Source organism: Haliotis rubra, unplaced genomic scaffold, assembly GCF_003918875.1.
Source record: "Haliotis rubra isolate DU_JTF1 unplaced genomic scaffold, ASM391887v1 Scf5, whole genome shotgun sequence".
In the NCBI taxonomy this organism is placed as follows: domain Eukaryota; kingdom Metazoa; phylum Mollusca; class Gastropoda; order Lepetellida; family Haliotidae; genus Haliotis; species Haliotis rubra.
In genome coordinates, this window is record NW_025767190.1 from 5,547,311 (window position 1) to 5,691,489 (window position 144,179).

The window sequence follows — 144,179 nt, forward strand, 5'->3', positions numbered from 1 at the left end:
ACACAGTCAAACCAGGATGAGACTAGGACTACATAAAACAGATTTCTATTTTTTTTTAAATAATTTCATTTTCCAAATGATGACAACTGACTTCTAAAATATTAATAGAACTCATTTTTGGTATATTCATATCAATACATTTGGTCCATGGTGTTGGTTTCTTATAGTAACGCCTGAGTAACTTTTGCGCTTGGATTATCGCTTGGATTATCTCTAGGATACTTTGAAACCTCCATCGTGTGGACTACATATAACCTTATTTCGCTTTACTTTATCGGGTTTTTGTTTCCAAATGTATCTGAAACATTTAGTTTGAAAACCATTAATAACATTTCCAGGCGGATTTGGAATTGAAGATAAAAGGTGGTTGAGTTTTGGTAAATTTGGTGATTTAACACAGTGTTTCTACCGAGTGGGTTGAGGTTTCTGGCAGACCATAAAATCATCAAGGCTTGACATTTTAAAAGCTTTTCATCATTTTGATTATATCACAAGGCCTAAACTAAAATGAATACCAAATAGTGTAAAGGAATCTTGAACCCAATTTAGTTTCCACTTGGGGCATAGTTTCATTCTGGAACGTTTCTTTGATTCCAACCACAAAATCCTAGTTTTATCAACATATACATTCAGTCCAGAGAAACGTGCAAATTGTCCTAATGTTTGCATTACAGCATAAAGACAACGTTCGGTGCCATCAAACATACACGTCCGTTTCAATGTCATTATAATACGCTTTAACCCAATTTCGAATAGAGCTTCCAAAAGTAAAGAATTCAATTGTTGTATCTATGAATTTCATGTCTACAGTATCGAAATCCTGTTCAAAATCTATAAGTAATAAGTAATAGTCCTGGTATATGCTCAGTATAGTCTATTAAATCATAGACAAGTCTTGTACTTTCCCCTATATATATTCCTGCCATAAATCCATTTTGATCTCCGTTTCTAATGCTGTCAAGAACAGTTTATATTCTCTTGGAATTTTGCAGAAAATGGAAAGCAACGATATTGGTCTCCAGTTTTTTATGTGTTGTTTGGGTTTGTTTTCTTTTGGTATGCATGAAATCAAACCTCTTCTTAGTGATGTTGGTAGCATGCCTTGCCTATATGATTAATTCAAACAACATACAAGATATTTGCCCAAATCTATTCAAAAGAATTTTATGAAGTCTGCTGTAAATCCATTAGCTCCAGGGCGTTTTCACTTTTAAGGTATTTAAGAGCACATTTAGTGTAAGCTCCCCTTCAAGGGTTTTTTGCCATTTTGTCTGATAGTTTAGGAATTTCATAATCATCTGAAAGGTTATGCAAATCGACATTGGATATCTCATGTTTACAGCATAACTTTTCGTAAAATGACTTCACTTCATTCGTTTTGAATTTCCCGCTGGGCAGTAACATTTCCATTTTTGGTCTCAATACACATAAAGGCCTTGTTGACGAAGTTTCTTGCTTCAATATTTAGGAAATATTTAGATGGCTATTCACAACTTTCTCCCCATATTGCTCTAGATCTTATTATCATCCCCTTCGTTTTCATAAGGCCTATTTCTTATAGGTTAACATTTATTTCATTGATTTTATCTATACAAAACTTTCACCACCAGGAGCAGTATCAAGTTCTACAGATGTTTTACTTAAATTATCATTCAAATCCTTTTCCCCGCTCTTTCTTTTCTGCACATGGGTATGAGATAGTATTTCCCCGTATCATTAGCATCAACATTCCCAATAGCATCGGATCTCCTAGACCACTTAATCTGAATTTCCAAAACCCTTTACTCATTGCAATAAAGAAGTTGACAATCCATAGAACGTAGTTTTCCTTCATCTTCACAACTTCTAAAAGAACTCATTGGCCTATAAATATTTAGCTAACTTCAGCTCATTAATGGTAAATTCTAATCCCATGACATTGTCATTGTCAAACTAGGTCTTAGTTGCTGTGACGTTTTTGGTTGCCTTGATGTCAGTTTCTTCTAAGAATAGCTGAAATGTCTGTTTGTATGTTAACACATGGGCAAAACAAACGCCAACATGTTTTCTTCGAATCACAGACAACACATTCCCAAACATTAGCACCCTATTACATTGTATATCATAAAACAACCTTTGAGGAACAGTTGGTACATACACAAAACGATGAGACTTGCCTTTACGGTTCTATAGACCCGTTTGTCACAAGGGGGGCTTACTTGCAGTTTATAACACACTAGCATATGTCAAATTACAATACTGAAGCGTCAAATTGAGCATGTGTTCCTTAACATCGGGTGTGGCCACCTCGAGGGTCTATGCAGGCTGTAACACAACGTCCAACGAAATACACGAGTCTTCTGACAATGTGTTGAGGGAGTCGTCGTCATCCATCCTGTTGGACCTGTGCCAACGCATTCCTGGTTAACGAGGCTGTTGACGGTGTCGAACCCGACGTCACCAATCATGAGCAAAGGAACTTGTCAGTGGATCCTTCCCTATGAGTTCAAATTCCAGTGATGCTGAGCTTGCAAGACGTGCTGACTTGCTCCCTGGGGGATAACGACGGTCATTGATGTGTCAATTGACTCAATACTCGGTTGATTTTAGGTGATTTTGGACCGTTCTGTTGGACAAACGACGACGTGGAAGCCAGTCTGATATGAAAGGATGCAGCTTTGTGATTTAAGAAAGGTTATATCCTCCCAAGGAGTTTGTCACTCGTGGTGAAGCCAAATGCTAACGGTCCTTAACGTCATTATTGTGTTGATGTTTGCTGGTCAGTCGGCAGTTTGTCGATTGTTGACAACCAGCATCTCTTGAAATAGCCCAGAGTGACATGCCAGCACTCCGCATTCCAACAACTTGAACTCTTTGAGCAGCAGCCAGTTGAGGAGGTCCCATATTTGCTTATCAACAATGAAATCAATTAATTTTCAAATTTATTTAGCTGTAAGTACAGTTGACTGAAACTTGATATTTGCTTGAAGCTTAGATGCAACTAAAAACATAAACAGTATTAAAACACAATTATCATTTATTCATGACATATACATTGCTGATTATGAAACAAAACAACTAAGAAAAATTATAAGCGTACAATCGCAAATCAAAAGTGCAATATTTTGTACTTTGGTTAACTTCCCTCGAAACGAAGCCCCCGGGATACCGAACCCAGTCAGAGCGGGTGGGCGTGCTCTTAAGTGTAACGAAGACGTTCTTTAGCTGGTTCATTTGTCAATACACTCAGGGCTCTTTGTGTGTATAGAGATGTTGGGTTTTGTAAATACATGCTCATTTTTTGTGTATAACATTTTGCAATCAACAGCCATCATAACATGTCATGTGTACAAGTATCACACCTGCCTGTCTGTGTAATAACATAATGTGACAGAGGCAGGACTCAGTTTCACGAACCATAAATCAATGCGTTTTGTTTATGGTGTATACCCCGATAGGTGTTAAGTTCAAATTGCATATGGTCAGTGTTCGAAGGTGTGTATTGCATATTGTCATTAGAAGACAGGCAGGCAGACACATACGTGTCAATAAATTAGACATTGAGAAATTTTTAACCATTTCAAGCGTCTATATTCAAGTCTGCAATAGCAGTTGGAGGCTTTCCTGGAGCTGGTGGAGGGTTTGTTGTTGCTGGTGGAGGGTTTGCTGTTGCTGGTGGAGGGTTTGCTGGTGGTGGTTTAGAGTTTGCTGGTGCTGGCGGAGGGTTTGCTGTTGCTGGTTTAGGGTTTGCTGGTGCTGGTGGAGTGTTGCTGGTGCTGGTGGAGGGTTTGTTGCTAGTGGCGGAGGGTTTACTGGGGCTGGTGGAGGGTTTGCTGGGGCTGGTGGAGGGTTTGCTGGGGCTGGTGGAGGGTTTGCTGGGGCTGGTTTAGGGTTTGCTGTTGCTGGTGGAGTGTTGCTGGTGCTGGTGGAGGGTTTGTTGCTGGTGGCGGAGGGTTTGCTGGTGGTGGTTTAGAGTTTGCTGGTGCTGGCGGAGGGTTTGCTTTTGCTGGTTTAGGGTTTGCTGTTGCTGGTGGAGTGTTGCTGTTGCTGGTTTAGGGTTTGCTGTTGCTAGCCGAGGGTTTGCTGGTGCTGGTTTAGGGTTTGCTGGTGCTGGTGGAGGGTTTGCTGTTGCTGGTTTAGGGTTTGCTGTGGGGGTGTCATTTTTTTCTGGAAATGATGGATGGTTTGTTGGATCTGAGGACGAGTTTTCTGTAGCAGTTGAGGGTAAGTTGGTGCTGATATGCAGAGGCTGGTTATTGAACGTTTGGATGGAGCTTGGTTCAATTTGGCTCGAACTAATGGAAGGTTGGAGCTGGTCGAAGCATGTGGCCAACAAATGAAATATTTAATGTTTTCTTCTTATGGCATACCATCATACTAATGAACTCAAGATGAAAAAGATTGTTTCCATTAAGAAAAGTGACATCTGAATTTTTAATGAAGTCCGGACGTGGACATACATTTATCAAATACCTCAAAGAAGAGAAGGAGAAGCATCGAAATCAGAAATGCCTGTTGGTAGTTTCGCCCTGATGTATGCATGCACCTTGTTCTATATAAGTCCAAGCCACTGTTCTCTCGGTTTAAGTGAGTATGTTTATATGAAAGAGCAGGGGTATGTTAACTTTGAAAAGCGCAATGAAAGCCTAGACACCCGCGCCAACACAGATCGAATGAAATGTGTGGTGCTGTGTGCTACAAACACGAGATGTGTCTCCGTGTTCCATAGCCAAAGCCTTCTACAGTGTGTCATGCATGAGACTGTTTTCAAAACTCTTGACTCCGACTCTCACCGGATATGGCAGTATTGGTGTCGTCGGGGACATGAAGGTATGTTAGTTAATCAAATACTGCAAGTAAAATTGAAGTATGTTATTTTAACCCATTAATATATTCAGATTGGTATGTCTGTTAATGAAGTATTGTAAGTGAAAATAGAGGCATGTTATGTAAACCAATTAATACATTCTACATAGTACTAGTGTATCATGTTATCCCCCCAGAGAATTCCATTGTTGTTTTCAGCTATTCTCAAAAAGACAAAGAATACACCGACCCCGAGGCTACCAAAGAGGCCCCTGCAACACACACGTACACAGAAACCTATCCAGTTTGGGAATCGTCGGGCAGGTATGGTATTTAATTCAATTATTACTTTCAGATTAATATGTTTATTAAATAAGTATTGCATGTGAACCTATCTCACCTTTATTTCCTCAGTTACAAGGGTTTAACGCTACTTTGAACAGTTTTTCAGTTTTACCCCAGCGTTCGAATATGTCAGTTCCCTTTTTGGATAGTACACCTAGAGAATCCCATTGTTGTTTTTAGCTATTCGCGGAAAGGACCGGAAGGAACCGACAGCTAAGCAACCAAAGGGGCCACTACAACACAAACCTACACAGAAACCGACACAGGCGCAATGGTTCATGCCAGGTAAATCTTGCTTTGATAAATGTTTGTCTATTTCGTCTTGTAAATTGAAGTCTAAGATGAGTACGATTGGGGTTTGAAGGAAATATCCGATTAAATGACGTATACAGGTACCAAAACCGAAAATGCCAGGTAAATCCTATAATGATCAGGGAATGCCATTGTTGTTTTCAGTAATGCTCAGAAAGGTAGAGGAGGAACTGGCACGCAGGCAACCCAAGAGGTCACTGCAACGTACACAGAAAGGTACACCTGAACGACGTGCTGAGGGATGGAACCTGAACATTCCAGGTAAATCCTGTAATGATCAATGTTTGTCTTCGTATTCTTGTAAATGGACGTCTAAGATGAGTACGATTGGGATTTGAAGGAAATCTCCACCTAACTTACGTACACAGGGACGAAACCTGAACATGCCAGGTAAATCCTGTAGGGCTGCGCAATATAACCGGTGTACCGGTATTTACCGGTTCAGACATGAAAACGATACGTATTGCGATACGCTGATTAAAAAACCGGTATTTTGACATGCATTCGGAAAACTTCGTAACACTCCGAAATCTTCGGATATTTCCGTTTTATCAATTGTTCCTTTCCTTTTTATTTGTGCCAAATATTATTTACATTTTTATTTTGTCATGATAAGAAGTTTTTATTAAAGCTTAATCAAGCATGGTCATTTTGTTTTGCTTTATAAATCAAGCATTAACTCGATTATTAATAGGTTTTTTGTTAACAAAGAACTTCTTGCAATCTGTTGCAATGCATATCGTAATATATGCTTTCGCATCGCAATATATCGCAATATGAAAATTCTCTGCAATACCCAGCTCTAAAATCCTGTAATGATCAATGTTTGTCTTCGTATTCTTGTAAATTCACATCTAAGATGAGTACGATTGGGGTTTGAAGGGTGGAGGTCAGGGGCACGTTAATGACTCTGCGGCAAGTACCGTCAAACGGTTAGGGTTGAAATGAGGTCATGTCTAGGCAGGCTTAGAAATGACAACTATACAAGATCGTCTAATTATATCAATTGCACAACACGAATTCCACTACACTATAGATTCTAACCTGCTTCTGTTATCAATAGGGAATTTCGTACAATAAGAGGAAGGCGTGAACTAGGCAGCACCAGAGACACGCTGGGTGCCAGTGCTTGTTTACAGACGAATCCAAGTTGCCTCCGATTACATGACAGACAACGTTATTGGCCACGAATGGCGAGTGTTAAGCCAAGGCAACAATTCTTAACTACGATCGGTATTGGGGCGTTAGTGTCATGTGTGGGTGGTACCCAAGTCGAACTGATTTGGTTGTTCTAAAGAGCGTATGCTTGACCAACTGTTTGTAGACGAACTTCCATCCTGTCCTCGTTCCTTTTGCATCCCCCACCGTGATGGTGCTGGAATATTGCTAAAAACGGCGTAAAACCAAACTCACTCACTCACTCACTCGTTCCTTTTGCGACAATTATCGGCTGAAAGTTTGGACATGGACTGGACCGTTAAGTCTCCTGACATGTCCCCGGCCCAGAATCTGTCGGATGACCAAGAACGTAGCTCAGCAGGGAAGAAGCTCTTCAGATGTAACGGTTGACAATACCAAATATAACCATCGGCAAGATAACCAACAGTATGCTGCCATTAAGTATTTGTACGTGTGTCAACCATCAAGCTGGATATTCATCTACATGCCCAAAATAAATTTACACATATTTAATGTCATTACACTTTCATCGTTCCCTAATTTCGTCAGTTCCCTTAACATTTTTGGAGAGTATACCATGTTTCCCAAGAGAATCCCATTGTTTGTTTTCAGGTTTTTCTAGAAATCCATGGAAGAATAGATTCTTGCAACCAAATGGTTTATCCAGACGGGCACCTACACTAACTGGTCCACTAAGACGTATGGGGTAAAGAAAACAGAAGATACTGACGGCCCAGGTAATAAATGTATATAGCAATCTAGTTTGCATATGTTTTATATCATGCAAGATGCCACTTCAAGGTTGCGTATAAAAGTTTCTTAAGAAACTTATTTTGTTTATTAGTTTTTTTAGTCATACATGACATTTATAATTGCGACATGAATGTGAGAACAACTTCACTTTGGTTGAAGAAGTTATACATTTTATCAGGCCTGGTAACATTAAAAAATGATGTCATGTCTGTCTGACAGGTTTTTAAAACTCAGAAAGAGAGGTCTAAGAAAGTTATGACAGTAGTAGAGAATATGTGAAATGATGACTGAATGAAATCACAGCAATTGTATTAGCTCAAAATAATAAATGTGTGTCTACATCAATAGTAGGTCGGAATATCCTTCAAAATGGTCGGTGAACATATGCAGGCAGTATCGTCGACCTCTCGCCATATACCATTTACAAAGGCCAATAATCAATGGTCACATCTAGTATGAGATATTCAGTCGAGACTGGTCCACGGTTGGAAAGAGAAACATTATTGCTTTAACATACTATGTGTTTGCATATTCTCTATTCTACAATGTTTGTATACATTGTAATACAAGCGACATCCTGCCCCATCGGTGGCACACATCATTAGCAAAAATGTAAAGACAAGCCAATTCTTCACCTGAAATAATGCGGGAATATATGGTATAAGTAAATATAGAAACGTCAGTAATGGGAAATCGTTTGAACGCCAAGCTATGGAAGATGTGACGTTTAAGTATTCAGTCACCGAGGTAAAAACGGTCAGTCGTTTCGCCTTAATCGTTTTTAAAGTAGGAGCTGCCTGAGGTCTTTGGTTGCCCAGATGCCATTTTCTAAGAATAGCCGAAAACAACAATGGCTCATGTCAGGGAACCGTATCATACTCTTCATGATTCACACATTGATTTGTTGCTTATAACTATCCTGCAAAGTTGTTTTAACATATTTAAAATGTGATTCTGTAAGTGCCAACAGCTATTTTTACAGAAATATATAGCATTGTCAAGAGTACCTGAGTACAAGAGTTGAATGTAGAGTTAAGTGAGTGAATGAGTGAGTTTTACGCCGCACTCAGCAATATTCCAGATATATGGCGGCGGTCTGTAAATAATCGAGTCTGGACCAGGCAATCCAGTGATCAACAGCATGAGCATCGATCTGCGCAATTGGGAACAGATGACATGTGTCAACCAAGCCAGCGAGCCTGACCACCCGATCCCGTTAGTCGCCTCTTACGACAAGCATGGGTTACTGAAGACCAATAACAAGGACCTTCACGGGTATTAGAGTTAAGAATAGTCTCCGATGCATTTATATTTCTTCTTTGAAAATTAACAATTCGACTGAATCATTTTAATGTAACTAATAAATATCATGATGGTGAACAATTTATTCTTTTTCACTTGCGTTTATTCACTCAGCAGTTTTGGCTGCTGTACATGGCAAACTGCAAGAAAAATGTATACCTCAATTGGTGTTAATTGAACAACAGAGTGGACACGGAACAATATTTATAGTCCATGATCATTGGAGCTTCGTGGGAAATGAGCAGCTGATAGTGGTAAACATGTGATAAACAATCTATAGTTGTACTCACGAATTGAACAGAATAAGTTCTACAATTGAACAGACTTTATAGATATGTATGCATTTTATCTTACTTCAGTTCACAATACCCATTAATCAGTGATATGCATACATTTTCAAACATTCGTAGTTAAATAACTAAGTTTTCGAAAATGGGATACACTAGGATGGATATTTTCATGATCTAGTAAATTCAATTGCATCGTAATCGAGTCACAAACAAAGAAAATCAAATGATGGTTCCACTGTATTAAAACGAATTTTTTAAGATCCACTTGCGTTCAGACCAGGGGAAATTTTCCTCACAGGCAGACATTTCCAGGAAATTCCCTGGTGAGTTGGACTATGCGGTCATAATCTTACCAACATCTTCACTCTAGAAGACGTGCAAGCCTGCTGACCTACAAAACAACGAGTCCAGAGTACTTACAGAAAATATGAGCGACCTGATAATTAATGAAATAGTACAATGTAGTGAACTGTAAGATTTAATAGGGTGGAGGGTTTGCTGGGATTGAATGCTAGTCTGCTGTAGCAGTTGGAGGGTCTGTTGGAGCTGAGGGAGGGTTTGCTGGTGTTAGTTGGGGGTAGGCTGGAGCTGGTGGGTGTTTTGCTGGTGCTAGTTGAGGGTAGGCTGGAGCTGGTAGGTGTTTTGCTGGTGTTAGTTGAGGGTAGGCTGGAGCTGGTAGGTGTTTTGCTGGTGTTAGTTGAGGGTAGGCTGGAGCTGTTAGGTGGTTTGCTGGTGCTAGTTGGGGGTAGGCTGGAGCTGGTAGGTGGTTTGCTGGTGCTAGTTGAGGGTAGGCTGGAGCTGGTAGGTGTTTTGCTGGTGCTAGGAGGGTAGGCTGGAGGGTAGGCTGGGTGCTGGTAGGTGGTTCTTGCTGGTGCTAGTTGCTGGTGGCTGGTAGGTGGTTTTGCTGGTGTTAGTGGAGGGTAGGCTGGAGCTGGTAGGTGGTTTTGCTGGTGCTAGCTGAGGGTAGGCTAGGCTGGAGCAGGTAGTGTGGTTTGCTGGTGCTAGTGGAGGCAGGCTGGAGCTGGTAGGTGGTTTGCTGGTGCTAGTGGAGGGGTAGGCTGGAGCTGGTAGGTGGTTTGCTGGGTGCTAGTTGAGGCAGGCTGGAGCTGGTAGGTGGTTTGCTGGTGCTAGGGAGGGTAGGCTGGAGCTGGTAGGTGGTTTGCTGGTGCTAGTTGGAGGGTAGGCTGGAGCTGGTAGGTGGTTTGCTGGTGCTAGTTGAGGGTAGGCTGGAGCTGGTAGGTGGTTTGCTGGTGCTAGTGGAGGGTAGGCTGGAGCTGTGGGTGGTTTCCTGGGTGCTAGTTAGGGGGTAGGCTGGAGCTGGTAGGTGGTTTGCTGGGCGCTAGTTGAGGGTAGGCTGGAGCTGGTAGGTTGGCTGGAGCTGGTAGGTGGTTTGCTAGAGGTAGGCTGGAGCTGGTAGGTTGGCTGGAGCTGGAGCTGGTGCTAGGGTTAGGCTGGAGCTGGTAGGTGGTTTTTGCTGGTGCTAGTTGAGGGTAGGCTGGAGCTGGTAGGTTGGCTGGAGCTGGTAGGTGGTTTGCTGGTGCTGAGTTGAGGGGTAGGCTGGAGCTGGTGTTGTTAGCTGAGGGGAGTAGGCTGGAGCTGGTAGGTGCTGGTGCTAGTTGAGGGTAGTAGGAGCTGGTAGGTTGGCTGGAGCTGGTAGGTGGTTTGCTGGTGCTAGTTGAGGGTAGGCTGGAGCTGGTAGGTGTTTTGCTGGTGCTAGCTGAGGAGGTAGGCTGGAGCTGAGTAGGTTGGCTGGAGCTGGTAGGTGGTTTTGCTGGTGCTAGTTGAGGGTAGGCTGGAGCTGGTAGGTTGGCTGTTGAGGGTAGGCTGGAGCTGGTAGGTTGGCTGGAGCTGGTAGGTGGTTTGCTGGTGCTAGTGGAGGGTAGGCTGGAGGTAGGTAGGCTGGTGCTAGCTGGTAGGTGGTAGGTGGTTTGCTGGTGCTAGTGGAGGGTAGGCTGGCTGGAGCTGGTAGGTGGTTTGCTGGTGCTAGTTGAGGGTAGGCTGGAGCTGGTAGGTGGTTTGCTGGTGCTAGTTGAGGGTAGGCTGGAGCTGGTAGAGTGGTTTTGTTGGCTGGAGCTGGTAGGTGGTTTGCTGGTGCTAGCTGAGGTAGGCTGGAGCTGGTAGGCTGGTTTGCTGGCTGGTGCTAGTTGAGGTGGTAGGGTTTGCTGGAGCTGGTAGGTAGGCTGGTGCTAGGTGCTAGTTGAGGGTGGAGGCTGGAGCTGCTGGTAGGTTAGGCTGGAGCTGGTAGGTGGGTGGTTTGCTGGTGCTAGTGGAGGGTAGGCTGGAGCTGGTAGGTGGTGGTTTGCTGGTGCTAGTGGAGGAGCTGGTAGGTGGTTTTGTTGGCTGGTGGAGGGTAGGCTGGAGCTGGAGCTGGTTTACTGAGGTGCTAGTAGGCTGGAGCTGGTAGGTGGTTTGCTGGTGCTGAGTTGATGGTAGGCTGGCTGGTAGGTGGTTTGCTGGTGCTAGGAGGGTAGGCTGGAGCTGGTAGGTTGGCTGGAGCTGGTAGGTGGTTTGCTGGTGCTGGTGGAGGGTTTGCTTCCGCAGTCAGAAGGTTATCTGGGGCTGGTTTGTTGGGGTGGTAGGTGATTGCAAGAGCTGGTGGATGGTTCGCCTGTGTTATTGGTTTTTGGGATAGAGCTTGGTTGGCTTGAGGTTGGTTGACTGGTTGGTTTATTGTTTACCACCGCAATATTCCAGCTATATGGCGGCGGTCTCTAAATAGTCGAATCTGGACCAGACAATCCAGTGATCATCGCATGAGCATCGATCTACGTAATAGGGATATGATCTATTGGACAGTTCATTGGAGCTGGTCGAGACATGACTGGAGCATGACATGGCATTATCTTCCCTTTCTCAAATTATATTCTTTGAAGCGTTCTCGGGGCGGTGGGGTAGCCTAGTGGTTAAAGCGTTTGCTCGTCACGCCGAAGACCCGGGTTCGATTCCCCACATGGGCACAATGTGTGAAGCCCATTAACTGGTGTCCCCCGCCGTGATATTGCTGGAATATTGCTAAAAGCGGCGTAAAACTAAACTCAGTCAGTTTGAAGCGTTCTCAATATGTCACTCAATTTATCACTCATGTTTACTTTCAGATGGGCGTGTTCGTAACTACGTCTCTTTAAATGGCTTAATATAGAAATATTACAGGGAGAGATTTGGTTCTTTTGGTTCTCAGTTGAGCTACCGATAAATACCGCGATAGAATATAAATGGCTAGTCATAAATAACGTACATAAATGACGATGAGGCTTCGCGCGATCTCGCTATTTCCACCGCGAAAACAGTTTTTTGACATGTGATTGCTCAGCTACACCAAATATGATTTTTAGCGAAACAAAATTTGTATACGTATCCATTTTCCACACTTCCGTTTTACATCCAAGACAGACACTGCCAGTTGTCTTGTGGTCTGTGTTGTCCGCGATTAGGACCCCAACCGAAGTTACGGAGATGTTTATTCAACGGACTGTTATTTTAGTCCGAATTACAAAGCTTTGTTCTCATAGCAAGTTGATTATTGTAATTGAGAGAGTCCGGATTATAAAGCAAGTTATAATGATAAATTAAGAACGATTTTACCGGGACTCAGAGATGTCTTCCAGCCCAGTAACCCAAAGCGTTACCTAGGAAACTTGGAAACACTCAGCTTCAAGAGAAGAACACGCTTGATGTTCTTGTAGAAATGTACTTTCACTTTCTTACGAGTGATTTTTTGTCCATTCCGCATGACAAATCAGCATTTCGCCGACCAACAACTGACCATCTTTGAGTAGTTGCCATTTAAGGAGGCCCGATTTTAGCTTATCAGCACCGAAATCAGTTGGTTTTCCATGTTATCTAGATGAAAGAACATTTTACTGAAACTTGATATACTTTTTATCGTAGCATATATCTAAAATTAATGGTGCGCTCGAAGGGTAAAGATAACCATACACACAAGTTTTTATACGATATAAATGGCTATATAAGGATAAAAACTCATACTTTTGTCCGTGTTTTTATTTTTGAGATATCTAAACATCCATGTACATTTGGAACCCTTTCAAGCGGCACACAGCAAGCTGAGTATTGAGAATGTGTGCCGATGGCTTTGCTTCTGCACATATCCTTTAAATGTTTTTAAATGCGTCTTCTTCACTCAACAGTATTCACTTTCATACCAGTCATTTTCAAAGCGTTACTAAATTAACTGCGTTCGTGTGTCTCTTCGTTAGACATGATAATGAAAACAAAATTTGTGTGACATGCGATTTTTAACATGCACACAGACACAGACACACACACACACATTAATACATACACACACACACACACACACACACACACACACCCATCCATCATACATCCATCCATCCATCCATCCATCCATCCATCCATCCATCCATACATACATACATACATACATACATACATACATACATACATACATACATAACTGGAATAGAGCAAAGCACCGACGAAATAATGTAGACTTTATAAGCAGAAGTATCGGACCACAACAAAATGTCAAAAGAACATGAACAATATCCGTAACGATGACGTCAGAAGTTCAAAATCGAGTAGGAGTCACACGACAAGGCAAAAACCGGTATGACCACCTTGTGGGTGAAGCACAGCAGATGAGCATGGAAGGCCTGGGGAATGGCCTGCCATATCCTCTCCAAATCTCGTGACAAGTCACGAACGTTATCTGGAGGATGTGGAAGACGGTGTAGACGGCACTGCATTTCATCCCACACGTGCTCTATTCGGGAGAGATCCGGTGAATTTACATACTTGGGCGGTAATATGACATTGTTCTGGTGGAGAAAATGCACTGCAACCCCAGCCGTGTGAGGACGAGCGTTGTCTTTTTGAAATGTCAATCCTGGTCCATGACGTTGCAGAAAAGGAACTGCCACAGGCCTCAGAATCTGATCCCTGCAGCCAACACCGGTGAGATTGCCCTGAACAATCACTAGAGGGGTTCAAAACTATTCCTATCCACGATACAGTTGCGTGCATAACGTTCCCCTAAACGCCGGTAGCCACGTTGACGCCCGTCACTATGAGAAATGTTGGACCTCGATTCATCTGTAAACACAACATTCCTCCACCATATTCGAACATGATTTCGACACAATCTTTGCAGGTTGTCTCGATGACGTTTTGTCAGAATTGGTCGTATGGCAGGGCGTCGTGGTCGAATCACTGGCGTAAACGATTTCTGACGGAGTTGCGATAGATACGGCGCAGTCCTGGAATGGTCGTTGACGTGGTCACTGCTAGGGCTGTAACGATGCATCGAACTATCGATGGATTGCAACTGTTGAGTCTCCGATAGCAATTAATCGATGGTAGAAACCAAACACTATCGATGCATCGATACTATGTGTGACTATCGATACTTTAGTAATTGATGGTTGTTTGTTTTAATTAACTAATAGTTTTGGATTTTTGGATTTTTTGGGTGCAGACTTGCAGCTTCATTGAGTTATGCTGTATGCTTACTTGATCTGAGTTTCAAGTTATTACAAGAGACTGAAACTACTTCAGCTTGTTTCAAGTTTATAAACAGTACATTCCTTTGGGAAATTACTTCAAATACAATTAAAGGGGAAAAAACAACTATTGCAATAGCGTGGGTGGTCGGCGACGTCATTAATGTTTCGATAACGCCTGACCAATGCAGATATCGTGTTACGATGACATTGGAAATGGGCTGCCACCTGTTGTTGGCCCATGCCTGCACGAACCATTCCAATGGCTTCATGACGTTGAGCAGATGTTAATCTTGGCATGATGTGCATGTGACTTCTCGTGTGAATTTGTGAACGTTTGAATGACCAAAGATCAAGCTTTCGACAGTGACAGCAATTTCTGAGTTTCACATGTGTGCAGCTGCACGGGCTGCACGGACAGTAATACACTGCAAGTCCATAGGCCACTATCAATGACGACACGTCGCCTGGCACGTGCATGAGCGTTTGATTGTCTCCAATACTTGCTGTGTTCAAATCTGTATTTATGTGTGCCTACATTTATATTTTCTGTGTGCACAGTTTCTTTATGTGGCTAGTATATATACCACTGGAATTAAGTAATTGTACATTGTTCCATGTTATGCCATATCTTTATGCAAAAAGATAGTGAATTTACGTCTCTGCCCAAAGATCTCATCCCCGTCAGATTGCCGTTAACAATGTCAAGTTATGTCTGACCATCAGATGTGATGTCTCCCTATTCCCCATGCCAGGAAAACAAGCAGTCTGGAATCGATTTCTCAGATGTATCAGCCGAATGTGGTGACGTCACGCATGGTCCGAGGCAAATCTCTCGTGTTTCCATTATGTTGAAAACTTCTCCATAGAGATGAGATCGTGTTTCAATGGACACCAAAACGTTTGGCCACTTCATTTTGGGCCATTCCAGTGTCCAGCATACCAACAGCCCGGAGACGCTGAATTTCTATAGGCCATCGCATGACGTACGCTCAGTTAAGGTTGAAATTACCGTGTTTTCCACAACTATCAGTATTTGAAAATGAGAATGTGTTCAAAGGATCTGTTTTAGATGTGAATTTACGAATTTAAGACCCTTTGATTCCAAACAGTGTTGATGGCTTTCGATTTCATTTGTTTATTAATATCTAAGTTTGTCGTAAAGAGAAATTCAACCTATAAATGTATTTCAAAAAGCATTACCATAACATGATTGTTAATTGCATTGAACGTAATAGGCTGATATGACATAATATTCACATTTTATAAATTTGATACTACGGTCGCTAATGGTAAGCCATGTGCGTAAATACGATTTGCGACGGTGTCTGTTACCGGTTGCTAATGGTAACCGCAATAGTGAAATCAATACATAACATTTATTGCAGTTTGTTAAACGCCACTTTATGGCTGATTAACTTCAAAATATCCATTTGATGTGCTTCATTTAGTGCCTTCGACTGTCAAAATATCGGTATATACAAGAAATAAATTAAAGCCGGTTCCATTTGACTTGCATTCTCTCGCGACTTTCACCCAAACCAATCGCTTCATGCCGGAATCTGGTATTCCTGTCTTGCAGACCTTACGACGAAGGTTTGTAAGCTTAAAGTGAGAATCAAGTATACAAAACTGTGGAACTCCATTTTTGAATACTAGTACCAAAACCTTGGAATGTCTGAATCACCAACTTGTACATAATTTCTGCAGAGAGATGTGGATTCCCACTTTGCATATCGGGTAGCAGATGTCTTGAGCCCAGATAATGTTCAGAGTGGTCTGTTGGAACTTGCACTGCCTTCTTGCACAATACTTTCAGTGATTGACGTGACTTAGTTTTTCTTGCTGTACAGCTTTTGACTCACAACCCTCTTCAAGTCGTGATGCAGACAATGGGTCTTCCTAAGATGTTTTCCACCAACTGTTGTAAACAAAGCTGCATTTCTTTCTTGTTTAATTTCTGAGACAAGCGTTGAGGGGAACTGAATATCTCTACAAACTGCAGGTCACTGATGCCGAGATGATTCTTCCGTGTAGGCTTGTAGTTCTCATTCAAATACTTCTGAAGTGGTAAAATATCAGATTGGTCTACTCTTCTGCCTTCATGTGTGCTGTCTTGGCTTCACGAAGAATCAGAGACCACTGCCCTCAAAGATTCACTTTCCTGATCCTCTGTGGTATCGGGACGATCTGGCGGCACAAGGTCCTCAGGTCCATCCTCACCTGATGCCATAGACGAGGACTCTGTCTTTCTAAGGTTACATAGCTCCTGCTTCACGCAAGTCCTTCAAAGTTTTGTCATCAAGCATACTCAAGACATTGTTTGGGAGGATGTCAATGGTCATATTTACACCTCCTTCTCCACTGAAATCATCGTCCTCTTTATCATCTATGCTATTCCCAGTGTTAGGAACTTTCTTCTGCAATGAATCCAATGCATCCTTTGCCATTACGAAAGATTTCTTTGAACTCTCTAAACCTCGTACAGCGGTTTGCACTTCTAGATTTACTTTCTGTAGCAGGTCTTGGTAAGGTGATACCAGATGGGCATTTCGCACGTCGATATCTTTTAGAATTGATGGTTTCTTTGTACTTTTGGAGTCTTCATAAACATCCTTCTGCAGTTGCAATATGGTTAACGGCTTGACTTCTACATACGAGTCTACTCCTCTGGCCATCAAAACAGCAAACTGGTGTAGCAATATTTCGCTTTTCACACTCTTCTGAGACAAACCGTATCAACATAATCAATGCTACCAAACCGTATCAACGAAAACAATTTGCCACTAGCAAACATGTGTCTCCAGGAGTAGCAAGCCGAAGCCTCTCAAATTAGAAATTCGTCTGTATCTTCGTTATTGAATTGAAATTATCCACTCCCAATTACACACATATATATCGTAATACTTGTCGCCTGGTATCACATTGGTTTGTGAAATGTATGTTGTTTTGACAATTAAAACCACACAATATTTCCATTTAATTCCAAAACATACCAAATAACATCGAAGTTTTACACAATCCATGTAACGTTTGGTCCGAGTTTTAGATCAAGCTATTCCATAATTAATATTTTATCAAAATGCGATATATTTGCCCCGCCCCAAAAGCATAACGTTTGGCTTTACTTACACAATTGTGCGGCGAATTGAGCGAATTTCATTGCTGTGATTTCCTTTACAGTTACCATTTCATACATGTTCTACTACTTATGTGCACGAACATTTATCTGTGTTCAGGTGTGAGGTAGTGAGAATCTAAGCTGACATATCTTACCCCATGACTAAAAAGTACACGGCATCGTTGTTAAACTATTATCTCTATAATCTGTTTAGGGATTTCCAGAGACACAAATTCAACATGAGTGTACGTAGAGCAGACCATAGAGAATTGGATGGTCTTGCTGTTACGTACAGCGGTGTGCCATATATTTATGAACAAACATGGCTGACGTCACTGGCAAGACGCAGGGCAGCGGCAAATTCAAACTCGCGTAACAACCAAATTATTAAAGACCTGACCTTAATACTTGGGGATGTATCCCTTGGCAGCAATTGTTTTCCTCAGACGACCTGGGATAGACAAATACAGGTTTCTGATATAGTTCACAGGTATTTTTTCCCACACGTGTCGGATCTCTCGCTCCAAGTCCTCACGGGTATGGATGTAAACAATACGTTGTCAACAGTTCTCTATAATCTTCCACGATCCAGAAATCGCTTTACAACAATGTAAACTGTGTTCCGAGGTAAACCATGATTCCTGGCAATTTCACTGTATTTTTGGTGCTGTTGGAAATTCGCAGTAATCAAATCTTTAACAGACTGTGACAATACTCTTTTTCCCCATGCTACCGGAGGTCGCCTGCGTAAACAAGCAGACGACACAAACCTTATTGTGACTGTAACGTGTCGAAAGAGCAGGGTTAAATTTAGTATCCTGTTCAATTTCACGACCGTACGTCGCCTGTGGAGTAAAGAATTTGTATTTTAAATGATTCTCACTATTTGGGATTTGTTCATAAACTTTTGGCACACCGATGTATGTCATCATGCACTGTTGGCATAGATATGTAGCTGCTCGCGACACCGCCCGCAGTGACATAGCCTGAATATGTCTGACTAATGAAAAACAATAGCTTCTCAATCATTCTATTTTACAGGTTGTGCCAATAGCTTTGAGAAACTGACATTCTGTTGCATCATAGATACTCACAGGTAATGGTTGTGCCAATAGCTTAATGGAGAAACTGACAGGTTCTGTTGGTTTGCAACATTATTGGCATGATAGTATCGTCACTTCAAACAAGCGCGAGGAAGACAAACCACAATCTGTTCTGAAAGACTACATCAAGTGTAATGCAGCAGTGTTATAATGTGAGAAAACGTGTAGTATTTGCATTACATCGTTGTTGTTATGATTTCGTTGAGTGCAGTCATGTGCAAGTTACTATGTGAAGACTTCGAGTCTTATAAGATTGTTATAGAAGTTTCCAGAACAAAAACTATATATAATGGCACACACTATACATAAATATGGACACACTCTTACCTCTGTCACCTCACGTTGCATCTCACGTTACATGGTTACGTGACAGTGTTATTCATTGTGGAACAGTGTTGTTTTTGTCTTTCATTGTTTCTGCAAAGATGCCTTAAAGAACAGTGCGTCTGCTAGTTACTCTAGCTTTCGGAAAATTATAGCGTCGTCTAGACCTGGTCCAGTGAGTAAGAGAAAGTTGCCCAAGCGTTTTTATGTAATGTAAAAAGTGGGGGTGTGTGTGGGGGTGTAACTATTGCCTTCCTGGTCTTTCATTGCCTCTTACACTACAAGAACACCAGCAGAAGTGTGAAGGTCACTTTTCACCCTGGAATTACTCAGCCTTGGCCCATTTTGCAAGTTTGACCTCTGTTGTCGCGAGGTGAAAACTACTGTCACTGTCTTTGCTATAATCACTAATTATTTAATGTACTGCCTAAGGTACTCCCATTAAATTTATACTGTCGGTCTATGTTGTACATTGTAATCCTCTGCATTGTTTGTAAACTGTGTTAATATAGAATACAATTGTTAATTGCACAACATTCCTTAGTTGTTTGTTGGTTTCCAACCGAATCCTTTTATAGGCAGATTGGATATTTCCGGTTTCGAGTGAGTGATTGAGTTTAGTTTTACGCCATACTGAGCAATATTCCAGCCATATGGCGGCGGTCTGTAAATAATCGAGTCTGGACCAGACAATTCAGTGATCAACAGCATGAGCATCGATCTACGCAATTGGGATACGATGACGTGTCAACCAAGTCAGCGAACCTGACAACCTGTCGCCTCTTACGACAAGCATGGGTTACTGAAGATCAGTTCTAACCCGGATCTTCACGGGTAGTTCCGGTTTGGAAATCGACACGTAACACATGAGCAGGTGTGAATAACCTTCAAAGACTCCCTTCCCCTTCAAAGGCAAATCAATACCAAAAATACATGCGCATATTCTCCTTAGGTGTACCGTAAAGTATCTTGAAACCTTTACTGAGACCATGAACGTTGTAGCGTCAATCGAACAATGTTAGGACAAGAGTCATATGAGATCAAATCAAGGCGTCGCTGGTGATATATATGTATTTATTGCAAAATACATCAATGTCAAGAAATGTGAACATATGTAACATGCACGTTGTCATCGACATATTAAGATTTATAATGCATATTTAAATCAAATAGCATCAACGTTCCAAACACGTCAGCTGTTGAGACAATATTGTGACCATAGGTAGAGACAACAAAATACATTTAACTTCCGGGTGTGCATGTCCTTTACTATATACAGTGAAACGTCTATAGACCTTCAATGGTTTGGAATCAGGATGCGAGTCACAATAAATGACATCATTAACTAGAGGTTCTTAAAAAAGGTATCCTGTTCTTCTCTAGTGGTAGCTGACATGAGTGCGACCCAGTCAACCATCACAGGTAGTCATCGATTGACTTACAAATAAACTTTAGCAGCAGCATCGCGAAAATGGGAGTCTCACAAATCCAATGATGCTGTTTTAATTGTTAAACGTGATATGTTCAATGTTAATTGAAAACATATCGTATTTATAATTTATATGTTCGATGATAATTGAAAACATACAGTGATTAATCCTGATATTTGAAATGAAGATATCGTAATGATACGATAATTACAGAAATCACTAGAGCGGGAATACCTCACACACAATATGTACACAAACAGTAATACTACATTTCGTTGAAGATATTCAACAGTGCTTCTTACACCTTCACTACTAAAGACGACATTCGTGTGTTTCTAAAGAGTGGCATATTAGTCGTAACAATTATCATTATAAGAATAGATTATGTAACTGGAACAGTGTAACATAGACAATAGCTTAATACTGAGACAGTTTTGCCATTTCATCAGCAAACCCTAGCTGTATTTCACTAAAACAGAATATGCATGGATTTCATTTTCTTAAGTAAAACATTCTCAGCTGCATAATGTGCCAAAAATCCAACGGTTTCGAAATTTTGGATGGGTCATAAATGTATAAAATATTTATACAAATACAAACATATAGCATTGAATTTAATTATATAGAACCCTCATTAACACAAATCCTATATGTGCAGGTGGCATTCTGTTTTGAAAGACAAAAACATGATCAGACTATTAACACTTCTGCTGCGGAATATTTCTTCAGTAAGTAAGAACGTTCAGCTTATATGAAGTTAACTTTGCTGACATCATGCAAGTCTTTGAAACAACACCTCAAGTATCAGGGTAATATCATAATGACGTTGTATTAAAACTTCATTCGGACAACACGAGTGTGCTGATATGTACAGAGTTGACAGTGCCTTGTGTGAATTCCTTTGGAAACCCAAAAGACGCTGCTGCGTTGTCGATTGTCGACCTTAAACAACGTGTAAATATTAGGTTATCAAATGCTATACAGTGCAATATATATTTTAGTTGTCATTTCTCGACCTTCCATAGAGGCCTGAATGCTTCACCATATGGTGATATTTTGTCCTCCTAGCCCTTCCATAGAGGCCTGAATGCTTCACCATATAGTGATATTTTGTCCTCCTAGCCCTTCCATAGAGGCCTGAATGCTTCACCATATAGTGATATTTTGTTCTCGAAGCCGTTCCAAGGAGGCCTCAATGGTTCAGCATAAAGTGATTTTTGTCCTTCTGTCTCTTCCATAGAGATGTTTCAGCATAAAGTGAGATTTTGTCCTTCCAGTCCTTCCTTAGAGACCTCAATGATTCACAATATAGTGATATTTTGTCCGAGCCCTTCCATAGAGATCTCAATGATTCACAATATAGTGTCACAATATAGTGATATTTTGTCATCTTAGCCCTTCCATGGAGACCTCAATGATTCACAATATAGTGATATTTTGTCCTCCTAGCCCTTCATAGAGGCCTCAATGATTCACCCCATAGTGATATTTTGTCCTCCTAGCCCTTCCATAGACAACTCAAAGATTCACCCCATAGTGATATTTTGTCCACCTAGCCCTTCCATAGTGACCTCAATGATTCACAATATAGTGATATTTTGTCCTCCTAGCCCTTCATAGAGACTTCAATGATTCACAATATAGTGATATTTTGTCCTCCTAGCCCTTCATAGAGACCTCAATGATTCACCCCATAGTGATATTTTGTCCTCCTAGCCCTTCCATAGAGACTTCAATGATTCACAATATAGTGATATTTTGTCCTCCTAGCCCTTCATAGAGGCCTCAATGATTCACAATATAGTGATATTTTGTCCTCCTAGCCCTTCCATAGAGACCTCAATGATTCACAATATAGTGTCACAATATGGTGATATTTTGTCCTCCTAGCCCTTCCATAGAGACTTCAATGATTCACAATATAGTGATATTTTGTCCTCCTAGCCCTTCATAGAGACTTCAATGATTCACAATATAGTGATATTTTGTCCTCCTAGCCCTTCATAGAGACTTCAATGATTCACAATATAGTGATATTTTGTCCTCCTAGCCCTTCCATAGAGACCTCAATGATTCACAATATAGTGATATTTTGTCCTCCTAGCCCTTCATAGAGGCCTCAATGATTCACCCCATAGTGATATTTGGTTCTCTTAGCTCTTCCATAAAGAATTCCACGGTATAGCACAAAAAACTATTATATCGACATTCTCCAACTAGTTTATCCTTGTAGCTCACAATATTCCCGACAAATGCCCTTCATATAACGTTAACATTATGCTGAAACATCATCCAGAAAATGACAGGAGGTGTGTATGATGTAACCAACTCTTGCAAAGTACTTGCTAGTAAGCACTCGTTGAAAATTATTTAAAAACAAAATAGTGTTAATTTTAGAATAGCCACGCGGTGAGAGATCATCGTAAAGCCACTAACAAATAAAATACTTTGTACAGCGTTCTGAATGTCTTGACACAGATATACATAAAAGCATATTAGTTCAAAAAAGCACTACACATGACAACAGATTTCAATATCATTCCCACGACTTCCACTAAAAACCCGGATTATCCCCAACACCAGGGCACTGTGCCAGCGTTGCTAAGGTTACAATGTGTCCCCGCCTTGTTTCAATACTACAGCTATCTTTGGGCATGGAGTGAGACGCGAGGAACGTGATTTGATGCAAGGAGGCGAAAGCTGTCTATTTGGAATTATCCACACAGATGTTCGAACCTGTAAACTCATCGATCATCAATTAACATATTGTGTACGTTTTCAGAATCACTTATATCTTAACAGATATGAAAATAATTTACACGAAGAGTATTGAAACGAATATTGAATAATGTGATTCAATAATTTTAATTTAATTAAATTTAATTTAATTTAATTAAACTAAAGGTAAATTCCGTTAACCTGGCCATATGCTACGGAGCAGACACTGGCAATCCCTGGCTTCTATCGATAACTTGATGGAGATACTGATTTGATTTAAAACATGAAACGCCGTGCATACATGAAGGATCATACATCAATAAAGACTATCACATAAAAATCGACAAAGCTGTCACATTTAAAAATGATCTCCCTGTGTTTCTCATAGCTGCGGGAATATCCAGTCAAGGCTTCATATAAAACCGTTACATTCACAGGTTTGGTACGTACGACACCAACCACAACTGATGTCATGACATATGAGTAGAACCCTGGCACACCATAGGTTGGAGTATATGTTTACAATGACATGCAATTAGTGGCCTCAAACATATTAGACACTGTGACTAACAATGGTATAAGACAAACACTGTAACATCCCATGCAATCCATCCACAGGTGAATGATATCCAGATTCAAGACTTCTACTTTGCTCTTCGTATTTTGAAGACAAACAGTCCACTCAGCAGGAAGTAAAAGGAAGTCATTACGAATACAATGATATAACCGAGCCCGATCTCACAGTTGACCCTCTCAAATATGTCCAGTACGACTCCACCGACAGGCGTGGCCAGGACCTGGGGGAGGATGAGGGCCAAGTGCCACACAGCAATGTCCTTGGCCTTGTCCTTTTCTTCCGGGAGAACGTCCATCACGAGGGCGAAGTCCACGGACTGGAACGCTCCGAATCCGGTTCCTACAAACAAATTGGTAACATTTAACATACACACATTAATGAGGCTTTTCAAATGCAAGCAATAGCGGTATTATATGATGGCGTGTAAATATTACACGCCAAAGCCAGAGAGTAACGAGTTAGGATTAACCGCCGAAACGGATTCCAGTGGGCGTTAAAGGAAAAATAGCTGGAACAATTATAATAATGGATAAATGAAAATCAGTTACAAAGGGGAGATAAATCCTGTGGCAGTATAATCAAAAGTGGTCAAAGACGTCCACATAGATTCTGGATGACTGGTACGATAACATACACCTGGCAAGGCCGCAGGTGAAAATTGACATTTCCTTGTGGTCAAGATTGACTCATTACATACTAAGGTGACCAATATGAATATCCGATGCCCTCTGCGGATGGTGCCATATGATAAGCGGGGGAAATGGAGATTTTGTGCCACACCTTGCACGAACGCTCTATACATAAAAACCTTATATTCTTACGTTCTTAATTTTTATAATGCGGTTAACCCTTTTCCAGCTGCATAGTTTCAAGACACTCTGGTTTGATATTATAATCCAAATTCTATCATATAGTCACCATAGAATATACTGCACTTCTTGCGTCACCGTATATGATTCCATACAACTCCTGTATAGACATCAGAAACACAGAAACACTGATTTCTCTGTATTCTACATATTCATACTAAGTCTACACGGAGAAAGAAGAAAAGAAGATAGTACTAACGACATCAGTGATTAACTACAGTATGTCTGAGATGTTGATGTCGATAATATGGTATGCATTCATATACGTAGGAGAAGTTTCAGTATACACATTAAGAACGATGACGAATATGTATCCTTGCTCTGTTCCCTGTCTTGGTCTTAACGAGCTCTGTATTCTTTCCACTAATATAAGAAAATAATATTTATGCATTTCTAAATTTGAGAATAAAATGTTCATGTTCCTTGGACACGCAGGTGAGTAGGTTATAACCAGAACATATGTTTACACGGTGCTACAGGGTAATAACGTCATGTTCTACCTACCGAACACAAATGCCATGGCAACGGCGATGTAGAAGGCGTAGTTCCCTCTGAGGAAGGCGTCGGTCAGGGCGCAGCATCCCATCACTACGGCTGAACAGGAAACACACATACATGACACCTCAGTTATGTTCAGAAAGGCAACGTGTTACTCCACACCATGTATATATTGAAGGCACTGCAGGGTTAATCTGACCTTTATCGTCATCCTTTGAAAAAGTATCACATACGTTTTTTAAATAAGTAGGCAGATTTCATCATTTCAATGAGAATTTACACTTCACGACATTCATGTTTTGGACTTTATGTGAGTTTAAACTTTGTCCAAAACCTTGATTTCAGGGTTTTTATCAGGAATATATTTTCTAAAAGTTGACGATAACCCTGACGTAGCAAAGGATAAGTAGTAAAATATTCATCGGTCACGGACTTGCTTGTAGTTAGATTTCCTCATGACGTTTCGGCCTCCATTTAGCCTTACTTAACCAGTTCAAAGTCAAGACTGTTAATGAAGTGCAATAAAGACACTGGGATAGGTATCAGTTTTTTACTTGTCCAAACCCTGTCATTACAATTATCAAAAATTCTAAATTTTCACTTGTTATGCTGCGGAGAGGCGTCCATCATTATACCGTGGAAACATAAATAGGATAGTGTCAATGATCGTCGAAGCGTCCATCATTATACTGTCTAAATTATGGAAACATAAATAGGACAGTGTCAATGATCGTCGAAGCGTCCATCATTATACCGTGTAAGTTATGGAAACATAAATAGGATAGTGTCAGTGATCGTCGAAGCGTCCATCATTATACCGTGAAAGTTATGGAAACATAAACAGGATAGTGTCAATGATCGTCTTCACATGTATGGACGTCACCACTGACCTACTTTCGTGCATGACATGGAATAAAATGGCGTGACGAGGTGACAAGGTTACGAGGTGGGTTGTAAGACTTACCTGCAATTGTCACTATACTTTTCCGTCTGTTTGTTCTGTCTGATATTATTCCAAATATTACAGAACTGAAAAAGAAGCAACCTCATTTAGCTATATAATTGCTATCATATCAACCATAGGTTAAGAGCAATTTTGACCATAGATCATAACAACAAATCCCTCTAACATTATACCAGAGTATGCCTGTTATTGTTAATTATAACACGTGACCTTACTACGCTACAGAAGATTTCCCTTTCTGCACACGACACCGGTGTTCTACAATTAATTAAAACTGTGTATATATTAACCCAACCGCGATAAAACAATGACGTGAGACCTCTGTGTAGATTCAGCAGGACCTAGAGCTTCTATATATGACAATCTGGGAGATCTGACATCAAGGTTAGTCACCTGAAAGCAGCAGCGAAGAGCATCGGGAGCAACATGAGAGACACAGAAGTAGCGGCGGTCCAGCAGTTGGGCAGTGGTATCATGTCGCCCAGCCAGTACTCCAGGAATCTGAAGACAGACATTTAATTCTAATTCTGTCATTATATTTTTTGTTTAACCTTACAGTCAGCAGTGTTGCTGCTATGTGATGGTGGACAGACATTTCAGTGACTGCTATTATGACCACTAAACATGACGTTATAAGGAACCCTTTTCAAATTCTGATAGAATGACACAGCCAGTTTACTATTACGATTTTATATGAACTATTCCATAAAGACGTGTCATGGAATGTTCTGCCAAATATACACATTTCACACACTTTCCCTACACATCATCAGGTAATCAGACTTAGCTAATACTTGTCTCATTCATTACCATGTAATCTGTCCACTGACTATCTTAATACTTGGCCCATTTGTTATCACGTAATATGTCCACTGACTATCCTAATACTTGCACTGACTATCATAATACTTGGTCCACTCATTATCACGTAATCTGTCCACTGACTATCCTAATACTTGCACTGACTATCCTAATACTTGGCCCATTCATTATCCCGTAATCCGTCCACTGACTATCCTAATACTTGGCCCATTCATTATCACGTAATCCGGGCACTGACTATCCTAATACTTGGCCCACTCATTATCACGTAATCTGTCCACCCCAGTGCATTGATTAAGACCTACTCCGGCAGCAAGCACCAAGGAGCAACTACAATGGTAAAATGAGGTGTCCTGTCTCCGCTGCAACAACTCTAAAAACACCAGATAAACGTTACACCTGTCCCGTGTTTAACACTCACCCAGTGACGGTAGCCACGCCCTGCTGCATGAGGAACCTCGTTATAAAGACCCATCGGAAATCATGCTCTGAAAAAGTAAACACGCTCGAACATAATATTAATTTTACAACGTCCAACCTTTTAATAATTTTTATAGAAAATATACAATATATAAAAAATTATATCACAGGATATGCCACACGAGCACATATAACGGTGATAACGTCTCAAACGATATCTCGCAATCTCACCTTTCAATGGTTCCCAGAATCCACAGAATATAAGCTTGCATCCTGTTAAAAAAAAAGTCCAGTAAAGAAATGTCACATGAAAACAATGAATTATCAATATGATGATAAAAGTAATTATTATACGTGCGCTTCAGATAGAGTGGGATTTATCCGCTCATCCCGAATCACATGAATAAAATGGTACTTGATGTAGATGTACAGCAGTGCGGTCATTACCCAGTGGTTGTAGCTCCAGCTCCTCCTTGGTCCGGTACTCCTTGGTAGACACGACCGTCACCGTGACACACAACACCAGGATCCCCAGGATCAGGCCGTATATCCCGATCACGCCGATATGCTGCAAGAGTTATTTCCCTTATTACATTACACACCGGCAGCAGTTATTTCAACATTGAAAACTTGTATACGTTAACATTTCAAATATCGACATCACTGCATATACCATATCTAAAATGGCAAGTTTGATAATATGGGTGAATTGTTGGTAAAATAGGTACGTATTTCGTCACGACGACCTTGTGTTCTGTGTATTTTTATTGTGACATGAAATGAGATCAAATTTGGATTCAACGTCCGGTTCAAAATTATTGCACTTATTTATCGACCTGCATACACGTGTACTGCAGTTGAACATGGATACTCCGCTCAAACACGGTACACTGACTCCAGACCAACAAGTCCCTGTTTTATGCCTTAGACAGAGTAACGACAAGTACCAGCTTCTAAAGTCTTGGACGTGGCCGTGGATCGAACCACCTAACATCAGCTCTCCCCCCATACGCTCTGTCCATTAGACCATAGAAGCAGTGTCATCATCATGAAGTGCAAGCCTTCAGTATGACCAGTGTGACTATCTGTCTGTATAGAATCATGTATGATTACCGTGAAACTGAGTCCGGCCGCTGCACCGCTCACATTTCCCAGCAAGATCATCGCGCCCATCACACCAGAGTTAAAACCTGAACAACATTTAATACAATTTGAAGTTTGCATTTACCTATATTTATATATAATTTATATCATCATCCGTGGGAGAAATTACTTTGGTGGCATCAAGCAATGTCTCCTCAGAGATACAACTTGAGAATGCTTTACAGACAATTGTGACGTTATCGATTACCACGACACAATCAAATGAAATCATGACACAATCAAATGACATCATGACACAATCAAATGACATCACGACACAATCAAATGACATCACTGATCTCACAGTGAAGTTCATTAGCTGTACTTTTCATACTCCAGACACTGGTCATAACGATTTAAAAGCTGAAAATGTTGGAAGAATGTTTTCGCATGATTATTAAAATCCCACCATTTTGTCTTTTGATATTAGACATATCAACACACATCGCTAAAATATTAAAATCCTCGCCAAGCCTCGACGTTTTTAACTTTCTCAAAATGTGTTGATATATTTGACATCAAAGGACTTAAGTGTGAGATTCTGTTGTCCTGTAAATCAACCAAGGAGCATAAGAATTCTTGTAACCCTGTGAACCGCCGTTCTGGGGGAGAAGCTCCCGACTGACCTCTCTGTGTGGGGTGGGACTTGTCCGCCACCAGGGCGTTGAAGGGGACAGTGACAGCCGCCTGTGCGCAGATGACCATCAGGAAGAATGTAATGTACAACCCTGAAACATACAACAAAATTCCAGTTTTCAGTTGTATCTCCTACAAAATGCCAACAATATATACCTGGAAAATTCCTATATGAGGATAATTCTTTACGAACACAAAAGTATGCGTATTGCTAAATAGAGTGGACATCCAATGGATCGCCTATGTGTATTTTACTGGTATTCTCTGTTCAATTGTATAACATTCAAAGTCTGTAAAAACAGACCATATTTGTTTCACATGCTTTCCTTAAAACACACTGAAAATATTGTTTTAATGCAAAATACAATTGAACGTCTTGATCAATATCAAGAGCCAGATGATACACTGAAAATAAGCCAATTAGGATGCTAGGTTTCTTCTATGGCTACAGTTCCTTAAACAAAGTGTTTGTATAAAGTACAACATTATTTATGGACGTGACAAAACTGAGGTTTGCATATACTTCTGCAAAATGTGCCTTAAATTGGTTCATTATAACAAAGGTAAGTTCAGTAGAAGCTGTCTCTCTCCATTATCCTTTATATTTCACTAAACAGGTATGATTCATGAGCAGTGGAGTAACCTCGCGCACCTGATGCCAATGTAGAAGTTGGCTTGGCGCTTACTACAACAATCTTCTTTTGATACAATGTAAAGATGGACGGTGATTTACGATTAGTTATGAACTGCATCTAGTTAGCTCAGAACCTCGCAGTTTAAAAGATGCTCTTTTTTAAGTTGTTCCATAATAACTATTTGGTTTACCCAAGTTTCCAGGTTTCTCTGCGACGACAGGTTCCGTAAGTGACTTCTTGTCTGCGACGATGCCAGACTGAGCAGGATTGGTGAAGTCCTTGGCAGGTATAGACTTGTTCATGTAGGGGGCGCACCTCTCCTTCACCAAGTCCAGCTGACACTGTAGGAAGGTACAAATACACCATACCACGGGGTTATTGGAGAATATAAATATTACATTATCAACAAATCAAATCTGTAACTCTGTAACTCCATACACTTTCTATTAATTCTTATCTAAATGGAAGCGACACAATCCTTTCCATAAGCATAAGAAATACTTTGGGCGATAATCACATCAGTTTAATGTGCTACATCCTCCGATATAGCTGCGTGCATTATATGTACAGTGGAAGACCTCTAAACCGGCAGGCCTCCATGCTCTCAATAACGGCACCATTATATGTACAGTGGAAGACCTCTAAACCGGCAGGCCTCCATGCTCTCAATAACGGCACCATTATACGTACAGTGGAAGACCTCTAAACCGGCAGGCCTCCATGCTCTCAATAACTGCACTAGAATTTGGTCCCGGCAGAAGCTACTTAATTTATGATCATTTACACGCCCTCTAATCCGGCGTCAGTCTATTCCGTATTTCGGCACAACAAAGACCGCTCAATTGACTGTTTGTACAGTAATTAACGCTCTCTAAACCGGAATCTGGTATCTCGGCTCTCCTGTTGGTTAGGTCCTAAATTTAGGTGGTAGCTTTCATTGATGAGACAATTGCTTACAACAAAACTAACGACTGTCGCTGAAACTGTTAAAAAGGTTTTATGAATGGAAATATTTCCTATCCTTGAGCAATGCTTGCGGAATATAACCTAACCCATTCTGAAGACTGGGTCGATATTATAATGACCAATAAAACAATAACATATGCTTTAGACTTTGGATTTTATATCAACATCTACATTTGTTCACATATCATCACCGTAAGGATGACAATATGGATTAAGATCCCGATAAAGAAATATCTAGGACAAAGACGCCCAAAAGCGGATTATTTTATTGTGTGCCGAGAGATGGGGCATGGGGCAATGAGCCATCTAGCTCCTTACAGGTATCGGATGTTTGGTATATTTACCATGCGACTTGTGTTGCCAAGTAACCCCTTAGTGTCCCTGTGGGGCCTGAAAAATAAGCACATTTAATGTAAATATATACATGCGTCTATATAAATGAAAACATATAAAGGACTGTAGGAGCGTCATCACAAAGTTATTTAGCACAGTTATCAGTATTAAGTACAGAAGCCTGAGTTCCATATGGAACTCCTTTCGGGTCATAATCTTGTTCTCGCATTCTCGCGATTTCGACCTTTAGAAACACTAAATATGCCAAACGTACGAGAATGCACGTTATAGCATTTCATTCTTACAAGGATTTAGTACGCGCTATGACTTATGTTAATATATAACATGCAAAATCGGTTTAGATAAGCTAGGGCGGTTTTCTCCATCTTATTATATGATATATGGTCATATACTTACACGTCAACCTGTGGGGCGCTAAAGGCCATGCCAATCAGGCCAAAACTGAAATCAATCAAACACACGTTGTAGAGACAATTCACCTGAACTTTAGTCTCAACATATATAACCCTTACATACAGTGAACCCCGTGAATAGGGACAGTATTTAAGTGAACACGTCCAGAATAATATTACATTTCACGATCAACATATCATTACGTCGGAATAACGAGGTAGCAGTGAACACCACCACGGGTAGCATTAAGCAAGTATACAATATCAAGTTTTGTTTCAAACGATTAAATTCAATTTTGCTTAAGGTAAATATTTGACGGCAAATATGTCCATCCAATGTATTTATGAAACCTAACACCTGCATATTCAGCGGGATAAAATCAATAAGAGTTCACAGCTGTTAATACAACAGATATAGAATACCCGAACACTCGACAGAATACGGAGGCACCCTGCTGTACATTCTCTTAAAAGGTGAGAATAATCTCTGTCCTAATCATCATCATAACAGTTCCCATCGGGCATGAAAGGCGGAAATAGCACGAAGCTTCACCTTACGGTATCTCTGTATAAATCGGCATGATTGCATATTGATTACTAAAGCGTTATTATTTTGATTGCTCGATTACACTATAAATAAATACAAAGCATCATTCTTCTGCCGTTGGAGCCAGGTTACCTATATTGAATGAAACAAGTTCACAGCAGGTCAGTACAGCCATCATTTTATTATACCTGCTTCTTTGAAAATATACGTGCAAGAATATTTTAGTGTTCCAGGTGCTGACGATCATATGCCACAGGCAAGAAACACATGGCACTTAATTCTATTTTCACGGTTTCATTCTCTCTGACCTTCTCTTACTCTCAACATGTTGCGTGACAAAGCTAAGTCACACATAAGTCACGATACTTTTAAATACAGTTTGTGTTCAGCCTGGAGCTTCACTTTTTATCTTGAGTGATCGTAAACATTTCTCTTATCGACGTGTCTTCCACAATTGGGAGGTGGTTGGGTGGCCTAGTGGTTAAAGCGTACGCTCGTCACGCCGAAGACCTGGGTTCGATTCCCCACATGGGTACAACATATGAGGCCTATTTCTGATGTCTCCCGTCGTGATATTGCTGGAATATTGTTAAAGGAGCGTAAAACTAAATACACACACACTCTTCCACAATTGACATGGAATAGCAGTAATTGTATAGATGAACAATTGACTTGCGTTCGCACGTGTTTGTAGAGAGTGAACTATTAACGAACACCTGGTGTCCGTACTGTTATGATGGTGCTCATGATTATAGTCGGACTCCCGTTTTATTACAGTGATTGAAAATGTAAAATAAAAATGTGTCCCCCATTCAATATAAAGCAACATCTCCCCTAACAATTAATAAGTACTTATCTTTCCCCACACAGAATGTTTATTAGTACCTTGACTCACGTGTATGGAAGGTGTTGACTCGCTTCACATGGTAATATATTTTTTCTAATGTCATCATATATGGCAGTTATATATTATTTCTATTCATGTTGGAGACACTGGTTTATGAAATATGTTTAGTGCACAATAATGTTTATTAGTACGTGGAATCACGTGTATGGAATATACTCATGCCAATAATGGTTGTCACCCCTCCCCACCCCAACCCCCACCCCTCTCAATAAAAAAATTGAAAGGGGTGACAACCATTATTGGCATGAGTATATATTGTCTCGCTTCACAGTATTGAATAATATTGTTTTCCTATATGTTCAGAATATGACAGGTGTATATTATTTCTATTCATTTTAGACACACTGTTTTGTAACATGTGTTTAGTGCAGAAGAATATCCTTCATGTGTTTATATTGGACTATGGCCCTTTCACTTCGAAACATTGTGCGATAGCTTTGCTTGATACTAATAAAAACCAGCGTTTGAAGTAGCATGAGAAAATCTTACACAGATCATCATAAAAGCAAAAAGAAGTCTGAGCATGTATGTACATGGTAGGTAAACCTGAACCATGCCTAACGTCGATATGGGTGTTCGATGCTAAAACGTCGATGTAGTCAATGATTATATATCTACGGCTCTGAGTGAGTGAGTGAGTATGGCTTTATGCTGCTTTTAGCAATATTCCAGCAATATCACGGCGGAGGACACCAGAAATGGGCCTCACACATTGTACCCATGTAGGGAATCGAACCCGGGTCTTCAGCTTGACGAGCGGACGCCCTAACCATTAAGCTACCCCGCCGCTCTGAAGGAGTCTCATTTTATATATCTAAATGTTTACAAACCAGTGCTTAACTTTACCAACGTGGAATAAAAGCATAGATTTACTCTGGTACAAACAGGCAACCACGTAAATTAACATGATCCAAGAAATCCTATACACAGGGACTAATGTGACCAGTGACCTGTCATATGGATAAACCGGCTGTCATAATTAGCTTCAGAAACTGAAACATGAGCAAAAACGGAAAAGTCGGCAGTCAAGCCGTCATGTAATGTCTCTGTAACCAAGGTCACATGATATCAACCAACAAGACCTTCACGAGGTAACCAGGCGGCAGATTACAGTCCAATCGGGGTTTTGTTCATCTTTATCTGTCCCCAGGGAATTGCCAATAATCGATTAATTTCCTAGTTACCGTAAATGTTTAATTTCCGGAACTGGTTTCAGCAGTTAGCCTTGTCGCACGCCTACACGTATTGATCTAGTGTTTCACGTTATGTAGGTTAGTTAGTATTATACACAAACACTGGGTTTTCTAGGATAAATGATTATATTTACAGTATACGAGAACTGTTCTGTGCGTTGTCTGGTTTATTGGCAGGGGAACATGTTGCCGTCTGTTAATATGTGTTGGCAGGGGAACATGTCGCCGTCTGTTTATATGTGTTGGCAGGGGAACATGTCGCCGTCTGTTAATATGTGTTGGCAGGGGAACGTGTCGCCGTCTGTTTATATGTGTTGGCAGGGGAGCATGTCGCCGTCTGTTTATATGTGTTGGCATGGGAACATGTCGCCGTCTGTTTGTGTTGGCATGTCGCCGTCTGTTTACATGTCGCCCGTCTGTTAATATGTGTTGGCAGGGGAACATGTCGCCGTCTGTTTATATGTGTTGGCAGGGGAACATGTCGCCGTCTGTTAATATGTGTTGGCAGGGGAACATGTCGCCGTCTGTTTATATGTGTTGGCAGGGGAACATGTCGCCGTCTGTTTATATGTGTTGGCAGGGAACATGTCGCCGTCTGTTTATATGTGTTGGCAGGGGAACATGTTGTCGCCTGTCTGTATGTGTTGGCATAACATGTCGCCGTCTGTTTATATGTGTTGGCAGGGGAACATGTCGCCGTCTGTTTATATGTGTTGGCAGGGGAACATGTCGCCGTCTGTTAATATGTGTTGGCAGGGGAACATGTCGCCGTCTGTTTATATGTGTTGGCAGGGGAACATGTCGCCGTCTGTTAATATGTGTTGGCAGGGGAACATGTCGCCGTCTGTTTATATGTGTTGGCAGGGGAACATGTCGCCGTCTGTTTATATGTGTTGGCAGGGGAACATGTCGCCGTCTGTTTATATGTGTTGGCATCGCCGTCTGTTTATATGTGTTGGCAGGGGAACATGTCGCCGTCTGTTTATATGTGTTGGCAGGGGAACATGTTGCCGTCTGTTTATATGTGTTGGCAGGGGAACATGTCGCCGTCTGTTTATATGTGTTGGCAGGGGAACATGTCGCCGTCTTTAGGCAGGTGTACCGCAATAGGCAACAAACGCATGCATTTTTATACATACCGTGTGAATGTCAGGCGCTACCAATAAGCAGGGACATGCTTGCTTCTTCCGCGAACACCTGGTGTCATCACGTTTTTCCAATGATCTAGTCATATAAGTTTCACTGCTCTTTTGCCTTTTACATCTAAAAGAATCTTGTCGGGGGATAATTGAACCTAGCTGCTCACTGGCAAAGACCTTTTGTATTTTCTTGGAATATGCGTTTTGGAATTAGACAGTGTAGTATGTAAATATCTAACTAGGATATATGTGCACTTAGACAGTCACAGGAACACTAAATGGATCAGACCTGTACCACTAAATTTTACAATATCCAACCCTATCCATTCGCTCACCATGACACATCATGTCATCTCACTGATATTTCTCTGTCGCTATTTCGAAACAAACTGAAGCTATTTTGCTACTAGATACCGACGGTGCTTTTGTACGCGGAAATGTGTTATCATTTCTCTTTAAGACAACAACTTATTTTGATCGTATGTGAGTTGTTCAAAGGCGCGCTTAACAATATTTAAGATATATATAATCAGGTTTTGACAAGACAAACTAGTGATTAATATCATGAGCACGGTACCACTCCGTAAGGGTTCGACCACTCACTACCAACCAAAGCACCGAGCCTGGGTCCCGACCCACAAAGCGTTCGTAACGTTACGACCTGTCGTAACTCCATAGTTTATCATAGACTTAAGAATGTCGTAGCGCTACGAACGTTTTGTGGATCGGGACCCTGATCCGTTATTTGTCTCTTACGCGTAAAGCTTGCGTGGACGTGCTCTGGCTCGAAATACGCAAAGGGAGATTATTATGATAATATTATCATTATGATTATCTGTGCTGATCCTACCAGAGGATGATGGTTCCGATGATCATGACAGGTCGCCTCTTGCCCAGCTTGTACGTCAGCCGGTCACTCACCATCCCCACAACAGGGCTCACGAAGAAGGTCAAGGCTGGAACACAAGGTCAAAGCATTTTAGACCATTAATCCAAATGTCATCCCGGTCGTAACATATTGTTTACACGCATTCTTGTCATTCAAAAGATAAATGACAAGCTCATGCGACTATCAAGTCAAATAGTATTAATTAATCGTTCCTCGGAATTCATTTTCTTTCCAATGTCATATACGAAGGGTCAGTTTCTTGTATTAACACGCCATTATGGTCAGGTATAGTTGAATGTTGTTCAACTCCGCAGTTTGCAATACTCCAGACTGAGCTATTATCGTCAACTCTGACGTAAGGAAGGGAGAGTGGGACATACTTAACCTTCGGATTTGGAACCGAAACACAAGCTATAAAGGACCGTAGATTCATCAAAGTTCTACAATGGTTATACAAGATAAACACTCTCAGTTTAAATCGACTATATCTGAGAATTGGTAATGAACAAAAATATTACAAATTTGTTCTGTGCCCGAAATCTGTCTGAGCAATAAATGCTGTCATTTATATAATCCACCCTCCTTTTCCATTAAAACAATGCACTTTAAAGAAGTATAATCAGTTTGTTGTTGCCATACCTGCTCCCCCGGCAACCATGCCTCCGAATGTGCTGCCCTTAGCCCCATCGCCCACCAGCGCCTCCACCTGAGCCGGGATCACTGAAAGGAGCCACATGCTGATGTACACGGTGTATGTATGTATATACATGTATCTATGTATATGGTGATTGGGATTATTATTTGACAATAATTATTTTAGAATATCAAGTGATATCCCATCGTGTGTTGAAATTCCATTGCCATATCAGACATGTTCAAACTTTAGTTTGATAAGCATGACGATCAGATAGATATCTCTTCATGCTACTTAAAATTATTTCAATATCAAAGTCGTGGCTTTCTATATGTTACACGTCGTGATTTATGACAGTGTTTGTTGGATTTTCTAAAACATACAATCGTATTTCCAACTAGGTATTAGAGTTAGTGACTGGTTTTACGCTGTTTCTGATCAGTTCAAAGTCATGTCAGGGTACATTATCATATAAAGCACTAAATTTCTGAGAGTACAAGTTCTTTGGCTTTCGGCATTGGGAACCAAGGCCACTAGGCTACCCAAATGTTCACCGTTCATGAACATCCATTTCAAAATGGAAGGTCATTATATGGCCTAATGAAGATGTATACTCATGGAAACAAATAAGGGAACACATGAAAGTACAAGTGTTCCTTTATTCTTATCCGGGTTTCTTCACAAGCTTTGTACTGCACTGTGGGTGAAATTCTGGAAAAGAATAAAGGAACACTTGTACTTTCATGTGTTCCCTTTTTCATTTCCATGAGTATATATTATTTCATGTTGTTTTGTTTTTTTAACGAATTACAATTAATTTTAAGATACCTTCGACGCTAAGAAGTAGCACCATGAAGTTGATGCCAAACGAGGTCATGTTGAGTAAGATGCATTGTGCCTTGTTTAGCATGGGCGGAGGCTCCTCGGCCACCTCCAACTCATCATACGGGGCCCTGCAGGAAGCAGACGACATTATCAAACTCGGTTCATGGTAGAGTTCTGCAGACGACGGTATCACACATGGTACATGGTACAGACACAGCAACTGATAATAGCACGCACACATGGTTAATGATGAACAGCAGACGACAGTGTCAGACATTATAAAGACATATCAGATAATTACAGCATCTACGCACGCACGCACGCACGCACGCACACACGCGGTTTGTGATACACTGCAGACGACAGTGTCACACATAGTAAAGACACACCAGATGATAATATCACACACACGCGCGCGTACACTCTCACGCACGCAAACACATACACACAGTTTATGATACACAGAAGACGACAGTATCGTATGGTACAAGCCTTGCAGACGACATCATTAAAGGTTAATGATACAAACAGAACAGACAAAAGCTTCACATGCACGTTTTATGGCACATGCACAGCAGACGATAGATGCACGTTTCCTAGCACAGACCCAAAAAACGACAGAGACAATACCAAGACACACATGCCATTCAGACACATGGAACACAGCGGGCATTGAATACAACAGGAGGTCATCAAACATGAAGGTAAGCCGTGGTTGTGAAACGCAGCGGTCACCTAAAAATCTTGGTACTGGGCGAATAATCGTCACAGCGGTCACAGTAGACACAGCTAAGATAGCGTGATCCTTTGCTCTTTTGAAGCGATTATATCCACACGGACTTCAAGAAGAAAGGATTCCGCCAGATAGTGTTACAGCAGGATGCTTCTGTACTCCACTGAGTAAGGGGTTACGTCAAATGACCAGAGACACGTTTGGGTATATGGTTTCACTGTTACGTAGGTTAGTCCTAGGGAGGCATGGCCTGATGGATCACAGTGGGAAGTCTTGGGTTGCATGTACGACTGCTGGGATCTGATATAGCATAACGTCTAGTGGGCCAGATCCTGGACGTTCACGCGTAGAGCAATAGCAGCACATAACTTTGTGGATTTCATTTATTCAGCACTGTGATTTTATATACTGGACAAGATGAGATGGAATAAAAAACACAAGCGTATTACAAAGACATCTAATGGCTTTCCATTTAGAATAACCGTATAATTTGTTCGCAGAAGTAATAGATTTTACACTGTCGTTCTGGAGCCTCAGGTTGAAATATAGCTTTGGGGCAATAACAATACTCCAATTTGAATACTCCTGAGGCTGTAAACTATTGTACACTTCCGGGCAATAGAGATAATTATATACACCTGAAAATCAGACTTGTGAAAATATTGAAAACGTTATCAGAACCTTATTGGAGTAAAACACTTTAAACGTAATAAATATAGCTTAGTTGCCCTATCAATACATCACCGCTGAATAACCGTTGCTTGTTTTAGCAATCTAAGCCACCATCAAACATTGGTGTAGACTATTTTTGACGAGCAGTGTGTTTTTAACGGATTATAATGTAACGTGATAAGATCAGGATGACACACTAGTCAGGTTTGTGCGGGAGATCCACTTTGACGAGTGGCGTCCCAACGGTTTTACAGACTCAACCTTACTGTTACGAAATATAAAAGGGAGATAACTACTCATATATGCGCATACGTCGTTTCATATTCACGATAGGGGCACCGTAACTTCACACAAATAGTAGAGTGGCCCTATATATGCACAAATGGTAACTGTGCTAAACATATGACCACATACCATTCACTGTCATTGAATTTAGACTTAAGATATTTGGATAAGATAAGCATGAATTTCGCCCATGTTTTATCAACGTCAAAAACATTTGATATTGCAGTATAGCTACTGCTGAGGTAACTCTGTCAAAATAAAATAGGCCACTCGTTGGAAAAATGTGAAGGAAGTAATAGGACATAGACTCTTGAACCTGTTACTGAATCCACTGCAGGTCGGAAATAACAGCCTACAGTGTCGACCTATTGTGACCAAAATACATCGGTCCTGACCTGGTGTCATAGACTTACCCTCGGTCTTTACAGACATTTTTAATAGGAGCAGGCCGTTACGTTTACAACAAACATGTTTCTTAGTAAGATACTGAACCTATGAACAATCTAAGACTTGCTTCATTTCAAGCCCTAGCATTACAGAAAAGGTGAGAAGGAAGGGGAATGATTTGGTTGACTTACTGGGGACAGGCTAGAGTGGAAGCATCCTGTTTCATTTAATATCTTTATTCTTCAATATTCAGATGACATCCGTGTCTAATATGTATAACATTAAGAACGAATGACACACCATCCTGTAACATTCGATGTGGGTTGATGACCCAAGTCTTGTCTTAATATAACAGTGGAGCTAAATGAAATGTAACGGTATATTTTTACATAGATATAGGTCGGTATTTATCGTGTATGCCATGAGGTGCTCTGTGGGGTGTACGGATAAGTTTGAAGCAGGGTTCAGTGTGTCTCCCTGGTTAGTAAAACATGTAACTCTTTCCCCGACCCCATCGGACGTAAACGTTAAATTGTCTGTGAAAATGTCCTAATTTTCACCAAAAATCCGTCATAACGCCTGATGTTCACAAACAGGTAAAGCTGCATGTCCTATTATATCGATACATAAATACATGCAGTAATGATGAACCATGCAGTACTGCTTTCAATAGTAATTGAACAATGTCCCATCAAAGGACACATTTACCCATGCACATGCTTAAATACTTCTATCTAGTTTCACGAATACTGCAATCATGATAAAAATAATATCCTCATTCAGAAAGCTGAATACTATTGAAACTATTCACATGTACAATTTTCCTTCGTCCCAACTCAAAATGCATGCTAGTCATCCACACAGGTCGTCTAATTAGAACTCAAGCTACAGTTTCCTGTCAAGTAAGAAAATGTACACTCACTCATTGTATTCCTCCTCAAGCCTTCTCATGACGCTATTATCCTTGATCAGCGGTATAACCTAAACCACTAACTGGTCCTCTGTACAGTAAGCCCTCACAAACGTCCCTACTCACAACTAGCAGCTAAAGCACTCACTCTTGCTCTTCCGTGTACAGTCGTTTCATAATGTCGCTGATAGGCCCGCAGGCCTACTTCCTCTGTCGGGGGCCCTCGTGCAGTGACCTCTGAAATAAAATTAATATTGTTACATATATATCAGCTGATGTGAGGAAAACAGGTTATTGCTCATAAACCAGCTTTTGGGCAGAGGTAAAAATGATTCACTATATGAGAGAATTTTATAGTGATATTTAGTGTGAAGAAGGATGCTTATTAGACGATCGCAAACAGTTGTGCTTATATTTATGTTATTGGGTTTTAAAACTGTGTTTATAGAGTGAGTGAGTGAGTGAGTGAGTGAGTGAGTGAGTGAGTGAGTGAGTGAGTGAGTGAGTGAGTGAGTGAGTGAGTGAGTGAGTGAGTGAGTGAGCAGTATTCCAGCTATCTCTCGACGCCAAGGATGGGCTTTACACTTTGCAACCCTGGCTTTTGACGTGACAAGCAACCGCATGCACCAGGGTCGGTGGGGTAGCCAGATGGTTAAAGCGTCCGCTCGTCACGCCGAAGACCCGGGTTCGATTCCCTACATGGATACAATGTGTGAAGTGTGTCTCCCGCCGTGATATTGCTGGAATATTGCTAAAAGCGGTGTAAAATCATACATGAGGCAACCCAACACCTCTTGCATGTATGAAGTTATAAGTCGAAATATACGTGGTGCATAGTCTGACGCTTTGTTAACTCGACGGTTCTGATACCCGAAATTCGAGACAAGCGATATTCTGAAACGTGGCATATGACAGTCTAACATAATGAATTCTTATATATTGGTGACGATAACAATAACTCATCCAACATGGCGATTTATGGAACGTCTGGACGCTTTCTAATATATACAGTATATATAAGGAAGCCGACGATGGCCTCTGTCTTCTTACATTACATTACAAGACGACCAGCAGGCAAGTGATTCAATAAGACCCTTGCGCGTTGTACCTGTGCTGTGGACCAATGTTATGGTGACCTAACAAACTACAACGAATACATCAAACGTGTTTAGCAAGCATAGAGTACTGGCATAGAGTACTGACATAGAGTACTGACAAAGGGGACTGGCATAGAGTACTGGCATAGGGTACTGGCATAGGGTACTGGCATAGGGTACTGGCATAGGGTACTGGCATAGAGTACTGGCATAGGGTACTGGCATAGAGTACTGGCATAGAGTACTGACATAGAGTACTGACATAGAGTACTGGCATAGGGTACTGGCATAGAGTACTGACATAGAGTACTGACATAGAGTACTGGCATAGAGTACTGACATAGGGTACTGGCATAGAGTACTGACATAGAGTACTGACATAGAGTACTGACATAGGGTATTGACATAGAGTACTGGCATTGAATACTGGCATAGAGTACTGACATAGAGTACTGACATAGCATAGGGTACTGGCATAGAGTACTGACATAGAGTACCGACATAGGGTACTGGCATAGAGTACTGGCATAGAGTACTGACATAGAGTACTGGCATAGAGTACTGGCATAGGGTACTGGCATAGAGTACTGACATAGAGTACTGACATAGAGTACTGGCATAGAGTACTGGCATAGAGTACTGACATAGAGTACTGACATAGAGTACTGGCATAGAGTACTGACATAGGGTACTGACATAGAGTACTGACATAGAGTACTGACATAGGGTACTGACATAGAGTACTGACATAGAGTACTGGCATAGAGTACTGACATAGAGTACTGGCATAGAGTACTGACATAGAGTACTGACATAGAGTACTGATAGAGTACTGACATAGAGTACTGGCACATAGAGTACTGACATAGAGTACTGACATAGAGTACTGACATAGAGTACGGATATAGAGTACTGGCATAGAGTACTGACATAGAGTACTGACATATTGTCTGGCATAGAGTACTGGCATAGGGTACAGGCATAGAATACTGACATAGGGTACTGACATAGAGTACTCTGCATAGAGTACTGACATAGAGTACTGACATTGAATACTGACAAAGAGTACTGACATAGAGTACTGACATAGGGTACTGGCATAGAGTACTGGCATAGAGTACTGGCATAGAGTACTGACATAGAGTACTTACATAAAATACTGACATAGAGTACTGACATAGAGTACTGATAGAGTACTGACATAGAGTACTGATAGAGTACTGACATAGAGTACTGACATGCACCAGGACAATTCCGGCAATTAAATGATTGATTGATTGAACTGAATTGAGATTCTCTATATTGCTTCGGCAATATTGCAACCATATAGACAAACTATAAAGAATCACATGAGTTTTTAAAAAACTAATTTCAACATACCGCCGTTCTAATATGCAAGAATAATTTATTGTGCATAATTAGTTGACTGTAAACTTCATATATAGGAAATATAAGTCAACATGTGAATACCATGCACATCCGGGACACTCACACAACTCAGTGGTACCGCCACTGTGGATTTTCAGTGGCATGTTGTAACCCTTTTGAGTTGAGTTAATATTATTGCCAAATTAAAACATATTTTGCCTTCTTTCCGGGTGAGTGACTTTATCATAAGGGGGATTAATTTTTATGCTGGATTGGAGGGGTTAATTTCACCCTATAGTGTACCAGTTCTAGGATCTGGTGACTCCGCTAGTGAGTGAGTTTAGTTTTACGCCGCACTCAGCAATAGTCCGGCTATATTGCGGCGGTCTGTAAATAATCGAGCCTGGACTAGACAATTCAGTGATCTACGCAACTGGGATACGATGACATGTGTCAACCAGGTCAGCGAGCCTGACCACCCGATCCCGTTAGTGGCCTCTTACGGCAAGCATGGGTTAACGGAGGATCATTTCTAACCCGGATCTAAATTGATTCCCTTGAAATTTAGGGGAGTGTTTCATTCCTGCCACACTGGTCACATAGTAAATTATTATCAGCGAAAGCAGAGGCAAATTGATGTTGGGGTGAGTCATTTTTTAATATTCGCGGGATCTAATTTCAAATACCTCTTGTATGCACATATATGTTTGATAAATATATATCAATGTAGAACGTTTCACAGGCATTGAAATTCAATTTCATTTCAGAAAAAAAATCATGGTAACATCTGTGTTGTGTTTTCGTTTTTTTCTTCATCTTCTTGTATCTTTTTAGACATGTTGTTTAAAAACAAACTGTTAAAGTATTTCGGACATAGCTACACGAATGTAATCTAAATTGTAAACAGAATTTTAATGTCAAATTCCCTTTTTCTGTTTTATGCAAATAGGGGTTCCAGAACATGATACCCATGTTTGTAATGTACACAATGTTTGAAATCTAATTAAAACATATTGTTTTTCTGTGAGAAGTGTATCCATAGCGTCATGTAAAACAGTCATGCAGTGAATTGTTTTTCCAACCATCCGTTATTTGATCGCTTCTCTATCTCTTGTGAGGCAGTTTGACATTTTGAAAACAAAGCAATTAAACTTATTTCAAAGGTCACCTCCACAAAACAGTCCCTAAAGGTGAATCCGGTGTTAGTTCAGGGCTGCCATGATAGAGGATTCACTTAAAGTTAAACTGCACCAAATTCATTAGCATTTGCTAGAATCATATCAGGTTTCTGTCATATTATAATTTAAGGATACTTGCTACAGACACTTTGGCTACTACGTAAACCTGAAACTTACACATATACAGTCAGCTCTCGTTAATCCGACACTCAGTAATCCGACAATCACGTTAATCCGACAAAAAATTAGGGAACCATTTAAAACAGTGATAATTACTCTCGTTAATCCGACATTCTCGCATTCCGAGTCCGACACACCAATCTAGCAACTGATTATTGTAAATACATTGTCTGCAACCACAAGTGTCGGATTAACGAGAGTTGACTGTACAATGAAGAAACAGCTTTCCTTATATGTTTTTTAGTGCGTCATAAATATGGAACGATTTATTTCCTGGGATGCGACACTCAGGAATATATTAATAATATTTATTATTAAAATCTTCATAGCTTAATCAGCAAAAATGTCCTAGTAATAATGAATCTTACTGTTCTGTATGCAGTTATCAATTGTACGTTGGTCTTAAATGAAAGTGCGCTCATATATGAAAACGCTCATTCTTTCGAGTTTTGGCTTTCCGGTAGTTAAATACGCAGTACGAGTCTATTCGGACGTGAACGTAGAGTGAGGGGAAGTAACTCTGTTTTGCAAACCACGAACATGACGTTGAATAATGACCAGGGGCTGCTCTCATGAAGCAACCTTTACTAAGGTTAACCTTAACTCCCATTCCTTAACATTGCACTTAATTTACCTTAGTGACTTATGATCACCTTAGTGCTTTGTGAAAGGAGGCACAGGGCTCAAGTTGTCTCTCTTCTTAACGAAGTGCTCCCTGATTCCATGAACTAACAAAAATAATATGGCACGCGGTATAATAGCGTCACAACTTCTACCACCGTTATCATGTAAAGGTGTTGTTGCCTAGCGACAATCGTTTATATATATTAACAGGGAAACTATCTATCCGCTTCCTGTCCGGGATTTCTGACACAATATATCGTTAAAAGATGAAACGTGTAAATTCTGCTATATACGCCCACCTACAAATTACCACGTGACCACATGCAAAAGAACGCGACCATCTTTTAGTCTCCATCTGAAATCACACTGAAATGTACATCGCACAGAATGTCAGCACTGCATGTATCCACGGTTACCGTTGAGTACGAATACAAATGATTTGGACAAACTTTGATTTGAACAGAATTTGAGAGATTAACCCGAGATGACGCACGAATACAAGATAGTCTCTTGCATTGCCCTAGGACATGACTTGAATACTGTCTCTCGGTCGCCGATCGGCCCGCGGAAGTGTCTCTGTATGCTGTGGGCGAATGTAGGTATCAATACACTTATACAGAGACTGTTTTACCACTCCCTGTAGGTTTTTTCAAGGGAAATCTGCCCTCATTAAAGAGCAATTAAAGGAGGGTGGGTTTGAATGGGTCTGAGATGTGAAACTGAGATTTGTGATTGAAGTGATGATCGATACGGCGGTTAAGTTTGATATGGAGTGAAAAATTAATAACATTTTTTTAAGATAACATATTTTCTGAAACTAACAGACATTTTTAGGGTTCGGATTTTTAATATTGTCAAATCTGGAATTTGTTTTGTTTTAAACTGAGCGTTTCTCGAGGCCTGTGTAAGGGTCATTCGGTGTAAAATATAAAAGTGAAGAATACCTAAAACCTGTGATATCTGCACGATTTTAAACCATACTTAAATACGTTAATCGCATTTGCATGTAGCAAACAAAAAGATTGAACTCGGGTGTTCATAGAATATCTATGAACTGTCATTTTATTTGAAATGTCCGTAACATGCGGAAACTGTGTACATTCACCTCCAGCTGTCAATCAGTAGGTCTAGGTTGTATGGATCTGTCACCGCGGGAAAATCTATACCTCCAGCAACACGTGTGGAAAGACAATTAGGAATGTTTGTGCTGGAAGTATGCGTGACGTCATTTCTGTCAAAAAACCAATAAGCGACATCCGAGTGGAAGTGTGTACACAAGAAGCTGTGAAACCTGCATTCACTAAAGCCATATATAGACTTATAAAAGTGACACGTAGGCGACTTAAGTTTTCTATTTCAGAAGTCACCGGGTGTAATTCGTAAATCTATATGGACAAGTATCAAACTCTAACTGAAGTAACAGGCTTATACATTTGAACGATTTACACTTTGCCTTTAGTAAATCTATATTGTTAAAGTTTACTATTGAAATATATTTTCATTTTTTTTCTAGAGCAATTTTGTGTAAATGTTGCTTTATTTATGGACGATTTCACTTGATACGGAGGTTATTTATCAGGCATCATGGTGTATCAATCATCTCAATTCGTTTTCATGCCTGTTTGCAAGATTAACCCTAAGTCTCAGAATATATTATAATTTTATATTATAATGCCCCTCAAAGACATTATAATTTTGGTAGAAAGAAATAATCCCTTTCAAACTGAAAACCTCAGTGAGATGGAAGTGAGTGAGTAGATATGGTTTTACTCCGCTTTTAGCAATATTCCAGGAATATTACGGCGGGGGACACCAGACATGGGTTTCAAACATTGTACCCATGAAGGGAATCGAACCCGGGTCTTTGGCGTGACGAGCGAAGGCTTTAACCACTAGGCTACCCCACCACCCCGGTGAGACGGGAGGTTCAGAAACTGAACCTGATGACATCTAGTCTTGCTGCATTTAGGGCTTCAGAAAGGTCTAAGCGAAAGGAAAAATATTGCGTTCTGGGGTGATTCTGACTATCATCACTTATCATGTCAGTCATGTAGGGCGCAGGCAGAATCTTTATTTGAAATATGGATTCATATCTGCATTCCGAGTATCTGGAACAACAGATAACCCGTTGATACCCAGGTTACAGATAACCCGTTGATACCCAGGTTACAGATAACCCGTTGATACCCAGGTTCAATGTACATTACAGATAACCCGTTGATACCCAGGTTGAGATGTGATACCCAGGTTTACGCAAGTTCACTGTACATGTTTTCCTTTGGATTTGCAGATTCCAAATAATAAACATTTTTATCAGCAAAAAAGCGCCTGAAATTCTCAGAAAATGTAGAATTTCATTTTGTTTGGCTATTACAAATCAAAATTTAAAAAAAAAAATGAAACGTTTATTCCCCTTTCCACTCATTAGCTCCGCCCGTCAGAGTTAGATTGCGGTATAAACCATCATTAGATTGCATCAAGATTCGCATTTCCGAAAAAATCTAGCAAAATATTGCTTTAAAAGACTGCATTCAGACACTCAACTTTATCGTAATAGCTCTGCCAAATCTAAGAAAAATGTCTCATAAGAAAATTTATTTCAATTTTCATTAGTTAATGCCAACTGCAGCGGCGAGAATACGTTAAGCTTTTAGGAACATTTATAAATGTTATTTCCCAAACACCCAGCGTAGTTTCCTCTCTTGAGCTGCCTTAGCCACACGCTTAATGAATTGATGTCAGGGTTGGTATTGTTTGCCCATCACTGCAATAACACCTAACTCGCCTTACAAGACAGTCTTCAACCCCCAAAAGCCCCTGTGTTGACGATCCTGATTTAACGTCGGCGATGTGGCCACAACGGAACCACTGTCACGGCAACGCCGTAATGATTGTCATCAGCACATACAACCCTAATGCTTGTACGTATGTTCAATCAACGTGGTAATGTCTGTGCAGTAAATCACTTGAAGATGATTTGATGAGATGTATTCATGGATGAAATAGACTGTATGTTTTTATGAAATATAGACACTGACTGATCATAACAAGCAATTACAGACGTTGATGTACGTAATGTGGATGAAGCAGGAATCAATATCGTCTATGTCGACCACCACAGAACAAGGTGCTGTGATCGAAGGACGTCATTGTTCCAACATCCTGCCTTGTTTCCTCCCACTCCCATTAAGTCAGAAATCTGTTACCACAAATACTGATAACAATGGCATGTGAAGCTTATTCGGTGAATAATAAGTCTTTAAATTGAAAGAAACATAAAGAGTTTTAGTTTCGAAATTACGTATACATCTAGCAAAAAATAGTAAAAGGAACAATCATTTTAAATTTTAATCACTTTTAATATTTTGGAGTCCACACTATATACTATATATCATCATCCACCTAGAACGCCAACTTAAACAAAATAATCCAAAAACGTTTCTTTTAAGCATGGACATACCCCACAAACCCCACCTCACTCACTCACACACACAATCATATATCAACACAGACTATCCTTTCAATCTTAATTAAGGCTTTTATTAATTATCTCCAGTATACTGAACGTGTTATGGTGGCGTCTCTTCATTGCCATGGAGACTGAAATGTGTTCTGTATGTATAGTAAATCGCTTGCGACAGTTGTAGTCGAGATAAGTGACTTATCGAAAAGTATCACGTTGCAGGTATCGACGCAAGACCGCGTGGAATATAAGTCATGATTGTTTCATATTTTGAATTTAGGTGTCTTTGTTAGTCCTAACTCTAATTGCAACACCAAGAAATCCCATTTTCTCATGTTAACATTGATACAATGACCCCACAACTACCATTCTCAGAACTAGGGGGCAATGTATTAATTGGTGTTGCCAATATGGAAATACATGTTGGAGGTTGCTACAGTTCTGGGAGTTGTTGCAGTTGCCAGACGTGCTGGAGTTGTTGCAGGTTAATAGTATGGCTGGTTTTGTGTTTTGGGGTTGTTGTTTTTCAAGCTTTTTTTCTTTTTTTATTGGGGGCTGAATGTGTGTGTGTGTGTGTGTGTTGTTGTTGTTGTTGTTGTTGTTGTCGGGCTTGATGCAGATCCTGGAGTACTGACAGTTGCCAGTGTTACCGTAACTTGACCGGTTGCTGGAATTGATGCCATTGTTTGAGTTATTGCAGGTGCCACAACTTCTGCAGTTATTGCGGTTGCGAGAGTTATTGCAGTTTCCAGAGCTGTTGCCTGCGTCGTTGCAGTTGCTGGCGTTCCTTAAGTTGCAACTGTTGTTGCTACAGTTGCCACAGTTGCTGGAATGTTTACACTTCCTGGTGTTGTTAGGGCTCCCGGAGTTGTCTGAAATGTTCGCTTGAAAGGGTGACTCCTCTTCATTTGTGCAGCGCCCGACTGAATATATCTTTGGCCCTAAATCGTTTCTGTTCTTTGAAGTCGCCCCACTTCTCAGTGAAGCGGAAATATCCCAAAACCAATCCTTCACAGCGCTTTGATCAATACATCCATGTGGCCACAACTAGCACGGGGTGCTAAGCGTTATGTTTATACTTTACTTATTTACAAAGTAAGCATTGGGAGCTAGCGCTGATTGCCCAGGGGCATTTCTACCTGGAGCTGTACAGCACACTGAGAGATGTGTACATGTTTCCGATATGTTTGGCGTCCTTCAACGGCTCCTTAGATGGATTGACGTGCAACTGGGCGGCGGTTTTGTTTTTTTTTAAGAGACGCTTCGTTTTTTTCTTGTAAGCATCGATAATTGCCGCTTTCCGTGATGTACAAATCGATAGATCCCTCTGATCATATCTCCAAACTGGATAGTGAGAAGTAGCCTAGAGCAATTGGGTTTGCGTCACCGGTTGGAGTGTTTTAATCAGGTTTGGTCCGACCTCTTCTCTCCAAGGCTTTCGTAACCTCTCATCTGTCAGGCCATGGCAAATCAGGGACATTTTGCCTCTGCGTGGAATGAGTTGATAATATTAGAAGCGACATCTACACGCTATACAAACCAGCCGGCTATAAAGAGTAATAGAGGACGACATGGCTTGGCTGCATCTTCCACAGATCGAAATTGCGCAGGTTTGTAGTAAGAGGACACATTGGAGTTTCAACAAAGAACGATGATCGACAAAAAATATTGCAAGTACAAATACACAAGCTTCAAATGCATCATCACCATTCTCTAAACCCAAGGAAGCTGAGACGTCATGAAACTTACACGAGTAACAACAGATTATTCAATGTAATTGCCACGGTTTCACAATGATAATATAATCATGTTACTCTACTTTAAAGTGCACAATTCACCAATCCGCCTTGAGCCGCATTTCCACCCTTCTCCACCCAACCTTACCTGTATTGCTACCCAATATCACCTGAACATACCTATTGCCACCCTACATCACCCGACCTTACCTGAAATGCCACCCTACTTCACCCGACCTTACCTGTATTACCACCCTACATCACCTCATCTTACCCGTATTGCCGCCCAACATCACCCGACCTTACCTGTATTGCCACCACACTCATCACCCGACCTATATTGCCGCCCAACATCACCTACATTTGCCACCCTACATCACCCGACCTTACCCGTATTGCCGCCCAACATCAACCCGTATTGTCATCCACTCCGACCTTACCTGTATTGCCACCCAACATCACCCAACCTTACCTACATTGCCACCCTACATCACCCGACCTACATCACCTGAAATGCCACCCTGACCTTACCTACATTGCCACCCTACATCACCCGACCTTACCTGTATTGCCACCCTACATCACCCGACCTTACCTATATTGCCACCCTACATCACCCGACCTTACCTGTATTGCCACCCTACATCACCCGACCTTACCTACATTGCCACCCTACATCACCCGACCTTACCTATATTGCCACCCTACATCACCCGACCTTACCTGTATTGCCACCCTACATCACCCGACCTTACCTGTATTGCCACCCAACATCACCCGACCTTACCTATATTGCCACCCTACATCACCCGACCTTACCTATATTGCCACCCTACATCACCCGACCTTACCTATATTGCCACCCTACATCACCCGACCTTACCTACATTGCCACCCTACATCACCCGACCTTACCTACCCTATTGCCACCCTACGTGCCGCCCTACACATCACCCGACCTTACCTGTATTGCCACCCTACATCACCCGACCTTACCTGTACCATTCACCCGACACCCTACATCATCCGACCTTACCTGTATTGCCACCCTACATCACCCGACCTTACCTATATTGCCACCCTACATCACCCGACCTTACCTGTATTGCCACCCTACATCACCCGACCTTACCTGTATTGCCACCCTACATCACCCGACCTTACCTATATTGCCACCCTACATCACCCGACCTTACCTACATTGCCACCCTACATCACCCGACCTTACCTGTATTGCCACCCTACCCAACATCACCTGTATTGCCACCCTGATCCTTACCTTACCTGTGCCACCCCTACATCACCCAACCGTATATTACCACCCTACATCACCCGACCTTACCTGTATTGCCACCCTACATCACCCGACCTTACCTGTATTGCCACCCAACATCACCCGACCTTACCTACATTGCCACCCTACACCACGTGACCGTGTCCAAATACTCTACACGTACACCAGCATACAATGTTAAATGCCCAAATATCCCCCAATGCACTCAAAGACATCCCTCTTCCCACCCTACAACATAATGCCAGCTGGAAACCTCTAAACGATGGACCCTACATCTAACTGACTAAGCCACTATCAGCGTCAAAACAACATCAGCCTTTAGATTCAATCCTGGGCATTACTGTTGATCAGGTAGCTGACATCAATCACTCCAGGGCGACTGCATGTATCGCCTATATAGAAAGTGTTTACAGTCGCCAACAATAGCATCTCTGGCCCCTCCATAAGCCCTGATCGATACAGGGGGAAAACACGATCCTGTCAGTGTGGCTACCTCGTGTTGTCCGCGTTGTCTGGGCAGGATATAGGGACACACATTACCTCGAAGCATGGCGCCGACCCAAATAACGCATCGCCAGCAAGATTTCAACCGAGATACTGGTTGACCTTGAATCTTATTGATCTGTTTGGAGTTCCAAGGTTTACATTAGCAACATGGTAAGATACGATGCCGTTCGTGGCACTCGCCCAATTTACTAGAACGTTGTTTTCGTAGTGAGGCTAGTCTAGCTGTGTTGGAATAATTGATCAGCAGCTTTTAAAAATGAAATATGTCGGCAAGTTTGTGCTACACTGCCAACCCTTCCTATAAAGAATTTTGGCTGACGTACGCACGTCGATCTGAACAGAGAGACTATCTATGCAGGATCTCTGAAAAGTGAAACCTCCAAAAAGCGTACCCTGTCAGTCCGAACACTTTTCAATAGGTTCCCTGTTTACACATAATTGAAGCAATTTTACTAGGTACCCATTAATGTGAGGTAATGTTTTTAATGTGTCCGGTGATACCGACACATATTTTAACCTGTCCTGTCCGGCCTGGGGCGTGATACCGATAAAGCAGTACATATATATTACTGTATCTGAGTAGGCTATTCGTGTTAAACTGCGTCTTGGTATCTGTTGGTACTCTGCCTGGGGCGTGGGATACTACAAGGGGATAACAGCACACACACACACATACACACGAGAGAACGCACGCATACGGCGCAGTACACACAACACACACCTACGCATACATAAGCACGCACGCACGCTCGCACGCACGAATATACGCACTCACACCTGCATGCACGCGCGCGGTTATACCTTGGTTACGGCGTCAAACGTTTAAAAAGCCCAACGTCAGAGAATGCCAATATCTCATCAAGTACAACACATGCAGCCGGGTTCCCGGTCAGGTTCCCTTAATACCCGCTGTCCTAACAGACAGCATCAGATAGTCACATGGAGTTCAACCTATACCTAACTGACAGTTGAACTCCCCCCTGGTACTATTGCGGGAAGGACAGGCCTCTCGAGCCAGATAAAGAGGTTTTTCGTATCAAGATGATCAATTTTACATTGCCTTCACCCAGCAGTAGGCTCTACAGTGTGTGAGATGTAGGAGCAATGTACCACACGCATCCTGTTCCCAGGGTACACTCTGGGTGTAGAATCAATAACACTCTGGCACGAGGACAGTACCAACCCGCACGAAACGGGAGGACAGTACCAACCCGCACGAAACGGGAGGACAGTACCTACGTTATATTAGTTATCTCCGTGAAGATCGATTTGAGTAAGTTGGGTTTTACACCGCTTTTATAAATATTCCAGCAATATCACGGCTGGGGACACCAGAAATGGGCTGCATAGGAAAGATGTGGGGAATCGAACCCGAGCGAACGCTTTAACCACTAGGCTACCACACCTTCCCTGTGATAATCCATGTGAGCACCTCCATACAAGGACAAAACTAAAACTTGTCAATACATTTGATAAGAGAGCGGGGCTCAAACAAGTAACCCACACAAACTAATTCCTCCTTTAGTTATAATATCATGGTGTAATATTGGCGTTGACAGCTTTAAATTTAAAACTACACAAAGATAACTTAAAACTCTGAAAACTATTTAGGTGGTATATATTTCACGGATGGTTATAAAACCCCACTCCAATAAATGCCTATCTCCTAAAACCTATTATTATTATTCCTTCTATAGATAAACGTCTACTTACGCAAGGTCGTAGTGTAATGAGTGAGACACGCTACACCTCCAACAGCGAACGGCTATAATTAGGTCTGAAGGTGACAGCTCGGGATGCTACCTGTCCTGAAGGCGTAATATATTGCTACTGAATTCCGAGCGCTATTACATCAAGTGTCACGGCGTCAATTAACGTTATCATCATAAACGTGGCATTTTATTACAACTACTAGTATAACAAAAACGACGAGAAATGGTGATTCGATAGTGATGTATATGATACGTGCATTATAATTGCGTTTTGTACTTTAAATTTGCAGTGTTCTGTTTCATGAGTGCAATAACCTTAATAACGATTCTAACGTCCTTCAAGTAAAATCCAAATTTCAAGAGTAAAGCGTTTTTGCCCGGCAGATCAAATAGGTGTCTTAAAATGTGTTCCTTACTTCATTACAATCAGTTACAATCTACTATCTCTGAAAATATAATACTTGATTGGTCAGATATTTAACGAGGACCACGAATTGGTTGTAGCGCAGGGCTGGTTGACACGTCTTGGGAGACCAAGATTTCACTTCACTTAGGGCAGGACTAAATTACCTGGACCAGCGTTGGAATAAATTATTGGACTGTAAACTGTCAACGTACGCTTGTAGGTCGCCTTGGTCTGCTGGACCTACCAGTAAAGTCAACTTCCTAATAAAGTATTTCACAATCTCAGATTCACAAATCTTAAATCTTCAGGTTTCACACTTTGCAAACGTTCAGTTCACACGAACCTCCCCTTTGAAACTTATTTAGACTATACCATGCCATGGTTTGCTACCGTTTGTTCGACAATATTCAAACTGTCAAAGGACGAGTCTGGACCAAACAGTCCGGTGATTGGCATCACCCAATTGGGTAACGATGGCGGGAATCAACCAAGTCAGCGAGCCTGACCATCCGATCCCGTTAGTCGCCTCTTACGACAAGCTGACCAGTTCTCTCCCGGGTGATAACGAGTTTACTGACTTTACTGATACATGCTGTGTGTGTTAATTTATGAAGCAGTTATCTGATCCAACTCAACAAAGCAAAATGTTTATCAATCTCATTAGATGTATCTATTTAAATTCATAGTTTGTAATGAAATTATTGTCGAGGACATGTATTTGTTGTGGAAATCTATCACAGCGAATAACTTGAAATACTAGTAATACATTCACTGAGGTACGATTGGAAAGCAACCTGTCACCTTTATCTCCAGGAACCACAAAACATACACGTTCAGTGTATAAATGCTACACTGTATTTTGACGATTAGAATCTAATTCTCTGCTCAGAGAACCGATGAATAAGTAAGCAATGCCTTGTGCGACAAAGTAAACGCAATCTCCTCCTTGCAATTTCGCAGACTGTGAAGACTGGGAAGATTTACTGGCCAGACTGGATTTTTACTAGCCACGGGCTAGCGGGCCAGGATAATACGGAAAGTACATGAACAAACTACGGTACAGCTTGTAGTAGCAGTGACAACTGCAAATGCTGCGGATACTGTGACATCAACCGGTCGTGGAGTCAGCAACTACTTACATGCACTAGTCCTGCTGATGAAGCACCTGCTCTCAAACAAAAGGGCCTTGTCAGCTCTATCGATTCCTCCCAGACAACCCAATACATATATCACCCTGATCACTGACAGACTGCAGGGCCTTTAGGAGCATTACACACTGAATAGATCATTGTTTACCTCTACAGAATACAATACATATTGCGCGCTACCGTTAAATTACATTGTCGTCTACACACAGTAGAGACATCCTAACTTCAATCTACAGAACAGTCTACATACAGTACAATATATATTACCAACCTCCTATGGATGGATGGATTGATGGATGGATGGATGGATACATTCATGTCTCTACACAGTACAACGTCAATGAAATCTAATCCTTGTCTGAATTGAGCACACAGGTTTGTTTCGGCAAATATATATGAATCAACTGTATCATTTGAAGCCTAAAGTAACAACGGCTAATTTTCGGAAAGTAATTGTAGAATTACATCAAGCCATAATTTTGCTACACGTCGATACATAAAATATAACAATAAATCATGAATCTCCAATATTTATCGGTTTTGGGAGTGAACATCGAAAAGTATAGAGAACACTCCTTTTTCACAAAAATGGCTTCAGTGTTCTCATTTTACAGAGATGAAACCGTCACTTTTACTTTACGAGTTTGTAATGAATGACATCGCTATAAAACAACGTACCTTTTGTTACCGAAGAGACGTCGTTGATGAGAAATCGATATCTAATAAAGGGCAATGATTCCTTTTGGAAGTGTTTAAAGGTTTGTCAGCGGGCCTATGCTGAAAGGCTGGCAGTTGTAGACGTCTTCTTGATACTTTCAAAATGAAGCATTTTCCTTAACCGTTGCCATGGTAATAAATTGTACATCATCTGTAGCGTGGTATCACATCAGGTAGTATCGCGGTAGTGAATGTTGTCATGGTCGTTGATGCTTTGTTCATATATAATTTGCCAGACATCGAATACCGAGAACTCGGTTGATATTTCACGTGTGATGTTGGAGTTCAGAGCGACATTTGAGCTGTACATATGTCGCTGTTTTTGATTTAATCTATGAACATTTATTATGACACATCACATATTAAATGCCATGGGGATGTTTTGATAGAATATATAAATATATTGGCGTTACTGTCGTATCGATATGTCTCGTACATTCACATTTACCTTGAACTTTTCTTAGCATTTAACTATCAATATTTATTTAAAGTTGTGAGAATATATCACGCATGTGTTTTTCAAACTGTTTTCTGATGTTACATGGCTAGTGCATTAACAATAAACATGTAAAGCTTAATCGTTCCATTACGTTATTGAGAGTATACACTTCCATGGCAGTTTTAAAACGTGGCTAAAGGCATTGTCGTTGACGTCTTAAGACTGCCGACGGTGCAGATGAGTGAATCAGATCAATAACACCAAACACCTCAATAATTGATTCGTTGTGACACCACACAAAGTAGGTTATTGCACCTGGCGCCCCTTTTATATACACGAGTGTATCTGACTCCTGAATATATACATGTATATCTGACAGCTGAATAGAGGCACATGTATGTCGGACTGCAGAATATATACACTTGTATCTGACAGCTGAATAGAGGCACATGTATATCGGACTGCAGAATATATGCACTTGTATCTGACAGCTGAATATAGGCCCATGTATATCGGACTGCAGAATATATACATGTATATCTGGCAGCTGAATAGAGGCCCATGTATATCTGACAGCTGAATATATACACTTGTATCTGACAGCTGAATATATACACTTGTATCTGGCAGCTGAATAGAGGCCCATGTATATCGGACAGCTGAATATATACACGTATATCTGACAGCTGAAATAGAGGCACATGTATATCGGACTGCAGAATATATGCACCTGTATCTGACAGCTGAATATATACACTTGTATCTGACAGCTGAATAGAGGCAAATGTATATCGGACTGCAGAATATATACATGTATATCTGGCAGCTGAATAGAGGCACATGTATATCGGACTGCAGAATATATACATGTATATCTGACAGCTGAATAGAGGCCCATGTATATCGGACTGCAGAATATATACATGTATATCTGACAGCTGAATAGAGGCACATGTATATCGGACTGCAGAATATATGCACTTGTATCTGATAGCTGAATAGAAGCACATGTATATCTGACAGCTGAATATATACATGTATATCTGACAGCTGAATAGAGGCACATGTATATCGGACTGCAGAATATATGCACTTGTATCTGACAGCTGAATAGAGGCCCATGTATATCTGACTCCTGAATATATACATGTATATCTGGCAGCTGAATAGAGGCCCATGTATATCTGACTCCTGAATATATACATGTATATCTGACAGCTGAATAGAGGCACGTATATATCTGACCGTGTGCGTGCGTGTGCACTAGCCCACCGAAGCACCATGTCCCCACCCAAGCACGGTATAATGATTCGAGTCCTTGTCGCGTAACATAAAGTAACAGATTCCACTGGGTATAGAAGGCAAAGGCAGTGACAAAGTCATGAAAATGGATCACAGAAAATCATTGTTCTACCTGTAACTAACAATTTTCACTAACAATGTGATGGGTAAGTAGACCAAAGAATGTTACATGGCAGACCAGCATGGGTATTTATACAAATACCAGAGAGAGAAACTATAGATTAATCATCTATCATATATATATAAGCATTCGAGTGGATGTGTTTTAACACCGGAACACAAATATATCTTAACTTGTGATAAAACTGGAGAAATATACACCTTTAAGTGACAGCGCATTTTGTAAATACGCAACCGTCTACATGCACAAAATATTCTTTAAACTCCTCTAGTGCGGTGACTGTGTTATTTGTCCAGATACATACACGCATAGATGATATAAGTTTTAAGGCGAAGCAGATCAATTTCATAATCTTTTTGTCGCAGTTGCTGCCTCGGCCTGCATTGCGGTATTGATCAGTCTTTGAAACACCGAAAGCTCTATCAGACTTCCTCTCCCCTCCTTTGGCTTCACTCCCGCCCTTCCAATCACCGGAGCGGCCAGGGTAGGATTTCTCGTACTCGAGGGAGAAGTCGGTCAGGAATTCCTTGATACCGAGCTAATGAAAACTCGATCAAAGTATGTTCTTGACCGCAAATGAATGGACTTCATTGATTCTGTCACGCTGCAAGAGAACTTCACAATATTGCTGCAGCCATTTCAAGGTACCAATTCAAGACTTCTGCAGCGCGAGGTTCCTGGTTTTCTGTGTTGAGTTTAATGATGCCACCTTGAAAGTTTGGTAATATAAGCGAGCTGGTCATAAACCAGCAGTAAGTCATTGATTTTGGTGGACTGGACTTCGAAATTAGAGGATAATTGGAACCGAATTTTGAAGAGTTCTTTTTACCCTCTCACGTAATGGTTTACAGGTCGCTCTATACTATTGCAATTGGTATGTGCATTTTGAGCATCTAAGAACATCGAATACCGTCGACTCTGAGCAACTTCTTCCACCAGTCGATATAAATATCTAATTGGACATAAATGATAAACTCCGTCGTCTTGGAATCTATTTATCTGTATTAGATGTCTGTTCGTAAGGCACAGTTTCTGATAGCCAGCAAATTACCCATAACATAATAAAATTCTGAGAAAAGGCTAGTATGTGGTAGCAGTGTTCGAATATGAGGGGGATAGAGCAACTTTTTTGTGTGGATTGAGGGTGTACGTGGAAAGTGAAGCAGGTTCTAGACGTTAATCACTTTAACGAAACCCACGACCACGAGTTGGCTACTAACAACCCAAAACCATACTGATGGTGAATCTGGAATTCGAAAGTGCCATTCAACTTTACAGAACGAATTTTAGCGCTCTGGGCGATCGGGTCTACAGGGGTTTGATACACCAATTAATTCTGTTTAACAGACTCGAACTAATCGAGATAGCGACATGTAGGCCACCTAAAGATAACTCTTGTTCTTTTCGACCCGTGAAGATCGGGTTAGAATTGATCTTCAGTAACCCATGCTTGTAAGAGGCGACTAACGTGATTGGGTGGTCAGGCTCGCTGACTGGATTGACACATGTCATCGTATACCAATTGCGTAGATTGATGGTCATGCTGTTGATCCCTGGATTGTCTGGTCCAGACTCTATTATTTACAGACCGCCGCAATATAGCTGGAATATTGCTGAGTGCGGCGTAAAACTAAACTCACTCACTCACTCTTGTTCTTTTCGCTTAATGTCATTGTCTTCACGCACACACTCTCCTCTACCGAGCGATGTTCATACCGCCCTTGTACTACCTATCCCTCACAAAATACTATTCCATCGTGTGTTGATGTTTTTCATGACTTCTAAATGTTCAGAAAGTTCGATCAATACTATGTAAGAGTTCATGAAACCCTATAATCCCCCTAACCACATTGCAAACAGTAAAAGCCACCGTTACTATGACGATGATGTATGTGTATCGTCTATACATATGTTATTTATGCACTAGCATGGATTCAGTATGAATGGCCGGGAAATATCGACAAATACTTACTCTTGATGAGATACATCATATGAATAGATAATTCCCACTCTTTACAGACATCGAATCATACATACATATTCACATTAATATCAAACATTTACCCGGTTTGATAAACACAATTCTACCCAAGGACATTTTCGTTCATTGATTGAATTAATTCAGATCGGGCTGCCACTTTGTCATGAAGCTAGAAAAAGCAGTAGCACGAAAAACAGATTACGACGGAATGGCATGGAAACTATTAATTATATACTACATCCCAGAGTATGTGTCAGCGTCAGTACCAACACGGCTGTTTATCTGTCAAGGTCGTGAAGAGATTGCTAGTTCACGTTGCAGTATTTACAACACGTTCTGGTGTTGGCTGGATGGAAAGATCAATGATCGAGCTACAGTCAGATACCACACGGTGTAAAGGATGAGCGATAAGTCTGTTATATCATGCCTCCTGACTAACGCCACTGGCCAGTCATTGAACTGGCTCTAACTAGCGGCCTTCGTCGTTAATAACAACAGGCTCTCATTGTGATTGGGTTTTACATCTGGAAGCCTTCATCTAGACGTTCGATATCTAATGAAGTGGTGCTTACGCTGCTTGCAGCAATAAGAGAATGACGCCTACCTTGTTGTAACAGAGAGATTATACCTACCGTGTTTATAGCAATAAGGGAATATCGCCTACCTTGTCGTAACAGAGAGATTATACCTACCGTGTTTACAACAATACGGGAATAACGCCTTCCTTGTCGTAACAGATAGATTATACCTACCGTGTTTACAGCAATAAGGGAATAGCGCATTCCTTGCCAATACTAAAAGATTTTACCTACCGTGTTTACAGCAATAAGAGAATAACGCCTACCTTGTCGTAACAGAGAGATTATACCAACCGTGTTAACAGCAATAAGGGAATAGCGCATTCCTTGTCGTCATGGAGAGATTATACTTACCGTGTTTAAAGCAATAAGGGAATAACGCATACCTTGCCATTACAGAGAAATACCTACCGTGTTTGTATCGGGAATAACGCCTACCTTGTCGTAAGAGAGATTATACCTACCGTGTTTACAGCAATAACGAGACTAACACCTACCTATATGATGGAAAGATTATACCTACCGTACAGCAATAAGGGAATAGCGCATTCCTTGCTTATAAAAGATTTTACCTACCGTGTTTACAGCAATAAAGAAATAACATCTACCTTGTCGTAACAGAAGATTATACCAACCGTGTTTGCTGCAATAAAGGGAATAACGCCTACCTAGTGGCATTGAAGGGATCATGCCTTCTGCAATGAAAGCAATAACACCTAACTATACTATTGAAGGGATAGTGCCTTCTGCAATAAATGGAATAACACCTACTATGTGGCATTGAAGGAATAGTGCCTACTGCAATAAAGGGAATAACACCTACTATGTGGCATTGAAGGGATCATGCCTTCTGCAATAAAGGGAATAACACCTACTATGTGGCATTGAAGGGATCATGCCTTCTGCAATAAAGGGAATAACACCTACTATGTGGCATTGAAGGGATAGTGCCTTCTGCAATAAAGGGAATAACACCTACTATGTGGCATTGAAGGGATAGTGCCTTCTGCAATAAAGGGAATAACACCTACAATATGACATAAAACAGTACATGCCTATTCCAATAAAGGGAATAACAAGTACTATATGACATTAAAGAGTACATGCCATTAATGAGATAATGCGTACATCTGTCGAGGGAATAAAGCAAAGCCCTATCAAAGTGAAGATATTATGTCTACCGCCTTAAAGTGAATATATAATGCTTGTGTGTCAAAGGGGAGACCAAGTGCCCTACCCTGTCCTTGGAGAAGAAATCAGCATGCTATGTATTATACGGCATAATGCTAACATAAACGCATGATTGTTCTAATAACATGCATCGTTGTTGCCAATAGCTTATGTAAGATGTAATCTACTTGAAATTTCGTTGGTTGATGTGCCTAGATCATATTTGATTTCGGTTATCTATCTTTTGATTCAAACTGGTTGTTGACCATTGAAACTCTCGTGAAAATGAAGTGTGCACCCTCTTTCTCAAGAGCGTGCACGCTCCCTTTCTCAAGAGTGTGCACCCTCCCTTTCTCAAGAGTGTGCACCCTCCCATTCTCAAAAAGCTGTATTTGCCCCTGTGCAATACGGTATATATGCCTATGATCCCGTATTGGGCATGTCATTCAAGACACCACGACATGCTGGATGTACCTACTGATACAGCTACACCTGAGTTCAAAGCACTGTATCTCTGGTGGCCTCACCTTGCCCCAGGTCAGACCTGGCCTGGTAATCACCATGCATCTGGCATTTGTCTTACAGTACGGCACAGACTGAAACAAAGCTTATACCGGGGAAGCGATAGCGTTCCACAAATTATACATGTACACTATTATACACAATTGTGCAAATCGGCATGTGACTCTTATAATAAAATATATATCTTCTTCTCTTCTTCATATACAGGTTTTCCAGTCATCACTCAAACTGTCCCGACAGTACATAGTTGGATAATATGACACAACATAATGTCAAGTGTAAAGCAAGGTAATAGTTGTTGGTATTAATGTATAAAAGCTCAACCTGCCCTTCTCTTTGTATATATACAAGACAGACTTCGGTGCCATACGAGGGTTCCACCGAAACAGGCATGACTTAACAAAAGAACAGATGGGCGTTTTCCTAACCAAACAAAGGGCTCGTTTTCGTTGCAAGACGTGGATGAGTCACGTTGAATAAATGATTCAGACAAAAATGCATCCACTATAGTGTCAGATCTCATCTCTTTATCTGCACACTTTGCCATTATCCAAACTGCATGCTATCAGTCACGGAAGAAGTCGTCTTAACACTAACGTTAATCTATGAACTGCGAGAAAAGATCCGGTTTCGAGTGAGGCCACACGAGCAACCTTTTACTGATGTCGGAGAACAAAAGAAGAGGGGGGTGGGTCGAAAAGAAGGCTTATAGGGAACTCCCAATTAATATATTACATCGTTCGTGATCGCTGTCGTAACTCCTACCTTCCGCACGAGTCTTGGCTCCAGGAGATTCGTATGTCTATCCAAATCCTTGTTCTGGTGAATGCAAGACGTTTAGCAACAACGTGAGCTATAGTGAGGTCCGCCAGTCGGCTATAAACAGGGTTTAAAGGAGGGAGTTTGTTCATTGCAAGCTCCCCGCGCAATTATTGACGGGAAATATTGATTCAGAAGTAACCATGTTAAGCCCGCCGTGTCAGCGCATTGAGCCAACCTAGCTACACAATCGCATCAGCTGATTACAAATTTCTTCTCATTGGGCACTATCCCTTAATAAACATTCTATTGGGTAACTGTGGAAATTTTAGCCTTAGTGAGAGCGTTTAGGTTCTGAAAATGTTATTTGAATGCATGACAATCAACCATTAGTAAGTAGGCAATATATCTACAGACACCTACATTGCACGATTAATAATGTAAACTTTGACTAATGAACGAACTATAGAAGACGGGTTTGTCTATCATGGTTTGAGGTGTTTTTCATTTCTATTTACCATGATACCATGCTCGTTATCGAGACGCCGAATGAGTTCAAGATACAAATTTATTATCTGTAGCTTAATATCATTGAACTGTTAGGCAATTCAACTGAATTAAGTCAATTTCGTTTATCTAATTCATCCGCGCCCAGATGTTGCCTTTGTTAGTATTGTCCATAAGATATTCGCATGTGTGATAAAATCTATAGCTAGCAGCGGGGTTTACAGGTACAGCTTCTACGCATATATGTATGAGGTCAATAATTTGAAAGCTAGCATAATGTTATGTTTATACAATATAGACCATAATTCAAAACATTTACACAAAAATACATAACTGTGTAATGAATTCCAATACCTGAATGAATTAATACTAAAAAAATGAAACTCTAACGGTATAAACATCCATGACAAACATACAGTTCAAATCATTCGACTTTAGACATCTTACACTGGTGGTAACACCGAATGTAACGTGGATGTATGTAGAGTATTCGCAAAGATGACCTACCTTCAGGCAGCAATTTTTAAGGTATCAATGTCCACGTTTTACTTGTTTAAGGGTAAGAGGTCTCCATACGCTCCTGTCACGCTCATTTGAGGGGTGACATACATTCGGTGGAGCAGAACGATGGATATGTGTTGGTAGCCTCAAGATCGATATATAACTGATAGAAAGGCGAACGTCTCCTGTGCGCTACGTCACTGACAGCTGTGCCGGCGGTAATCGATATTGCACACGCGCTCTTATCACACGCATCAAGAGGTTGTTTATCTTGAGGAAATTTAATATGCATCGTTCGTTGCTTATGAAAGGTTTAATCTTTAATATTACTGCGTGGGTAGTTTTTGTGTGATTTCATATATTATTATTATAGAAAGCATATGGCCTAAACGTTAGGGGTGAATGATCATGGTGCAATGACGCCATTAGCCTATATCATCAAAATAGATTTCAAAATCTGGCCCCAGAAAATCAAGCCCTTGGGGTCACGAGCTAATGCTTTAACCACTGTGCTATCATACGGCCCTTCATCCATATCAGAATTTCTAGCTTTTAAATGATGAAGTTTGAACATGATATTGGTTCGGTTGACGTCATTTTTTGATGAATTTGACCATATCTAAATAACACATCAGGGTGGCTGAAAAGATCCAAACTGAATGTGAAGACTGCTTTTCTTTTCTTTTCTTTTCAAAACAAACGTTCTTGTCAAGAGTAAGGTCACTTATTTCACGACGGTGAGGTGCCTGGCCTCCACAGCTGCACAAGCAAGCCCACGCCCCCGTGTGTAAAGTCCCAAAATCACGTTTAAAATGATTTCTCAAGGTTTGCAAGAGGTGGAAATCGACAGGTACCAGAGGCGGTGAATACAGCGGATGCGGGATGAATGTACTGCCACAGTCATGCCTTGCAACCATGGCGACAACAGGCCCGCGTTCTCCAAGTGGAACAAACACCTCTAGTCACACGGTTGATGTTCTCACTCTGGTTCTTGGTCAGGTTAATATAATATTCGCAATTAATGGTCTGACATTCTGGGAAGTAGTCGAACATGTAAGAATTCCTGTCGTATACCAGAAGATTGAAGTCATTAGCTTTCCAACAGACTGAACATTCTTTGCCCACTTGGGGGGTGGGTGTGTGTGTTTAAGTCCCCCCCAGACTCGTCTATGCTTACAACTCGCTCAGCTTAATGAGCTGGGTCTGCTTATCACGAGATGGTGTACCTGACCGTTTCTGATCAGAAGTCGAAAGCCTTGAAACCTCCTAATGCGCTGGTACTTCTTGAAAAGTTCATGTTCCTCAACATGAGAGATGCCTCCGTATTGGCTATGTGGTGCTTGGTTAGTGGTACATTATCCACAGTTATATCCACAATTGTTGTCAACATTTTTTTCAGTGATGGCAGTTGAAGGTCTTGTTTTGGACCATCCTCGAGTCTTCAAGGATCTGTCTTTTTATCGTGAACTCTTAACATCTCTCAACAGAGGCAAGGAAAACATATGATCCCCTGAAGTTGACATAATGACGGCTGTTGGAGTTGGAGACATTTGATGACTGAGCGGGGGCAACGTTTTTCACTTCTACAAACAAAGAATACCTCATAGGCGGAGCCAGAATTTTTTTAAAGGGGGGGGCTGTCGGGGGGTTCGAACCCCCTGAACCCCACCTTGGCTCCGCCATTGCAAAACAGTAACTTCAATGTGGTCTTTAGTCATTTTCGGGACCCCCACCCCTCTGGATCCGCCTCTGGATCCGCCACTGTACCTAGTTACTCTGACTGCAGAAGTATGCTGCCAGGTTATGTGCTCGGTTCAGTTGTTGCCTATACACATGAAAAGGTATTGTACGTATTACACACAATGTGTTAAGTCTGTGCAACACTCCCTTCGTACTAAGGCTTGGAACGTTTCATCCACATCCCTTGTCAACCCTTTGAATTACATTTGAAGATACACATAACGGAGAGGATATACGTAGGTCACTTTCTTTATTTTCTAAGTTTCAGAGCACATGTTTACTCCTTCGCCTGATGAAGAAATATGTATGTATACTGCGAAACGTTGTGTTCCTGACAACTTCTTTTTTTCCTCCGTACGTAACACAAACACATTTAGCATGATAAACACACCGATTGTTTAAATGTAAACGTGAGTTCACCGGGAATCAATATTTAAGCAGGTGATACGGACCTGACAGAGATAGTCATGGAGATGCACGCTTGCTAATAAAAATCTTTACAATCACTAACCTGGTTGACGTCACCCACACAACACCACAGGTGTTGCTAAATCAGTGTGTGTTGTTTAACGCCGAACTCAGCAATATTCTGTGACGGCGGCCCGTCTCGAACAGATAAACCAGTGACTGTTATTGCCAGCAGCGTCCCACGTGGTCCCCACCAAGACAGTGCAGAGGCGGATACAGAGAGGGGGTGGGTGTGTGTTGCGGGCGTCCGCATGAGGAGCATTTCCCTCTAACATGTGGACTAACACCTCAAAACTCCTGCAGTAAGTGAATGAGTGAGTGAGTTTAGTTTTACGCCACACTGAGCAATATTCCAGCTATATTGAGGCGGTCTGTAATTAATCGAGTCTGGATCAGACAATCCAGTGAGTAACAGCATGAGCATCGACCTATGCCACTGGGATACGATGACATGTGTCAATCCAGTCAGCGAGCCTGACCACCCGATCCCGTTATTCGCCTCTTACGACAAGCATGGGTTACTGAAGATCAATTCTAACCTGGATCCAACCAAGGCAGACAACCAATCAACTGACAAACCTACCTTTTTTTGTCGCATCTCATGACAAAAATGGGTTATTGTATTGTAATCTGGCATCGTCACTCGTTTATTAATTATCAGTTCAGCAAATATCTTGACGACACTATCACGTATTTTCGCAAGTCAATGCTCTGAAAAATACAACGAAATTATGAAAACCATGAATTACTGTGACAAACCGATACACAATATAAAGTAGCATCACTTAACATTTATAATAAGGCACGAACACAACAAATACATCTTCCTACTAAAACTAATCTTCCAATAAATGATTAAACTCACAGGTGACAACAGGTAAGGAACTTACTAAAACTAATGTTTCTATCTTTATCCTTTTCGCGCCCACACAACATTCCTGCATGGCCATATCTACCAGCGGACGATTGGTAAAAAATATTTATGTCGGCATATATTTATAGCACTTTATTTCAGTATATCCAACGGCATTTATGTAAACGCGTATCACCAAAAAAAGCCTTCATGACAGTTTAGTTATTGCAATGACATGAATCATTAGCGCATTTTAAATATAAGGCGTTGCTATGTGACGGTGTCCAGCGCTCGGGTGTATCACGGAGATAGTTTCGACCAGCCAACGTTTACTGTACCTGCAGAATGCGATCATATTAAATGACTATTTCTGGGAAACAGATGGCAAGCTATCAAATGGTCAGAGTTCTGTAACGCGTGTATATTACAGACCAAACGACCCGATTATTCAATAGCAATATTCCAGCTTTAGGGCCGACCTGTAAATAATTAAGTCTTGATCAAATAAACGAGTTAGTGACATTATGACACACAATCAACCGACTCACTGAGCCAAACCACGCAGTTCATCCAGTGGATTACACAAGTATGGGTAACCCGTGAAGATCCGGGTTAGCATTGGTCTTCAGCAACCCATGCTTGTTGTCAGAGGTGACTAACGGGATCGGGTGGTCAGGCTCGCTGACTTGGTTGACATATGTCATCGCATCCCTATTCCTCGTGATGCCAATGAATTGATTGTCTGGTCCAGACTCGATTACTTACATTACCTACAGTTCGCCGTGATATGGCTAAAAATCGTTGAATGCTGCGTTGAACAACGAACAAATCAGGTATGGGTAGCAAGGAATCTATGCTTACTTACAATCTAAAAAAGCCCCTTAAAGTTAGTAAAGTTTTACTTTAATTTCACTGAAAGAAATCTTTACGTTACTACAATAACGAAATGTATGAAAAATATGAATAGGTGTAAGAGGAAATAGACTTCTAATCCAGATGGATTTCAATAACCTGATAACCGAGCTCGTTGATAGAGAATAAACTTACTATTTAATCACTTTGTACTAAATATTTATGTAACCCTAAAGGTCGTTTTCTTGTGCACATATAGATTTTAGGAAAGTCTTTGACTACGTTTATAGAGAAAAATTGTCATTTTAGCATCTTATGAAGGGTTTTCATGGCCAATATTTTAACATTCTCAAAAGTAAGCATGCAGTTGAAATGATACTCCTTGTCAATCAAGCAGATTCCTATTGGCCTCCTTCAGTGACATTAAGAGTGAGTGAGTGAGTTGGGTTTTACACCGCTTTTAGCAATATTCCAGCAATATCATGGAGCGGGACACCTGAAATGGGCTTCACACATTGTACTCATGTGGGGAATCGAACCCGGGCCTTCAGCCTGACGAGCAAACGCTTTAACCACTAGGCTACCCCACTGTCCACTGGCATTAAGAAGCTGGTGTGACAAAGATGAACAAGTTTTAAGTGTGTTAGCATCTACACTGGTACTTCGCACCTAATTCGCAGTCTAATTAAAATAAGATTTTTATCTCTAGGACGTCCTATCACAGCTAGGTCCCTCAGAAAAAACATTTCGCAAACTGATTTCAATCAATGAAATGACTTACACCAAAGACTATGTATGGTTTCTGATTAAAAGAAATGAACCTCAGCCAGTCAGAAAAGATTGAAATGTCTCTTATGTTTGAAATGTTTATCCCAATGAAGCGAAACATAGGTGATGATGTTGACAGTATCTTTCATTATTAAGAATACCGGGTCAACCTTTACATGATAAAAAACACATTCGGACTGTCTAATAGGTCAGGTGAAAGGCTGTCCTCAAGTGACCCCCAATTGCTTGTCTTCAAATCTTTGTTTACTGGTAGACATAATGAAATTGAAAGATTCAAACACATGATTATAGGTTCCTGGGTTGCCAAAGGTACATTACTCTGTACAGCAACACGCATTGCCATAAACAAGTGCTGGTAAACTGATGTTTGGTCCACATGGTAAAAGCTACTGGTAGTATCATCTCTGTACTGCTACACTTTAAACCTGCAGACACAGATCACACACCATCGATATCACTCAGGTTGATTTATTGTCATAGTAAATGTATGTCAGTCAACAAATATCAACAACTCATATACAAAATACATGATATACAAAGCACACAGAGGGACGGCATGATTCCATTCACGGCAGCAACACCTTTGAAGGCGAGGATTGTTACATATAATATCATTGACAACATTTATCTATAGTTAACAAAATCATATATTTTTAGTACTAAAAACAAAATCAATCTTTCAAAGAAAATCATGCTGAGATTCAAGTTCAAATGAAGGGCACACGGTTAAACAATGCCTCAACTTATCTATGACAAATTACAATTTATTAATCTATTATGATTTTAATAAATTAGTGTGATAAGCACAAACATACTCATTTTTACACTTCAAAGATAGAAAAAGTATAAACTAAGTGGCTGCGAACCATTTCAACAAACAGTTCAAACCAGTCCCAACTTCTGATCTTAAAAACAAGTACATACGATACTTAGTTCAAAACAAGCTGTTGATGTGCACTTATGTTACTAACCTACTAACCTATATGTGCTACAGCACAGCAACTGTAGGTATGTGTGTATAGGAAATATGGCCTCGGTTTATATAGTGAATTATTTTACACCTAACACTTATGTACAACCTGACTCCAAATGTCTTCAAACTCAGGTATCATGAAATCACTCCAACAAAAGAACTAGTTAGTGAATCTAACAGCAATAAGTAAACAATGATTATGATGTCATAATATATTCACGAATGATAAATAACTATATCACATCCTTATATACGATGAAGGCATTGCATATATGAAACAAAATATTGATTACATACATCATGGAATGTACGATGTGAACAACAATGTCTAAAAAATAGAAGCATCAGTGACATTTTGTACACAACTTCCCATAACATTTCATAATTAATCTGGATGTTTTGATAATGTGAGGATATTTAGGACGGACATTTCCATGTTTAAATGTGACCATAGCAGTGTTAAAAAATTTAGAAAACGGTAAATGTGTGACCATGAATTAGTGCATAACTTAACTTGATGAATTATATACAAGAAACAATTTATACACCACTTCGATTATTGCTTTTTCTCAAAATGAACCATGAATGATCCACTTGAAAACATCAACAGCTTTTAATATTAACCTAAATACTTCCACATAATGCTATTTCCTTGAATTGAAAATATTAGGAAATACTCAATAACTTATTCTCCCCATATATATCCATCCAATTGGTATTTTGTACATTCTACAAATGAAAATATTAAACTGAAAAAATATAGCTAGAAGCCCAGTAGAGGATAAATAGAAGAGTGATTTCCCCTGCCACTAGGATGGAACAATAAAACTGTTGTTGTAGGGTCACATTGTGCTGACACTGCAATATTTACTGTAAGTACATTGATATTGGACGGCTTGTAAGTAAATTAATATAAAAATTAGTGTGCATGAGATTCATCCCATCACGACACATAAGATTATGTTCGCGTGACTGAAAAAGGCACCAATAAAGTTTTGCTATCACATGTGTATTAAAATATCCTGAAAAAAGTAGATAATCATTCCACAACACAAAATCATAAAACATTCATTGTCAGTATTCAAGAAGACCAAAAAAAGTAAGGCTGTCTCTCAATTCTTGATAATTTTGGACACAACAGATTTGAAATGTTATACTTTTAATGAAAAAGTAACAATGACTGAAAAGTAACCCATGTATCACAAGTGATCATTACTTGATACTAAGACAAAGTTTCATATTGGAATATTTCATACCATCAACAAAAACTACAGCACAATCCACTACTACATTGATATTTGTGCCGCCATCTCACTAAGCAGTGATCTTTATCACATAATCAGCTGTTCATGTGTATTTCACCATGAAATCAACGAGACTCATATATGCTATGGTATTCATAACTAATCATGCCATCAGATTGTATTATGATATAAACTTCACTAAGTATCACAGTCAAGTTAACATAAGCACTGAAACATTTAATTACCAACATCTACAATCAAGATCTTCATCAATATTTATCCATAACAGTAAAATTGGTCCTCTGATCCATGAATGTCTACTAAACAAACTATCAATATTTACCATATGCAGGCATCTGTCATATATGTTCTGGTTTTAAAAAATCAACTGATCTTGCATATCTGACATAAGTTTTCATGGCTACCTAAAGGGATAACAATTAATATTGGATATTTTATCTGGGGTACAGACCAAGGGACTAGTTACACAAAAGGACGATCTGGCTTTCAAATCCTGGAATTCTACCGACCTTAAATATATAACAAAGCAGATGTCTACATACAGACATTTGTTAGTTTTTCACAACCTCTCTGGTCAATGTGACACCTATCATGTAAATTAACTGGTATGCATGTTAGTCATTTGTATTGCCATGTGATCATGGGTTTACATGGAATTTGTAAAAGTCACATTATGAATTACGTTTGATTTAGAAACATAACAAAAACTGTTTCACAGGATACAACCCATTAACAGATCACTGGACAGCTCCTTGATTAGAAGTGTGTTAGTCATGCCCGAGGTGATATGTTGGAAATGGAAAAATAATATATATCACTCTTGTGGTCACAGTTAACAGGTACGATTTGCTCCAAACAAACAAAAGACTTGCACAGGGTTAGGCGAAACATCAGTTCCTTACAGATGTCCCCATATATGATATACCAGACTGTTACCCTCCATGTACATATGTACAGTGTCCCCACTCTAACCTGGGTCAGTCATCACACTATCATACGTTGTGGCTGTACGAGTCATCAGCAACATCTTCCTCAATGAAGTCTCCCTCCTCATCTTCTGGGCTACGGAAGCCATTCATCTTGTCAGGATTAATGGTCCGTGACAGTGGAACATCGAGTGCTCGATGAATTGCCTCTATTGTTCTTGTGTTAACATAGTATGCGGGGTTACCTCCCTTTAATCTACTTCGCAATTCTTCAAGACTTGAGTATGCCTGAAAAATAGAATTACTAATGTAAGAATTGAAACTTTGGCGTTTCCTTTGTCTTTCAAAATACACTTACACACATAAAAATAACACAAATACAGTTACACAAGGTCAAAAACTTGTTTCCACCTTGCTAAACAAAAGACTATAATTATGTGTTGTAACAATGAGAAATTCAATAACTGACTTCTGCTGAGCAACTAAGAATCGGACCATACATGAAGTGAAGTGTTTGTCTCTTTGATGCTTTATACCACAATAAGCACTATTCAATCTATGTCAACTTGAAAATAAACCAGTCACTGAAAGCTTAGGCAATGATCCATACAATCTGCAAATCACCTTATCTGGCCATCCAATCCTCTTAATGTTTCAACAATTGAGATACCGAAGACCTTTACTTCTAACAAATCAAGTCAGAAGTGGTGAAGTGATGTGAATTCAGGTCTAACGTTGCTAACAAGATTATTGCGATTCGACAGAACTATTACACACCACTCAGACACAGTACACAGACTCAAATAAAGGTTGGTCCTTCATTTATTCCCTTAAGCTGAATGTTAGGTGGGGTAACTGGTACAATGTTTTAACATCTTTTGATATGACACAGCCAGGGCTCAAATCACCAGCTTTCCACTCTCTGAAAAATCACTCAATCCATTTGACCAGGGACCTTTTCGAACCCCATTGCTCGCCCTACCATCCGCTTGGGCGAAAAGGGAGAGAATGACAAGTAAGGCAGGTCACATGACTGGTTTGAGCGGGAAAGGGCAAAGGGAGGTAACTCGTGGGTGAGTGTATTTATACGTCCGCTTTGGGAACTTCAAGGGATTCAAGTGTTCCACTACCATTCGAAAGGGAAAGGGAGATAAGCAAAAGATCATGAGTCAGGATAAGGAAAAATTACATAAATGACTGCATGCTATACTAACCGCCTTCCATCTCTCTCTCCGGGCATAGTGTTCAATCATGAAGCCGAGGACATCCCCAACACGGACCCCACTGTCGAGATCCGTCTCTTCCAGCAACACCTGGCACTGTTTCATGGCTTCTTCAGAGTTCTCCTCGTACACCCTGGCAACCAGAAAACACATTACTCACCCTGTGTTGAGAAAACAATTTAAGACCCTCCTAAAAGCCTATGGTGCAGACGTATGGCAGCAGCCTGGATTGGAACTCTTTGTACAAAAAAACATTTCACAAATTCTATTAGACAATTAGTATCCCAACCTTGTATAGGCTGATGATATTCTACATGTAGTTGAACATTGAAAAGTACTTCACTTTTGTTGATGTTATCATTATCAGTATTCCATACTTATACCAAGCACATTCTTATACATGCTTTCTGACATTTTAGAGTCTGATGCCATTTTTAACAGTGCTGTATCTTCACTGGGATGTAAAGCTGCAAGTGATTTGGGTCATAATACATTTAGAACAAAATGCTGACAGATGATTATAATGATCAGTGGAACTGAGATCGGAAACCTGAGTGGCCGATCCGGGCGACTAAGGGACATAGTCTGCATAGTAAGTTATATAACTCAGCTAAAAACACACAATCTACCAGATGTACAGATATTTGTGATGAAGTAAGCCCTGACATGTGTTTACACAGCAGCACATGTCAGCAAACTGACCTCCGAGCTTGCACAAACTTCTTGATAAGTGTGATCTTGTGTTTGAGGTGAGCCATTTTCTCCTCCTGCAAAGTCTCATCCTCCACCTTGGCTTTACTCATGCACTTGTAGGCCTCCCCTAGAGCCCCCAGAGCCTTGTCGTAGTTCTGATACTCATCAATCTCCACCTTGACACACACGGAATCACTTACAACAATACACATCTCCAAATGTCACACTTGGACACATCAGTCCATATGTAAGTTTGACCATAATCACAACAGGATTGCATCTAAGTAAACACAAGAACAAAGGGACAATATTGCAGTACAGTCTTATCCTTACAGGGGCTATGTATAATCATGATTTCTGCGCTAAGCAAGCAGAGAGATCACTTATGACAACAGTTCCCAAAGATTCTCTTATTAATGAATGCAAACACACAGTCCTTTTCTATTATCCATCACACTGCTGTCTTGAGGAGGTATAATACAATGAAGACTGTCATGTTTATAACATATCGGACTTAACACCAAGAACAAGACGACGAAACATTTATATCCCTAACCCTTTTAAATATAAGCATTAAATACAAAGGTATGTCACAGGCCTCATTACATACACTTCTGATTTGAGAGAGTGTACATTAGCATGTAGCAAACTTTTACTGCAATTTTCACCTACATACACAAACTAAATGCAACCAACAAGATAATTTTTCAGAAAGAAGTATGTATTGTCAGTTATACCTGAGCACATGCATCGTAGAATCCTGCCAACAGGTGGAGTGCCCGGCCCTTCGTGTAAAATCCTATGATACTCTTCATGATCTCGGGATCCTTCCTCCAGTCAAGAGACTGAAGATAGTTAGCTGCCATCACATAGATTTCCCGCTGACGGGACACACCAGCAAAGAACACAATCTTCTCAGTGTCACCGGACTTCAACAGTGCTTTCATAGCCTGAACACAACAAAGAGCACTTACAACAACATTTACATAACCATGGTACAGCTGCTTCTTGTCTCAGATATTTTGCCCGAAATTCATTAAAAATCTTCAACTAGTGGTAGAGTGTATGAAAGGCACGCTAGCATTGCAGATGTGTTTTTACACAGTTTCTTATCTGCACTGAAACATTAGCCAAACATTCTTTCTCTTCTGTTCTACCTTACCTCACATCAAGATAGACTTTGTAATTTCTTTACTAATGACAGACTACCTGGTGATCTATTGACAAGTAATTACAGTTCCAATAAATAAATAAAAATCATGCACTGAAGAACATCAAATGTGGGGTTTCATAATGATTTCTACGAGATCTTTCATGCCCAAGTGAAACTGGATCATAATAAAATAAGCCTGAATTCTACAATCTCACACCCAATCAATCTGTGAGGACACCCTCTGTCATACCTTCATCTTGTTGCCAGCCTGGGTGAACTTCTTGGTGGCTATGTGGTACTGTCCCTGGTGCATGCACACGTCAGCAATACCTTCTAGGATCTTCAGTCGGTCCATCGTGTCGTTCTCACCCTCGATTTTCTCTGGTGTCAGTTTATCTGCCAGATCCTCGGTAATCTCCACATGTCGCTCCATACAGATCTTCAGAGCATCGATGTACTGCAGCAATAATCACAGAGTACTGAGCATACAATACAACAATCGATTTCTAATCCTGGTGATATCTAAGAACCGAAAGAATACAGGTTGAAAATAGGACAAACAATATATGCATGCAGATGTTGCTATACCTACCTTCTTCCCTATAGCCAAAAGGTCCACAGCCTTATCATACTGCCCGTTCTCCAGGAAGAAGTCCGCACACTGCTGAAGCAGCTCAGGGTCAGCTCTCTCATCAAGATCACCGGATATCAACTGTAAAGCCCCAAACTGCTTCGTCTTGAAGGCAAGATCCAGAGCCTTAGAAAAGTTGCCAGCCTGAAACAGATATTAAGATGTCATGAAGTGATTGTTCCAGACCCAATAAGTAATCTACACACTTGTTCATATGTGCATTATTACAGTACATAAATCTATGACAACAGATCATCCAATTGCACACTCTTATAACGTAATTGAAAACACAGAAACAGATCCAAGTCTCACCTTGTGATACAGCATGACAGCCTTGTCATTGTAGCGTGGGTGTTGTTCGTAGTAGCGAGCGGCCTCCATCATGTCCTCCGGTCGACCCAGCAGGGCCAGGTTCAGCAGTTGCTCCTCCTGACCATGCTCCTGACAAACAAACAGTACTTGTCCATGAAGTCCATACAGTAGAGTCTTCACATGGACATTTCTAGACACTCCATGACATCATGAACAATAACACTGCAAAACACTGATGGGTGATTACAGATGATCAGTAATTCTGATTTTGATCTACCCAATTCTCTGGTCTACAGTCAAAGTAGTGAGTGAGTTCAAATACAAAAGTTTCATCATCTGCAGTATTTCAGGCGTACAGAGACAAGACCAAGTTACACATTAATAATACACAGACTGAGACTACGTACAACATGTCCAGGGCTCGATTTAGTGCTTTGTTACTTGCACTGATGCTAGCCAATATTACAAAGTGCAACGTAGTTATTATTCTAACATGCACCAGGTGCAGGTCAATTTTTGAGTGGGTAAACTTCTGAATAAAACATCTAATAACTCAATAGCATATTTCTTTCATTACATTTCTTTCATCTCACCATAAAATCAGTGCAACTGGAATTTGGCAGGTGCAACTAGGTTTTATCTTAGGTTGCACCTGGTGCAAGTAGGTTGACATCTCTTAATTCGAGCCCTGATGTCTAAGCAGTGGAACAGTGGGCAGTTAAACAACCAGATTATCACTGGTTTGAATACATAACTTGTTGGCGACTTCACTGCTTGCAGAGCATTGAGATGGATTCAAATCTTTCCTTGCACATCAGATAATCAGAGGTACAAATCGTAGCACTAACATCTCTTTTTGGAAGCGGCTAGAATACATATTACTTTTATCATGAACTTATAAACCAAACTGAGCATAATTCCTGCCCTGTTGAAACACAAGTCATGCAAATATTAGCACATCAGAATCTCTGCTCACCTTACACAAGCGGATAGCACTACCAAAGGCCTGTGACCTGGTAAAGAAGTGGATGGCCTCTTTGATCTGGTCCTGGTTTTCATACTGACGAGCCAGATAGTAGCAGGCTGCCTTGTCTCCGGTCTCGTTACACACCTCTGCTGCCTATAACCACACAACATTCAGCTGTACAGCAGTTAAATATCGTCTAAGTTTTGGTTTCCTTTAAACAGAACACAATGAAACACAGTTGCCTCTAATGTGGATATGAAACAGTAAGAAATGACAGCTAAGACTCAATTCATGTCCTCTACATAAAGTAGCTAAACATGGTACATCTGTTTCATGGTGTTCTGTATAACAGCCAGTAAGTCCCATATCTATATGTTGTATGACTGACCTTGTCAATCTGTCCGCAGAAGCAGTAGACTCGGACAAGGGAGAAGAAGTCCTGGGCCTCCTCGTAGAACTGTAATGCCACATCCATTTCTGCATTGCTCTCCATAAACTGGGCCCACCATTTACGCAGGGACCTTGTAAAGAAAGCAAACACCTCAGGCATCGCTAATAATTAGTCTTCAATATGACAAAGTTCTACATCATGACAGTTTTAAACCTATATTTTTCACTATACTAAGTTAATAAATTTCATGAAAGTACATGAAAGAACCAACCAACTGGAGACATTTTCAAGAATTTTCATGATCTTTAAAACATTTTAGAGGACATTCTGTAATATCCAACATAATTAATGACAAGCTTACTTGTCTTTGCTCCTCTGGATGTACTGTTCCAGGGTTTCAGGGTCTTCATACAGCATCCTCGGTACCTCAAACCTGTGTGTCTCGGACTTCTCAAAGCTGAAAAGAAACACGAAAATGAGCAAATTCTCATAATGAAATTGGGTGAGTTTAAAAACAAGTTTGGAATAAAACATCCCATGCAATCACACTATAACCAGGTACTACCTCTGTAGACAACAATTTAATAACAATGGCCTTGATACAAAGAAGAACATACTAATATAGCTAAAACAGACTCAGATTGAAGCAAAATACTCTGAACGTAACACATATAGGTTAGTCAGTCGGATTGTACTGCACATTAGACTTGGCTTACTCATGTTAACATAGATGTAGGTGTTCCCTATAATGTGTATGGTGCTGCCCATGATGTTAGTGCAAGTCAGGGTGAAACTGGTATTTATACCAGCATGCATAATCAAACAATCAGTGAGAGGCCAATTTATCTATTATTCTCACTTTGGAATGGCTGCTGATGTGTTTCCATTCTCCTCCAGATGCCGAGCATAGTTGTAGTATGTGGTCCTGAGGTGGATTCTGTCATACATCTCGGCCGTCTCCAGGGCCTTTCCCCACTGCCCACCACTCTGGTAGAACTCATTCAGCAGATCGTAACGCTTACAGTTCTTCAGTAACCTCTCTGCATCTTCCTTCAAAACCAAAACAGGAAACACTAAAAAAACTGCATAATATTTCAGTTCGACTTTTCCCTCCTTATTCTTGTGTTGGTATTCTTTTTCAGTGGCCCTGAATAATGAGCCATACATCGCTTGCTGCCAAGCCACTAAAGTGTGGTTAAGAGTAACTCTTAAGATAAATTCCTGATACATAGGCTGGAAACGATGTGAACTGAATCTATATATCAGATCTCTTGTCAGTACTTCACAGGTTTGTACGACCAACACAATGATGAAATCTACAGATTCCAGACTGTAATTTCCATCCCAGTACTTACAAACAATCCTAGTTGTATGGCTAATGTGGCCACCCTGGCATCTAGTTCAGCTTCTCTATGTGCTTCCCGCAGTGCCTTGGCTCCACGTGCATGGCCCATGTTACCCAGACACACGTACGCCACATCCAGCCGTCGACTCTTCACACACATCTTGGCCATGTTCTCCCACACTGACTCACTGCCAAGCAAATCACACAGATCAATAAATATTCAATCAAATGCTGTAAGTTTAAGATCCTAAACAGATGAGAAATAGCCTTCACCTGTAATTAAAAAGAAAGACAAGCATATCTAATGAACAAATTAACAGCAAAATGAAACATCCATATCTCATTAAAGATGACACAATAAGACTTAAAACATTGTACGAACCATACAGTTTTTCACAAGAAACTGGCTGTAAGTGCCATAATCCACATTCTACAACATTATGAGGACAAGAACCGAGTTACTACAACAAAACAGTAAGTATCTCTACATACCTCCTGATAAGCTTGATGGCTTTAAATGCCTCATCCATGTTGCCTATTGTAAGATAGTAGCTGAAATTCATCATGGCGTCTCTCGTGCCTTTGTCACTGTTCTCCAGCCCCACAAAATCACGCAGAACTTTCCTGAACACCAGTTTGGGGTAGATGGCAGTCCCAGTCTCTGGGTTGATCACATGACCTTCCTGCTGACTGGCAAGCTCGGACGATGTGTTCTCCGGCTGAAACGGTCAGTGAGTAAAGGAATGTTAAGACATCCGAGGAAGACTACAATGCCAATAAGGGAGGAGTGAGGGTGGAGGTCTTGCAGCATCATTATCATGACCACCTGTTTATTTGTATGAAACTAAACGTCATACTCAGCAATTTTCTAGTTATACTGTCCTGTAAATACATGAGTGATGAAGGGACGAGTCAGTGAATGATATTATGAAGAAGGTCAGGTACCTCGACACATTACAATCCAAGTTATTGACACTGAGCACCTGATTCATGTGTTGTCTTGTACAACAAGCAGAGGTTGCCATGGTTGCTGGAGACCCTTTCTATGCCAGAATCTCCACTGGCGGTCATGAATGTGGTACCATACACATACCCTATCAATGTATGAAACAAACACTAGTCATTTGCACTGTGAGTCCACTGTACAGCCTCAAAGGGCTGATATATTAACACTGACTTTCATTCATCTATTCTCCAACAAAACATACTTGAAATGACCTACCCTCTTGATGAAATAGTGATATGGAACTTCCACCCCCATGAGAGCAGTGACTTGTGGGGGGAGACTGAAGCTGTCTTGAATGAGGACACCATTCTCTGGTGTGCAGAAGAGAGACACCACCATGAGTTCCACCTAAAAACACCAGTAACACATTACTGTATGCAAGCTGGAGAGCTGCAAACGACTGACATCTTTACTGTAATCAGTACAAAAAACGTAACTCACATTAATGTTTCTCTAACAGCTTTTAAAGAAATTAATTATAATGCAGGGCCCCACTCCATGAAGCATTCTTAACACTACGACAATCATAACTCTGCTACGTAAGACTAAATTATGACAATCCTGGGATAGATCTAGGCTCCCAAAACAAAGAGCTCTTAGTAGGCATTTTTGGGAAAAGTAATTACTTCAACTTTGAATTAAATTCAACAGCGTAACACTTAGCATAACAACCTCTTCTTCAGATCAGCTAGTGAAACACAAGTCAACAAAGCCATAAGATTAGTTATAACTGTAACATGCACTGGAACAGTTTTTCATTCCTGCCATCCTGGAGCCAAGTACCAGGATCTGAGTAGGTCTAATTACATCCCAGGACTACCAGCAATCATAGGGACCTACTTAATGGAATAGGGCCCTTATTAATACATAGATATATATACAGTATTTACCGGGCCATCTTCAACAGCTTTAGAGAGAGATGGCTTCCTCTTGATCTCCCTGCTCTTCTCCTGCTCGACCGCCATGGCCTCACACACCAGCAGCTTGGGCTCATGGGGATCCCAGTAGTGAGATGTCGAGTGCGTAAGCCCAGCGATGTCCTTCATGGCCTGGTTCTTACCCCTACAGGAATCAACAAATTGTTAGTAGCTGGAAATTTCACACAATGACTGTTCTACACAGACACAATTTTTAAACACCTGTCATTTAATACCAAACTTCGACAAAGAAATGGTTTGCACCTTACCTTTCTGCATCATTGGTATCGGATTCATTCTCCTCCTCTGCACCGTCAGGAGGGGGGTAGTCATCCTGCTCCCCACGTCCTGTCTGGAAGTTGAAGTACTGCACACTGTCTGTCTCTACATCCCAGATGTACAACTTGCTGTCAAAGGTGTTATTCTGCAGCTTCACCATCACACTCACTCTGTTGCCGGAACAGTTGCACCGGGCTGAGAGAATGGTGCCGAAGTCATGGACAGAATCAGCTATGTTCTTTGGATTACTGTGGGCTTTCGCTTCCCTGAAGTAGAGATCATTGTCACATGTATCATAACCATTAATATTACAGGCATTAAAATATACCAAAAGTGAGTGAGTGAGATTAGTTTTACGCCGCTTTTAGCAACATTCCAGCAATATCACGGCAGGAGACACCAGAAATGGGCTTCACACATTATACCCATGTGGGGAATCGAACAAGGGTCTTCAATGTGACGAGCCAAAGCATTAACCACTAGGCTACCCCACCGCCCCATATATACACCAAGAGGAACATATCCTACCAAATAATCCACAACTTTATGCATGATCATGATGATCTTAGGGTCATCAAAAGGTATTCAAAATGTTATCCTAATCAATAAACAAGGAAGTACTGTTAAATGTTGTTGATAGTACTTTCTATCTAAGACAGCAGGTCCGGTACCTACTATTCTGGTCTTACAGTATATCTATCCTACAGTTTCCAACAACCAGCATAAGGTACTACCATGTTTCAATCATATGAATTCTGGTGAAATCTCTCCTTTTTTAAATATTTGTCCTACTTATGACACAACCGACCTGCGAGAGAGGTCATAGACTCGGAGTGTTCCATGTTCTGTGGCTACAACCAGGAAGTTGCCACAGACATTGATGCAGCAGGGGTTGCCCTCCACTTCAGAAAATGTCATGTGCTGTTTGATTGTTCCCTGGAAACAAGAGTTGGAATATTGGTTAGCAAATATCCAGGATAAATAACAAAGGTTTATTACAGCAAACAGTTTGACCAATGCTATATAGATTTGTATCCAGTACTATTCACCATCACAGAATACTAAGAGGGGCTATAGGGCAAACAATCAACAACTGAACAAACAAAGACCTGATTCTAGTGAGAGGAGAGTAAGCATGTGCTCAGAACCAAAAAGTGCTAATATTTCATGTACAAATTTTCTCACTTACTTGCTACATGTGATATAGGGTTGTGACTCTCTGCTCTACATCTACATTAATCTGACTTAATGGTAGGGCTCCTGAAAGTTTATGTTAAGATTTGGCCATAACTTTACCTAGAGTAGAATCACCCAGGGGCGATAACTTCACTCTGTGTGACATATTAGAACTGTGTAATGGAAATGTGTTTCCTGATGATGTCTGAAATTTTCATTGAAAAATATCAAGCATTATTCAGGATGGATTCTTACATATGTACAGAAAGAAATCATTCTGATACCTGGAATGTTCTGACTTGCACTTTGTTTCCTTCAATTGTATACACATTTTGTTCATATAGGCAGACATTCTGTGCCTCTGTGGTGAACGAACCTGGAAACAAAGAGATTTGTTTTCATCTGAAGAAGGTTATAGATCAACTTCGAAGATTATGCTGAGAATTTATTCTAAGATGCAATGCAATGTTATTATTTTCTATATGCAGCATTATGTGTACTCATCACTTTTGAGCCGCCATATAGCTGGCATATTGCTGAGTGAGGCGTAAAACTAACTCACTCACTCATGAACACTCACTCACTCATGAACACAAAAACTTGGCTCAATCTCATGGATTTTACATGGATTTTGTCTGTCAAACGTAACATTGTAATGTATTTGATGACCAGTTGTAAAAGACTTTTACCTGCAGCCTTTAGGACTAGTTTGTCAGCTGAATATTCATAGATGATGACCCGTTTTCCATTCCATACAGCAAGGACATCCTAAAACAGAAATGTTATGAATATTGTACGCAGGCCTTCATACATACAACTAAATCATGTCCATTGTTATAAAGACAGAGTACAATCAAAAAGAAGGACCAAGATATTTTGGTCACCTTATATTCAAGCTGAAATAAAAGGAATATGTGTTTAAATCATACATATTTTCTTATGATAAAGCAACCAAATATCCACTATGAAAAAACACCATCTTTACCACAATCAAAACCCAACAAGAAGGAAGCCATGGCTGAGTGGGTTAGATGGCTGACTTTGTGTGCTGGCGATTAGGTGCCTTACTCTGAGGGGGAGGCATTAAATCCTGGATGGGACTCTACCCAACTAAAGTATTATAATCTGTACTTTACTGAGAAAGTGTAATCCCAAATATAACATATGTTACAGCCTCACCTTAGTTGTACAGACCCCCTTGACCTGGATGTCGGTCTTGAGGTCATGGTGGTTCCCAGTAGCGAACACCTCGATGGACAGTGAGCTGGGTCCGTACTGAACCACAGCTGTCTGGTCCTGGTAGCTGGAGCTCATCACCTGCTCACTGAGGACAAACACGTTGGCGATAGTGTTGATGGCCATCAGTGTCTTGTTGCTGCCCCACTGGAATGTGTCAAGACATGCAGGTCAGTCATCACAAAGTAGCATCAGCAACAATTGGGCATATATTTTAACTGCTAGTGAAACCATCAGGCTTGAATTCAGTTTTATTCCTTGGATTGTGAATGTCCTGTGAACAAGGTACATTCACTTCATCCTTTTCCGATTTTTTGTTACTCTAACTGATCAAAGAATTCCCTCAATATTTCACAATCAGTGCAGTGTTTGAAAATGTGTCTCACTGATCTTCAAATATAATGCACATGTATTTTTGATAAACACTTAACATTGTACAGTGGCAGAGCCAAGGTGGAGGTTCAGGGGTTAAAGACCACTGAAGTTAATGTTTTGCAATGGTAGACCAAGGTGGGGGGAGTTCAGGGTTCCCAACCTCGCCCCTTCGAAAATTTCTGGATCCACCTATGTTGAATTCAGAGGGTATAAAGGATAGCTTCTTTATCAGCAGATACATAACCAAACATTAATATCAACAGCGTGTTAAGAGAAACTGCTGGTGATTTGGCTTTTAAGACAAGACTCATCAGAAGATGACAAATGCCCCCAGCAACCACATATTTGAAAGAACAAATCATCTGGCAGTTACTAAAAGTCCAACTTGATTTTTTTAGACGAAGTCCAAATCCATTCTTGGAAGATGTATTTCTACAACCCTATACCTGTATCTGTCTGACTGGCCCCTCCACTGTTGCCGGTGCCTGCAGCTTCCACTTGTCCTCTCCCTCCACCTTACGGTTGTTGGTCGGATGAAATTTCCACAACGCCACATTCCCCATATTAGTGCCTCCAGCCAACATGCCTGACAACACAATCATGAGGCTGTCATCCAAGCTCACTAACTCACACACAAATAACTGCATCCAAGGTAAACCTACTGAGCATTTTGATTCAACATTAATCATAAATAAATCTTCTGGAGTCTTTTACTTCAGTAAATCACACATATCGGTCCATCTTGAAACACCCGTGAAGATCCAGATTAGAATTGGTCTTCAGCAACCCATGCTTGTCGTGAGAGGCAACTTACAGGATCGGTGGTCAGGATTGCTGACATGGTTGTAGCATGTAATTTTATCTCAGGTGTGTAGATCGATGCTCATGCTTGTGATCACTGGATTGTCTGATCCAGACTTCATTATTTACACACCGCCACCATACAGCTGGAATATTGCTGACTGCGGCATTAAACAACGAACAAACAGAACAAAAGTAGTCCATCCTGAATCACTAATTATTATTTAGAGTTTTATACTGCAGCATTTAACACAAGGTACATTCATTCTTACCTTTCTCAGCACAGTATGCTACACACATGATGGATTCATTGCTGTCGTAGCTGCTGTGACCGTCCAGACTCAACACATAGTTGTCATCCTGCTCCAGATCCCACATTCTGTTCAAAATAGTCGTACCAGCGTATCAAAATTTAATATCTCCACTCAAATACAACATGACTAAATGGTACATGAGAGAGCAAGTCAATAAGTGAATCTGGTGTGATTCATAAATATCAGTCTGTGGCAAACATGACATTTTCAGTTGAATTTGCTTTTGTTATTTATGGTGTCAGTATCCTAGCTGAATTAGTTGAAATTAGCTAAACTACTAAATGACTGTATGTTTCTGTAGGATGATTCCAACACTGTAATCCCATGAGCTACACTAACCTAATGGCCACTTCTCCAGTTGCCGTAGCCAACAAGCCTTTCCCTGCCCAGATGATGATCGGTTCCTCATTCCTCCCACTCAGCTTTACCTGAAACATGGGAGTCAACTTGTAAGTCAACAAAATCATATTATAAACCAATCTCTGAATTGTTTGTACAATTATTCAAAATCAATCTACAAAAAATACACTCTGAATAAACAATAACAGTCTTGGACATGATTAAGTCTCAGCAGCAGAGACTACCAAGAGAAGAAGTTCTACCTTGATCATTTCTTTGGTGTCTCCCTCAAGAAGGACAGCATGTTGTGTAAGCATCATGTTGTCTGTGATTGTGATGAGGATGTTCTTGTCATCGTAATACAGCATTTTCCTTACTGACGAGTCAACCGTGAAACACTGTATGCATTGTCCATTCTCATTCACATAGTAAACTCCACCTGTAGTAACATACCATAACCACAACAAATAACATGGACTGTGAACACAAGCACCCTAAAAATCACTATGATTCATTCATTCTTCTAGGTTAAGAGAAAAGCTTCATTCATTCACTGTTACTTTACATCCCATTAAATAGTCGATTTCATTTCTTGTCTTCAGAAATATTGAGTTAGTACATGTTTAAATTTCAGTAGTCTAGACAATATGGTTTATCAAATGGAACTAAGCTAAAGGCTGAAAAAGTAGGAACATTTATGTAAACCATGATTGTCTGGTCCAGACTCGATTATTTGCAGACCGCCACCATATGGCTAGAATATTGCTGGGTGGAGTGTAAACAAGTAACAAAACCAACAAAACCATCCTGAATCATTATTTAGAGTATTTTACTGACACACGAAACATGCAAACAGAACAGATTCAATTAACCAAGTTTGACTTGTAGACAAGACTCACCACTGGCTCCACCAACAAAGAAGGACAGTGATTCAGATGGGCCAAAGCTTGCTGTTGTCTTTGAATTACTCTTCCCTCGTTTCCAGTTAAACATGTCCAAGGCACTCTCGTCCCCACTGACAGCTGCTCGGGCCAAACTGGCAATGTCCCTGGAAACAGAAATATACTGAATTTCCAAACGTATTACAGATTACCACAAACATTATGAAATGATCAGTACACTGGTGAACATGTATGAATCTGCCAGGTATATTATTCACATTTTAGATGACTTGATCATGTGTATCACTTGCATCAGTCATTAATACTTCTAAATTTGAGTGCTGTGATCAATCTTGAAAATATCTGAAACCAACGATGCATGATACAGCCTAAAGGAAAAAGCATTTGACTAACGATGCTGGATCTGGGGGTGGAGCTGGTCTAGCTATGATGTGTGTGAGTGGCTCCTGGATGTGATGCTGGCAGAGAGGGTTGGGATTCAGGCGGCCTTTTGTATCCACTTTCCATACAATAAGGACTCCAGACTGGAACAAGAACAATTCATATGTCAAATATTAACTTTGGCTCAAGATTAAATGAGTGAGTTTAGTTTTGCCCCGCTTTCAGCAATATTCCAGCAATATCATGGTGGGGGACACCAGAAATGGACTTCATACATTGTACCCATGTGGGGAATCGAACCCAGTTCTTAGCATGACGAGCGAACACTTTATCCACTAGGCTAACCCACCGCCCACAAGATTAAATGAAGCAAACCAAGCTTATTATCTTCTTTAAATCAAAGGACAAGATTTAGTCTGAAATATTGCTTAATGATTTATTGAGAAGCTGTTTTAGATGAGGCATGGCAGTTTCATAATTATAGCCACCTTATCTCCTGATGCAATCCTGGTACCATTAGAGCTCCAATGCATGACACTGATGGGTGATTTATGCATCTGAACGCCTTCATGGAGACTACGCTCCTGTTCATTCCAGATGAGGAGTTCTCCCGTCTCCCATCCCACTGCCACTATCTTCTTGTTTGGATGCCAAGACACTGATGTCACGTGGCAGTTCTTTTGGAGATGTGTATTGGGCAACTTTTCTCCCTGAAAAGGAATGTTAACATGTTAAACATGTTGCATTGACATATATAGAGAATACTACACGAGTCTCATTACATACGAATTATACAAAACGAGTGTCCTTCTTATGGTATTAGACCGAGCGAAAGCGAGGTCAGATACCATAGGAAGGTCACTAGTTTCGTATAATTCGTATGTAATGAGACCGAGTGTGGTATTTTATTTATTACCCACGTCTTACATGCATTAAATTGACAAAATAGCATATTTTTTATATTTTTATGGTTTCAAACCGAAACCGGTTTATAAAGAGGTTGCGGAAGAGTTTTGTACTGTAGTACAATATTTGCATGACGTCACACTGTAATGACGTCACTGCCTTGGTAACCGACGTCACGATGCATGTCAGTTGTCATCGCCTCGTACAGCCTCCTACAGTAAACTACTCCGTAGCACCCGGTTTTTTGGTTTGCAGTTGCTTCATTCGGCTAACATCACTGGTGGAAACATTGTGTTTATGTTTTTCGACAGATATAATGTCTCAGTTCGACTCACAATTAAACAGCGACACGGCAATATTCTCAATGTTTACATTCCCACAATGCATTTAAGTTGTAGAATGAATGAATTCACGTGTTTGTTATGAATGAAAGAATAGTTACGTCAGAATGTGACCTAATTGAGAGGTCATCGGTTGTCCAATCAAATTGTTAGAATCTCAGGTCAAGTTGTTACGACACAGGTCAACGTTGTACGACACTCGTGTGACGTACGAGATTAGTATGCAACTACCCATACGTTGACCACTGGGTAATAAAATGTCATAACATATGGCATATCAAATTCTTACCCAGTGAACAGATCAATAATGACAGTAGAGGTCAATATTCTCCTTTAACTGGTCAGAGAGCATGAGAACAATGACAAATTTGTCTCTATGACAAGCCACAGATGCATGGCCAAGTGCTCAACACAACGTCTACAACTAACACATTATTTCTGTGCATCCTTTAGTCCTGTAGCCATGCCTGATTTGGAGTCCAAATCATACACTTGCTCTAAATGCCAGCACCATACCCACTTAGCAAATAACCTGAACCTAAATCACATCAGACTTACTTGCACCCCAATATTAATCAGCAAACATGCCTTGATGAAGCCAAACGCTGAAGCCTGCTGATTCATCATTATGATCACAACAGAGGAATGATCCTGTAACCATGGTAACAACCTCAAACATTACGCAGTTATGAATATGAACATTTTCAAACATGTATGGTGCTAAATATGAACGTAAAGTATGATTACCTCCTCAGTGTAAAATGTGACAGCTCCTCCATTGTCATCACTGTAGGATGTAACCGCTAACAGCGGAGTCCCACTGAACCATTTTAGATCTGTACTGATGCCGGCTTGGTCCGTCTCCAAACGGTGATCAAAGTAGACTGCCATGTCTCACTGCAAAACATCCATTAATATACTGGTAATGACAATAATACAAGACGAATCATGAATGACAGAGGTTTGGCAAATCATGAATGACAGAGGTTTGCTCTGTAAATCAACTACTCAACTAGTATTAGTAACAAATGTATCACGATATGTATCACTATCACTATATTCTGTACCACTAATACTGATGATGAAAATTTTGACTCACTTAAAACGTATGTGTCTGATGCCAAATCTATTGTGTTTTTGTATACTTTGGATATTTTGAAAGGAAATATCTACAAAATATACTTGATACATTTAAAAACCCTGTACACTGCCTGAACATCAATTAGGCCTGACACAAGATCAGTGTCATATCCATGTTATTTGACAACAGCAATGTTTTGACAAAATACCAAAAGGAAGGTTGAGCATGTACTGCATCATCATGATCAAGTGTATGTCTGGAATATATCATGTCTAGTAGGGCTGCAACGAATACACTATGTGGCGAATATGATACGTATCATGAATATTGGGTAACGAATACGAATAATTATTCACGAATACAATATTGTAGTTAAGTGTTTGATGTACAATATGGAACGCCCATGTTGACAGTTTTGATTGTCACAGCATTAACCAGTGATCTCATGACACTCAAATTTGGTATGTCATAGTTATAGTCAACAGTACCATGTGCGGCCTTGGAAGACTAACATCACTTGCGCTACTGCAATGCTAGTACATATTCAATCCTTGCATATCTCACTGTCCAAAAGTAGACAAGGGTTCAAGTAAAACATGCTCCCTTAAAAAATCATAAATATTCGTTATTATTCGGTTCTGGTGACCACGAATAACGAATTGAATTCATGAAGGGCTACGGTTCGATTCACCAAATATGCGAGTGACTCGTTACAGCCTTAATGTCTAGTTACTTAGTAGCATAATTAGCTTTATTAGAACATGTAAAGGTCCAAGTGAGAACCACGTAAACAAGGGGTTTAGAAGACTTATACTTTCAAAACATGAGCATTTTAAACAACATAACCATTGTTTAGAATTCATGCTCATTGTTTAGAATTCATGTTTTGTATAAAAATACTTCTGACTGTTGCTTACTGCTGTATATTTAAGCCATATCAGGGTAAATACTGACTCTGGAACATCCACATTATCAGGTGACTGATACCGATACAGTCACAGGTATGATAACATGTGAACAGGGCAATCATCCCGGTTACAGTGACTGACCACATAATCCATTGCCTCATAGTCTTACAACAAGCTCAGGTTACAGCAATAGAATTAACCTGGATTCGCAAAAGGCATGAAAGGGAAATCGACTAAGTGGATTTGTGTCTGGTTCTTGGTGTAAGCAAATATACACCATTTCTTGCAAGTAGAGGGGATGTGGGCTGGTGAGGAAAACTGATTGTTTCTGATACTGTTTCAGTCTCATACCTTTAATGCAACAAGATTGCCTTCAGGATGATGCTGTTACTGGGCAAACTTCACTTTGGAATGATAAAGTTAATGTCACATACTTACAGTAAATATAGGTGTACAACTAAAGATAAGATAAACTTTAATGTCCCGCAAGGGAAATTTGTTTTGCATTCAAAGAGCCAATACAAGCATATAACAACAAATAATTTAAAGTATATATACACAATGCCAAGCTAATCAGAATATAATGTTGAATTATAACATAATCAAAGTTCATGATATAATAATCACTCGTGCCTCATCATAGATTTCACTATTACAATTTTGAATGAAGATTTAGAAGTTTTATGCTGTATGGGACAAATGATTTTGAAGTTCTATTAGTTTTGTAATACATGATTTTGAAACGGCGGCCAGAAGGCAGAAGTTCATTTAAAAAGTGTGAAGGATCCAATTGAATGGCCAGAGCTTTCTTCTAAACTTTTGACTCATACTGAACAGGTAGAGGTTCGAAATTGAAGCCACAAATTTTGCTTGATATGTTTACAATTTTGTCAACCATTGGGTGCGGCGGGAAGAAGGAGTTCCGGAGAGAAACGGATGGCCTTCGGGTCATTCATGCCAGTAGAAGGCGAAGGGCAGTCCGGGAGCCTGTCTGCAATCCAAGCAAAAACTTCAGAGTGGGGGAGGTAAGTATCCCCATCGTCCCCGTCTCCTACCATCTCCTCATCATAGTCGGGTTAGAAGTAACGCTCCCCTGCATCCTCCTAAGTCACAGCAGGCGCGTCATGACGGAGATCGGAAGAGGAAGGCGTTGGGCGCTGGGAAACAGACGTCGTCTGGAGTCCAGTGTTGAAAGATGCTTCCAGGGAGCGACAGCGTGGGCGTTGCGGCGACCTTGAACGCGATTGTCTGTGGCCCCTCCCTGATGCCCAAGTGTGTGATCTGGAGTGTCTCTCCCTGTCATGCGACCGTCTGGGTGAACTCGTTCAATACAACGGCGACATTCCCGATTGCCCCCGGAAATTGAAGCAACTCTCTATTATCGTGGTATTGCTATTTTCTTACTATGGCACGCAGTACGAGCAAATGACACTGTCAAACGTTTATAAGACCAGTAACTAAAATAATTAATAGTTTCAATATTAAAAATGATTCAGGAATCTCATCAAAATTAGTAATATCATCATGTTCTTAACTAAAAACATCTGAAACTTCTATTCATTTGGATACAAGGTAACAATAACGTAAGAAAATTGTTTGCCGCCTTAAAACATACCATACAATTTGCTGCCGTGTGCAGGATGAAGTTGCACGATATGTTACTTCATGCAAATGACCTTATAGCTGTCGCAGGATTACGGTATATGACCGTCTATAAGCCGATTTTTGAGGACCAAAAAAAGCAATCTGTAGAAGGGGGTCGTCTTATCCATGGGTTACGCTTTCGTCAAACTTTTTTCCAGGGGTAAGAAAACAACATCGCATCACTTCCCGTGAACAAACAACAGAAGACGACTTTGTCAGTAGAGACGTCAAATTTGCAATTAAACATCACTAGACAAGATTATTTACCTTTTAAGTTCTAAGTTGTTTTTGCTGGGCATTGTATTATTTGCAGGGATTAAGATTACCGTGTGTATCTGAGCCGGAAATAGCAATCAGCTGTGCACACGTTTCCTGGCGATCAAGTTCAAATATGCACAATAATATAACGGGACGAATTCTGACACAGTCATCAGTAAAATATAATACAGAATACTATTATTTAACCCAAAGAAATATATCCTAGCATTGTGTAATTTTAATTACAGTTTTTGCTCTATAAATTAATTAAGATTAAGATTACCGTGTGTATTTGAGCCAGAAATAGCAATCAGCAGCTAACAAGTTCAAACATGCACAATAATATAACGGGACGAATTCTGACACAGTCGTCAGTAAAATATAATACAGAGTACTATTATTTAACCCAAAGAAATATAACCTAGCATTGTGTAATTTTAATTACAGTTTTTATGTAAAATATATATAATCAACACTAAGGTTATACGGACCCTCATGAACGTGGTAAGCAGAAGTTGTACGCACATGGAATGGGGTAAAATACGGAAGCCATTTAAATTCACACATTTTTACCGATGTTACTGTAAACTAGCAGTCAATGGAAAACGAGGCGGTAATCAGTTCATGATTGTTGAATGGGGTAAAATAAGCAAGCCAGTTTGTTGCTACAATAAATATGATATTTAGAGAAACAAAATATATTATGCATTTTCTGTCAACTACACTTCGTTTCGATCCGTGAGTAGACGCAATATATATGATTGTGAATTCTTTGAATAATGTGGACCAAAGTTATAATTATTGGTAACTGCCAGTTGTCTGTGGTCTGTGTTTGCCGCGATTAGGACCCCATCGCGGGGGATCGAGTTTATGCACTGAAACATACCATTTTGACACTGATTTTAAGGGTCAAGTTTGGGGGTCGTCTTATCCATGGGGTCGAGAGTCTTATAGACGGTCATATATGCTATTACCTGTAAATATACACAATAATGATCTGCTAAAGCAAATCTGGACACAGGGCACACCAAAGCGATTTGATCAATTCCAATCTTACAGACAATTCACACAAGTTGTACAACAGATCTTCGAGATGGCGAAATAAATGTGAATATATGTTTGGCAAGTGTTTGCAATCAACTAAAAAGATGTATGTATTCCTGTCTCAAAGGACTATTAGCAATGTTAAAAAGATGTATGTATTCCTGTCTCAAAGGACTATTAGCAATGTTGAACACGTTGAGCTCAATATTTGAAGTTCTATCATGAGTTGTTGACATTCACAACGACGCCAAACGATAGCGACACAGTCGTACCAAATACATGTACAAGGCTGATAAGTTGGCATATAGTCTTACATGTTATCCTCTTCATCCAAAACGCTTGTTGTGTTTTGATTTCATCTACTCTTTTAGGTTACCGTGGTTACTATGTTGCCATCCACATCAGTCACAGCACCTTGGCCGCCGACATGTTGAAAGTATGCAGGGCCCGGATGAGACGTCAATTGTACATACCTAACGGCGTACGTTCAATATGCAAATATCACATGTCAAGTGTATATTGTAACTACCAATAAAAGTGAAAAACCTTGCACTTAAAATATGTAAAATGTAGTGTAAATTATAATTGTTTCAAATGTAGTATTATAAGTTGACTTTTTAAAATATGTTACATAAATATATTCGAAGTGATAGTAAAGGTAAATAGTTATTTGGAAAATAGTACAATGCATTTTGATACTTATTCAGATCTACGGTGTCTTTTATCCTACAAACACCGGATACCGCGTTTCTTTTATACTCTTACTCATATCAATAAATGTGATTTAAGGAAGTAATGAAGGAAAAATACTTTAACCTCTGTTTACCATTTTACGGCCGTGTTAGTTTAATCGTGAAAGGGAGATTACTTCTCCCCACGCTTCCCTATAACTGTTATTGTGACTAGAATGCGCGGTCTCAGTGACGAATCAGTTGGTAAACCTCTGAAGACAGATACTCGGTCATGTCGCCTTTCAACCAGTTTATTTACAAAACAAAATCCAAGCAACCAAGAGAAATTTGTTCGAAGCCCAGACTCGATTGGCGCATCTTCTCTTTCTGTTAATTAAATATCTTCTACATTACCATTCTCTGATCTTCACTGATCATTATATACTATTTCACTCATTAATTAATACTTTTTTAACCTGGGAAGATCCGGGTTAGCATTTATCTTCAGCAACTCATACGTACTTGTCGTAAGAGGCGACTAACGGGATCGGGTGGTCAGGCTCTCTGACTTGGTTGACACATGTCGTATTTCAAGCAATCAGAGTGGAAACACGATCTCTATAAATAATCACATATTTTTCTCAGATAGGATAACTTTCTCAAGTATACATTACACAACGTATCAAAACAATTATTTTTTCTTATCCACCTTGTATCTATCAAATGCATTAAACGTCTGGAAACAGTGATATTTTTCAGTGTTTTGTTCCATTTGCAAATTTATGGTAATTTGAACCATCATTTACATACTAATATAACGGAACGGGGAGTGCTCCTTGTCTAACAGAACGTGTATATTTCAATGTCGCCCAACCAGGAACTAATACTTGCTGTGTATGTATGTGAATACAGTGCACAGTGTCATGTAGGGTCAACTCAGCCACGAAAACAACTACGTAAGGAGTTAAATGAACAATTTTCAAACATGTGGTACATGTTATCGAGATTGCATCAGTAAAACGGAATGTACATGTGCCTTTGCCACCGTGGACGTCAAAAGGTTGGTGTTGTATTATCGTATAACCTTATCTCGGTGCCTCTGGATTTACTATTAAAACACGAATAACTGAGTATGTTGGCTACTTGTTGAGGGGTCAGTGAAATGACCTTTGTTTGTGTTGATACAATCGTGTAATGCATGAGGCGTCCATGAACTTCGTGACAGGATGTCAACCTGACCTAGTTAAATATATATTTCCGTTAACATTGCACTGGTGAGTTGTCCATGTTGTTTGGATTGTGCATTGTACATTTGGGTTGTAGGCAAATATATATACTCTACACGATCAAAGATTGATGTATATTTTCAGGTTTGATTTTAATTTTTCATTTGTATACGGTGTATTTTGTAGTGATGGCTTCAAATGTTTCAACGGTGTAGTTCATTGAGTTATCGCCCTTAGCCTTGCTTATCCTCTGTTTGACTCCAGATTATCCCCGTTTATATGATCCCCTGTTTCATATGCGTGGTAATCGTATTCAACCTGCGTCACATTGGTATTTCTTCAGACACTAAGCTGAGACCTTATAAATTACTACCCATACATATATAGCGACACTGAACACTGATCTGTTTGATTGGCATTTTAGAAGTTGGCGAGTAATAAGAAAGTAAGATTCTTTATGGATAACAACTTCTTTATTATATATGATGCGAAGTTTCGGCATGGATTCTTATACTGTTGTCAAGAAGACCGAAGACCAGGGTTCGATTCCCACGTGGGTACACTGTGCGAAACCCATTTCCACTGCTGGACAGGCTAAAATTTATATTTCAGATGTCCCGGGAAGGCTTAAATGTATATTTCGTATTTCCCGGGACAGCTAATTTCCAAGGAAGTAGGGGAGTACCGCCAAAGCTAAAGATACGGTGCCGGGAAGCATAATCCATGTCGGGAGTAGATAGATTTCTTTTCATAACATTGTTATAGTGTTACCGTTATCTGTACACTGGTTAATAATATTTTTATAAATTGCACATTTCGATGAGTTGGACAGCTCACTAAAGATAAACTGAATAACCTGATCAGTTTTTCTTTGTTTCATAATCTAGAAGTAATTCCTGCCTTAACCATTTTTCACTTAATCCAGTGTTTGACAAAATATTTTTAACCTGATACGTACAATTTTGGACACCACAGGTCCTCATACAAATACTCATAACAACACCGAAAATGCTATTTTCAGACACAAGAAGCTTACACCAATATTTAATCATGCTATATTGCCTTTTAAATACGAGCGGATAACGGCTTAACTCGGCATAAACCATGGAATTACATGTTGATTTCTTAACTCCTAATTACCTTTTACAAAAATCCAAATGCAACCTTTCAATATTTAAGCCTTTTTATATCCCCATATCTCAGACGCATAAGATAGTATACTACCAACACAACAATCAAAGACAAACAAAAGAGATTCCAGGTTGAGAGAGAGCGACCTGATATTATTGTAAATTAAGAAAAGGGCCTTCCTACCCTGGTCAGACAACTGCAGCTGTGTCTTTGAGAATCGGTTATTATAATTAAAAACTATTCCGAAATATGTAAACGTATCGCCAACCTCAGAACACAACCATTAAATATAACCAATGTTTTGACGATTTAACTTTACCAACTCTTCTGAAGACCATATGCATAATCTTTGTTTGAGCAATATTTACTTCAAGTTCCCACCGTCTGGAATAAACTGACAACGAGTTCATCTGTGTTTGCAACCTTTCAACAGATTCAGAAAATATTACAAGATCATCAGCATACATAAGCAGAAACATATTTAAAGATTTAAACTGGTAAGGTATACATTTATCTTTTAGGAAAGACTCCTCAAAATGAACTATATAATGTCGAATAAAAGAAAATGTGTAATGAAGAATAGACGTGAAATGTGTAAATAACTTTATTTATATTTTTAGATGTGACCAAATTAAAGAGCGTCCCCGTTAATCCTGTTTTCTTTTGTAATTTGTCAGAGCCTCCGAGTGAGGACAGCGCTCCGTGATTCATTCAGCCATAACAAAATACATATGCATTGCATAAAATATAGTACTATGCGCGACGGCTACGCTCATTGAACCGAGAAGCGTCACGATTTTATAGCCTTCCCGGCCATGAATCGACATGATTGCTAAACGAGGCGTAAAACTAAAACTAACTTCACTCACCTTCGGTAAGTGATATTACATTAAAACGACATACCAAAACGAGGCGTCCTCTCTTCTCTGACACATCAAATCACCCACATTGTAAAACCAAAAGTCACTGTGTTCCTCTTAATCTGATGGATTGAAAAATAATGGAATGGTATTATTACGTGAAACGGACAGCTGATGACACCTCACTGCTGTACCCGTGCAGCTCGATGTCAATGAGTGCAGACAGTAAAACGCATGTGGACTGTTGTGTGTTTACAATGTCGATAAACATCATGTGTTGGCCAATTCCGCGGAAGGATTTGGAACATTTCATTTGAAACCTCCGGCTAATGCCGTAGGTTCCAAATGAATTCCCGTACTTCAAATACTCAACAACACCCGAAAATTGGCCAACACGTGATGTTTTTCTCTTAATTAGACCGTTCTAACACACTGCAGGTGAACAGGAAAACAGCGTGTTGTAACTACCTTCCCTACCTCGCCCCTCGCCCCTCACACACCTACCCTAGTACTCTCCCCTGGTTTACATGACATCAGCCTGATTAATATTCCATCAATGTTTGTATTTGTATTTAACCAAGCCGAGAGCGTCTACCGCAGTACACCCTGTCCACGTGGAAAACCAAGAGTTGGCAGTGACTATGCATATGGAACACTTCAACACAGTTGTGTATAAGGTAAGAGCGTGCCATTCAGTTGTTAATCAAGGACTACCTGCACTCCGATCAGTATACTAGTATTTCCCTATTCCTATTGCATGGACCCGTGAGCGCGGATACACGGGAGACTGTCTATCACCGCGTATATAAATAATGTGTTGAGTAAACGATAACGTTGTTTGTTTAACGCTGCACTGTGTTGAAGCAAAGCAACGACGGTCTGTAAATGGACGAACAAAGACCACACAATCGAATGATCGACATAGTGAGATAACGATCCGAACGGTACAAAGAAATGATATGATGACAACTAAGCCATAGAGCCTGACCTAATCCCGATCACCTCACCTCTCACGACCAACATAATATTATTGGGGACATATTCTAGGGGAATCACCGTGGGGCCAAAGATAACGATGCATAGTGCATGTTGTTGTTCTGTAAGGCACCACATTCCTTCATGGGCGTGTTTCAATTAGTGTATTATGAGATACGTAATATGGTTGAAGGTGTGAAAGTGTCACACAGATAGTGTGCCTTATGTTCTGTTCTGCACTGTGTCTAATGGTGAAACCTGTAACCTACACGTTCCTATTATTGTATGTCTAAGTGAATGTGTGATGTACCCCATTACACTTTGAACTGAGCGGACCCGTGAAGATCCGGGTTAGAATTGAGTAACCCATGCTTGTCTTAAGTGGCGACTGACGGATCGGGTGGTCAGGCTCGCTGACTTGGTTAACGCATGTCAGCGTGTTCCAATTGCGTAGATCGATGCTCATGCTGTTGATCACTGGATTGTCACGGATTGAGATGTGTTTAACACCGAATTTCAGCTACACCAAGGCATTTCAGCTGAACGTAACGTCTTGCACGGTTGCAGTGCTCACTAACGAAGGACCATAGTTGGAACCACGGATAGAGACGCATTAGACCTCTGGGCCATCCCTGTTCCACTTAAGGGGCGGTAGGGTAGCCCAGAGGTTAAAGCGTTCGCTCGACATTGAAAATTGGTTTGTTTAACGCCGCACTCAGTAATAACTAACTCTATGGCGACAGTCTGCAATAAAGTAGTCTGGACCAGACAATCCAATGACTGGCGCAATATGTATCGAGCTACGCAAATGGGATACGATGGTATACATTAGCTTCGTCAACGAGCCTGACCACCCGATCCTTTTGCCCCTCTTCACCAACAAGCATGGTCTCGTGTTCACCAATGATGAACGTTTCTCACTACTGTCAGCGTCACGCTAGACTCCCCGTCAATGACGCCAAGCTGCCACGTGACTGGAGTACTTTCAGTTCAGCGTTAGATCCAGCTCACTCGCTCATTCAACTGGGAAGTTGTGAACATGAAGCCATCACACGTGTAACCTCTTACTTACCAGTGTGTAAGGTTACCGGGTCAAAGATGTCCTCTCTGCTTTCAGTGTTTGACATGAGAACTACACCTGCTTGTTACACCTGCTTGTTACACCTGCTTGTTTCTGTTTTCTGTATAATGCAACATGTGGCAGTCGGTTGTTTTGTCTGGTATGATTGATAATATCGCCCACAGAAGCACCTCATGAAGTTATTACAGTCATATTTGTACATATTATACACCCTTCGCTCTCTTTCGGACATCCAACATCACGTGGGTATTATATGCAACTCTCGTTTTCAAGATTGCAGAACCATGGGTCCGCATATGACCCTTCTGTCGTTGCTATATATACAGAGTAAAACTTTCCTAACGTTTTCTGAAATGTTTTATCACTCCATGGATTATTGAAATCTAGTGAGACCATACCTCGCCCTTTGTACATCATTTATGTACCCCTGAAGACCCGGGTTAGAACTGATCTTCAGCAACCCATGCTTGTAAGAGGAGACTACCAGATCGGGCGGCCAGGCTCGCTGACTTGTCATCGTATCAGAATTTCGTAGATCGTTGCTCATGATGTTGATCACTGGATTGTCTGGTCCAGATTCGATTATTCACAGACCACCGCCATATAGCTGGGGGTATTGCCAAATGCAGCGTTAAACAACAAGCAAAACAGAATTTATTATTGATAACGCAAAAACTATAGCCGTACAACAGTCTATTGTAGCTACTATGCATAATGTCACGTACACACATCCGCCCAATAACAGGGTTTGTCACTAGCTATAGATAACGATCGTTCCATCAACCACCCTGCTACTGTGCGGACCGTAGTTGCCGCAGCTGCAGGTGGGTGAAGGTGCCGACGTTAACAGTCCAGGTATCGTCGATGAGGTGTGGGACGTTGTCACAGATGGCAGGGCGGAGATACCACTCCAGGATTTGACACTTTCAAACCAAATTGTGCACAACACCTCTTGTAATGTCATGTCCTGACTGAACAGGCTGTGGACTGTGATGGTTGAATTACTGGCGATGTTTTTAGAGGATCATAAATAATATAATGACGTCTATGTGTTTCTCAATTTGACAGTACCATGATCGTCGATTTAAACGGAGAAATAAACGCCAAACACATGCGTTGCTATGGATTTTGCTCCCACATCAAGTTGACACTCTCTGATATACACCAAATCGGCTCACTTTTAAATAAAGGTGTTATCCATTGAAATATTATAAATGAACATTATCATCTTACAGGCCAAGGTATTTTACACTGGTAAGTTAGATTTCAAGTTGCCACCCACTTGTTCCTTGTGACCTCAATGGCACGTCTAGACTAAGGCTTAGTCTCTGAATATATATAATTTTGATAGTAACAAACAAGCCCATTTATATTGAAAAGGAGCCCTAGGGAGACCAGAGATTCAGAACCTGAACCTGAGGAAATCTAGACTTGCTTTATTAAGGGCTTTAGCACTGCAGAGAGGGCTTGGCAGTAGGGAAATTAATGTGGTTCAGGGACTGTGAGACAGACTATGGCACGTCATATGTTGTGAGATACTTATTGATGTGATGCCTTTGATATCGCCTATGATACCCGAATCAAATCAGATCTCTTTTATTCCATTACTGAAGAGGCCACATGCCTATAGTACAAAGTCAGACAATAATAATGGCATACGATCACAATGTTTGCAAACGGACTTTCTTTATACTAAGGCATGGCGGATATATACATACCAAGTTTGCGAATATTACTTGTATTATTAATGTTCATTACCAAATTAAATTTACACGGATTAGGATATGTATCGTAATATTGCGGTAGATATTTTGTCCTTAACTCAGTGTAGTAAAGACATTCCAACAAAAAATAACACGATCTGTTTTCTCGTGGAATCAATTAGCTCACCATCGAATAATCAGATCTTATTTGTTTTATCTAAAGCCACTATCAAACAGTGGTACCCGACAGTTAAATATCAGGGCGCAGGGCGAGTCTATAATTCTGTGTCCTCAAACACTTATCGTACGCGTGATACACTACTTCTTCATATATTCATATTTGTCAGTATTTGTCGGTATCCAAATAGTACAACCCTGATCATTTTTCACGCTCGACAAGACAATCTACTAGTCTTTACAAAAGCAGTGCCACGTGAAAACAGCGCTTCCGTTCCAGGAAAGAGATGGCTGCCGATATGTCAGGCATGGAAATAAGAATTAATGGGAGGTCCAGCAGAAGGAAGTTCCTATGATCACGACTGTCCTGTTTTAAAGACTCAACAAATGTAATAAGCATGTACAGAAGATCAATGTTCGATATTTATTGCACCATTTAACTGACATCAAAATGCTATTGGTTTAAACATCAGGGGTGCTTAGATTTTCTTGCAATCGACAGATCTCTCCTCCTACACACATCAATACTCGGGCGTTATTAAAGTGAGTTTAGTTTTACGCCGCACTCAGCGTTATTCAAGTCATCCGTTTGACATATCCACTTTGTATTAACAAGCCTGTTCAATGAAAGTACTGTAAATCTGACTATGCTCACACACACACACTCACTCACTCACTCACATTCGCACGCACGCACTATTTCTATTTCACCAGGTTAGCGTGTTGCTATCAATACAGCTCTTCAGTGTTCCCATGTTATTGACAGACGCGGACGTTCGGCCAGTGTTGAGCCGGGATTGTCATGCCGCTAAGCGGGTGTGTCACTCGCTCGCTGTCCCTCGTTTCATTGGCCCATTCGCTTACCCATGTCACTATACGCAAGGGGTTACGGATGACATGTATCTTACATATGAGTTGTGGACTGGTATTTGTAGCGTTAGCTCGACTATATACATACATGACGATAATGGAGTAACACTGTCCACTGCTTGTCTTCCAGGTACAAGGAATTCAGTGAAGCATAGCCGCTAAGCGAAGTGTGTCACTTACACGGAAGTACAAACGTCCTTCACCTGGCGGCGACATCAAAACAGTTTGATTGCAGGTATACACAGGTGAGCTGCGAACATGACCGAAACAAACGGTAAGAAGGCCAGTTTGAAAGAGGATGAACTACTAGAGAAGTTTCTTCAACTCAGGAAGGAGGGTCTGAGCAAGGGTTTGACCGACGATGAAATAAGTAAAGTGTTTAAACAAAACAAACCATGGACATGGAAAGGGTTAATGTCCAACTCGGTCTTCCAGAGTCAGATGCTGTTAGTGCTAACGGCAGTCGTTATCGCCACGAAATTCGGCGTCAAGGATGTCGTGGAGGGGTATGTGTACGACTCCAAATGTCTTATATCAAACAACCCTTTATTTTCTGAGATGGCGCGACCTTTAGCTGATTGCAACATCTGCAGAGGTCTGACATCCGTCCCTGTCGAGAGAGCTATATCTACGGAGAGGTTTGTGGAAAAGTATGCCTACTCGAAAGTGCCTGTTCTCATCAAAGAAGGGACAAGTAACTGGACTGCGATGGAGACGTTTAGCTTCCACTTCTTCAAGGAGCTGTACACGGGCACAAAGGGGGCACTACTATCAGTGGAAGAGGAATGTCAGTTTTTTCCATACAAGACAGAGTTTGACACCCTGGCAGAAGCGTTTAATATGTCAGACGAGCGTGCCGCTTTACAACATGGGGAAGGTCCTTGGTACTTCGGATGGTGAGTAGCATTCTGTGTTAGTGTTTACAGTTGGCAGGTGAGATTCCGGGTCACAATAGGTCCCAAGTGCCTCATCATTGCAATTAGAGCAGTGAATGAGTGAGTTAAGCTTAACGCCGCTCTTAGCAATATTCCAGCAATATCACGGCGTGGGACACCAGAAATAGGATTCACACATTGCACCCATGTGGGGAATCGAACCCGGGTATTCGGCGTGATGACGAACGCTTTACCCACAAGGCTACCCCACCGCCCCAGCAGTTAGAACAGGGGGACCCGCAGATCAGGGCCCTGTTACACAAAGCGATCTCAGTACTACGACCATCTTAAGCCAATGTTAAAGTAGGGTGGCTCCATTCTGCTGGAACCTTGAGTTGAGCGCTCCTTTTGCTATGGTCTGTGGTCGGATCATGGATTGCAAGGTGGATATATACAGTAAACCATGGTTGTAGCGAACACGCTTATAACGACATGACGGATATATCGAACAGCTTGTTTGGTCCCGGATATATATATATATATATATATTATATATTCATGTATATTTTAGTTGGAATGCGTAAAACGAACTGCGGTTATAACGAGCTAAAATTAGTGTTCTGTCTGAGTTCATTAGAGCTAGAACTGTCTGAGATGTGGCTCGGATGGGCAGGTCGTTGAACTGGCTGAGTGTGTTTCATTGTACTCTTGTGGAATCCATGATTATGTACAGTTCTACTACAGCTTAAATATGTCAGCGTGCGGCTTTAAACAAAACTCATTCTCACACTCTCTCGTTTATGATCAGCAACGTATCGATTCATCGTGATGCCATCCCGACAAATTAGAGTAGTCTAGTGGTGAAAGGTGCAGCTCGACCTACTGAAAGCCCGGGCCCCGTCATGGACACAATGTGTAAAGCCAATTGCTGGTGGTATTGCTGGAGTATTGGAAAAAACTCTATTTTATATTGTAATCTTCCGAATAATGTACAGTTATTTGTTTTCTCGCGATTAAAGCCTTTCCTCAACTTCATCCGCATTCCTAAGTTAAAATGTTTGGGGTTGCGCAGTCTCTTAAGGTCAGATGCGGCGATATCTCAGTGTTGCCCGCAAAGAGGCTATGGTACAAAACCTGTTAACAAACGTTGACTTGTAATATTGACAAATAGCTGATGGAGTGAATGTTGTATAAGGCCTCAACCAGGAATAATTTACCTGTATAGAAATGTTAGGCCTGTCAAGTCTGAACTAGACACGCCATTATTTACGAACTTAAAAAACGATTTGCGCAGTCGGAGTACGATGACACGTTCCCATTTACATACAGCATTGTGACCAACCGATCCTCATTAATACATCGCATTAGAAATATGGACTGGCATGATCCTTCTGTGAACCTGGGCCCCGTTTCACAAAGCTCTCGTAAGCACTAGATCTCGTAACCTTTCTCGTATCATTCGTACTCCCTATGTTGCAGTACAGGAGGTACGAATGCTACGAGAAAAGCTTACGAGAGCTTTGTGAAACGGGGTCCAGGCTAGCAATTCTCGAAACGTTCGTAGCCTTACGAACTTCTTAAGCCCATGCTTAACACATTGGCTACGATCAAAGTTATGAATTCTTAGGGCAACGAACGTTTCGAGAATAAGGGCCCAGGCTAGCTATTTTCGAAACGTTCGTAGCCCTGCGAACTTCTTAAGCCCATTCTTTACACATTGGCAACGATCAAAGTTAAGAATGCTTTGGGCTACGAACGTTTCGAGAATAAGGGCCCAGGGCCCCGTTCCTCAAAGCGATCGTAGCGCTAAGGTGATCGTAACTCCCATACTTTAACATAGACTTACGACTGTCGTAGCGTTACGATCGCTTTGAGGAACGGGGCCCAGCATCCCATGGGGCCCAATGACTGGTCCACAGTCCAACTCACCCTCAAACACGCTTCCCTCAATGTAGACACTAAGACAACTATGAGCAGAGCGAGAACTGAATGTATCCTTGGCTCGACTTTGCTTGTTGTAAGAAGCCACTGAAAGGATCTGGGTGTATTGACTGTCATCGTATCCAAATTGTGTGGATCGATGCGCATGATGTCAATCACTGGATTGTCTAGTCCAGATTCGAATAGACCGCCGTCATCTAGCTTGAATACTGCAGAGTGTGGCGTTTAACATCATACAAACCAAACCTCCTTCAAAGTACATCACCATCATTGTAATTGGTTATATTCTGAGTGTAATCTTGTGTCACATGGCTGACAATAAATCTGATAAAGAAACGTTTGCAAAAAGGCGAGATTTGTTTCGTTCATTGTTTCCGTTACGTTCAGAAGCTCCCAGTTAACCCCCCACAGTGCAAGTCAACAAAGTTTCGTACACCTGACTAGCATTTGCTAAACATAATACTCACATGAAATAAACATGTTTTGATTATATCGATTTGATCGAATCCATAAGTACGTCAATCGGACATACATGTGAATCTGAAAGTTATCTGGATGACTGACCATACGAAACGTTATCAAAAACCGAATTTCCTCTTTCACATAAAAAGATTTAATGTTGTATTTTAAACGTTTAAGACTCAATCATAAATTCAGCTTTGCTGTTTTGTACATATACACCAGGCCATAAAACATATGCATATTAACATACTCTCTTATTTACATTTTGAGATAGTATCGTGTGTGAGTGAGTGAGTGAGTTAGGTTTTACGCCGCTTTTAGCTATGTTCTTTGGATTACTGTGGGCCTTCGCTTCCTTGAAGCAGAGATCATTGTCACATGTATCATAATCATCAATATTACAGGCATTACACCTTCCACAAATAAATACTCTCCATATATATATATATATATATATATATATACACACACACACACACACACCAAGAGTGAGTGAGTGAGTTAGGTTTTACGCCGCTTTTAGCAATATTCCACCAATATCACGACGGGGACACCAGAAATGGGCTTCACAAATTGTACCCATGTGGGGAATCGAACTCGGGTCTCCGGCGTGACGAGCGAACGCTTTAACCACTAGGTTACTCCACAGCGAGGTATTATCGCACACACAGTGTTAAAAATATTTTGTTTGCTTACCGTCGTAGCTATAACTATAAGGGGTGTGTGTAGATAATCGTGTCTTACAAAACAGACCAGTGTTCGGTATTATCAGCAACGACCTACGTTGTCAACCACACCCCCTTGCCTGACCCCCCGGATTGCGTCCTCAAATCGATTGTAGCGCTGCGACTAGTGTAGCTCTTACATTAACATAGAGGTACAACAGTCGTAGCGCTAAGATCGCTTTGTGAAACAGGGCCCATAGTCGCCATGGAGTAGTTGCTCGGAACCAATTCTAACACGGAATCCTTAGAGGGTAGACATGTTGCATATATGGGTCTTCCGCCATCCTACCCTCAGTTAACCCACCACTGGAACTGGCGCCGACCGTACGGTTATGGCACACAAAAACACAATTTAAGCTGTGAACAACTGGCGGTAAGTTAGTTAATCCAGCATAGAAACAATGTGTTTTTGATACGATTTTTCATATTTTTTTCTATGATTAAAAGCGGCTTTCTGAATAAGGTCATATAAATGTATATCATTTAAATGTTTTGTTAACGATCAACAAGTGTAGTGGTAAGTATCCAACCCCATTAGCCCGACCATATGTGCAGATCATGTGTCTCGCCCGACAACACGTGCAGGTGTGATATTCATTAACGAGACAGGATGTAGTTGCCGTGTTTCATCAGCCTGTCAGAGACGTCCACGTTGCTGCACTGGCGACGTAGAAAACATCATCATGTTAACTTGTATTCACTTGGCTGTGAGGTCGCCTAATCTATCAGTAAATCAAATGTCGTTTTTCTACTTGCTCGCAATTTTCTTTGATGTTTAGGAGAAATTCTTTACATTTGCATGTGATGTTGACATAGAAGTGAAGGATTGTGTAATGCTCTGAAAGTGGGGCTCAGATTGACCTAACCAAGGGAGATAACTCACAGGTCCATTGGCGGATCAAGAGGGGGGGGGGGGGTCAGGGGGTTCGAACCCCTCCTTATGAAAATGACTTAAGACCACATTGAAGATTTTTTTTGCGTTGGCGGAGCCAATAGAGGGTTCAGGGGGTTTCAAAATTCCTGGATCCGCCATGCAGGTCTCTGAAGGTGAGGTTAAATTGGACGCTGCCTACGTCAAGAACGCGACCACCATAGCAAGGGAGATAACTAATATATTAACTTTTCTAGCGTGTGTCACAGACGTCGACGAGAAACGGAAACGAATTTAGACATCAATAATCGATTCAAATATGCGTGACTTTACGTCGCAATTAAAGTTTCAACAAATTGGGGAATGAGTGAGTGAGTTTAGTTTTACGCCGCACTCAGCAATGTCTGTAAATAATTCAGTCTAGACCAGACAATCCAGTGATCAACAGCATGAGCATCGATCTGCGCAATTGGGAACCGATGTCATGTGTCAACCAAGTCAGCGAGCCTGACCACCCGATCCCGTTAGTCGCCTCTTACGACAAGCATGGGTTGCTGAAAATCAATTCTAACCTGGATCTTCACGGGTAATATGGGGAATGAAGCGAATACACGTACCTTGACGGGCTTCGAGGGCATATTTCGGTTAAACATCCCCAGAGAAGTATCTCACTCACAGTATGCCAGCTTCACATAGTAGGGGCCCTGTAAACACAGAAGCAGTAAAGGTGATGATGGATTAGAAAGAATCACCAACTATAGATAAGTCAAACACATTCAAAATAAACAAAGTTCAATTTGAAAGAGAGCCGCACGTTTTAAAATAGTACTTGTATATAAGATGTTGAAAAGGAAACGCTTATAATACTAATACAGAAAAAGTACGGAATGTTGAAAGAGACAATATTTTCGATCGGAAAAGTTCCCAGTGTGGTCTTACCGTAAATTATGTGTTATCTGTTACAGGAGTAACTGTCACCGGGAGGTTGCAGCCAAGCTGCGCAGTCACTACCAGCGTCCCTACTTCCTGCCCAACGACTCCGAGTCCAGCACCTTAGACTGGATCTTCATGGGGGGCCCGGGAGTGGGCGCTTTCATTCATGTGAGTGCAACGTTAGAAAGGAGATTCCTATAGTATACCATCTGGGATATATACATAGATATATACATCAAACACATCGTTTTAAGAAAATGAATTGGGTGGTAAAGTTAGATTCCGACAGTGTCAGTGCCTGTTGTTATCCTTCACATGACAAATAAAGTTCCTATATCTCCTCTGATAATCAAAAGGTTAACTGAATCGAAAATGGAGATATACATATTAAAGAATCCGATGCCGAAGTACAGTCAAATACTGTTGTGTCGAAGTTGAAGGGAGCTGAGTACTTCGAGTTACCCGAGGTTCGACACAACCGAAAATGATTAATAAACACAGTACATGTATATGGACCACTGTGTCAGTTCGGGACACATAGAAGTTCGACACAACAGTGTCTGTGTGCATCTGAATCAGTCATATTGTGTGATATAGATGTTGTAATGATATGAAGCATGAGAAGTAATGCATGAACTGCCCCCCACAGCTGGACAGTGTGATGCGGCCATCGTGGCAGGCACAGATCTCCGGGGCCAAGACGTGGCAGCTGATCCCCAGCCCTGAGTGCGAGTCTGTCTGTCACTCCATGAACGTCACGGTGAACAAAGGGGACATAAGTACGTGCTTCTCTACACCAACTTATAGCCCCTGAAATATACTTATGCTTACTGTTAAATACTTGAACTTATTTTTGAAGGAACACTTGTATTACGTCCGTTCATTTCAGGAGCAAGCATTGGACGTTAGGGTGCTACAGTTGAGATGGGGTTGAAAATAATTGATTTCGTTATTGAATGAACGGAACTTATAATTTGGACTTGTAATGTATTGTTGATAAAGTAAGTGATAGAGGGCAGTGGCTCGTCCCTCGCGAAACCCTTCCAATGTTGGCGGGTTTCAGAGGGCGGATGCCGTAGGCCATCTCTATGATATCTAGAGTTGTACATTTATGGACATATGATCTGGGGAATCAATATATTGGTATATTATTTTTTCCAATATCAATACAGAGGACAAAGCGATAGTAACAATTAGCATGTGATTTCGGTTTTCATGGAACAAAGTTTGTAGTCTTTGTTTGCGACTTAAGAATGTCGCCAGTTGAAGGTAAAAAGTCCAAAAGGGCTCCAGAAAATGGGATCTGAATGTAAATGTTCTGCTGGGCATAACAACCCTGCAAATCTAACTTGCGTGAACAACCCCCACCCTCACCAAACGCATGACAACCAAACGTGTTCTCTGCTGCGCTGTCTTACATGTACGTCTTCTTAATTTTGTGTTTCAGTCGTGGTCGACACCAACGAGTGGTACCACTCCACCTTCATCCACCCTGGCGAGCTCAGCATCACCATCGGCTCCGAGTATGACTAGTGCCGACACTTGCAGTGCAAACTGGGATGGGGGTGGGTGGGTGGGTGGGGGTGTGTTCTATAGGGCGGGATGATGGGAAGCGTGTTTTGGAGGGCGGGAGGATGGGAATTGTGTTCTGTAGGGCTGTTGGGGCGCGAAAACGTGTTCTGTAGGGATGGGAATCGTGTTCTGTCGGGGCTGTAGGGGCGGGAAGCGTGTTCTGTGAGCTGGGCGTTTCCTGTCTCAACCACGTGTCAGGAATTCATTGAGTCTCATTGGGGTAGGAGGTTATCAGGGCAAAAGGGTTAATTTCTGAGGTTCGGCACCGATGCTGGAACGGGTCTGCGGTGATTGCTTCCATGGTAGCCTATTTATTGTCAACTTTGCGGGTACCAAATTGAATAAGTCTTATTTCAAACTACATGCCTGAAACATATAGAAATATAGGACTAGAATCAAATATGACCTAGTGAGAAAGTAACACTTTAGATGGTAAAGTAGATCAGGACTATGTACATTGGACAAGAGATAGAAAATAAAAAATACATTACGCTCATTTTATGAGTGTATATTCTAAAAACTACTTTGAATGTTCTTAAAATTTAGATACCATTGTCAGCGACCTTGAATGTCTGTCACAAATACCCGTATATCATCGACTGCTTGAATTCCTTTGCATCTACTATTCCAATGTAGATATTTTATTTTATATTGGTTAAGGAACGGTTTGGTGTGTTTTCTGGTCAAATAACATGCAACTCATTAGCTTCCCATGTTGTATGAAGCGTCGTATAATCTAACGTTCATCGTCGTTGTGTTCACCAGATAGCTCATGGTCATAGGTTTAAGCTCATCAGTTCATTGATCTATCAGTCAATCACAGGGTTGGAACCTTTAATATATGCCACATCCGGGTATCTGTGTCTAGTAGTAATCACAGTGATTATTGCAATTATGTTCCATGTCATTGCTACCAGCTGATAATATATTAATATTTTTAATAAAAAGTTTCATGAGTATAGTGCGAATTGTGATCTGTGTTATAAATATTCTTTACGTTTTTATGCTCATTGCAAATTGATTTTATTATTGCTCATTTATTGATATGAAAGTTACTAGTGAGCTGTTTGATCAAAGCTCACTATTTTTTGGGTGTTCAAGTGTTATATACTCATGCCAATAATGGTTGTCACCCCCTTCAATTTTTTGTATTGGAGAGGGGGTGTGGGGTTGGGGTGGGGAGGGTGGTGACAACCATTATTGGCATGAGTATATATTAAAGTCATGGTAGGTTAGCTGTGTAGTTGGGTTATTTTCTGATTATATGGGTATATATGTTTGCTGTACATACAACATTCATTCTTTGATGTTTGTCTGTCTCACTGTTTCTCTATACATGTCATTATGTACATAGGTCATTCGGTTGTCCTGAATCCTAGATGTTTTTTCGGATCGCCCATGGAAGCATCCCTATTGGAACATTTTCTTCGTGTGACCGTCGCCAACTTGATGTACATGTTGAACGTGTTTCTGTCTGTATTTCGTTAAGCTTCTGCTTACCTGTATTCACAATCGTGCAAACCTTGTGCAGTGCGAAGATAATTTCAAAACTAATGTGATACCACTACGCCACAGCTGTCGGAAGTATATTGGTGGTAGCGGAAAAAGCCGAGAGGATCCGAGTGCGTAGTGACGGGTTCTGTGATGCTGGACTGCACATTATGACTCTAACGTCTTGGAAAATAAACACATCTTGGCTGTTTGAAATGAATAAACTGTAAAAATCTGTGTTTGTCAAGTATTTACTTAAAAAGCCCTGCGTAAGCGAAATGAGAGCAACGTTCACAAGAGAAGACTGACTGACTGACTTTGGTTTTACGCCGCTGTTAGCAATATTCCAGCAATATCAAGGCGGGGGACACCAAAAATGGGCTTCACACATTGTACCCATGTGGGGATTCGAACCAGGGTCTTAGGCATTACGAGCCAACACTTTAATCACTAGGCTCCCCCACCGCCCCAGCATAAATGTAACTAAAATGGTATGATGTAGTACATCACCACGAATATCCCCAACGTTTTTCCGGTGTGGAATGTTGCCCTAGTGCCCTGTATTTCTTGCCATAACCTACAGAACTGGGGAGCGAATAGATACAGCGTCTTTAAAATGTTTTTTATTAAATATAATTCATCTCGACAATGAACAGTGACCACCGTGCTGTCAAATTACATCATATTATAGACCTCGCAATAGTATTCCACCACCACCTTTTGGGGACATCAGAAGGAGATGCATAAGTAGACCAAAAGCAATGAAAAGTGTTACTGAACATCAAACAAACTGTTCTTTCTCAGAACAAGTAACAAAATGTGCATTTCTAAAAACACAATAACATCAAACCCCAAAACGTTAATCGATGATGACTACAGGGACTGCTGTAAAGAATAACTGAGGGTGAGATCAGTATGGCAGCTGCCAGTGATGAGCCGGATAGAACTATACAGGAATGTCTTCATACACATGCCATAGGGGCAGTACCATTAGCTTCTGTCAATCTCTGGAGTGGCCTCCCCTTGCAGGTTTCAGCAATTCGCCTTCCATACTCGAAATCCTCAACTGGGGAATTGGTTGAAATTGTTCATGAAATGCCTCGGTCAGGTCATGAAGATTCAGATGCTTTTTGGGATTCATATGGGCTTCGAGCAGGCCATGGCAATGTCTGTGTGGCACCCAGAGATGGTCTGTCACAGCTCGGGATCGCTGGGGTCAAGCGTTGTCGCCCATGAACACAGGAAGCGAAGCCAGTTGACGTGGCACAACATAACCGTCCAGTATGGTATCCTTGTGTTTTGGCCGCCTCCGTGGTGTAGTGGTTAGAGCGTCCGCCCGGAGAGCGGAAGGTGCATCTAAAGTTTACTGCGCTTAATATGAGCGAAATGCTTCCCCCTCACCTCCTGGGCCTCTGAGGCCCTTTAGATGTAGATAACGCATTTCTATATGCGACCTCTTGAAGTTCCCAAGAAGCAATTAGCAAGCTCAAATCAGTCCAGAACAAACAGTCAGCAAGATACAATATTAACGTGTTGTATGGGCTGCAGAGAAGTTAAAACTTCACACTCACTCACTGTCCGTAGTCAATACAGTCCATGCAGATAATTGCCTGAGCACTCTGCTCTCTGCACACGTTGCGAGTGCACATGCTGCAGGTCTGTTGAGATATCTTGTCTTTCTTTGTACTGCAGATGCAACATCTGCGACGTTTTCCATCGGTGAATCATCTGCAGGATCATCAGACAGAACATCCTGCATATTGTTTTGAAGCAGACGTGATACTGGCATTTCCTTTCTCCTGTTGACAAGTGGACGCATGAGTGCTTCAGCTATGGCATGAAGGGACTCACGCCTTGGTTTCTAGCTGATACATTCCACTGAGGGAACTTGACTCTCCAGGCTGTATAAGATGCAATGCCCGCAACGTCCAGCATGTCTTCCGGTTTGTGGAACATCCATGGTCCATCTCTTGGTCTTCCGTTTTGTGGATCCATCTGATCCATTGTATCAATTGCCCCTATTGCTTTGTTGTAATAAAGCACTATCTCTGGTTTCTTCTTTGGTGAACCATCACCGTCAGCTGTCCTGTGCGCTGTACAGAGCAAGGCTACACTCTTTGATTTCTTGAATTGGTAACTTACAATCGTTGTCTTGTCTTGAAATCCAAAGACTGGCCCATGAACACCACGGGCTTTCTTGGTGCTGAATGCTGCAGGGAGGAACCGCTTGTTTTGTCTGACAGTGCCAACCAAAGTCAGACCATCGGAAAGACGTTCCAGTCCAAGTGTGTGATCAGTAAAGACATTATCTGCAGTGATGTTATGATTTGACTGAAAGTAAGGTCTGCAGAGTTCCAGTGTAATCTTTCTGCCCAGTCCAACTTGGACAGTTCTACCTCCCATTCCAAGATAGGGCAAACATAGAAGGAAATAACAGTTGTTGGAATCGACAAGCCCAAACAGTTTTAGTCCATATTTATTAGGTTTGGCTGGAATGTATTGAATGAAGGAGCATCTACAACGAAATGGCATGGGCTGTTCATAAACTGTCAGATTGTGTCCATGATATCGCCCCAAACACGCGTGAAGCTCCCCCCAGATTTTCCGGATAGGTGCAAGATTACCCTCTCCACGCCTCTGACTTCTGGTCTCTTTGGCATCAAAATGCAGTAAGGTCATGAGATCCTTGAATCGGCGTTAAGATATTATTGCTCTCACAACAGACTTTCCATATTGCTCGCTCCACAAAATATCAGTGCCTGTCATATTTAGTTTCCAATGTCCAAAAGTCAATAATATTCCAACAAGAGCCCAATTTTCAATCTCATCTGTCTCTCTCCATTCGCTTTCTCTGCTTTTCCCTTTTTCTTTCATTACTCTCTTTCCTTCCTTATATGTAAAGATGACAGTTTTGTTCATGATGTTTTTAGTATGTACAGTTGAAATATATTTGTATCATTAGTGATGTGCTCTACGTGGACGACTTTCTGCAAAGGACCATGCATGATGTTGCGATGTTGAGTCCGAGCATGTCCTAGTGGAGTGGTGGACCATCTGCCGCCATCTTTACCTACAAGCACACCATGGTCATCAGAGTTATGTTCAATATCAGATGATGATGTTGATTCAGAAATCTCTGATGATGTATCGTCGTCACATGAATCTAGAGGTACAAAATCACTATCCGAAAACCACTCTCTTCATAAACGAGTGTTTCACCAATGGTACTGTCAGCAGCTGGAATATCCTTTTGCAGCTGCCCTTAAGGGTTGGTACTTCTCTTCCGCTTGCTCATGATGAAGTGTTAGGACCAGATGCCCCTTAAATGGCATATCAGCAATTTTCGTGGTAGTCAGCTACCGAAAACCATGATCAGGAATCACCTAACGTCTGTAGATTTAAAATCAATATGACTTATTTAATAAAAATTTTGAGAGCTACAAATCACTGACATGATTGATTTGGTGGTTTTTGAGGAATACATAGATCCATATGTTTTTGGACACGATAGAGCTATTTCTACAGACCTTCAAAGTGCCCGCCGGGCCTCTGAGGCCCCAGGAAGCATTATGAGGGTTAATGGCCCCTGAACTATCACCAACTTGAGTTTCCAGTCAAATGAACAGCAGCCCCATACCATGAGTGAGTCTCCACCGTAGGTCACAGTTTCCCGTAAGCTCCATCCGTGCGTCTCCACCGTAGGTCACAGTTTCCCGTAAGCTCCATCCATGCGTCTCCACACGTTCTACCATCAATATGGTGCAACAAAAATGGACTCTCATCACACAAATGAATTCTTCTCCATGATCTCCAATCCAAGTGTTCCCGTGGTCGACACCAGGCTAAACGTCCCTGCTTGCGTTGAGGTGAGAGGGGTCTCACGTCTTCTAGCTCCTACTGCGTCGACGTCTGACATTACAGATGGACACTCTATTGTGGGTATGCCAGTGATGGCGTAGGCAGTACACGTTGAAGTTGGCAGTGTCTTGTCTGTTGTACAAGGACTCCGTCATCTCCGGCATTAGTCGTTCCTGGACGTCCAGATCTTGGCAGATTCTCACCTGCCCCGAGTTGCACGTAAGGATCAAGTCATCGCTCGTGGAAGTTGTGAGAGTGAAGGTGCCTACCATTCTTGTGTGACAGAATACAGTTTTGCAATTTTACTTTAAATTTGGCGGTGCAATACTTTTAACGAGGTACGTGCGTGTGTGTATAATTCCTTTCTTGTGCAACATGTACAATATATCATAAACAATCATGGAGGTTCACGGTTGTTTGGAGCTGTCTGTCACCTTAGGGGAAGATGAGCTTGTCCATATTTTCTGGTGCCAAGGTTGTCTGGGCTGTTACTACATTAAATTCGTCATTTTATAGTGCATAATAATCTCTATGCTTGCGTTCAGCGTTAAGTATCTTAAATAGTTCAACACTTGCTGAAAGAAATTAACGCTGGCGGGATGTCACAATCGTGTTTAACATGGTATCTCAGTGAGCTAGCACCATAAAACCAGCTTAAATCTGGGCTAGTACAAGCAGCCACACATACACATGCGTCATATGAGCGAAATAATCTTAGGTGCGACGTTAGACCCATTTCACCTCACCTCAGAATATCATTACGAAATTGACGACATAAACGAAGATAAAAAATGCTAAGATTGAATGCTTCTGACCGAAATATCGCCACTTGACGTTTGGAAGCAGGGGAGTCCCAGTCTGCCGTTGCAAGACACCTCAACGTCCACCACAGCACCATATCTCGACTACGTCATCGATAAACCCGCTTCAGTTCGACCCAAGATCGTCCCAGAAGTGAAAGACCAAGCGTGACCACTGCTCAAGGCCGATTCATCCGGGTGTTTCACCTACGTCACCGATTTGCTACAGCAACAGACACTGCTGTACAGGTGCCTGGTCTTCGAAGAATTTACGACCAAACCATTAGAAATCGTCTGAGACAAGTGGGAATTCGAGCATATCGACCAAGAATTGGACCTGTCCTGTCACGACAACGCCGACAACGACATGTCCAATGGTGCAACAGCGTACAGGCATGGAACCTGGGGAACTAGCGACGTTTGGTGCAGCGATGAATCGCGTTTCCTCCTTCAATGGAATAAGCGTCATGGTGTGGGGAGCCATGTCCTACAGCTAGTGGTGGTTCAAGGCAATCGCTACATCGACCAAATCCTGCGACCTCACCTCCTAACACTTTTTAACCGTCAGAGAGAGCTGTTTCAACACGACAATGCTCGACCCCCACAAAGCTTATGTAACAGGTGCCTATATATCTCGCCAAAGCAAACACCAATGTCCTTCCCTGGCCTTCTGAACCCGATCGAGCATCTATGAGACGAACTTGATCAACGCGTCCGTAAACGTCACCATCGTCCTCAGACATTTGCAGAACTTGCCAACGCGTTGCAGGGGGAATGGCGAAGAATTCCTCAAGCGTAAAATCCGACGACTTGTGCAATCCCTTCCAAGGATGTGTCGAGCAGTGACGGCTGCAAGAGGTGGTGTCACCAGGTACTGACCTGAACGCCCCCTTGTGTCCACACGTGTTCAGTGGGTGCACTGAATTAATGCTGACAATGACAATACATATGTTCATCTCTGTGTCGAATTTCCTTCATCTATGTTCAAGATTAATTGACTTATGTGCACTTACATATGTTTAATACATTTCCTTATTTTTGGCCTGTGCGTTTCCCTTTTTGAAGAGTTTTACTACAACTATAAATAAACAAAAGAGACACGAACATTTTTCTATGTGGCCATGTTCAAGTAATATACGGCAGATGTTGTAATTTTGTTTAACATAGTATAACATGTTGTTGTTCTGGTAAATTCTAATGTATGCAAGAGTAATATTGTATTGTTATATAAATAATTATTTCATTAAGAATGTCGTGGAACTAAAATGAACGTGTCACAAGCTGTTGTCTCTTATGTTATATATGAAACAAACAAAGTGACCTCACATAAGTATGATTATTCTAGTCTATTTGTATTGTGCTTTTCCATGCATGAGATCATGAACAATTATTACCAAGGTCAATTTCAAATTTCATTTGGGGTGTTGGGGTGGCCTAGTGGTTAAAGCGTTGGCTCGTAACGCCGACGACCCGTGTTCGATTCCACACATGGGTGCAGTTTCTGGTGTCCCCCGCCGATATATTATTGAAATATTGCTAAAAGCGGCGTAAAACCATAATCACTCACTCAAATTTCCTTTCATTCTCAACCCCTAGGGTATTTACACTCCAAGCTTTCTAATTACGCTGAAAGCTTAACAGTTGCGTTGTCTTCTCACCCTACGTGGTGGCGTGTGGTCCTGTGCGTAGAGCTCAGGTGACAATCAGTTGAAGTTAAGCAACGTTGGTCGCGGACAGTCCTCGGATGGGTGACCGTGTTTGGCAGCTTGACTCCTGAAAGTTTCTAGGACTTCAGTCCTGCCCCACAACGAAGCACATGTGACGCATGTGGTCTCACCTTAGGCAAGTGAGTTTGTTCAAACTTGCCTCTGTCCACCCAGCAGTAAAACTGGGTACCTGGTATGATACGATGGTAGTCTGAATTTGAACCTTGAGCGCCTGACAGGCGACCGGTTGTATTCTCCACAGGGAGTGTACTGTACTCGTTGACGAGGGGTAATATGTCAGCGCTTTGAGCATGCAATGTGCATGGATAAACGCGCAATATCAATGGACTATTATTATTATTATTATTACGTATACGTAGTTGTTGCACAAAGCTGCATATCCAACAATTACCCATCAGAGTTACGGTGTGGGGAATCACCGAAGCTCAAGAAACTTTCAGGAGTCGAGTTGCCAAATGGGCTCTCAACCATTCTCCTACTCCCATCAGGACCATCACTTAACGACTTCACCTCACGGCATCTCTACACGTTGTTGTTTAACTTAAAGTTGCGTTAAAATTGACCCAGCCATGAACATTGGTATTTCCAACTTTCGTGAACACATTCGTGCGGACGAGATAAGAACACGAAGAAGAGTTTGATAGCACATGGCCTTCCAGTCGTATGATCTGTGATGTCAGCCGACAGACATGCAAGATACAGTATCTGAAAACACTACACGTTTTCCTCAAGTAGACTCAGAAAGAGCATTATCTATTCATGACATTATTCAACACGTCCTTTATATGATATTCATATATTCCACGCAAAACCATTTTGTCAAACAGTATACATTGGTATCAGGACAGGTTATTAGTATGGTGAAGAGACGGATGGGCTGATTTTGGCTTTAAGAACAGACATAGTAGAGATATAAAGGGGCGGTGTGTTAAACCAAACATATTAAACAAGCTGAATCTGAAATTGAAGACCATTAGGTCCTTGGATGGGTAAGGGACGCAAGTGAACTGCATGTCAGACCACTTGCCACAGCTGTACAATATATTTTGAGAGTTCTCAACAAAGATTGGATTATGGCAAGACATCACCTGATCTACTGTTGGTAACATTTCCGAAGAGATAACAGGCCGCCTATTGCTTGTGCCGAATAGCCAACTCCTGAACTTCGATGCACCTTCACGAAGAGAGTCGAACCCGGAACGCGAGCAAGACGAGCCAACAGGGATACTGCGGAATAGCAACACCCGTCTTGATCATTTGATAGGAAGGCACTAAACAATGCAGAGCTGAACTCAGACAATGTGTCACACCAGCGAGCACTTGACCCACTTACCACATAAACTTCGTGAGTCTTAATCTGTGAGACATATTTATAACGGTCATAAATACAACATTTTACAGTCGCGCCCAAGCATGTACAACATCTAGAATACCTCACCTAACTTCACCCCTGACAGCAGATTAGCCATGGTATTAAACTGTATTGCAACCGATCACTCGGATTACCAAGTGTAGCTCCACAAATAACCATTTTATGTACAACGATGGGACAATACATGGTTGTATTGGAGGCAATGGCAGACTCCTGACACACACGTGGTTGAACACGGCTACGTCACTACGGTCAACGCTCTACCATAGCTTGTAGACGTGGAGAGACTGGAATCTGGGGCACTCACAGCTCACGTTCATATTGCACACAGGTGTGTACAGGGAAAACGTTGTCATTGTGTACATTCGTGAACGGTTAGCTGTAATGGTGTCAAAATGGGGTTTTGTCTGTCAAACATTATGTCAATCGCTGGAAGAGGACTTACACAGAGACCATCTTGGCTTTCGTTGGTTAAGTAAAGTCGCATGGAGCTCGAAATAGCGTTTTGACCTTTCAGAAAACAGCGATAAGAGACATTTCAAGATTAATAGCAACTAGTGTCTGGTATATTGTGACATTCCAAACTCCGGAAATTGATTCCGGTTTCCGACAACCGGATTGCAGATTATATATTGTGAACAGAGAATCAGTAGGCAACGATCACAACACCACAGATACTGCAGAAGGTAAGGAGATTTTTATTTCTTGTTTATCTTATGTTTTGTAGGATAATGATATGTAAATATAATAATATATTAAATAACTTCAGGTTCACAAGCAATTGTCATCGACTTTTATACATGTATATTCATACAATCTTGCACATTTTAAGGGCGATTAAGGGCGATTTTAAGGGCGAGAATGTGATCCATAAAAGTATGCAATATTTACTGTTTCAAATATTTCTTCACGCGTTGAATACACGTAACCCTGGATTATCGATACTGTACCAAAACAATTAGGTCGAAAAATAAGATTGATATTAAATAGACCACGTAACGATGTATCTTAAATTCAACATATACTTACACACAGAACAATATGTTAATCAACCATATTTGTAGGTCAGATATACAATGCCTATTGCTAATGGGTTACTGATGTACCGTGGAAAATCTCACAATACATGATGACATGCAACATCACGACTTACACAACCTCCAGACTTTACTAGTAAAGCCTCTGTGACAACCTCACTAAATAACTGCACACTGCCAACACGTGCACGCCATGTCCAAACGTACCTTGCACGTGTCGATACCTGTGTAAGAGTGTGATGATCATCTAGGTTAACCTCGTAGGTCTCGATAAAGCGAAGCACCCTTGAACTCGGCCCTGATAAACTATTTAAATTGGGACAACATATCGGTTATTCATTTTATGCATTCGCATGATCTTGTAGCAAGGTGGTACACGTATTGCAAAGGACGAAATACTATGATGATCGTTGATTTTTCCATTGTTTGTTTGTTGTTTAACGCCTCACTTAGTAATATCCAAGCTAAATGTACAGACCAGACAATCCAGTGATTAGCAGCATGAGCATCCATCTACGCAGTTGCGGTATGATGACATGTGTCAACCTGATAATGTTAGTCGCCTCTTTCGACAAGCATGGGTTGCTGAAAACTAATTCTAACCCAGTTATTCACAGGTCTGTTGATGTTTCGAACTAGGTACCCTAGGATGACCTCCCCATTTGTTTGTATAACCTGTGCGTGCATTTTCTCACACAATCAGGCGGGATAAAGACTTTCTTACAATCTAACACAGGAAATGATTTATAAAAGCTTTAAAAGATCAGCCAGCAGTTTCCAATGTTGTAGGAGCTCCTCTGAAGCTCAGTTTAATATGTTGCATATTTAAATCCTAACACGCAACCTCTGGAAAGAACATTTCTCATTGACTAAAGTTTTGTTCATTTAATGTAACAAGCAGAATCTTCACCATGCCCTTCCCATTTAAAAAAAATCAAAGCATCATTTCAGGAATGTTTGATCGACACGCACATGCACACGCTCCTGCACACGTAGTGCATTCTCCTGTGCACATGCACGGACGTTACACGTACTAGCTACAGTCCATGGGCACCCCTGCTTTGCTGTACGCTACTTCAGTCCTCTGACAAATCTTCATGACATGAGATCTCTCAACATATATAGTTGGTACACAGAACACACACGAGATGAGGGCTTTATCTATCAGTCTTCGCGAATGCCATGGTAGATATATAGAATGAGAATATCATGTTGATGTTAACGATAAGCGTATCGCGATTTGCATGTTTTTGCAATAAATTCAACGTAGAAATATCGTTAATAATATTGTTTAGACCAGGATTATACATCCCATGAATGGTCATTCTAGATTAAACACATATGACCTGATGCTTAGCCAAATGTTTAGTTTGTATCATCCGAGTTTCATATTATCATAAAGGTTTAGCGGACAAAGTGGTACGAGATCTATAGTCTGCCAACCTTACTTATGGCACGCAGACACAGCGACACAGACATTGAATTAGGAATCTTTAGTGACTGAGGAAATTAACTGGATTAAGGTGAGTAATATGCTTTATATATAGGACGTATATATACGTCTTTGGGTTAACTTAATGGGTTCCCGGACCTATGGTCTGTCGTGCACACAGGGAGCACGCTTGTCACCCACTGTCGACAGTGTCACCTAATACTGCGCATGACGAAAACGGGATCCCTGTCATGAATGTACAGGATAGCAATGAAGGAAATATAACTCAAAACCTTTTTCTCTTGTTAGCCTCTTGTTATAAATAGTGTTTATCTAATTTTCATCATATACAAACACAGTCAGGCGAATTAAATCGCCAAAATCTGGTTGCCAAAAGTAACTGGTTGTAATGTAGGACATTTTATCCATACTTGTTATTACATGATATAAAAGTCAGACGTGGAACCTTCAGTCCTATGATACCCATAAAATACCATAACGATGGTGTTGGTGATCCAATTATACAGCGAAGTGTCACGAGTTAAAACAAGAGTATAGAGGCTGTCATTATTTAAAAAAATGATAATCCCTGGAAATAAGAACCATTTAGGTCATGCCTGATATTTATCACAAATTTATCAATATAACTGCGTCCGTTCCGATACTTTTTAGGACAATTTATACAGATCACGCTACACGTATGCCTTAAACCGTTGTCAAGGGCAGACAACTATCACGGCTTTAAAGGGAGAGAACTCCCATAATCCCTGGAAATGAGCCTGCGTTTGTCACAAGTCTTTGTCAAGGTACTTTTTTCTCATGAAAACATTTATTACAAATCACTGTAATATAATCGTCATATGTTTTAGAATCCCCCATGGCTTTTATGCTATTATAGATTTGTTTTTTTGTCAAGGGCGGGTATAACTCACATACTATCTTCAATGAATGTCCGCAACCTGGAAATTTGACTGCGAGATTGTTGATCTTCTGTCTGATGTAATGTACCAGTTATTCTAAACAGCTAAAACTCACTGCAACTTTTTGTCTTCGGTGTATGAATATTTCAATCCTGCCTCAATGTAAAACAAACTCGCACTGAGCTGAAGCTAGCATTAAACAATAAATAGGCTACTGATATGTAAACGTATTTTACAGCACCATACACCATATTAAAATGCTTAAAAATTATCAGTGTAAATCATTGACAGATTAATACAAGTCGATTTCTGTCGATGAAGCTTCGCCTTGTAAAGTAACATTGTCATGTCTCACGATTTGTTTAATAACCACGTACAAATATAAATAACTATATATTCAATAATAACAAACAGTAACTGTCAAAATAAGCGAATGTTGTCTCAGTATCAGCTTAAGGCCATTACAAACTACAAGCACACTTTAGCCTTTCTCGCATGCATAAACCTTATCCTGAAGAACAGGCTAAAATGACAACCCAATTCATTTAGTCGCTTATTACGACACATATAGTTTGTTGGGGGTTATGTTTTTACCCGGAGTCCCTACCTGTCCAATTGTTTTAACCGTATTGAACACCACACAAATGAAAGGTATATTTCACAAATGTGTACTTGCATCAGATGAACTTGTCACCCGAGGCCCATATGGCTAACGCTGGAAATGTACGTATCATTCCTTACGCATGTCATGAAACATACGAGCGTTTAAGAGCCTAGGAACAAATATGACATACACTGATCTACAAAAGCAAATACACAGCTGGTGCCTTCGAATTATTTTTTTTTAAAAAGTCAATATTTTCAGTGTTCTGATTGTGACTTACAATCACAAAAAGTGTCTACGTGAATTTGTTGAATCGCCCGCGCATGTCATGCTCCAACAGCATAAACACAGTTATTATAATACATATAAGTTATCTGATATCATCTCTGTCTATATTAATAGGGCGGTGAGGTAGCCCAGTGGTTACAGCGTTAGCTCGTCACGCCGAAGACCCGGTTCGATTCCCCACATGGGTTCAACGTGGAACTCCATTTCTGGTGCCCCCTGTCGTGAGATTGCTGGAATATTACTACAAGCGGCCTAAAACCATACTCACTCACTCATTCACTCACTATATTTGATATCTTATGGACTCTAAAAAAACCACCCAATGTAACATGATATAATGTGATGTCAAGTGATTTGATAGATTTGAGTGGGTGAGTGAGTATGGGTTTATGCCGCTTGCAGCAATATTCCAGCAATATCACGGCGGAAACCCCAGTAATGGGCTTCAAACATTGTACCCATGTGGGGTGATAGATTTGAAGGTGATAGGAATAATTATAAGATAACTTTTAATCGGAAGGTCATTATTTCAAATGGGAAAAACAAAGACTTTAACTATGACTATTGTCACAGAACAAATAATACAAACAGCAAATGGTATTACAACCGTGTATGGTACTTAATTTCTTACAATGATATGGTGTAGAAGCCAGACCCCCCAAATGGTGAAAATGTGGTGCAGTTCTGGCGACCGAATGGAATGTGATTTTTCACAATCAGGAATGATTGGCTTTGATTTAAAGCCGGTTGTCATCAGCTACCGTGTGTGACTACCGTGTAGGGGCCCTTTTAAGGTGCAACATGTCATGTCAGTTATGGCAATATTTTAACCGATAACTGGATAGTTTAATTTAATAACTCTGGTTTGGTTTGACCGATTTTCATAACAAAAACAGTTTTGGAGTGCCCAGACCAGGATGTACGATTGTGGACAAAAATATTACATATATGCTCATCGCAAAAATATTTTGGTAAGGTCAAAGGTCAGTTTTAATAGAAAGGGCATTTGATGAGAAAATGTCAGTTGAACTTTACAAATTAAAGGTAATTGTTTCCAAAATTATGTGTTTCTGATTGAGCTATATCATTTGAAGATCATATATACCTTTGGTTGGCATTGTATTCATGAAAAAACATTACAAGGAAATAAAGGTTGGTACTTTGTATTTAGATCAGCAAAACATAAGATAATTTCAGCTCCATGCTTTACAAAGTATCAACAATACTAAATATGTCGAAGATACTGTTGAACTATCATACAAATTTGCGTTTATTGACATTCTAGAAGAAACAACAATTCAGCTGATGTCAGAAGGAGATATGTTTTGATAAGTGTCAGTATTGCACTGACATATGATGCCTTAAAGCTGATGGATAATAATATGACATCCTAATGGAAGGTTTATAATTGACATTATGGTGTTCAATTTTTTCTGTTTACAATGTGAAATATTACGACTTTGGTTTTCTTTATTTATTTTACACCGGCAATCATTGACACATTGTAAAAGATATGACACACTGATCAAAAGGCGTTATGGTATCTTACCACCACATATACACACAGTCATGTCATCATAACACAAGCAACATTACCTTCATATCAATTCGTATTTATTGTTCTTAATAGTCATAGTGTATTCCCAGTTGACATGTTAGTCAATGTCAACATTGTCAAGATCACGGGAACATGTCCACATCCACATGCCGAAGCACACAACAGGTTCAACCTCTTGCAGCTACACCTTCCTGTACATTGGCGTTTACATGCACAGATATGTTGAAGAAGGTCCACGGAAACGATTTAGTCTTAACTTGTTTGCAACCTTATCACAGAGGAACAGAGGAATATTTGATGAAGATCTATTACGAAAGAAACGTACTGCTTTAAATACAAAATATTAAGTGCCTAGTTTTGTGGACAACTCAAAAAGAAATTCCTAAACAATATTCATATAAGCATCTTGCTTCTACTGTAACGTTCATAAAAATATGCATACCTCGGTTTTAGTAATATGTAATGATATACACAAAAGAGTTACACATAGCATGGTCATGACACTATGAGCATCGATCTTCCCAAGTGGGATACGATGGCATGCATCAAACAAGTAAGTGAGAACGACCACCCGATCATATTAGTTCGCTGTTACAACATGGGTTGCTGAAGATCAATTTTGACCCAATTAACATATTTGTGAACCTGCCAGAATGGTTAATGAATAAATGCATAGTCAGTTTCATGATGTCTATTGTAGATCATTCCAAATGCTATTACTGACAACAGAATGTATATCGCCCATATCTTTTCTGGTCTCTGCATTAGTCGTACCTCAGAGGGCCAATTGTCAAGCTGCATTTAATTAATATCAGCTATTCCGTACAAGCACAGAAGTTGGTATACACGTTGACAGACGCTTTAGATCCTTGAATCCTTGAATCGTCTATACATATTGACAGTAGTGAGTGACCTCGTCTAGATGGATACTAAAAGACCAACTGTCGTTCCTTTCCCGATTTCCATATGTCGCATGACTACGTTGTCCTTCAAGCAGAGTGTGAATGAACTGACATTAGTTATCGCATCATGGAATTGGCTCAGGTGAATCACTATCTTCATCAGCTGATACACGTCGACAGTACAACGTCAGCTCTAACATATTGACAGACCTCACCTAGATTAACATTACCAAGTCAGCTGTAGTCAACTGCATTGTTCCAACAGATATAACGAAGCCACCAGCTGTGATCAGCAGAGTGTGTTTCAAATGAAGAACATCTCCTGCTTGCCCAGATCTATATATTTAGTTTCCGAAATACGAATGCTAATATTATTAGGATTAAGGTTTTTAAATGCGTTTCCCTCCTTGTAAGAACCACATTCGCTCTGTATCGCTGGGACCTTACACATGCCAGTAGTCTGTCTCATACTCCAAACTTTCGGCCCAACCCCTTCTGTAATGCAATAGTCCAAATTGAAGCCAGTCTAGTTGTGAGTCTCCGAACTCACTGGGGCTAATTCAGTATATACGGAGTTATATATTGCTATCAACATTTCCTATTTTCAGAGGCTTCCGCTTGGTATAACGTGCCAGGATCCTGTAATTATGGACCCAAACATGCTCCGGATATGCTTATTGGTTTTTCAAGACCATATCTATGTTTCTGAATTTCTCCCACATTAAACAACTGTTGTTAGATCCAACATTAAACTTGCACGCTGTGTAGCCTTTTTATGGCATTGGGTTTTGTGCGTGCGTTTGTTTATTATTTTCTTTGTTGTATTTGTATGGGCTGGGGCTATTCAAGATGAAATCCACCTAAGCAGGATTAATTGATTATTTTCTCACTAACATAGTGAGTAGCGAATGAAGAGACTTACAACTGGATTTACAACTTCTTTATTATTTACAACACAACGTTTCTAGGCTGCTTCTAAGTAGCCGAGAAACGTTGTGTATTTATGATAATGAATATTTGCTTGATATTTTATGGAATATGGAAAGGTTAATCCAAGTACATTGTATGTTCGATTGCTTGTGCGACCTCTTAATCAGGATGATTATTTTCTTCAATTATCCATTGGGTAGTGGAGATAGAGGAAAGATGGGAGGTATCTGTTCAAGGCGTTAATGCGTTGATACGTCCAGACATCCAGATAACCTGCAGCGTTGCTTCAAATACTAAATCAATACATTTGAAAACAAGCTTACCTAAAACAACTTTGAAAAGTAAAACAACACTGTGTGAAAGTACCTGTGAGTAATGCAGTTTTAAGCAGGTTCCGATCACAAGTATTTTTACAGATGTTTTGCTTTTGATTGAATGCATGAATCATGAATCAAGAACAGCGCTGTATAATGCATGGATGCGAAACATGTTGCAAACTGTAATGTTGTTGTCAGTGAACTCCCAATAAACCAGGAGAGAGTAATAACATATTGCATAGCCTAAGCAACTATCAAACCTCAATGTGAATAACACAATGTGAACCCAGATTTTCTGTGACCATTTTGTTTTAATACTGGTGGAATGATGCACAAGGTTTTAATCCATGGAAACATTTGAAAACTTGCAAATTTACAAATGTTTTCCCACCTAAGGAAATATTCATATTTCGAACCAAAATAAACTTAGAAAAGAGTCGTAAATTACATCACCTATATTACAATCAAAAGGAATGTATTGGGAATACTGTGTATTTCAGAGATATATGACGGATGTGTATATTTGGTGGTAAGATACCATAACGCCTTTCTGATCAGTGTGTCATATATTTTGCCGGTGTAAAATAGATAAAGAAAACCAAAGTCGTAATATTTCACATTGTAAACAGAAAAAAATGGAACACCTTCATGTCACTTGTAAACCTTTCATTAGGATGTCATATTGTTATCCATCAACTTTAAGCTTTCACAGCATGTCATTGCAGCTGGAGCGTGAAGTGACACATATATAAACAATATTGACACTTATCAAAACATATCTCCTTCTGACATCAGTTGAATTGTTGTGTTTCATGCATGTAGTGCCAACCAAAGATATGTATGATCTTCAAATGATATAGCTGAATTATAAAAACATAATTTTGGTAAAATTACCTTAAATTTGTAAAATTGATAAAGTTGCAAATAAGACTAAATGGTTTCCGTGGACCTTCTTCAACTTCATAACTGTGCATGTAAAAGTCAATGTACAGGAAGGTGTCAAAGAGGTTGAACCTATTGTGTACTTCGGCATGTGGATGTGGACTTGAAACATGTTCCCGTGATCTTGACATTGTTGACATTGGCTAACATGTCAACTAGGAATACACTATGACTATTAGGAACAATAGACACGAATTAATATGAAGGAAATGTTGCTTGTGTTATGATGACATGGCTGACTCATCATTCTTTGATGAGCAAAGAAAGACATCTGGAATAATAGAATTTTACATTTAAGAGATTTCTGTTATGTTGTGTGATTTTAGAGATAGTCCGACAGTATCATCGACATATTTGGTCTCGTTGATACTATGTAAAGCATGGAGCTGTTACTGTTGAACAGACATTATATAATATTTTGCTGATCTCAATACAAAGTACCAACTTTTGTTTCCTTGTAATGTTTTTTTTCATGCATACAGTGCAAACCTAAGGTATATATGATCTTCAAATGAAATAGCTGAATTAGAAACACATAATTTTGGAAACAATTACCTTTGATTTGTAAAGTTCAACTCATATTTTCTCATCAAATGCCCTTTCTATTAAAATTTACCTTTGAAGACCTTACCAAAATATTTTTGCGATGAACATATATGTAACATTATTGTCCACAATTTTAAATCATGATCTGAGCATTCCAAAACTACTATTTTGACGAAAATCGGTCACTCCAAACCAAACTTATTAAATTAAACCACCCAGTTATCGGTTAAAATATTGCCATAACTGGCATGACATGTTGCACCTTAAAAGGGACTCTGTACGGTTGTCACGCACGGTAGCTGATGACAATCGGCTTTAAATCAAAGCTAAATCATTCCTGATTGTGAAAAATCACATCCCGTTTGGTCGCCAGAACTGCACCACATTTTCACCATTTGGGGGGTCTGGCTTCTAGACCAATAAAGAAAGAATGGTGGAAGCTCACTGAATGAACGTCTTTTGAAACATTTCTGACATAATCTGACAAAGAAAAGGTATTCCTTCCGTAAAAGCATTTTATAATTCTTAATGAGTGGATAGTAAGATGGCAGAGATTCATTGGGATCTCATTTCTGCGATTCCTAGCTTGATATCTTATTATAATTTCATATGATAATAACATGCCAATAGACCTATCAATAAACATGTGATATATTTGCGGCCATAAAAAAAACAAGTTTGCAATTGCAATGTATTTCATACTATTGACTCTAGGACGTAGAATGAGCCAGTATCCCCTCGTTTGTTTAAATATGTGCAAAAATAAAACAAATTAAAAATGTCATATACCTCAGTATACCAAAAATAGTCCTTCGGTACAATGGGCATTGTGATGCATGACTAACCCGCTAAATGAACACCCGTTTGATCAGTTCTTTAAAGCAAAATATACAAAAGACACCTCAATAGTAGAACCCACCACTTGAAATGAGAAACACCTAATGCGTTATGCTTTGAAAACGATACCTGTGCTGGTTTGAAATCCAGTTATGCTGGACGGGCTACGTTTGTATATCCCATGCAAAACTTCGACCAGATGGGGTACAATATTAAAGCAGGCCAGTAAACGTGTATGCGCACGTTTTCGTATTATTTTTGCAGTAATGAAATCCATGTCATACAATCACAACAGCAACCTCCGAAAAGTTACTTGTCACTTCTACCCGTGAAGATCCGGGTTAGAATTGGTCTTCAGTAACCCATGCCTGTCGTAATAGATGCCTAACGGGATCGGGTGGTCAGGCTCGCTGACTTGATTGACACATGTCATCGCATCCCAATTGCGTAGATCGATGTTCATGCTGTTGATCACTGGATTGTCTGGTCCAGAATTGATTATTTACAGACCGCCGCCATATGTCTGGAATATTGCTGAGTACAACAAACAAACAACCTGTCTCTTCTTGTAATCCATGTTTCATTGTATATCCGTACACCTGTGTGTAATGATAATTGTGATGATCATTAATAACAGTAATTATCTTTAGCACAGGTATAATTAGTGAGAAGTACTCAGGTCAAAAGTATGCAGATTGACTCAATAACGTTTACCCCTCCCCTGATTTTCCATAATTCCCTACTGGGACGTCCTGCTATTCAGTTTCGAAGTCAGTCACGCATGTGACTTGTATAATCTGGGGTCTCAACAGAGCAAATAGAAAATAGTATTGTGTTCACCAAACTAGAGCGTATACATGAATCTACTTCACCGTATATTACCGTAATTGGATTACATATCTATAGACTAATGCACGCTCCTAGCATAATGTATCTATTATTATTTTTAATTTTTTTTATGCAGCTTGGTTTTTTCTGTGAACCAAAAGACTTTGGAAAACAACGACGAAGATTTGTCTGAAATTTCCAACGATAACGTAAATGAAGTGGAATGATTCTTTTCGGTGCCGGGTAACCTTATAGTAGAAGCAACATGTCTACATAGACACGACCCAGTTAATGTCTTTGAGTTGTCCATAAAAGTAGGCACTTAATGTTTTGTATTTAAAGCAATACGTTTCTGTAGTAATAGATCTTCATCAAATATTCCTCTGTGATAAAGTTGTGATAAAGTTTAGACTAAATCGTCCCCGTGGACCGTCTCCAGCTTCATACCTGTGCATGTAAACGTCAATGTACAGGAACTTGTTTGAGTGGCATTTTAGAAGTTGAGACGTACAATATGGAGCAAGTTTTTATGGATAACAACTTCTTTATTTCGTGAGTGCGACGTTTCGATACAGATTCTTGTACCGTTGTCAAGCAAGAGTGATGATCACTCTTGCTTGACAACGGTACAAAAGTCTGTATCGAAACGTCGCACTCACGAAATAAAGAAGTTGTTATCCATAAAAACTTGCTCCATAATGTACAGGAAGATGTAGATGTAAGAGGTTGAACCTGATGTGTACTTCAGCATGTGGATGTGGACTTGAAACAAGTTCCCGTGATATTGACATTGTTGACTAAGATGTCAACTGGGAATACACTATGACTATAGATATGAATTGATGTGAAGGAAATGTCGCTTGCGTTTTGATGACATGACTGACTCATCATTCTTTGATGAGCAAAGAAAGACATCAGGAATAATAGAATTATACATTTAAGAGCTTTCTGTTATGTTTGATTGTAATGATAGTCCAACAGTATCCTCCACATATTTGGTACCGTTGATACTGTGTAAAACATGGAGCTGTTACTGTTGAAAACACATTATGTAATATTTTGCTGATCTAAATACAAAATAGCAACTTTTATTTCCTTGTAATGGTATTTCATGCATAGCATGATACAGTGCCAACCAAAGGTATACATGATCTTCAAATGATAGCAAATTCACTTTCAATTTGACCTTTAACCATACCAAAATATTTTTGCGATGAGCATATCTATAATATTATTGTTCACAATTTTAAATCATGATCTGAGCACTCGAAAACTACTATTTTGATGAAAATCGGTCAATTCAAACCAGAGTTATTAAAATAAACCATCCCGTTATCAGTTAAAATATTACCACAACTGAAATGATATGTTGCACCTTAAAGGGCCCCTACGCGGTAGTCACGCACGGTAGCTGATGACAACCGGCTTTAAATCAAAGCTAAATCATTCCTGATTGTAAAAATCACACCCCATTCAGTCGCCAGAACTGCACCACATTTTCACCATTGTGGGGGCTGACCTGACTTCTTGACCAAAATGCCGCTATCATACATTACAACCGACATAAGTTCAATAACATCAGACAGTTGCCTTGTTCGAGAAAATCGCCATCAATATCCGCTAAAAGGAACAATATCCCATCCATCTACAGCTGACAGAGAAACGTGTTCCATGTCACGTGCCTGTTGTACAAATGTACATAACGTTTCGGGATATCAGACAGTTGTACCTTTTAATAGCTTCTCCACTGGTCACATAACTGTGTTTCAGTTTTTTCACAAGTTGAAATTATTACAAACCAGTGAACATCATGAATGCACCAAATGAATATCATGTTGTTAAAAATGTTCTTAAAAACAACAAATATGTTTTTACATCTGACATACATTTGGTCACACGTCTTCCAGGAATGATTATAATTGTACATGCAGTGCACATAGCGAACTCATCGAGACCCTCAAATAGACACAATAACTTAACAATGAAATCTATACGTAAAATTGTTGTGGAACAAACACCCAACAGAGGAATGTAACACAATTAACAGTTGTATTATAAACTTAATTAGGTTTTTAAATGACTAAACAATACTGCAAAGTAATTACAATGGCAGATCACAGGCAAGTCAAAGTTCAATAGAAGTACAATTACAAATGTACTATATAATATAAGTAATAAAGATGATAATATTCACAGCCACGGTGGTCAAGCCTCTAAAGTAGGCCTAGGTAACTACAGGCACCGATTGGCCTCACATAAACGCTGGTTTTAATAAAACCGCTGGGGCTTGCCAATTTATATTCTGTAAACATCACCCAGAAAGTTCTCTACCAAATTGGATTAGCCTCTAGCTGTTGTTGAATATTCCAGATTACACAAATTACAGACTCCCAAAGTGTCAAAATATAGTATCTTCCAGATAACTGCTCATATTACATAGTGATACATTCCTCACAACTACTTATTGATGGAACACAATGCTATGAAAACTTAACAGTAACGATGCAATGCAGCAATACATTGCATTGCCTGATATAAGTCATAAGAGTGTAAGAACTTTGAGATATACTGGCCCCAATACTCATGCGGGTGGTAAGGATATACTAACACGCTGGACCGCTGTATTCCTGCTTATTACAAGATTCATCTGAGAAGAACAGATCTCCAGTATCATATGCTTGTGGTAAATGTCGACTGAGAAGGTTGGGCCGGTCTGGCACTGTCTGACGTTGTTCATGTCGTGTCACCCCGCCCCGCTGGCATGCATCCTTGCATTTTCTTTCTAACCACCGGTTTGTGTTGCCTGTATATATACACACATATATATATGCGTGTGTGTTTTCTGTCTGCAGTGTTTAGCAGCATTCACCTACTCACTGTATGCAGTGGAAACCCAGAGTTGAAGGAGTATTCTGTGCTGTATATCTTCAGGACCATGTCCCATAACGGCGAGATGGAACCCCCACCCCGAGACGCTGAGTTGTACCCCCGGGCCGGACGCAGCACCTTCCTTCGTATAAAGCTCGACGTCCTCTACAATAACATCTCTATTCTCAAGCAACGATGTTCGCAGCATACAGGTTGAGATAATCTACAATTTTCCATCTCGTTTCTAAATGATTAGTAAAGATGTACATTCTTTCCGTTCTGTAGTGGGCGGTGGAGTAGCCTAGTGATTAAAGTGTCCGCTCGTCACGCTGAAGACCCGGGTTCGATTTCCCACATGGGTACAATGTGTGAAGCCCATTTCTGATGTCTTCCGCCGTGATATTGCTGGAATATTGCTAAAAGCGGCGTAAAACTAAACTCACTCCGTTCTCTTGTCGTGAGCAGTTTGACAAGATACAGCATATTCTATAGAAACAGGGCCATTTATTGCCATTACACGAGACAATTGGTTGATCTTAACCTGATACCAACATTTTACCGTTAGTTATTGATTTGGCGAAATCCCCTTTACATAAACATGAACCCGTGAGAGTATGAACTGTGTATCTGTCGAATAAGAAGCCCCTTAATCACTACATCATATAATGTTAGGTATCTTTACGATCGCATTGAATGTTTGGCGAGCCTAACATCACACCTTTGCTTGTCTTGTAGAAGATGACATGTTCTGCTATCCAGTGGGCATCGAGATAAGTGCATGTCCAGAGGACGTCAAATGAATCTCAAAATGTAAAGCCTTACAGTTTCTTTTAACAGACATCATAGCAGTGGTGAAAGCCAACGCCTACGGTCATGGCAGTGTGGAGATATCCAGGTATCTGGAGTCCCGGGGGGTCGGGCACTTCGCCGTCGCCACCCCAGAGGAAGGCGCTCAGCTCAGGCAGGCAGGGATACAGGGACACATACTGATTTTAGGTATATACGTTCAAGTTAGATGATAGTTCGTTTGATATGTCTTCTTTGTAAAGATTCTGTAAGCTGTAACTGTTACTGCATGTATTCATCTCAAGGCCAGAGTCTTCTTTCCCTTGATGTCCATCGGTGTGAGTTGGTCTGTAGCTGCCCATCCTCTCCTTTAGAGGGATAGTGTCAAGACCCTTAGTTCGGTGACCCATATTAGCCTCGATTACAGCCCATGGGATGCTGCCATTAAGTACGTGAACGTTTGAGTCATGGAACGACGTGTTTCAGTTCTGTCTTTACCCCAGCCATAGGACAATGTAACTGAAATACTTCTTGAAAGCGACGATAAGCTCAACTCACACATTCCCTAAGTACATCATGTTTTTATAGAAAGGGATATATTCTCTTAAACAAAAAGCAGCTAAGGGTCTGTGTCCTTTCACAGGTAACGCCGTCCAGGAGGACATCCCGACATTGGTGAAGTATGAGCTGACACCGACAGTGACAGAACTGAAATTCCTCCAGGCATGGTCTAAGGCCGTCACAAAAGACTCTAACAACAGCACCGATAACGACATCAACAGTAGTAACAATTCAGAGGAGAGGGTAAAGTATCTTTTTCCCCCCGGTACAATCTTAATTCAGAAAAATACTTTGACAATTGTTTCTTGGGTAAACACACTCCTGATAATTGGTACGGAACCGTTCATATTCAGGTTCCAGACTAACAGGGGTTCACTGAAAGGGTTGCGTTACGTGGATTCAGAATGTGTCGGGTGTTTCTAGGTGAGGGAGAGACACCAGGTGGTACTGAAGATTGACACTGGGATGTCCAGGAACGGGTGCCAGACTCACGACTTCCCCTACCTTATAGAAGTAGGTATGATCTTAATTGTAATATACGTACCGAAGAAAGTACACACCTGATGCCTTGTAAGTCACAATCAAAACATTGTTCTCACTATTCATATTTTGAAAAACGTAATTTCAAAGTGCTCTTTTTATCTTAAACGTCAGTATACATCTAGTACGCTGTTGTACACAGTGTGTGTTATTTCTGAGTATCCAACAGACTTCTATCGATGCTGATGTTCACTCTGTGCTTGCCGTATTGCCAGACAAGAGTTGAATACAGAATGAACCGTATGGTTTAATTATCGCACGTTGAACTTGGCTGAACGCTTCATAATGAAGTGGTTAATCATGCATATCATGAACGATATGGGACATCCTCATTACTTTCAGTGTCTGCTACTGTATGATGAGATACGGTGAATTGCATTTTATTCCGGAGGGAGAGAATTAAGTTTGGAAAACTAATTTTTCGTGGAAATGTTAATATTCTGACAAAAACAGGATGTCATCTGACAATTAATACAATTGTCTCCTTGCAGTTCTGCCAGACACACGGTCTAACTATCCACAGTGTAATGACGCACTTTTCCCAGGCCTGGGACAACCCCCACTTTACCAAGCAGCAACTGAACTCCTTTATGACGCTGGTGGAACCACTCAGGTACACCATACACACCCTAGTAGCTCTGTGAAACATCATATTAGTGCTGGGGCGGTTGGGGTAGCCTAATGGTTAAAGCGTTGGCTCGTCACGCCGAAGACCCGGGTTCGAATCCCCACATGGGCACAATGTGTGAAGCCCATTTCTGGTGTCCCCCGCCGTGATGTTGCTGGAATATTGCTAAAAGCGGCGTAAAACCAAACTCAGCCAGTCAGTCATATTAGTGTTATAAACCCGGCTCACAGCAAAACATGTATAACTTATATTGCCCAGGTATAACTTATACGCCCTGGCCACTGCGAAACATTACCAGAAAGTTTACGAACATACCGTGTATTAGAACCGCCCTGCTATACGTTATTAAACGTGGCCACTATGAAACATTACCTGGAGGTTTACTAACATACCGTGTATTAGAACCGCCCAGGTGTACGTTATTTATCGTGGCCACTGTGAAACATTACCTGGAGGTTTACTAACATACCGTGTATTAGAACCGCCCTGGTATACGTTATTAAACGTGGCCACTGTGAAACATTACCTGGAGGTTTACTAACACACCGTGTATTAGAACAACCCTTGTATACGTTATTAAACGTGGCCACTGTGAAACATTACCTGGAGGTTTACTAACACACCGTGTATGAGAACCGCCCAGGTATACGTTATTAACGTGGCCACTGTGAAACATTACCTCATTGGTATACCTCATTGTATTGTCCACAGAGCAAGTGGCGTGAAGGTGCATGTCGCCAACTCCGCCGCCATCATCAGAGGGTTGGGGACACAGCTGGACTTCATCAGACCCGGGATCTGCATGTACGGGCTTCCTCCAGGTCAGGACCGGGCACAGGGCTCAATCGTCTTTGAAATCTGACTTAGTATTTCATGCCATTATTATACTAAACTGTAGTCACACCATCGTATACCTCCACATACGAGTGTTTGTTGCGGGGTGAACGAAGGTGAGGGCTGGAGGAAATTAATTAACCGAAAGTCGTGTGTTGACTTTAAAGGAGAGTGGCAATGATTTATTCGTATCATATGACATGTATTATAAGGGTGGTAAGGTTTTGAAATCCCCACACTGGTAGATTGTGTTTTCACTAGGAGAGAAGGTGAGAGATAAACGTTAAACTGCTTGATAAGGTTACTTGGTGTTGGTATTAAGAACAATGCAAATAAATTCACCCAGTTTCGTCCTCAAATTTGCAGATCCCAGCACAGAGACTGCAGAGTTGGTGGAGTCCCTGGGGCTGAGACCCGTTCTCTCGTGGCGAGCTCGCCCCACCCTCATCAAACAACTGCCCCAGGGCAGGGTCGTGGGATATGACAACACCTACATGTAAGCAGAACAAGACATAGTGGTAATGACAGGTCATGCTCCACCATACTTCAGGATAGATAAGTTGGCCAATTACGTGCAATCGTCCCGGTGGGGATGCTGATTGTTCTTGAATCAACGTGTCTTTCGAAACAAAGGCAGTTCAGAGGAGACTGTAACATGAATCCCAGGCTCATAGGTGCTGGAACAGTGAGTACACACACACACACACACACGGACACACACACACACAGAGAGAGAGAGAGAGAGACACACAGACACACCACACAACACACAGACACAGAGAGAGAGAGAGAGAGAGAGAGAGAGAGAGAGAGAGAGAGAGAGAGACAGACACCACACACACACACACACATATACAGATGATGACGGATGGTTCTTCCTGCTTCCAGGACTCGCGGTACAGAGACCATTGCAACCTTCAGTCTGGGCTATGCAGATGGGTACAACAGGCTATTGTCGAACAGAGGTGTGGTGTCTCTGGATGAAGGTGAGGCCGTTCATCAGTTGTTCATTTGATGTCCTTCTTACTAACCGAGAAACAAAAGTGCTGCATCAGATTCCAAGAATATGTTTTTACCTCCCATGGTTCATGCACTGTTTGAGAAGTACCTCAAGTAAAGGATGAATGCCCCCCACATAAAGTATGTTTCATCAAATGTTGGGTGAATGGTTAACCACTGACTTTAGCAAGATGTTCAGAGTTGCATCCTTATGAGGAAAATGCTTTAATTAATGTTGCCTTGATTTTTAGTTTCAGTGTGGTTCAAAATGGTAGCACCCGAAAATAATTCATTATTACAGATGGTCTCCTGTGTCCAGTTGCTGATAGAATGATGAATGTCCCTAACATAGGTTCCGTTTCATCACATGTTTACTAAGATGTTGCATCCTTCTCACAGCCCATTGGCCTTGACCTCATTTTGACATTTAGGTTCAGTGCCGTGTTACCCATAATTCACTCATTATTTCAGATGGTCTCCAACTTCCGGTTGTTGGGAGAGTGTCCATGGACGCCATCACAGTCCGCTTGGATAAACCAAAGCCTTCGTCCACAACGTTCAACATTATCACTGACGACTTCACCTCCCCCAACAGCGTGACAAAGATGGCTGCTTCTCTCGGCACAATCCCTTACGAGGTGACGACAAGTCTAGCTGCCAGACTACCTCGCGTGTTTGTGGCTGGTGGACATGCTGTAGCTATCACGAAATCCTTGGTGACAGACGAGAGATGATAGTGGATTGTTGATCGTGGAGGAATGTTGTCTGACCATCTTCCAGGTGTTACGGCAAGGGTGTCTTGTAGAGAGTTAAGCCTCTTTTCTTACATTCCACATGCTGTCGTGTCTCTCTCACAGGAGATCGTTGGTCCTGGATGGGGTATACCCTTCGTCACAAACATTGTCCATGTGGTTACAGTGCATAGATATGTCCATTATTGGGAACAAGCTTTGGACTTTGCCATAATGAAAGCGTTATTGTTTCGTAATTGAAATACTGAGTTGTTAACATGATCCAGTTAGACATTAATACTTTCTACGGACAGCATTGGCTTGTTCATGGAAACTGTGTTCATGTAGCCCGGATTCACATGTACCTAAAAGTCAACAAAAGGATGGCCACAATTCCCCATCATGGCTAAACATCTTCCATTTATCACTTGAGTTAAGTTAGTCATAATATTTTTGTGGCTAATATGTTTGCAAGGCACTTTGTTACAGTGTTTTCAAACACCCAGTTATGGTAATTGTTTCTACCTCGGTTATTCAGTATCCTTCACGTTATTATTACTGTTCATTATGTAGAGGACAAAAGCTTCTCAGGGCAGAGGTATATTAAAATAGTTTATTTCGCTATATTTTTTATACTTATGCTAAAATAATATATTTCTAAATTGTATCTATTTAGAAAAATCAAGCACCTTACAGTACAAATGAGAGGTCATTATTCAGATGACTAGGTCACAAACACAGGATATTAACTATCATTCACGTAGCACTATTCAATCAGAAAATGTAAAAATAGTTCCATGTGAAGCTGCCGCTATCGTTCAGTGAACTTAACCACTGAATATTAACCCAGCACCAGAGCCTTTGGGATAGTATACTTCGACGTGAAGTTCTATTTCAAAAACGATGATGCGTTCACGCGTTCACAAACATAGTTAGAAAGATTTCCCTGATAGATTGAAACTGTATTTTGAAACGTAGACAAATAACACCTCAACAGCCTCTCCATTTACCTATCCATGGCTATGAAATGTTACTGTCCAGTGAGTGTTGCTCCCCAAATTCGATTCCCTTCCTGAAAAAAAGCGAAATGAAAATTACAGTTAGTTTTGCAATATGGACCTTATGGTGTCTACACCTCACTTCATCAGTACTTTGCCTTTAGTTTTGAAACTCATAGCCGAAATAACTAAACACGCTCGTAAGATTAGTGTTCATCTTCAGTCTGACCTTTCAGATCGCTCTATGGCTGAACGAATCAATGCCATCACACCAAATTGCTAAGTAATCAAAATCAATAAGCCACGTGACTGTCTGTGTAGTAAATGATTCAATAAAATGAGTGAAATATTTACGTAAACCAAACACACGATGACTTCAACATATGTGACCAAGGGATTTTTCTTTTTAAATTTACGCACCACATACGTTGTACTTTTGTGTAACAGATAACAAAGATAATGGTGGTGTGGAATATTGTGATGATGATCTAGCACGTTGTAGTGTGCATAAATAAATGTATAATTTATAATAAATGGAAATACATTTAATTAAAAATATCGTTTCGCAAGCTGTTGTCATGTGTTATATGTGTAAGAAACAAGTGTTTGCATGAAAGACAAGGTACCTCACATGTTGGTTGGTTGCTTAGCGCCACACAGCAATATTCCAGCTATATGGAGGCGGTCTGTATATGATCGAGTCTGGACCAGACAATCCAGTGATGAACTCCATGATCACCGATCTACACAACGGGGATACGATGACATGAGTTAACCAAGTCGGCGAGTCTGACCATCCGACCCCGTAAGTCGCCTTTCACTACGAGCATGGGTTGCTGAAGACCAATTCTAACCCGGATCTTCACGGGTCTTCACATGTACAATATATACCTGTTCATTGTTCATTGGTATAGCACGTTTCCAAGATAAGGACTTCTACAGAGGCAATACTGGCTTATGTTTGTTAAATCTAACTTATGTTGTGTGGAGTCCTCAACAGAACTGGCTTTTCAGAAAGCATCGATAACATGTCATTTCGACAGCAAATGCCTTGGAAAATGTGACATTTCAAACTGATTCCAATTTGGGGTTTCTATTAACCGAATCAAGGAATATTCCAAAACAGGGAACAGGTTAGCGACAGTGGACCTACCATAATTGAACAGATCTGGCTGAAACACCACAACAGCATTTGACAGTAAGCCGACCTGGGTTGTTTATTTATTATATGCTATGTATTCTATAACTATTCTAGAATGTTTGTAAATAATTAAATAACATAATTATATATTAAAGGTTCTGTGAATACTAATAAGAATTTTAAATTCAAATTGAGACTAAAATGGGGACAAAATCCTGACATATATTTATTGTATACGGTATCATTTACAGTCATATTAATTGTAAGACAGAAATATAATGATCATTAAAAAGTGATGCATTAGTGGAAACTGTCCAAACGTGCGTGACATGTGCTGCCGTATTGGACTGTTTGAATGAATGACCTATTCTCATAGCATGAACTCCCAAGGCAGATCTACGTTATGAGAAGTTCAAGCAAATGGGCTCGATGAGGGTAGCTTTGTGGGCAAAGCGTCCGCTGGCCACGCTGAAGACCCGGATTCGATTCCCTACGTGGGTACAATGTGTGAATCCAAACTGTGATATTGCTGGAATGTTGCAAAAAGCGGCATAAAACTAAACCCACTCGCTCAATCACTCAGGTGTATTTCCGAGTCTGTTCTTTTCGCTTATCCGCTATCTACTTTATTTGTTGTCGTCCTGGGACTATCCCTATCATTATTGTCCCAGTGCCAATACTTAGAAGGATCTAACAACGCTATTCCATTTTCATGTAGGCCAGTTTCAGAAACTGCAATATATACAAACATATGGAAAGCCTACTTACAAACAGATGAAATTGTTTTCTTGAGAAAATGGGCCTCTGTGAAGAATATAGTCGTGCTCCTAGCAAGGGACGTTCATGGATAGATCATTATGTACGTTCCATAATGAAGAAATTTGCATTTATTTGATTTGGTAATGTGACTGCATTATATAACATCAATGGCTCGTTTGCAAGCAGCATCCACGTTAGTGGCGTAATGAGGTAATTGGCATGGAGATCCGCCTTTCCGCAGACATTTCAAGATTCCCGTGTAGGCTGAGTATTTGTAAACCCTAACGTTATCGGCGCACTGCATTAAATTGATATCAGGTTGTAGTGAGTGAGTGAGTATGGTTTTACATCGCTCCAGATACCTGGATATCTCCACACTGCCATGACCGTAGGCGTTGGCTTTCACCACTGCTATGATGTCTGTTAAAAGAAACTGTAAGGCTTTACATTTTGAGATTCATTTGACATCCTCTGGACATGTACTTATCTCGATGTCATCTGGATAGCAGAACGTGTCATCTTCTACAAGACAAGCAAAGGTGTGATGTTAGGCTCGCTAAACATTCAATGTGACCGTAAAGATACCTAACATTATACGATGTAGTGAATAAGGGGCTTCTTATTCGACAGATACACAGTTCATACTCTCACGGGTTCATGTTTATGTAAAGGGGATTTCGCCAAATCAATAACTAACGGTAAATTGTAGGTATCACGCTAAGATCAACCTATTGTCTCGTGTAATGGCAATATATGGCCCTGTTTCTATAGAATATGTTGTATCTTGTCAAACCGCTCACGACAAGAGAACGGAGTGAATGAGTTCAGTTTTACGCCGCTTTTAGCAATATTCCAGCAATATCACGGCGGGGGACACCAGAAATGGGCTTCAGACTTTGTACCCATGTGGGAAATCGAACCCGGACCTTCAGCGTGACGAGCGAACGCTTTAATCACTAGGCTACCCCACCGCCCCTTATATCAGTTGTAAGTAAGCAAAGGCTTAGAGAGCGGTTGTGATGTATGTGTTTGATATTAAACAATTATACAAGTATTTGAGTGAGTGAGTGAGTGAGTGAGTGAATTTAGTTTTACGCCTCTTTTAGCAATATTTCAGCAATATCACGACGGGGGACATCAGAAATGGGCTAAAGTATTTGATGTGACTAAAACCGATTAAGGTCTATACACCCTCCAACACCTTTATATCCTTTGTGTAGAACCGAAAGCCTGATCCATCAACCTTAATGAGCATAATTCCATCAATACACCAATAATTCAATCCTCGACATCCGCCACCCCCAAAGCAAAAACGCATCTGGATAGATTTTATTGCACGTTTACGTTCGAAGATGTCAACTTGGATGTCTAATTCAAAGATTTGCAGGAACAATTGTTTCGCAATAGGCACGTGAAGTTGAGGGACATTGTCTTCACAAGGCCGGTGCTTTTAGATGATGATTTTTGGCGTATGAAAGGGGATGGATGACAATATATGGATGAACAGCTTCTTTATTGCTATGAGAGCGACGTTTCGGTGTAAATAACACCGTTATCAAACAGTGATGGACAGCATGAGGAGGAGTTAGAGGAGATGTTTTTGCAGTACAATAGGGAATTAGGAGACCAGACACAATAACAACACAAGGGCTTTGATAAAAGCGTTAACAAGTGACGCCTACAGTAAACACAAAGGGATAGTGTACATAAAGGGGTGGGGGTTATTGATGATGAGGATCTTTGATGAGTTGGTAGGATGCAGGAGGTATGTAATAACCTTGGTGACGGTTGATTGATGGCTGGAGTCTTTTGATGTAGATAACTTCTTGGAGTTTCCTGAGTTAAAAGTCTTTGAGGATGGTTGTTAGGGTTTGGGCTCTGTCCCACTGACTACTGTGGTCGGGGTTGTCTTGGATGTGATCTGACAGGGCTGATTTGGAGTTAAGTTTTGATATTGAGGTCTGATGCTCTTTGAGTCGGGTTTTGAGGGTCTTGATGTTTCGCCTATAGGGGTCTTGATGTTTCGCCTGTCCACAATCTTTAATCCTGAAGTCTTTAACCGATCAATCACATATTTGTCCAGAGATTTTCAAATAGGTTCAGGATTCAAACATTTTTAAACATCAAAACGCGTTTAGGAATGACACACTTATCATAGTTTCCAAAGAGACGTTTTCCAGGTGAGGTGAGGTGAGGTGAGGTGAGGTGCTTGAGAATATTTCGCTCATGTGACGACGTGCATGCGTGTGTATGTGTGTATGTGCGGCTGCTTGTACTAGCCCAGACTGAAGCTGGTTTTATAGTGCTAGCCCACTGGGATACCATGCCGCAGTGAAGCATGAATACCCTACTCAGACACATTATACTGACTCCGAGCCGACCAGTCCTTGTTGTACCCATTAATGCCGAGAGCCAGGCAGGGACCAACAAGTGCCATATTTTAACGTCTTTTGGTATGACGCGGTCGGGGATCGAACCCGCGACCTTCCGCTCTCCGGGCGGACGCTCTAACCACTACCCCACGGAGGCGGTCACGTCTTCCAGGGAGAGGAAGAGCCGGTTTCCAGTATAAAGACAATGGTGATACTATATCACTAATGATCAGCTGTGAGAATGATAACGTTCAGGTCCTAACATACTGTGAACAATAATGAAGTAACAAGACACACTGCCTGATACCAAAGCATACTGTGAACAATAATGAAGTACCAAACGACACACTGCCTGATACCATAACATACTGTGAACAATAATGAAGTAATAAACGACACACTGCCTGATACCGAAACAAAATGTGAACAATAATGAAGTACCAAACGACACACTGCCTGATACCATAACATACTGTGAACAATAATGAAGTACCAAACGACACACTGCCTGATACCATAACGTACTGTGAACAATAATGAATTACCAAACGACACACTGCCTGATACCATAACATACTGTGAACAATTATGAAGTACCAAACGACACACTGCCTGATACCATAACATACTGTGAACAATTATGAAGTACCAAACGACACACTGCCTGATACCATAACATACTGTGAACAATAATGAATTACCAAACGACACACTGCCTGATACCATAACATACTGTGAACAATAATGAAATACCAAACAACACACTGCCTGATACCATAACATACTGTGAACAATAATGAAGTACCAAACGACACACTGCCTGATACCATAACATACTGTGAACAATAATGAATTACCAAACGACACACTGCCTGATACCATAACATACTGTGAACAATAATGAAGTACCAAACAACACACTGCCTGATACCATAACATACTGTGAACAATAATGAAGTACCAAACTACACACTGCCTGATACCATAACATACTGTGAACAATAATGAATTACCAAACAACACACTGCCTGATACCTTAACATACTGTCAACAATAATGAATTACCAAACAACACACTGCCTGATACCATAACATACTGAGAACAATAATGAATTACCAAACGACACACTGCCTGATACCATAACGTAAATGGCTGCAGTTCATCATGATTCAACAAACATTCATTTTTTATGAATGAGCAAGTCGAAGCCTACAATTATGCTTTGACATTTATTTTCTTTAAAAAAAATGAATGTTTCCTTCGTGTACTGAATAAATGCCTTCTTCTGTATCGTAGGGCCTACGATGAGCATTTCACACTCATTGAAAACAATTATCACCATTGCATGTAATGGAGATTAAGATAAACTGGTTAGTAAAGCAAACATAAACCAGAATACAAAACTCCACAGCCGACATGAACTTGAAAAATACTGTGACAAAAACCATTACAAAGAACACATCTGTGTGCCATAGTCAGCGGTACTACAGACAATCACAAAATAGTTTTTGAATAGGTTCCCAGCTGAGTTTAAAGTTGAATCGGGGACAATTACACTCCACGTATTTTCGTCTAGCCACAGGAATAGATTCTTATGGCGAGGCATGCAAATTCACTCATAAGGAAATTTCCTTCTTCTATCCTTCGCCAAATATCACCATACATATGGATTTCAGGTTTCTAAATCTCAGTTGATCTGTAGAAATTGGGATAAGATAATTAAATGAACATTATAGATGTGTTCAATTGAATATGAGGAACGTCTTTAAATGATTTTCGCCCATGCTGAGTTACATTGAAATCATTTGTTTAATTTATATGACATCCAAGGACTCCTATATATTTCTACCTATTAAAGAATGTGCTACAGCATATAAAGGTTGTTTCAATACAAACCTAAAGTATTAACAGTGATATGTAGTCACTGAAATAGAAATACAATGGTTTGGGCGTTTATTTGTTTATTGATTTAAACCATATTTTATTTCCATTAATGTTCACACACGTTAACGACAACTGTATCAGTTCTGAACTGAACATAGCGGGGACAAGACAGGAAGAAATGGAAAGCATCTTCACTGTTATGCCACATGACCATCGATAAAAAATCTGTCAAATATATGTGATTTTAAATCACTACAACCTAGCCTAATTCTAG

At 40.6% G+C, this 144,179-nt stretch overlaps 6 protein-coding genes and 1 long non-coding RNA gene across 11 annotated transcripts; 4 read left to right on the top strand and 3 right to left on the bottom strand.

The window, feature by feature from the left end:
* Positions 1 to 10,261: 10,261 nt before the first annotated feature.
* On the bottom strand, positions 10,262 to 16,682 carry LOC124291773 (uncharacterized protein PB18E9.04c-like). The gene is made up of 2 exons (XM_046728845.1): positions 16,610 to 16,682; positions 10,262 to 10,875 (listed from the first exon to the last, which is right to left on the bottom strand). Exons 1-2 carry the CDS (start codon positions 16,680 to 16,682, stop codon positions 10,262 to 10,264), a joined length of 687 nt encoding a protein of 228 aa, XP_046584801.1.
* Positions 16,683 to 20,054: 3,372 nt separating this feature from the next.
* LOC124291706 lies at positions 20,055 to 64,028 on the bottom strand. Of its 5 annotated transcripts, none has more exons than XM_046728770.1 (19): positions 63,859 to 64,028; positions 40,691 to 40,779; positions 37,559 to 37,683; positions 36,736 to 36,816; positions 36,058 to 36,163; positions 31,426 to 31,470; positions 31,020 to 31,065; positions 29,900 to 30,050; positions 29,065 to 29,166; positions 28,409 to 28,485; positions 27,743 to 27,863; positions 27,527 to 27,568; positions 27,297 to 27,363; positions 26,447 to 26,554; positions 26,054 to 26,118; positions 25,096 to 25,185; positions 21,980 to 24,061; positions 21,838 to 21,872; positions 20,055 to 21,564 (listed from the first exon to the last, which is right to left on the bottom strand). In XM_046728770.1, the coding sequence occupies exons 2-17, from the start codon at positions 40,717 to 40,719 to the stop codon at positions 23,790 to 23,792; spliced, it is 1,527 nt and encodes a 508-aa protein (XP_046584726.1). In that variant the 5' UTR covers positions 40,720 to 40,779; positions 63,859 to 64,028; the 3' UTR covers positions 20,055 to 21,564; positions 21,838 to 21,872; positions 21,980 to 23,789. The 5 variants fall into 5 exon arrangements, with proteins under 5 accessions (XP_046584726.1, XP_046584724.1, XP_046584727.1 ...); XM_046728768.1 differs by having other exon boundaries at positions 21,838 to 21,925; XM_046728771.1 differs by lacking the exon at positions 20,055 to 21,564 and having other exon boundaries at positions 21,769 to 21,925; positions 21,980 to 22,265; positions 22,493 to 24,061.
* A 4,978-nt stretch (positions 64,029 to 69,006) lies between these two features.
* On the bottom strand, positions 69,007 to 92,786 carry LOC124291783 (intraflagellar transport protein 140 homolog). The gene is made up of 29 exons (XM_046728857.1): positions 92,656 to 92,786; positions 88,154 to 88,303; positions 86,648 to 86,869; positions 86,172 to 86,302; positions 85,776 to 85,924; positions 85,140 to 85,315; positions 84,877 to 84,965; positions 84,496 to 84,602; positions 83,869 to 84,008; positions 82,991 to 83,194; positions 82,501 to 82,579; positions 82,096 to 82,187; positions 81,444 to 81,571; positions 80,626 to 80,901; positions 80,330 to 80,501; positions 79,656 to 79,787; positions 78,926 to 79,152; positions 78,444 to 78,621; positions 77,948 to 78,138; positions 77,450 to 77,545; positions 77,086 to 77,218; positions 76,707 to 76,850; positions 75,731 to 75,859; positions 75,380 to 75,562; positions 75,038 to 75,244; positions 74,372 to 74,584; positions 73,644 to 73,810; positions 72,933 to 73,074; positions 69,007 to 72,006 (listed from the first exon to the last, which is right to left on the bottom strand). Exons 2-29 carry the CDS (start codon positions 88,295 to 88,297, stop codon positions 71,785 to 71,787), a joined length of 4,473 nt encoding a protein of 1,490 aa, XP_046584813.1. The 5' UTR covers positions 88,298 to 88,303; positions 92,656 to 92,786; the 3' UTR covers positions 69,007 to 71,784.
* Positions 92,787 to 93,875: 1,089 nt separating this feature from the next.
* Positions 93,876 to 99,589, top strand: LOC124291785. Its single transcript, XR_006902276.1, has 3 exons — positions 93,876 to 94,072; positions 96,811 to 96,906; positions 99,050 to 99,589. It is a non-coding gene; the product is annotated as an uncharacterized LOC124291785 (long non-coding RNA).
* A 1,413-nt stretch (positions 99,590 to 101,002) lies between these two features.
* On the top strand, positions 101,003 to 109,022 carry LOC124291784. Its single transcript, XM_046728858.1, has 4 exons — positions 101,003 to 101,931; positions 106,875 to 107,010; positions 107,492 to 107,621; positions 108,290 to 109,022. Exons 1-4 carry the CDS (start codon positions 101,294 to 101,296, stop codon positions 108,373 to 108,375), a joined length of 990 nt encoding a protein of 329 aa, XP_046584814.1. The 5' UTR covers positions 101,003 to 101,293; the 3' UTR covers positions 108,376 to 109,022.
* A 22,633-nt stretch (positions 109,023 to 131,655) lies between these two features.
* Positions 131,656 to 133,383, top strand: LOC124291774 (alanine racemase 1-like). Its single transcript, XM_046728846.1, has 4 exons — positions 131,656 to 131,883; positions 132,509 to 132,667; positions 133,101 to 133,261; positions 133,372 to 133,383. The coding sequence occupies exons 1-4, from the start codon at positions 131,739 to 131,741 to the stop codon at positions 133,381 to 133,383; spliced, it is 477 nt and encodes a 158-aa protein (XP_046584802.1). The 5' UTR covers positions 131,656 to 131,738.
* LOC124291677 (alanine racemase-like) lies at positions 133,350 to 136,804 on the top strand. The gene is made up of 6 exons (XM_046728728.1): positions 133,350 to 133,531; positions 134,050 to 134,171; positions 134,898 to 135,007; positions 135,387 to 135,516; positions 135,909 to 136,006; positions 136,491 to 136,804. Exons 1-6 carry the CDS (start codon positions 133,484 to 133,486, stop codon positions 136,751 to 136,753), a joined length of 771 nt encoding a protein of 256 aa, XP_046584684.1. The 5' UTR covers positions 133,350 to 133,483; the 3' UTR covers positions 136,754 to 136,804.
* The last annotated feature ends 7,375 nt before the right edge of the window (positions 136,805 to 144,179 follow it).

Bases quoted from the DNA above. Each gene is read 5' to 3' on its own strand.
- LOC124291784 (XM_046728858.1), top strand. From the start codon at position 101,294: ATGACCGAAACAAACGGTAAGAAGGCCAGTTTGAAAGAGGATGAACTA. The intron at 101,932-106,874 runs GTGAGTAGCATT...TATCTGTTACAG, and splicing joins GGTCCTTGGTACTTCGGATG to GAGTAACTGTCACCGGGAGG. The intron at 107,622-108,289 runs GTACGTGCTTCT...TTTGTGTTTCAG, and splicing joins GGTGAACAAAGGGGACATAA to TCGTGGTCGACACCAACGAG.
- LOC124291773 (XM_046728845.1), bottom strand. From the start codon at position 16,682: ATGGCATCAGGTGAGGATGGACCTGAGGACCTTGTGCCGCCAGATCGT. The intron at 10,876-16,609 runs GTGAATCTTTGA...ACCACCTACCAG, and splicing joins TACCACAGAGGATCAGGAAA to CTAGCACCAGCCTACCTACC.
- LOC124291677 (XM_046728728.1), top strand. From the start codon at position 133,484: ATGTCCAGGAACGGGTGCCAGACTCACGACTTCCCCTACCTTATAGAA. The intron at 134,172-134,897 runs GTACACCATACA...TATTGTCCACAG, and splicing joins ACGCTGGTGGAACCACTCAG to AGCAAGTGGCGTGAAGGTGC. The intron at 136,007-136,490 runs GTGAGGCCGTTC...TCATTATTTCAG, and splicing joins TGTGGTGTCTCTGGATGAAG to ATGGTCTCCAACTTCCGGTT.
- LOC124291774 (XM_046728846.1), top strand. From the start codon at position 131,739: ATGTCCCATAACGGCGAGATGGAACCCCCACCCCGAGACGCTGAGTTG. The intron at 131,884-132,508 runs GTTGAGATAATC...TTCTTTTAACAG, and splicing joins ACGATGTTCGCAGCATACAG to ACATCATAGCAGTGGTGAAA. The intron at 132,668-133,100 runs GTATATACGTTC...GTCCTTTCACAG, and splicing joins GGGACACATACTGATTTTAG to GTAACGCCGTCCAGGAGGAC.
- LOC124291783 (XM_046728857.1), bottom strand. From the start codon at position 88,297: ATGGCAGTCTACTTTGATCACCGTTTGGAGACGGACCAAGCCGGCATC. The intron at 86,303-86,647 runs GTGGCTATAATT...TTCTTGTTCCAG, and splicing joins GGATTGCATCAGGAGATAAG to TCTGGAGTCCTTATTGTATG. The intron at 80,902-81,443 runs GTCGGTTGTGTC...TCTCTACTTCAG, and splicing joins GTCTATGACCTCTCTCGCAG to GGAAGCGAAAGCCCACAGTA.
- LOC124291706 (XM_046728770.1), bottom strand. From the start codon at position 40,719: ATGAAACGACTGTACACGGAAGAGCAAGA. The intron at 37,684-40,690 runs GTGAGTGCTTTA...TGCTTCCTGCAG, and splicing joins CTGTACACGGAAGAGCAAGA to GGCCCCGTATGATGAGTTGG. The intron at 31,471-36,057 runs GTAGGATCAGCA...GATTGATTTCAG, and splicing joins ATCGGAACCATCATCCTCTG to TTTTGGCCTGATTGGCATGG.